The 144,179-nt window shown below is 36.3% G+C and overlaps 5 protein-coding genes and 1 long non-coding RNA gene across 11 annotated transcripts; 2 read left to right on the top strand and 4 right to left on the bottom strand.

Moving 5' to 3' along the window:
* Positions 1-43,465: 43,465 nt before the first annotated feature.
* On the bottom strand, positions 43,466-45,242 carry LOC126968609 (uncharacterized). The gene is made up of 3 exons (XM_050813637.1): positions 44,996-45,242; positions 44,832-44,901; positions 43,466-43,812 (listed from the first exon to the last, which is right to left on the bottom strand). The coding sequence occupies exons 1-3, from the start codon at positions 45,239-45,241 to the stop codon at positions 43,505-43,507; spliced, it is 624 nt and encodes a 207-aa protein (XP_050669594.1). The 5' UTR covers position 45,242; the 3' UTR covers positions 43,466-43,504.
* A 3,301-nt stretch (positions 45,243-48,543) lies between these two features.
* LOC126968608 (uncharacterized) lies at positions 48,544-51,787 on the bottom strand. Its single transcript, XM_050813636.1, has 3 exons — positions 51,512-51,787; positions 49,942-50,011; positions 48,544-48,910 (listed from the first exon to the last, which is right to left on the bottom strand). The coding sequence occupies exons 1-3, from the start codon at positions 51,758-51,760 to the stop codon at positions 48,603-48,605; spliced, it is 627 nt and encodes a 208-aa protein (XP_050669593.1). The 5' UTR covers positions 51,761-51,787; the 3' UTR covers positions 48,544-48,602.
* Positions 51,788-67,358: 15,571 nt separating this feature from the next.
* Positions 67,359-69,818, bottom strand: LOC126968610 (uncharacterized). Its single transcript, XR_007730257.1, has 3 exons — positions 69,469-69,818; positions 68,481-68,605; positions 67,359-67,457 (listed from the first exon to the last, which is right to left on the bottom strand). It is a non-coding gene; the product is annotated as an uncharacterized LOC126968610 (long non-coding RNA).
* Positions 69,819-78,061: 8,243 nt separating this feature from the next.
* LOC126968602 (cilia- and flagella-associated protein 36) lies at positions 78,062-87,054 on the top strand. Its single transcript, XM_050813629.1, has 7 exons — positions 78,062-78,251; positions 78,800-78,876; positions 78,951-79,154; positions 79,570-79,706; positions 80,518-80,707; positions 83,267-83,393; positions 86,732-87,054. The coding sequence occupies exons 1-7, from the start codon at positions 78,143-78,145 to the stop codon at positions 86,887-86,889; spliced, it is 1,002 nt and encodes a 333-aa protein (XP_050669586.1). The 5' UTR covers positions 78,062-78,142; the 3' UTR covers positions 86,890-87,054.
* Positions 87,055-90,028: 2,974 nt separating this feature from the next.
* Positions 90,029-110,794, bottom strand: LOC126968592 (serine/threonine-protein phosphatase 4 regulatory subunit 3). 5 transcript variants are annotated; one of them, XM_050813605.1, is made up of 10 exons: positions 110,669-110,794; positions 109,844-110,254; positions 108,274-109,209; positions 106,825-107,017; positions 106,511-106,653; positions 105,534-105,709; positions 105,044-105,234; positions 103,696-103,881; positions 100,057-100,190; positions 90,029-97,329 (listed from the first exon to the last, which is right to left on the bottom strand). In XM_050813605.1, exons 2-10 carry the CDS (start codon positions 110,138-110,140, stop codon positions 97,201-97,203), a joined length of 2,385 nt encoding a protein of 794 aa, XP_050669562.1. In that variant the 5' UTR covers positions 110,141-110,254; positions 110,669-110,794; the 3' UTR covers positions 90,029-97,200. The 5 variants fall into 5 exon arrangements, with proteins under 5 accessions (XP_050669562.1, XP_050669563.1, XP_050669558.1 ...); XM_050813606.1 differs by having other exon boundaries at positions 100,084-100,190; XM_050813601.1 differs by having other exon boundaries at positions 90,029-97,307; positions 100,084-100,190.
* Positions 110,795-113,410: 2,616 nt separating this feature from the next.
* Positions 113,411-138,950, top strand: LOC126968593 (uncharacterized). Of its 2 annotated transcripts, XM_050813608.1 has the most exons (12): positions 113,411-113,541; positions 113,874-113,979; positions 114,058-114,809; positions 116,558-116,767; positions 118,271-118,437; positions 120,269-120,381; positions 122,047-122,293; positions 122,997-123,162; positions 123,973-124,080; positions 125,534-125,623; positions 127,101-127,237; positions 128,112-138,950. In XM_050813608.1, exons 2-12 carry the CDS (start codon positions 113,948-113,950, stop codon positions 128,160-128,162), a joined length of 2,073 nt encoding a protein of 690 aa, XP_050669565.1. In that variant the 5' UTR covers positions 113,411-113,541; positions 113,874-113,947; the 3' UTR covers positions 128,163-138,950. The 2 variants fall into 2 exon arrangements, with proteins under 2 accessions (XP_050669565.1, XP_050669564.1); XM_050813607.1 differs by lacking the exon at positions 113,411-113,541 and having other exon boundaries at positions 113,772-113,979.
* The last annotated feature ends 5,229 nt before the right edge of the window (positions 138,951-144,179 follow it).

The following is a 144,179-nucleotide window of genomic DNA, read 5'->3' as shown; positions in this document are numbered from 1 at the left end:
ATCTTCCTATAACCTTCATAGCTCCGATTTTTGCGTTGAAGTCACCTGACACTATCAGTAATTCCCTATTAGAAGTCTCATTGATCGCGATTTCTAAGGTGCGGTAGAAATTTTCGACCTCGTCATCCTCTGCCGCACAAGTAGGTGCATATACTTGTATGATGTTTAGATTCACCGGATTAGATCTTATTTTAATCGATATGATTCTGTCGCTATAGGACTTATATCCCATTACGCAGTTGTTGATGTTTTTCGGTAGTACAATTGCTACTCCATTTATACTTTTTGTGTCATGACCAGAATAGTATACGATGTTATGTGTAGTTTCAAAATGCCCATTTCCCTTCAGATGTGTTTCACTTAGGCCACAGATATCGATGCTATACCGTGTGAGTTCCTGTTCTGCAATGTCCAGCTTACCCGGTTGAAGTATCCCACGTACATTCCAGTTCCCGATCTTAATGCCTCTTCTCATTTTAATGGCTGGTTTTCCAGTAGCATTCTTTCCATGTGATGCCTGGTCGCCTACAAACACATGGCCGGTAGCACATTTCACACTGTCTGCCCCGGACGCAGTGCAGCGCCGGGTGCTATTCGGGTCGCATGGCTTCCTGATTCGTCTCTTTGGTTGTCTATTCATATTCATACGTGACTATCATGGGAAAAATAGTGCAGTGGATTCCCCTTGCCTTCTGCACCAGTCATTTCAGAAGTTATTTAGTCTTCAAGGCCGCTGTAGCCTCTTCCAACCGGTTTCCCAGTCAGGTGTATGGTATGTTTTATCTTAGAATTGGCAATTTAGTTACAGTCAGTTGTCTTATGGGCTGTTTTACAATGTACAAGTAGGTAGCAAATTAACATAGGCTAGATAAATTAATAGCTACGTTTGAAGAAAGTTTAAATACACAGATTGCGTTTCAAAATCACTTCACCGCTATGTTTACCTAGTCATTGCCATAAATACTGAAACAAAGAAAAAAAAATTTCTATTGCAAATAACATTTATTACTTTTACAGTATCTTAGTTTAATACATAAATATAAAACAAATAAAAATATAAAAAGATTATTCGAAGTGTTCTCCATTGGCTGCAATACAGTCCTTTAGTCGTTGAGGCCGGTTATCAATAGAAGAACGCACTCTTTCTATGGGAAAATTCTTCACTGCTAATCGTACCGATCGTTTTAAGAGCAAGCTGTACTCTCTAAAACTTACCATAAATCATAAACCAGCGCATTAAGATCGGGAAGAACTATTAAAAATGCACCGAATAAAATAAAGATGACTTGGAATGTTATTAACTGGGAATCTGGAAGAGTGAAAGACCGCAACATTGAATGCAATCTATCAATAAACAATACTCTAATTCAATCCCAGCAGGAAGTTGCTTCTGCTTTTGAGAAAAAATTTTCTGACATTCCAGTTTCTATCACAAGCACTCTTGTCTCCTCCACCGGTGTTGCTGAGTCACTTCTTCTGGAAAATAATAAGGAATGCCAAAAAACTTTCAATTTTAGTTTTGGTAGCCCTGGAGAAATAATTAAAACTTTTAAGTCTCTCGACATGAAAAAACTGCTGATATATGGGGCATTTCTGTTAAAATAATAAGTTCAATGATTGATGTCATAGCACCATATCTTGCAATAGTCTTTAATAATTGTATTAATCGTGGCGTGTTTCCTGACCTTCTGAAACATAGTAAAATAACACCAATAACGTTCAACAACGGATGCAGGTGTTGAGCTAATCAAGAATATTTTTGATGCCTGGGAGGAATCGCAGAATGCACTTGGCATCTTCTGTGATTTATCTTAGGCTTTTGATTGTGTTCAACATTCAACGCTGGTCAGGAAGCTATACCACTATGGCATATAAGGAACTGCGCTCAATCTTCTGACTTCATATCTAAACACTAGAATTCAGAGGGTCGACGTTAATGGCAGGATATCTCCTGGGACTCCTCTCAGTATGGGGGTACCACAAGCGTCTATTCTTGGACCGTTCCTCTTCCTTATCTATATAAATGATCTTCCTAATCTTATAGAGAAAAACATAAAATAGTATTGTTTGCGGACGACACCTCACTGATTTTCAAAGTGAAAAGAAACCAAGCTATGTATGACGAAGTGAACGATATTCTATCTGACATCGTGTATTGGTTTAGCGCCAATAACAAGAAAACTAAATACATTAAATTTACCTTACCATATGTCAAAAATGTAAATGTAAATGTTTTGTTAAACGGAGAGGTGATAGAACCGGTGGAATCTAACTCTAGAGTTATGCCAAGAAATAAAGCAGTTTCCGAATCTAGATTCCAAATTAGAATGGGGCCCCCATATTGAAGGATTGGCGAACAGACTTAGTTCTGCAGCATACGCGGTTAAAAATATTAGACAATTAACTGACATAGATACGGCGCGCCTAGTATACTTTAGTTATTTCCATAGTATTATGTCCTATGGTATATTGCTATGGGTCAACGCTGCCGATATTAATACAATATTTGTGCTGCAGAAGAGGACTATTCGCGCTATTTATAAACTAGGTCCTAAAGAATCATTGAGAGCAAAATTCAAAGAAATTAACATCTCGACTGTTGCTTCTCAATATATTTTTGATAATGTAATGTATGTTCATAGGTGCATAAGTGAATTTGCCGGAAACTGTCATAACCATAATGTTAACACCAGGAGCAGACATAAACTTATGATGCCTACTACTCGGCTAAGTCGAGTTAGCAAGTCTTTTGTGGGGCGATGTATATGCTTTTACAACAAGATCCCAGAAAATGTTCAAAACAAAAGTATTCAGTTACTTAAAAGAATTGTTTAAAAACGTTTGTGTGGTAAAGGTTACTATAACAAAAATGAATCGAAGGAATGGAGTGACCGCCCTCAGGCTATTAAATAATAAGTTTAATTGTATAATATTACTTTGTAAGCACATTTATTAGATGAAAAAAGAGCCCGCTGAGTTTGTTGCGCCCATTCTTCTCAGGTCTGAGGCAATCATTTTGGAATGGGTGGTAGTTTTTGACTTTCAATAAGTGATGTCTATTTTGAATAAAAATATTTGAATTTGAATAGACGACGGCCAGTCTTCAGCGCTGATAAAGTCCGAAACGTTCGTTTCCAAGCAAGACTGTGTAGACCGAGCGTTATGACCCGGCGTCGAGTCTTGCTGGAAGGACCATTCTTGGTTATTGAATATGGTGTTGTTAATATGGGGGTGCTTAGCAGAAACCTCCACGTGTGGGCGGTGGTGTCGGTCCACGATGAAACCTCTCTTAGGCGTTCTGAATAGAGTGACACCTACCTCTCCGGTGCACCCTGGAAACATTGCGCCTGTGACTGATTTGTTATTGCTGTCGGTTTTCACTAATCGCTGCGTAATGGCAGTCCTTTGCTGGCCAGTGGCTAATATCTGCTCCACTCTTCCGGCGGTTAGTGGGTGCCAACCGGAAGATTTTACAGCATCCACCTGCGTCTTTGGCCTGCGCAGTTGATCGCCGTACGCGGGGATGACGGAGTCCTGGGAGGTTGAGCGGGACAGGGGTCGGGGATTAGTTACCCCTGTAACGTAATACGCTTCCTTCGGTCCTGATTTCAAGCTAAACGGTAGCCCCGTGAGTAGCCGCCACGAGGGTAATGGTCAAGTGTCCCACCTTGGCGGGGCCACAGGCGAGTCCCCGCAAGGGGAGGTGCTCAGCCATGCTGACGGGGTAAGAATGGGTGGAGGAACTGATGGATAGGATCGAATCCATCAGCCGCTCATCTCGAGCTTCCGATGTCGCACAAGAGGCCAACCAGCTGGACCTATATTCCCCTTGCAGCCCTGATGGTTAAGTTAACCATCCCCAGTTGCGGGCTCGGTGGAGGGTGGGGAGCAAGGGGAACGACCCGGTAATATATGGACAACCCAAGATCCAAAAAAACCTCAAAACGAACTAATTCCCCGGCGGAGAAATCCACCGGGACCACACAGACCTCTGGAGCGTGTTCAGCACCTGCTGGCACCCAGAAATTACAGACCAAGGAGCCTAATAGGGAACCGTCTATGGGCACAGACGCCGCATCAGCAGTGTCTGCCCAATCAGTCAGCAGACTGGAGGCAGGTTGGACCCTCGTATCTTACAAGGGCCGAAACCAAAACAAACCCCGAATAGGGGAGAGTCACTCGGCACATGACAACACAGATCGCCATCGACCCAACAGGAGGCAAAGGCGCATAGCAGCTCGCCTTCGCAAGGCCAACGCTCAGAAAGCTAGCGCCTCAATGCCCTCCTCTGAACCCGAACCGCATCCCAGCACCTCACGCGGTTCGGATATGCCGGTCAGGCAAGCCCGGTATGATCCTAGGAAGGCCCCAGACAACCGAGGGCCTCCTTCCAACAAAGCAGGCAGAGTAGCCCAACCCTCGACATCCACCAAATGCACTCGCTTGGATGACACCAACTCTCCGAGGGGTGACCACAAGAGGGCCAAATTGCTAAATCGGCCCAAACCGACATCATACGCCAACGCTGCGAAAACCGACCCTGTTGTGGCCATAACATCTACCACTACAGGGCATATTGACGTGAATATGGCACAGCTTATACAAAGCAAGCTTGAAGATAAGCTCATGACAGCCATGATGGCCGCTATGAGTGAAGACAGAGAAGGACCTGCGTTTCTGGGCAAACCCGTCTATGATGGGGGCATCCTAAAACTGTGGTGCTCTAATCTTAAAACATTGGAGTGGCTGAAAACAGCTGTCCCGGAAATCCAACTCCTTAACGGTGACACCCTGGCAGTAAAAAACATCTGGGAAATTCCCAACCGCGTCAGGTGTGGCATTCTACTACCAGGTGAATGGAAGGACACCAAAGCAATCGGCAGGATGCTACGGTTCCAAAACTCTTGGGCCAAAGTAGACAGCTGGTTGTTACACGCCCTTTATCACCACAACGACCACAGCTTCATCGTGGTAAGCATCCCGGAGGACCAAATCCCCAAAATCTTGGAGCATGAGCGCCGGCTTTCATTCATGCTGGGCTCAGTATATCTGAAGTTCCAGGGGCCAGGAGGTAAATACACCGAGACCCCCCCCCCCCTCTAAGGATACAAACGGTGAGGCATTGACAACAACAGGGAATAATATAGACGACAGTGATGCACTGCCAGAACCCATGGACGCTCAAACAATTGACCCAGCAGACGGCAACTGCGCCACTAGCTCTCCCTTGGAGGAAGTGCTCAACAGCCTAAAGGAGCTCGAAGAGCTTCTGGCGGCGGGCACCAAAGGCGATGCCGACTGCACCAAGGGCATTGAAGAGCTCTGCATCGGGGATGGCGAGGAGGGTGTGCTATCCAAAGATGGCATCCCCTTCTAAGTGCAGCACCATCCAAATAAACCTTCACCATAGCGAAACCGCAACGGCCCAACTTCGGAAATGGTTGGAGGTTAACCCTACAGCTCTCGCCCTAATCCAGAAGCCGTGGGTTAGGCGGGGCTGGATATGCCATCTCTCCAATATCGGAGGTAAGCTTATACATTAATCAGGACCAGAACACCCTAGAGCCTGTATCTACATTTCTAATAATCTACATGTGCAACCCCTAACAGATTTTTTTTACAGAGACTTATGCGCAATAAAAATACTGGACAGACACATCCTTCCAACTCACCAGAGAGCGATAGTGGTCGTCTCCGTCTATATGCCTGACGGGGAAGACCCACCGCCGGAAGAACTTGTCAAACTGGTGAACTACTGCGAGACAACCAAGAGCGAGCTTATTGTGGCTGCAGACTGCAATGCACATCACCCGCTCTGGGGCATGCAAACAACCAACAAAAGGGGTAAGCAACTCACTGAATACCTTTTTTCTACTAACCTTAATATTTTGAATGTAGGTTCAGAACCCACCTTTGTAAATAGGAGGAGCAAAACAATTATAGACATCACCTTAGCAACAGAGGGAATGTCTGATTATATATCCAATTGGCATGTGTCGAAAGAAGCATCCTGCTCAGACCACAGATGGATACTTTTTAACCTGGAGGTAAACATCACTACACCGCCTCCCAAGAGGAAACCCCGCAGAACGAATCTTACTCAGTACAAGTTGCTGATGGAATCGCGTCTAAAGGACGAAACACTCCCAGCCAGGATAATCGGAGTAGATAACATCGAAAACCAAATAGCACAAATATACGAATTCATGACTGCCAGTTATCATGCTACATGTCCCCTCACCAGCCCTCAATCAGACAGACCAAGACCCCAGACCTGGTGGGGACCCGAATAAGAAAGGCTCAGGAAAAAAGTGAGGAGACATCTGAACCGCACAATGAACACAGGCGATCAATACGACTGGGACGTCTACAAAGAGTGTTAGTCTGAATACAAGAAACGCATCAGATACAGAAGATCAGAAGGCTGGCGTAAATTTTGCAGCAGCATCCAATGCCATAACCAGGCCAACAGGGCAAGGAAATTAATCTCTAACCAACCCAGGCAAATCCTCGGATCCCTGCTGAAACCTGACGGTACATTTACCAACTCACCAGAGGAAACAGAGCGAGTCCTGACGGAAACTCACTTTCCAGGATGCAAAATAATGCAGCATATCGAGTGGGTAAATGAAAACATAACCGCTGAGGAAGCTGACTGGCAACAAGCACACAAGTTGGTGAGAACCGATAAAATAAAGTGGGCTATAAATTCCTTTCACCCCTTTAAGTCAGCAGGACCTGATGGGATCTTTCCCGCCTTGTTGCAATGGGGAGGAGAAGGTCTCCACAACCCGCTGATCAACATTTTCAGGGCGTGTCTAGCGCATAGATACATCCCTAGGATATGGAGGGAAGTTAAAGTGATCTTCATACCTAAACCAGTTAAAAGTGACTATTCTAACGCTAAAAATGGGTCTGTACCATAAGTCTTACCTCTTTACTCTGAAGACCCTAGAAAGGCTGTGTGAAAGAGAACTGAGGGAGAATTACCTTATTCACCCCAACCAACACGCATACAGTCAGGGTAAAAGCACCGAATCTGCACTTCACGCTGTTGTGAACGTTATAGAGGGCGCACTTTCGGAAAAAACCTTTTGTCTAGGAACCTTCGTGGACATTGAAGGAGCCTTCGATAAGACAAAATTTACAAAAATAAAAGAAGCATTACACCGCCATGGAGTATGTACAACTCTGTCATCATGGATTGAAAACATGCTCAAACACAGAGTGATATTACTAAATGAAAGTGAGACACAGAAAGCATTTGTAGCTAAAGGCTGCCCCCAAGGAGGAGTTATCTCACCTCTTTTATGGAACTTGGTAGTAAATGATCTAATTACCACTCTAAACGAAAATCACTACTTTACGGTAGGCTACGCAGACGACCTAACTATATTAATAAGCGGAAAGTTTGCCAGTACTATATGTGAAGTAACAAATGCAGCATTGAAAATCGTGGAAAGATGGTGCATAGATAACCTATCAGTCAACCCACATAAAACGAAATTGGTAATGTTCACAAACAAAAGAGTTCTGGGTAACTATAAACTGCCAAAACTGTTTAAGACTGAACTCCAACTAAACAGCGAAGTGAAATACTTAGGAGTTATACTTGACAGCAAGTTAAACTGGGCGGCCCACTTGGAATCAAAAATAAATACAGCTACCGTAACCTTCTGGCAATGCCGTAGAATGTTAGGAAAGACATGGGGACTTGCCCCGAACATCGTACTATGGCTCTACACAGCTGTGATACGACCTATGATATGTTACGGCGCAGTTGTATGGTGGCCACGCACCAAGCTGAACACTACTTGTAATAAACTTTAACGATTCCAAAGACTAGCGTGTATGGCTATCACAGGATATATGCGAACCACACCTACCGCGGCTGTAGAAGCTATGCTGACACTTCCGGCTCTACACCTCTATATAAAACAAGAGGCGGCCTGCGCCGCAGTAAGGTTGAAGACATTAAATCTTTGGAAAACCACTCAATCCCCACACCCAGAGGTTCTAAATGAGGTGATTGAAAAGGAGCCTCTGCTGTTGGCAGTAAGTGATAGATCTCCAAAGGAATACATATTCGATAAGAGATACAAAATACAGCTGTATGAAGAACTGAAAGAGGACCTCAGTACAAAAGACCTCAGGATTTTCACAGATGGCTCAAAGACAAGGTCGGGCACGGGATACGGAGTGTTCTCGGATGACCTAAATATAAGAATAGCTGCATCACTAGGAGCTCATAACACTGTCATCCAAGCAGAATGTATGGGTATCATAGAAGCAGTCACTGCTACTTTGACTCGAAAGGTAAAAGACTACTCCATCCGCATCCTTTCAGATAGCAAATCAGTACTACAAGCCCTACAAAGCCACACTATCACCTCTAAGCTAATATACAACTGTCACCAATTTCTGAGGGAGTTATGCGAAAATAACAACCAAGTAACTCTTCAATGGATAAAGGGTCACAGTAACTCACGAGGGAATGATGCCGCTGATGAATTGGCCAGGAGAGGCTCAGCGATGACAGCAAAAGGACCAGAACCAACTATCCCTCTCCCGCCTAGCTGGCCTACGAAGGTATTACGCCAACACACCAAGGAATTACATAATAAGTACTGGATGGAAGTAAGTGGGTGTAGACAAGCAAAAGAAGCTCTACCTCAAATAGACCCCAAGCTCTCTCGCAAGCTAGTAAAACTTCCACGACCTAGGTTACGGAAAATAACTCATGTACTAACGGGTCACGGCCCTTTTAACAAGCATCTGTTCAATATAGGTGTCACCGACAGCCCACTGTGCAGAGCCTGCACGGAGGCGGACGAAACGGCCGCACACGTCATTTTGGAGTGTAGGAGTGTGGTCTCATACCGGGCCAAACACCTGGGGTCACCGAGGACTCTCCCCGAGGTCATGGGTGACATCAGAGGTTTGATACATTACCTTGAGGAACTGGGGTGGCAGGATTAGCCGCCCTCCTCACCACGCAAAATAGGCGCGCTGTAGTCGTCGAGTTGCGGATAATAGCCCGTGATAACCTATAACCTATGGTGTTGTTAAGGGGCTTCACTAACTTCTCAAGAATGGTATCTTGATGCACTTGTGCCTATGTTTTGCTTTAGCTAATACCCCACCTAACCATCACTGAAATCGGATAGTGCCCACGTTGCACTCTGTTGACTAATTGGGCAGCTTCCTTAGAGCTTTGAGCATAAATACGGTCATTTTTTTTATTAAAATGTTGTTCAATTGTAAAATAAATTCTCATCCGTGAACAAAATTTGTATGATATTTGTATGATGTGACATTGTAATGATATGGGTATACTACCCATGGCATTACAATGCCACTAAAACCAGGCCGTTAAATTGTAAGAAATGATGACAATATATCTGCGACATATATATGAAATTATTTAAGGGAAGTAAAGGGCACCAGTCACCAGCTATATTCATATATTATGAAGATATATTTAAAAGTAGTCACAAGTAATATAAACTCATAAATGTAGTTGCAATTAGAACAGTGTTTTGTATTTATATGTGTTTCTGACGCTGTTAATCCATTTCGATTAACCTTCTGACATTTAGTGTGGGTATGACCTAATGAATTATGCAAGCCATAAACATCGTTGTATACCAAACAATGTCTAAACTTGATAAATCACGATAAGGCTTCAAGCAAACATGAAGCACATTTAGAGCTATGATAAATAAATATTATATTTTACATGCCATGACGAAACATCAAATATTTGAAATTCTTGTATTTGAATTAGAACCCTTATTCTAGAGATTATTTTTTTAAATTTTCGGTAGTCTAATGACTATATAGTACCTGACTAACGGCCGTCCCCAATGTACTATCTACAGATAGAGATAAATTACTACCCTCTACTGTCAGTAATTAGCTGACAATATTCTGAAGCTGTCCCAATATACCTGATAAGTGATTCTTATCGCCTTGTATTGGGACGCGTGAATTGCAATTTCCATACAAATTCTTTCGCTGGTAAGCTATATGTCCTCCCATTGACAGACAACGTGTTAGTTGAGTTACCGTCGAATAGCTTGTTGGGACAGAAAAGTCAGCAATAGTTACCATTTTTATCTCAAGTAGGCCACAACTGGAGATAGACTGAATATTGGGAACAGCCGTTAAGATGTTCTTGACATATGACAAAATAAAATAGTTCCACTCTTAATACTGTCCGTACTATTGACCCCACAAGCTATCGCCCACTGTACTACCATAATATTATATGTCGAATAAAATGTTTGAAAAAATTAAAATCAACTGCACCATCTCTCCATCACTTGTACTACATACACATAGTACTGCATACGAAAAACTTTTGTTTAAAACACACTGTATGTTTATATTCATAAGTATAGAGATGGTTTGAGTCTTCTTTAGTGTTAATTCAGTCTCGTGCCAGATTTTGGCGAGACAACACGTCCTGAGGATGCCTCGTGTAGAGGCGAAACACTTGTCGAATTGTTTGAAGACAAACATTGGCGGAATTAACACTAAAGAAGACTCAAATGATTTATATAATGATGGATTTCCGCAAAGTAACGCCTACTTCAACAAATTTTCTATATTCATAAGCGTGATATTATTATCTGCAAGAATAAATGAGTTATAAATATAATATAACTTGAACTTTTAACATAGTGGATATGTATGTTATTTTATATTAATAAGTAATTCCCAAAATATCTAATCGCTAACTGCAACTACTTCCCACCTTTATTTGAAACAAAATCGCGAAGGGAACATAAGTGCTTCTAGAAGTAAAATATTGAAGTATGTAGGAATATGTTAGTACAGTTAAGGTCTGTAAGTAAATAGAGCCGAGCAATTAATCACGCTAACAGTTTTCCGATAAGAAGTGGCTCTCGGCCTCTCCGATATAGTTCGGAGTTCTGTTTTATTGTTACTTTCTATACACAGTAAACGTAGCTCGGGTGGAAACTAAGATAAAGCCGCGACCTCTCTGTAATATACTGCGGTACAAAGCGGTATTTGGGTATAGAAGACGAGATTGCTTGAAAGAATTACGATTGTCATTGTTTTATGAACAACGGTTTAATATTGAGTAATTTATAATAATGGTTGGTGAAGCTAATGGGACACGTCTCTATATAAATAAGTTATGGTAGAGTTAGGTTTAAATAACTTTATTCTCATTAAGACCTATTGTCACTTACATGAGAAATTAACATTTTAACAATTAAAGTAGGTACTTTAAAACAATGATTTTGGTAGGTACAGAATGCAATACAATGTTAGGCAAATAGATAAGACATTCAACAACCCACTTATTATATTGAAACGTTTCATAATTATTGAGTAAGTGCCTCCAAAGGCAATAATTAACAGGAGTTAGATAACCAACATTTTAATTGCATACAGGTTTTTTACAGATTGAGTTGAACAGGTTACAGCTGTTCTAAGGCTGTTCGTTCCTTATCAGAATGTTTATTTGACACTTTATAAGGTTGCCGACGCTCTTGTGATTCCTCTGGTGTTACAAGGGAGTATGGGCTGCGGTGATCACTTAACATCTGGTGACCTGTTTGCTCATTTGTCCTACTCTTCCTTAAAAAAATAGTTGAGATCATTATTCACACTTGACATTTAAGATTATTATCTTTTAATATTATAAATGTGAATGTAAGTTTGTTTGTAACGCTTTCACGCCTAAACCACTGAACTGATGATGTTTATTACAGAGATAGACAAGAGTTTAGAAAAGGACATAGGCTACTTTTTATTGCGATAAAAAAGCTTAGCAAGTTTGAAATAGCGGGTATGAAAGTTTGCCATTACCGATTGTAATTCTGCATTGTAATGAGCAAGGCGTATCAATTACCATGAGCTGAACGACCTGCTCGTCTCTTCCCTTATTTTCATAAAAAAAAAGAAGATAGCACCATGAAAATTTGTATTTTGGAACTTGATAAGAAATAAATAAATATTTGTTCTAGCGTTTTTAAAGTTAAGACTTATGTGGGGATGAAAAGGGGGATAAAAGTGTTATAGTTGGTAGCTTATAGAAATGTATAAACAACAGCAGTTTGTTGTGTATCATTTGTAAAGTGAGTATATTAAAAAATAAAAAATGCTGCCCAAAGCAACTATGTCGCACGCGCACGAAGTTGCGGGTAACAGCTAGTATTATGTATAAACATGGAATAAGATTATAATTTTGAGAATAAAAAAATAAAACTATAAAATAAATATACAATTATAAAGAATAAATATTATTATGGCGGCTCGTGTTCGGGTTGGATGCCCATTATGCTGGCAATGTTGCAACCATATCTGGCAAAACAAATCCTCTGAATACGTAACAAACGTGTTTAAACCTTGGACCAACTGTCTTTGTGGCCATGTAAGGTTTCCTTGCACAGCATAACCTCTACGTATAGCCAAACCTATCCTCTGATGGAGGTACTTGCCAGACCGTGGCATGAGTTTTTATGCTGACGAACCCCAATTACCAATCATCTCCACGCCAAAAAATAAATAATAATTTAAAATATTAGGAGTGCAAATATGCTGTCTGCTTTAAAACCTCGTATGTAGTACCTACTTATTTCCTGAGTTTTTAGATTTTTGATTAATATTTACAATGGTAATGTTAAAAATATATTAAAGGAACATATTAAGCTTAAAAATGTACTCCATTGATGCCTCCAACTGGACACCCACTGAAAGTCTGTAGACAACAAGAGAGCGTTCCAAATTCGGGTACTTCGCAACGTTTTAGAATTATTGTCTTCCCAATACCATTGCCTACTTTCATGTCCAGAAACATCATATCATATTACTATTTTCATCATCAACATAATTTCAGCTGGAAGACGTCCACTGCTGGAAAAAAGCCTCCCCCAAAGATTGCCATGACGATCGGTCCTGCGCTGCCTTCATCCAACGTGTTCCGGCGATCTTGACCAGTTCGTCGGTCCATCTTGTGGGGGACCAACACTACGTCTTCCGGTACGTCGCCATTCGAGGACTTTTCTACCCCATCGGCCATCTGTCCTATGAGCTATCCATCGTGCTATGTACTCTGCCCACTGTCTCTTCAGTCTTGCAACCATTATTCTTTTATTGTTGAAATATGTAAATATTTGTATCTTTAAGGAGCTAATGCTAAACGCATTAGCTGGTCGCGTTATGCTAATAGGTACTTTAGGTTTGTTATGTTTATGTAGTCTAATAATCATAATATAATAATGAAAGCAAATTATATTGTTACAAATCCCCAATGACTAAATCAACTTTTATAAATATATTAAAAGCGTTATTCATAATTATATTTGTTAAATTAGCAAGCTGTTGCGGAAATACACTGCACGCTAAAAGTAGGCAACTAATTGTAATGTATGATTTAAATCATTAAATTAACACTTGACGAAAACTTAATAAAGTAGATTCAATAGATTACTGAGCGGCAATATTTCTAGAATAAAATTTATAATTTTAAATGATATTTGTAAAAAGCCAATCCCATCCCAATCCCAGAACTGCTGCTGAGATTCAAAAGAAGTTATTTCAATAACATACCTGATGTGGTAATATATAAGATTGTCCCGTACTCTTGCAAGTTTGAAATTAGGATTTTTTACCAAAAAAGGAACGCCTTTCTCATCTCATCACATTTCTGTCAAATAATTACTAAAACAACTCGTAAGCTTTTATACTCACATATGTTAATATCTATACTAAGATACGCCTAGATAGATTATAGAAAAAATAGCGGTCTACTGTTAGCCTCTATTTTGATTAGATTTGCCTAAATTTTTATTAAAACAAAGTGGCTGACGTATCGCGAGTGTAAGACGTTTAGAAGTTCTCACAGCTCAAATTGTATAATTTAAGGCAGTGTAGAAAAACTGGAAAATTCAAAATTTAAACAGCGCCGGGTTTATGTCACTACATGTCGAACAAAATGGTACTGTAATTAAATATAAATGCATTTCCGCCGGAAGACGTCCACTGCTGTACAAAGGCCTACCCCAAGAATCGCCATGACTATTGCTCTTCCGCTGCCCTCATCCAACCTACTCCAGCGATCTTGGCCAGATCGTCGGTCCATCTTGTGGGGGGCCTACCAACACTGCGTCTTCCGGTACGTGGTCGCCATTCGAGGACTTTACTGCCCCAACGGCCATCTGCTCGTTTCCTGCCCACTACCACTATTTCGAAATATAATTAAACTTTGAAAAAAAAAAGTGTATTGAGTGTTCATATAAAATGCGAACTAATATTTTCCTAACCTTTTATCTACTCGTATTTACAACTCGAGGATGATTATATAGCTGTTAATTTTATTGAAGTAGGCGTTACTTTCGGAAATCCATAATTATACAAATGATTTGAGTTTTCTTTAGTGTTAATTCCGCCAATATTTGTCTTTAAACAATTTGACACGTTTTTCGCCTCTACACGAGGCATCCTCAGGGCGTGTTGTCTCGCCAAAATCTGGCACGAGACTAAGTAATAATATTATAATTTAAATAATATTGAGAAAACTCAAATCATTTGTATATATAGCTGTTATTGGCTCGTATTATAAAATTCAATCGTATTTAGATCATACAGCAATCAGTTTCTTGCCACTTCTCATTAAAGCTCACACTTTTACGAAATGATGAAAAAGAAGAAGAAGATAAAGAAAAGCAAACTTTTGACAATAATAAGTGTCATTTCATTGACCTACATGAATAAAGTGATTTTGATTTGATATGGTGTAATGCATAAGAACTGTGCCTCGATGTAGATCTAACTGCCAAGAAGGTTGTACTTTATTTTACGGCAATTTATTTGAAGACGTATTTCGTCTTCCCAATTCAGTAAAACACGACATTTGCCTAACAAGGACTATTTTGGTAATGGATTTGGAAGTCTGGCTTCATTTGTGATTGTTTTGATTTTTGCTCTATTTGTTTTAGTTGGTAGTTTTGTGCATTTAATTTACATTACACACATTGACACACACACACACTTTATTGTTAGTTAATAATTTGACAGTTCTGCTGTGAAACAATTTCATTATAAAAACAGGGAGCATGTTTTGAGATAATTTTGGCAAATTCCTATAAACAGTATTTTTTTTTATTCAAATTCAAAAACACTTTAGTCATGTAGGTCACGGGTATGACACCTATGAATGTCAAAAAATATCAACAGCTCCGTCAGCAATACTCGTAGCTCAGCGGAAGTGTTTACTTTAGACACTGTAGACCCGGGTTCGATACACCTACCAGTGTATGGAATTTTTTGGGTTTTGTTAAGTTAGTGGAAATTTCTAGTAAGTTCACGATCAAATCGAACAGAAAAAAAAGGATGGAAAATGTGTAAGCAGGATAGAAATAGTTAAAAGAATTTTCTAGTACAATTAAAATTTAAAGATGGAATGGGAGAATCATTTTAAAAATAGAACAGATCCGGGGGTATATAACCCGTACTAAGCGTGGCCTACGGCAGTTCTAGTTCCGACTCGAAAGTGTAAAGAAGAAGAAGAAGAAAAGAAGAAGTAGTGATAAGTGGAAGTGTTCCAAGAAGAAGAAGATAGAAGAGACTTAGTGTTCGGTGCGGTGCGACGCGTTGATGGTACTGCCGCCCACAAGAGGAACAGCGGCAGACCGGCGAAGTGAAAGTTCAGAAAAAGTGAACGCAAATAAGACTCGTTCCTATAAGCGGAGTAGTATTTCCAATCCCTGACCCACTCCCGTGTCAATACTTATAAACACAAGAGTTATTAAGTATAGTAGATGCATCAATCCACACATACCGTAAATAAATAGAGGCATTATGTGAGCATATATAATAACTTTAACTTTAAAGGAAATAATAATAATAAAAAACACATCAAGCAGACCTCCTGGTAACAAGATCATCCAGCAGCCACGAGTAGCACCCGTTCACGAGCATGACGAGCATATTATCTACAGAACAACGTCTGTCGGTTCAGCTAGTTATATGTATATATATGTTACCGGCAAAACCCGATTTTAGAACAAAATAGTTTTTCCTAGCCCAAATCAGTTCATCCTTAACGTACCCCTTATTTTTTTCAGTTTATCCTTAACCCCTATAACGCGGAAACACTACCGCATCGTAAGGTAGTTTACCTGCATTTATAATTTGGTAAATACTAATTTGAGGAAATAATATTACTTGAAACATTATTTCCTCTTTGTAAGTATTTTGATATAATAACTAAATAACCAGCTCATTAGTCATTAAGGAGTTGGTATACTACGTGGTTTGTTTAGGCGTGCTATTATTTAAACTATACGTGGGAAGTTGAAGATCTGTACGACCGTTAACACTACATTAACATTAAGAGAGTGCGACAGTTTCTCGTTGTAAAGTTATTTTAACAAGCCCTTGTTTGTTGTTCGAGTGAGCGAAGTTTATTGCATATGTTGTTGAGCCTGTATTGAAAATTCTATTATGCTTGTTGCATTCGAGACATTTTTATGAAAAAAATTTGTACAGACTCCGTATATTGCGATGGTTGGATAGAAGTCGGATTGAAGAAAGATTGAAGAAGAAGAAGAAGCGATTGATTCGAAGGTATATATAATAATACGTTTAAGTCCCAATTACAATAAAAAAAAATCAAATCTTATTTTAAACAAATCTAGAATCCTGATGTTTGTTCCCAGTGAACTCCTAAACTAATGAACGGATTTTAATTGGGATAATTTCATGGAGTGCAGTTTAGTATAAATATTTTTATTTCCATTTCTTTTTGTGTGGTCATCATTTTGTATGAGAGATTTTTTTTATATTAAAGGGCTCCGTCGACTGAATGTCGACGATTCGGCCAACGCCAAGGTGGAGAAATTTTTTTATTTTAATTTAGCTGATTGAAGTATATAAAGAGACGATTAAAAGGAAATTATCGGTTGATATAGCTGTGTTTTTTTTTTTGTGAACAGAAGAAAAGGCAACACCCATAATATTAACTACCTTGTTAGTATCTAATCTAAATTTAAAGGAGAAATGTGTGAATGTAAGTGGGAATATGTGCCTAATAGAAGCGTAGAAAATATGGAGGATTGAAATTACAATTTCATATTATTGCGGGAAATAAATTTGTAAAGAATCTTTATGAAAGGGGAATGTCATAAAGTAAGAAGAAAAAGGATGTTGACGGGGTGAGGGATATCCTTCGGTAGATCATATAAAGGAATAGACAATTTAGGGCAATAGAAAAAAATATGTTCAAGAGAACCTTACTCAAGGCCACATTCACATATAGAATGGCCCCTTACCCGTATTTTGGCTAAAAATACTGGGGAACAGACAAATCCCAAGCGAAGTCGTATGATGACAGAAGTGAAAAGTTTATTTTGTTTTTTTTGAGGAACCAGGGCTTAGAGGGGATAAAGAGCTGGATAGAACCATAGAATTTACCTTTAGTTTGCTTTGTGGTTTGCCATACAGCATTCCATGAATCAATCACAATGGGTTTAGACGCGCGCGTAGATCTCGAGGAAAACAGTAATTAAATTTTAATGTTCCAGACTGAATTGCGTCTTTAGCGCACGAGTCTGCAATTTCAATGCCAGTTATCCCTAGATGGCTAGGTATCCAAGCTAATGCAACTTCTATTCCCATTATGTGACATCGGTACAGGGATGCCTTTGTTCTTAAATTAATTGTGAAGTTGTTTGAACATTTGAAAGGATTTATAAGTCCCAATTACAATTTAAAAAAATCAAAACTTATTTTAAACAAATCCAGAATCCTGATTTTTGATTCTAGTGAACTCCTAAACTAATGAACGGATTTTAATGGGGATAACTTCATGGATTGCAGTTTAGTATAAATATTTTTATTTCCAATATTTGTTTTGTGTGGTCATCATTTTCTATGAGAGAATTTAATTGATTGACACGGTTTGACAGTGCTGCTATGAAACAAATTTCATTATAACAACAGGGGCATATTTTACGAAATAATTCTTGATGTTATGAAATATTGTTGAAAAATTCATAAAACACAGTATTTTATTTATTATGTATAGAACAACGTCCGTCGGGTCGGTTAGTTATATATAAAAATACACAAAGTATGATATAATTCAATTATATTAAGTTTAATTTCAGTATATCATTAAAAATGTTATAGGCCACAAATGTCATATTTACAACTGTCATACACAGTATTAATTCATAAATAATTTATTATTAAAAGTATAGGTACAGGAAAAGTTCTCTGCAATCCTGATTGTTAATACGCGACATAAACATTACGATAATGTCTCACTGTAACGATCTCTTAACAAGCCCTTGTTTATATTTGTCGAAGAAGCGAACAGAGTTAATTGCAGATGTTGTATTACTTCTTGAATGGTTTTTGATTTCAGTCTTCGACGAATGAGTGTGGAACCGAAACGTGCAATCCGTAGTACTTCAATATTCATCTATGAAAGCGTATCAAATCTACTCATATATAGATTCACATCATCAATGGAGCATGCCTGTAACAACATCAGAAAATCCAAGGTCTAAATAATAATGATAATAAAAGAGCGAGAGAACGCTCACCCACACGATGGACGGAACTTATCAAAACAGTGACCCAGACACCTATTGTGGAGTGCTCCCGTAATGCTGCAAACCGTCAAAAGTGGAGGAGCATCGCGAGAGAGGCAGTGCGACCCATAGCTGTGGAGACCAACGGCGACTAATGTTGCGTCATCTTTGCAACCACGACCACTCTGACAAGAGTGAACGATTGAGAAGGAGGAAAAAAATCATGTATTTTGACAGAGTTAATAAGTTAACAATTTAAAAAAGAAAAAAATCTGTTAGTCATAGCCACATCAGTTTTTTAATAAATATCTGTTGAAATGTTATAAAAATATTTTTTATAGAAATTAATTTATATCAATGTATTAGTATTGTAATTTCACATGAAAACGAGTTATTAATGAGTATTATTATTACCAGCATTATCTCTAATACAAAATAATTTTATAAGAAAAACAATAAAATGGAGTTGCAATTTTACATAATTCATAATTTTTCAATCATAATATCAATAATTCTCTCTTACTTACTCAATGTTACATGTGCCTTCCGCGTTGACATTACAATTTAATTAAGAAGACAATCTGTATCATCCATCTATGAGTGTGTCAAAGATCATTGAGACCTCTACTATATACCACTGGACTGGCGGCTGTCAAAGTGCTTTTGTGCCTTTATTTAGTATGTTATTTTGCAGCGTTTAAAATATCCGGCGGTGTGCTGTCAAAACTTGAATCGCTCATTTTCTCAAGACAAATGGCGGGGTTTCGAATAACCTATTTTTTTTTAACGGCGCGCCATGTTCTGGTAGTGTGGAACGCGCGTAAACGAAAATGTTCTTTTTTTGAAATTCATACAGATACCACGCATCGAGCAATAAGAATGTAGCTGTTTGTTGAAACTCTTTGTGCATGAAGGGATCGAAAAAAAAACAAAGGAGTGTTGTTATGAAATTCAGTACAACATTACAACACTCGTTTGCATGATGTAATGGTTATAAGAACATTGGGTGTTTTAATGTTGGCAATAAGCTGTTTCGGAATCTTTATCTACACCCATGCTTTAAATCCTCTATTAAAGGATATTTTAAACGCTGCAAAATAACATAATAATCAAGTGAATTTTAATAATTGCACTATACAAAATGTAAATTACTACTAAAATGAATAATCAGTAATGAATGATATTAGGTTACTACTAGGGCTGGCTGTTTTAATGTTAGCAGTAAGCTAACTGTTTCAGAATCTTTTAAAGGATAAGGTATTAAATTAATTATAATAATTAACCCCATATTATTGTGTAATATAGTTCGTTGCATAAATAACTATTAATAGAGGATTTAAAGCATGGGTGTAGATAAAGAATTAATACAAATTGAAAGTGGTCCAAGTTAATAACCCACAGACACATATGTCTATATATTAACATAATTATTTTTTACGCATGTTTTATTTACTACAATCACATTATAAAAACTTTGACAGTTAGTAAAACTATAACAATGGGAGGCTTCTTTGCACAGGATGCCTACTACTTTATGGGTACCACAACGGCGCCTTTTTCTGCCGTGAAACAGTTATGTGTAAACATTACCATGTTACGGTTTGAAGGGCGCCGTAGCTAGTGAAATTACTGGGCAAATAAGACTTAACATCTTATGTCTCAAGGTGACCAACGCAATTGTAGTGCCGCTCTGAATTTTCGGGTTTTACAAGAATCCTGAGCGGCACTGCATTGTAATGGGCAGTGCGTCCCTTCCCCCTTTCATCCCTTATTTTCACAAAAAAGTCAATTCAAAGTTACACCAAAATTCCACCAAACCGATACATTTTTTAATATATAAAAATTAATTTGCCAATACATATTGTACATCGTATGCTCAAAAGTAATAAAGTAATACTAGTTCATTTCACTGCCCTTCAGCCAAATGCGCTCATGGAGACGCTCTCTCACCAACGACCTACACAATACCCGATGGGTGAATGTCTCAAGCTGTAGACAGTCGAAGGAGGCGATACCTGCACTATCGCCCAAACTGACATGTAGACTTATCAGCCTCAACACACATGACATCCGTATAATGGTGGGCACCCTAACGGGTCACACATCACTAAACAAACACCTCTTCACAATCGGCGTAACGGACAGTCCTAAGTGCAGAGGGTGTCTGGCCGAAGACGAAACGGTCGCTCACGTAATCCTAGAATGTGCGGGGGTGGCCAACCAACGGGCAAAAACCTTAACCAATTCGAGGTCGCTCCAGGAAGTCTGCGAACACCCCAGGGATGTTCTGAAGTTCTGGAAGGAGCTGGGCTGGTTGTAATAACTGGCCATTACTCAAACATCATTGGTACGCAAAATGGCCCCGTGCTAGTAGTCTAATTGCGGAAACAGGAACCCCTATACCATACCAATACTAGTTCATATAATACCGCCATCTAGGTGCACGAAACGTTATTCAAAACATGAATTAATATTTATAGAGAGATGGGAATTATTCAATTAAATTGTATTTAAGCTTCACTAAGCATTCGAGTGAGCTTAGCGGTTCGCCAATAGCCAACCACAAACCACAACCTATTTGTAGATAGCTCCCTCGTGCGTCTGTTACATTAAATGATTACTAACGCGTAGGTAACACTTTATTATGATTGTTAAACTATCCCTTGAGTGTTATAGTCATTGCTATATTTACAAAACATATTTAGAAGCATTTTTAGGTTTCTGTAGCCTAATGGCAAAAAACGGAACCCTTATAGATTCGTCATGTCTGTCTGTCCGTCTGTAAGAGCAGAGAAACTATAAGAACTATACTACTGAAACATGGTAAATAGATATATTCTGTGAACTTAATTAAGATTTTGACATTTTGGGGCTCCCCATACTTAGAACGGAAAACTCAATTTTTTTTTTCATCAAATCCATACGTGTGGTTTATCTATGGAAAGATCTTTAAAAATGATACTGAGGTTTCTAAAATCCTTTTTTTCTAAACTAAATAGTTTGCGCGAGACACTTTCAAATTACTAAAAGGTGCCCCCCCCCCCTGTCACTTCTAAAAAAAGAGATTGATAAAACTAAATTAAAATATAATAACTTTAAAACTGACAACGTTCTTCGAGACGAATCGAAATTGCTGTACTGGCCAAATAAATACATGCGAGCAGCGGCCGGCAAAGGTATGAATATCCATACCTTTACCAGTGGGAGGCTCTTGTGCATAGGATGTCGGCTAGATTAAGGGTACCTACCACAACGGCGAATATTTCTACCGTGAGGCAGCTATGTCGACAAATATGAGTGTACTACGTTATTTATTAAGTCGCTAAATTACGACACGTTTTTTTATGAAAATAAGGGACGAGACGAGCAGGACGTTCAGCTGATAGTGTACGCCCTGCCCATTACAATGTAATAAAAACGACTTAGTACAGGTAATGCCTAGTTTGGGGCAAGATAATTTGCGTAGAAGTGTGGCAACATTATTATATATAGCTAAGGTAAGGGAGTTTGAATAAACAATGAATATACATACATATGTTACAATGGTTAAATAAATAACGTTCTGTGAATGTTTATTACCCACCCTAAAACACGTAAGTTTCGAGTGCCGGAAACAGCAGGCAAAACTAAATAAAACGCGGACATGCTGGCGGGATATTTCGCACTGTAATGAAATATTTTATTGCACGGAGTAACAAAAGCTACGAGGGAATTTCAAGCAAGACCTGTACACAACAATGTACTCAGATTTTTACTAATCCACAAATACAGCATTTGTTTTATGCTCGGTGCAAACGTGACGCGGTAAAATTTACTCTCAACTTTTGAGTTTGATTTAAATTATGTGCAATAAAATTTCAAAATAGTTTTTATAAAAGGAGATGTTCTAGACTTTTTAAGGGTTGGTCTCCGCTGCACTCAAACTAAATACCGCACTACTTAAGAACAATAGGTTTTTTATTACAGCAAGTATTAGATACTTGTGTGCGTGGCGTCTTGACACTCAATGTCATCTTTCAAAAATTTATGCGCTTCGTGTTATTTTAAATTGAAATTGAAATTTTGATAGAATATGTGGCACGTCAACGTCACGCATTGTTCGTAATCGTCTGGCTCGAGTACGCCCATTTGGGCATAGTATTACTTGCCGCACTTTGCGACTACACTTGCGGTATCTAGTTGGAGCGCAGTTTAGACCAATGCATAATGTATGGTTCTAGATATTTCGTAAGAGCCTCTAAGTTTTTTTTTTTTTTTATGGAATAGGAGGACAAACGAGCGTACGGGTCACCTGGTGTTAAGTGATCACCGCCGCCCACACTCTCCTGCAACACCAGAGGAATCACAAGAGCGTTGCCGGCCTTTAAGGAAGGTGTACGCGCTTTTCTTGAAGGTACCCATGTCGTATCGTCCCGGAAACACCGCACAAGGAAGCTCATTTCACAGCTTCGTGGTACGAGGAAGAAAGCTCCTTGAAAACCGCACTGTGGTGGACCGCCACACATCCAGATGGTGGGGATGATATCGTAACTTGTGGCGGGTCGTGCGAAGGTGAAATTCGGCGGCAGGAATCAGGTTGAACAGCTCTTCGGAACACCCCCTGTGATAAATGCGGTAGAAGACACACAATGAAGCGACGTCTCTACGCAACGCCAAGTGATCCAGCCGTTCACAGAGTACTGGGTCCCCGACAATTCGAGCTGCTCTGCGTTGCACGCGGTCAAATGGATCGAGCTGATACTGGGGTGCGCCAGACCAGAGATGACAGCAATACTCCATGTGAGGCCGGACCTGCGCTTTGTAGAGCGCTAGAATGTGGGCCGGCTTGAAGTATTGCCGTGCTCTATTTATGACGCCCAGTTTCTTTGAAGCCAGTTTGGCTTTGCCCTCCAGATGGCCACGGAATTGGCAATTGCTCGAGATTTCGAGACCCAGTATTCCGATACTAGGCGAGGCTTTAAGGGAAGTGTTCTCGAAGAGCGGTGATACGGCAAATGGGGTTTTTTTAGTGGTAAACGCGCAAACTTGAGTCTTCTGGGTGTTAAATTGGACAAGGTTCAACTTACCCCATTCCGCGACCTTCTCGAGAGAGGACTCGATGGAAGACACAAGTTTCACCCGGCACTGGTCGACGTTTTCCCGAGAGAGACCTGCATGGCCCGTGTATACGGCATCACCAGTGCTGTCGTCTGCATAACAATGCATGTTGGCGGTGTCCAACATATCATTGATATGCAGAAGAAACAGCGTGGGAGATAGCACACAGCCTTGGGGCACTCCAGGGTTCACGGGCTTGGGATTCGAGCAATAACCGTCGATAACGACCTGTATGCTACGCCCAGTGAGGAAGCTGGAGGTCCACTTGCATAAGCTCTCGGGAAGCCCAAATGATGGAAGTTTTGCGAGGAGTGCCTTGTGCCATACACGATCAAAGGCCTTCGCTATATCCAGACCAACTGCCAGGCCTTCCCCCTTGCTTTCAATAGCCGCCGCCCATCTGTGTGTTAGGTATACCAGAAGATCGCCAGTCGACCGACCATGGCGAAAGCCGTACTGCCGGTCGTTGATCAACTGGTGACCCTCAAGGTATACCAAGAGCTGGCGGTTAATTATGCTCTCCATAATTTTGGAGAGTAGGGAGGTAATAGCAATAGGCCTGTAGTTTGCCGGATCCGAACTGTCTCCTTTTTTTGGGATCGGATGGACAAGGGCTGACTTCCATGAATCAGGGACTACGCCTTTTGAATAAGAGTGCCGGAATAAACGCGTTAGCACCGGCGTCAACTCAGGGGCACACGTTCTAAGCACGATTGGAGAAATGCCATCCGTCCGCTCGACTTCCTGACGTTCAACGAAAACAGAGCTCGCCTAACAGTTTTCTGTCGGAACTGTACTTCAGGCATGGAGCTCTGACACCGCAGGATGGTCGGCGGTGTTTTTCCGTTGTCGTCAAGAGTCGAGTTGGAGGAAAAAAGAGTGCACAGGAGATCGGCTTTCTCTTTTGCCGTATGGGCCAGGGTGTCATTCCTCATGTGCAACGGCGGCATGGACGGCTGGTTGAAGTTACCAAGAGCAGCTTTCGACAACGACCAGAACTTGCGTGTTCCGGTCGGGTAACTGGAAAGCTGCTCGCCAATTTTGACGACGTGCTTCGACTTCGCACGGGCGATTTGCCGCTTATAAAATCTGGAGGCACGGTTATATTTCCTCTTCAGAACTTTGCAGTTCGGATCCTTTGAGCCCAGCGCCGCAACCCAAGTTCGATACGCCTGTTTTTTGCAGTCAGATGCTGCTTTAACTGACGCATCGAACCAGGGCTGTGATCTGCCACCGATCGGTACTACAGAGCTTGGTATAAAAATATCCATGCCCTGCAGTATCACATCGGCTACTGCAACGGCGCAGGCACTAGGATCATCCGAAAGGAAACATACCCTGCCCCAAGGGTAGGATGCAAAAGAGGAACGCATCCTATCCCAATCTGCTGACTTGTAGTGCCAAACGCGGCGGGTTGCTGGTGGTCTGCGAAGTTGGCGTCGGATAGGCACTGCACTCCTGACCAGGCAATGGTCGGACGTTCCGAGAGGGGCGTCGACAGAGACCTGGTAACCATCGGGATGTCTAGTCAGCAGAAGATCTAATAAGGACGGCATGTGGCTATCCACATCCGGGAGCCGCGTCGGCGACTCAACCAATTGGGACAGACCATACGCCAATGCAAAATTATGCACAGATCGCCCTGCGTAGTCTGTGGTACGTGATCCAAGCCATTCGGCATTGTGCCCGTTGAAATCACCCAAGACTACGATTTCAGCGGAGGGGATCTGAGCAAGCACGTCATCAAATGCCGCTTGAACGCAGCCCATGAGTTGATCCGTTTCTGCGTTACCACTATGGGACCTGTAGACACAGGCATAGATGCGGACGCGGTCCTCTAAATCTACGCAGAGCCAGAGAGTAGACAGGCCCCTACCCTCAAAATTGCCGAGACGGCGACAGCAGATATCCTCCCTAACGTACACACATACCCCGGCATGAGGCATGAAATTATGCTCAATTTTGTACCCGGGGTACGTTAAATATGACGTATCGCTAGGTCGAGATATCTGCGTCTCCGTAAGGAAACACAAGGCCGGCTGCGCCGTCTCAAGGTGGTGGTGGACGGCGTTTAAGTTGGAGTGAATTCCCCGGATGTTACAAAAGTCCACATTTAGCGTGGAGCGGGGTGCCGTGGTGTTGCTGCCCTGTTTGTCCTGTGACATACGCGGTACTGTGCCCTCCCCAGAATACGAGGGGCAGCCCGAGCGTGAATGCTCGGGGAGGGATTCTCCGGCTCTATAAGAGCCGGTACCCTCCTGGGGTAATTTATTTTTTAGGACCGCTCTCATATTTTGTTGGGGGGGGGGGAAAGGACGGGGGGGAATGGCCTCCGGTCCTCGACTATACCTATGCGAAACATAGCGGCACTAGGCCGCTACTTCACGCCGGTATTCTGTGCGAGTGTGGTAAGTAACCTGGACGAGTCTGGCCCGATTGTGCTGACGTCATAAGACAGCAGCGTGACTCTCACACTAGTTGGATAAATCCTGCATTTAGATAGAGTTTTACTTGGTTTATCCACATACAAACTTTTAGAAATTTAAAAACCTTCGTTTCATCTTAAAATTTGTAGCTTAGATGGATTTGTATGGATTTATTAAATATCATATCATTGCCGCGAGAGGCAACAGTCACCGAGGCAAGTCTTTCACATATTATCTTATCCATCGAGCCCGCTGATTGGTCAGGTTATAATCTGAGTGTTTGCTTGCCGATTAACGAAGGTACATTGACTTTTTTATGCTTTTCATGCCGGCTAGATTATGGGTACCACAACGTTATTTCTGCCATGAAGCAGTAATGTGTAAACTTTACTGTGTTTCGGTCTATAGCTAATGAAATTACTGGGCAAATGAGGCTTGACATCTTATGTCTCAAGGTGACGAGCGTATTTGTAGTGTGTGGTTAAGAAGTTTTCCGTTTCTCAAGAATCTTTATTATTTTCATAAAAAAAAAATTTATGATTTTAGTGAACATCTAGTAAAAGTATGGATATTATAAGTAAATGTTATTTGCGAAAATAACTCTTGTTTCTTATCGCTGCAGTAGCAGTCTTGTCAACTTCAACACTTTACACCTAGTAACTCAAATCTTGAAGGATTGACCTTTGGATATTGTGATAAAATTTTACTATCAAGATATAAAATGATTTGATACTTTACATGCCGCTTTGGGTTCCATGTCTTTAATGCTTCGGCCGCATCTGCGCCAATAGTCCCGAAGTAATGCGTTTTGACACTAAAAAGTCATCGCTATGAAGCCTATGGTCACATTACCGACTACTATATTTTGCATGAATTATCGTGTATTAATCCAAGAAGGCCGAAATCATTTCCAGATGTTTGACTATTACTACTTACTAATTATATATATAAATGAATGAAGGTTTTATTTGACAGTTAGATGAAAGATGAAGTATGATTGACAGAGTAGGTATATTTGAGTTATTTGAAGGGTTTATGTGTATGGCTTGGTATAATAATAAAATAAAAGTTAATACAGTCGACGATATAAAATCTGGCGTCGACACGAATGAATAAACAACATAATTCGTATCGGAAGATGGTATTTGTTGATATATTTGTATACGCAGATAATAATATCACATCGCAGATATATGCTCAGATACCTACAGATGTACCGTTTCTGTGTAGAGTGTGATTCACGTTATGGAGACATTCCTACACAATTTCATGGCTCCATTTTTACGATATAGTATACTAAACCAACCCCCCGCGCCTGAACGAATCAGGAATGACCACCGTAATGAACAAAGTTAGTCTTACCACACAGCGCGATATGTTAGCCCGCTAAAACCCTTTGATGTACCGACTCCCGCATGTCAATGCCCACGCAGCTTAAATGTTTAGTTATCATTACTCGTCATATCGGTCATCATACTTCTCGTCGTACCCACTGCTAACTATTTTGTCGGTTTTTTGAGAGCGAGTCAAAGGAACAAGTGTAAAGCATCAAAATTTATTGCGCGAGTAGAGCAGTGTGCAGGCAGAGACAGCGACATTGTGGTAGAGTGAGGATCACACAAAATGGACCGACGATCTGGTCAAGATCGCCGAAATACGTTAGATAAGGGCAGCGCTGGACCGATCGTCGTGGACATCTTTGGGGGAGGACTTTGTCCAGTGGACGTCTTCCGGCTGATGATGAGGATCATAGCAATAAACAACGTCAGGTGCGTGTGGCGGGTCCAACAGGCGCAGATGCAGTGGATGCGGCCGCATTAATGTTGTAAACATGTCCGTTAACACTACTGTTCTTAGGATGGTGTTATTGTTTTATGAACTTGAAAGCAGCATCAGAACTGCACCCATTTTAGCTGTAAAGCGGGGAAAGACGCCGGTAGGACGTGATTTACGTCGACGTTCTGGCTGCTTCTCATGTCCAAGCTACTTCAATTGGTGCGTAGGCTGCTGCTTCGATTGCCGAAGATAGTGTATGAACTTCGAGGTGTTTCCAGAACGATACGACATGGATACCTTTTAAAAAAGCGCGTACACCTTTTTAACGCTCCTATGATTCCTCTGGTGTTAACAATTGACCCGTGGAGCCCAGAGACGAGGATTGTGCTATCTAGGCATCTCAATGGGACTACTGGAAACCCAAGCGCTGGCCGCTATTTCAATTAGCGGTTCAGTCCAGCTATCTAAGTGTAACTAGTCGTCATGCTCGACTATGTAACGTTCTTTCGGGTATTGTATCGACTCACCCAAGTCCAATCAAAACAAATTTTACCAGATTATTTTAAAGTTTCATAACTTTATAAATATAGATTAAAAAGTTGCCATACCTATATAGACAAAAACAGTTTAACAGATGTTAACATTATGAGTCATAATCATAATTTCTATCTCGTAACAGCCACTTTGTCAAATCAAATCTCAAAAGATATCGTGTTTTGTCTGATAAAATTCCAATACAGTGTGTAAATAAAAGGAATTGTATTGTATAGTTTTGATTTTTGAAGAATTAAATGCGTTACAAAATTATTTCAGCTGTGCTGCCAGGTTGGTTATTAACTTAAAATTTTAATGAATGTTCCATTGGTCATTTATAAATACTTCCTTTTTTTAATGAAAATAAGGGACGAGTCGAGCAGAACGTTCAGCTGATGGTAATTGATACGCCCTACCCATTACAATGCAGTGCCGCTCAGGATTCTTGAAAAACCCAAAAATTTTGAGTGGCACTACAATTCCGCTCGTCACCTTGAGACATAAGATGTAAAGTCTCATTCGCCCAATAATTTCACTAGCTACTGCGCCCTTCAGACCGAAACACAGTAATGCTTATACATTACTGCTTCACGGCAGTAATAGGCACCGTTGTGGTACCCTTAATCTAGCCGGCTTCCTGTGCAAAGGACCCTCCCACTGGCCCTATCGAGTAATCGAGTTAATAGTTGACTACAAAATAGCAATTTCATGTAGTTTTTCGAATGAATAGGCTAATATTAAGTACGAACTGTAGCGAAATTATGGTACGGTGTAAATGTGAGAAAATTAAATATGTTCTAATAAGAACGGTTGAAAATTCATTACATACACAGTTTTGTGAAACTTCGAGAACATGTCACCAATAATAATTTTGTACATATTGTAATATTAGTATTTATCACATCTTAATAGCAAATAAGCAAGGTATGAATATCCATACCTTTACCAGTGGGAGGCTCCTGTGCATAGGATGTCGGCTAGATTAAGGGTACCTACCACAACGGCGAATATTTCTACCGTGAGGCAGCTATGTCGACAAATATGAGTGTACTACGTTATTTATTAAGTCGCTAAATTACGACACGTTTTTTTATGAAAATAAGGGACGAGACGAGCAGGACGTTCAGCTGATAGTGTACGCCCTGCCCATTACAATGTAATGCCGCTCAGGATTTATGAAAAACCCCAATTCTGAGCGGCACTACAATTGCGCTCGTCTCCTTGAGACATAAGATGTTAAGTCTCATTTGTGCAGTAATTTCACTAGCTACGGTGGCCTTCAGTCCGCAACACAATAATGTTTACACATTACTACTTCACGGCAGAAATAGGCGTCGTTGCTGTACCCATAATCTAGCCGGCATCCTGTGCAAAGGAGCCTCCCACTGTTACGTACTCCCATACGTAAGTCTTTTGCTGGCCACTGCGGTAATGTACTATTAATAACTACCACACACGACCGCAACCATGATTATGTCACTTGGAACAGCGTTTTTAACATCCGTTAAAGTAACCGCAGTATTGGATTAATAAATTAAGTTGATGAACTGTCCGTCTAATTTGCTATTAAGATGTGATAAATACTAATATTACAATATGTACAAAATTATTATTGGTGACATGTTCTCGAAGTTTCACAAAACTGTGTATGTAATGAATTTTCAACCGTTCTTATAAGAAAATATTTAATTTTCTCACATTTACACCGTACCATAATTTCGCTACAGTTCGTACTTAATATTAGCCTATTCATTCGAAAAACTACATGAAATTGCTATTTTGTAGTCAACTATTAACTCGATTACTCGATAGGGCCAGTGGGAGGGTCCTTTGCACAGGAAGCCGGCTAGATTAAGGGTACCACAACGGTGCCTATTACTGCCGTGAAGCAGTAATGTATAAGCATTACTGTGTTTCGGTCTGAAGGGCGCAGTAGCTAGTGAAATTATTGGGCGAATGAGACTTTACATCTTATGTCTGAAGGTGACGAGCGGAATTGTAGTGCCACTCAAAATTTTTGGGTTTTTCAAGAATCCTGAGCGGCACTGCATTGTAATGGGTAGGGCGTATCAATTACCATCAGCTGAACGTCCTGCTCGTCTCGTCCCTTATTTTCATTAAAAAAAAGGAAGTATTTATAAATGACCAATGGAACATTCATTAAAATTTTGAAATGAAATGAAATGAAATGAAATGAAATGAAATGAAATGAAATGAAATGAAATGAAATGAAATGAAATGAAATGAAATGAAATGAAATGAAATGAAATGAAATGAAATGAAATGAAATGAAATGAAATGAAATGAAATGAAATGAAATGAAATGAAATGAAATGAAATGAAATGAAATGAAATGAAATGAAATGAAATGAAATGAAATGAAATGAAATGAAATGAAATGAAATGAAATGAAATGAAATGAAATGAAATGAAATGAAATGAAATGAAATGAAATGAAATGAAATGAAATGAAATGAAATGAAATGAAATGAAATGAAATGAAATGAAATGAAATGAAATGAAATGAAATGAAATGAAATGAAATGAAATGAAATGAAATGAAATGAAATGAAATGAAATGAAATGAAATGAAATGAAATGAAATGAAATGAAATGAAATGAAATGAAATGAAATGAAATGAAATGAAATGAAATGAAATGAAATGAAATGAAATGAAATGAAATGAAATGAAATGAAATGAAATGAAATGAAATGAAATGAAATGAAATGAAATGAAATGAAATGAAATGAAATGAAATGAAATGAAATGAAATGAAATGAAATGAAATGAAATGAAATGAAATGAAATGAAATGAAATGAAATGAAATGAAATGAAATGAAATGAAATGAAATGAAATGAAATGAAATGAAATGAAATGAAATGAAATGAAATGAAATGAAATGAAATGAAATGAAATGAAATGAAATGAAATGAAATGAAATGAAATGAAATGAAATGAAATGAAATGAAATGAAATGAAATGAAATGAAATGAAATGAAATGAAATGAAATGAAATGAAATGAAATGAAATGAAATGAAATGAAATGAAATGAAATGAAATGAAATGAAATGAAATGAAATGAAATGAAATGAAATGAAATGAAATGAAATGAAATGAAATGAAATGAAATGAAATGAAATGAAATGAAATGAAATGAAATGAAATGAAATGAAATGAAATGAAATGAAATGAAATGAAATGAAATGAAATGAAATGAAATGAAATGAAATGAAATGAAATGAAATGAAATGAAATGAAATGAAATGAAATGAAATGAAATGAAATGAAATGAAATGAAATGAAATGAAATGAAATGAAATGAAATGAAATGAAATGAAATGAAATGAAATGAAATGAAATGAAATGAAATGAAATGAAATGAAATGAAATGAAATGAAATGAAATGAAATGAAATGAAATGAAATGAAATGAAATGAAATGAAATGAAATGAAATGAAATGAAATGAAATGAAATGAAATGAAATGAAATGAAATGAAATGAAATGAAATGAAATTTTATTTGCAGGAAACATTGTACTTAAGGTGTTAACAATATAATGGATAATCCAATATGTTTCGTCAATTGACATGCAAAATATGTTACAAAATTGTCTAAACACTAAAGTTAATAACCAACCTGGCAGCACAGCGGAAATAATTTTGTAACGCATTTAATTCTTCAAAAATCAAAACTATACAATACAATCCTTTTATTTACACACTGTATTGGAATTTTATCAGACAAAACACGATATCTTTTGAGATTTGATTTAACAAAGTGGCTCATAATGTTAACATTAATATATAAGTTAACATAATGTTAAACTGTTTTTGTCTATATAGGTATGGCAACTTTTTAATCTATATTTATAAAGTTATGAAACTTTAAAATTATCTGGTAAAATTTGTTTTGATTGGACTTGGGTGAGTCGAGTCGACAATACCCGAAAGAACGTTACATAGTCGAGCATGACGACTAGTTACACTTAGATAGCTGGACTGAACCGCTAATTGAAATAGCGGCCAGCGCTTGGGTTTCCAGCAGCCCCATTGAGATGCGTAGATAGCACAATCCTCGTCTCTGGGCTCCACGGGTCAATTGTTAACACCAGAGGAATCATAGGAGCGTTAAAAAGGTGTACGCGCTTTTTTAAAAGGTATCCATGTCGTATCGTCCTGGAAATACCTCGAAGTTCATACACTATCTTCGGCAATCGAAGCAGCAGCCTACGCACCAATTGAAGAAGCTTGGACATGAGAAGCAGCCAGAACGTCGACGTAAATCGCGTCCTACCGGCGTCTTTCCCCGCGCCCAAACCACCAGGGTCATTCCAACAGGACAGTTACAATCGCGTCGGGTAAAAACGTTTGGCTCTCAATCATTATTTAATGGATAACTTTATCTTCGATTGGAAGCTTATTACAGCTAAAATGGGTGCAGTTCTGATGCTGCTTTCAAGTTGATAAAACAATAACACCATCCTAAGAACAGAAGTGTTAACGGACATGTTTACGTCATTAATGCGGCCGCATCCACTGCATCTGCGCCTGTTGGACCCGCCACACGCACCTGACGTTGTTCATTGCTATGATCCTCATCATCAGCCGGAAGACGTCCACTGGACAAAGTCCTCCCCCAAAGATGTCCACGACGATCGGTCCAGCGCTGCCCTTATCTAACGTATTCCGGCGATCTTGACCAGATCGTCGGTCCATTTTGTGTGATCCTCACTCTACCACAATGTCGCTGTCTCTGCCTGCACACTGCTCTACTCGCGCAATAAATTGCGATGCTTTACACTTGTTCCTTTGACTCGCTCTCAAAAAACCGACAAAATAGTTAGCGGTGGGTACGACGAGGAGTATGATGACCGATATGACGAGTAATGATAACTAAACATTTAAGCTGCGTGGGCATTGACATGCGGGAGTCGGTACATCAAAGGGTTTTAGAGGGCTAACATATCGCGCTGTGTGGTAAGGCTAACTTTATTCATTACGGTGGTCATTCTTGATTCGTTCAGGCGCGGGGGGTTGGTTTAGTATACTATATCGTAAAAATGGAGCCATGAAATTGTGTAGGAATGTCTCCATAAAGTGAATCACACTCTACACAGAAACGGTACATCTGTATCTGAGCATATATCTGCGATGTGATATTATTATCTGCGTATACAAATATATCAACAAATACCATCTTCCGATACGAACTATGTTATTTATTCATTCGTGTCGACGCCAGATTTTATATCGTCGACTGTATTAACTTTTATTTTATTATTATACCAAGCCATATACATAAACCCTTCAAATAACTCAAATATATCTACTCTGTCAATCATACTTCATCTTTCATCTAACTGTCAAATAAAACCTTCATTCATTTATATATATAATTAGTAAGTAGTAATAGTCAAACATCTGGAAATGATTTCGGCCTTCTTGGATTAATACACGATAATTCATGCAAAATATAGTAGTCGGTAATGTGACCATAGGCTTCATAGCGATGACTTTTTAGTGTCAAAACGCATTACTTCGGGACTATTGGCGCAGATGCGGCCGAAGCATTAAAGACATGGAACCCAAAGCGGCTTGTAAAGTATCAAATCATCTTATATCTTGATAGTAAAATTTTATCACAATATCCAAAGGTCAATCCTTCAAGATTTGAGTTACTAGGTGTAAAGTGTTGAAGTTGACAAGACTGCTACTGCAGCGATAAGAAACAAGAGTTATTTTCTCACGTGCAAATAACATTTACTGATAATATCCATACTTTTACTCGATGGTCACTAAAATCATAATTTTTTTTTTAATGAAAATAATAAAGATTCTTGAGAAACGGAAAACTTCTTAACCACACACTACAAATACGCTCGTCACCTTGAGACATAAGATGTCAAGCCTCATTTGCCCAGTAATTTCACTAGGTATAGACCGAAACACAGTGAAGTTTACACATTACTGCTTCATGGCAGAAATAAGCGCCGTTGTGGTACCCATAATCTAGCCGGCATGAAAAGCATAAAAAAGTCCAATGTACCTTCGTTAATCGGCAGGCAAATACTCAGATTATCAACCTGACCAATCAGCGGGCTCGATGGATAAGATAATATGTGAAAGACTTGCCTCGGTGACTGTTGCCTCTCGCGGCAATGATATGATATTTAATAAATCCATACAAATCCATCTAAGCTACAAATTTTAAGATGAAACGAAGGTTTTTAAATTTCTAAAAGTTTGTATGTGGATAAACCAAGTAAAACTCTATCTAAATGCAGGATTTATCCAACTTAGAGGCTCTTACGAAATATATCTAGAACCATACATTATGCATTGGTCTAAACTGCGCTCCAACTAGATACCGCAAGCGTAGTCGCAAAGTGCGGCAAGTAATACTATGCCCAAATGGGCGTACTCGAGCCAGACGATTACGAACAATGCGTGACGTTGACGAGCCACATATTCTATCAAAATTTCAATTTCAATTTAAAATAACACGAAGCGCATAAATTTTTGAAAGATGACATTGAGTGTCAAGACGCCACGCACACAAGTATCTAATACTTGCTGTAATAAAAAACCTATTGTTCTTAAGTAGTGCGGTATTTAGTTTGAGTGCAGAGGAGACCAACCCTTAAAAAGTCTAGAACATCTCCTTTTATAAAAACTATTTTGAAATTTTATTGCACATAATTTAAATCAAACTCAAAAGTTGAGAGTAAATTTTACCGCGTCACGTTTGCACCGAGCATAAAACAAATGCTGTATTTGTGGATTAGTAAAAATCTGAGTACATTGTTGTGTACAGGTCTTGCTTGAAATTCCCTCGTAGCTTTTGTTACTCCGTGCAATAAAATATTTCATTACAGTGCGAAATATCCCGCCAGCATGTCCGCGTTTTATTTAGTTTTGCCTGCTGTTTCCGGCACTCGAAACTTACGTGTTTTAGGGTGGGTAATAAACATTCACAGAACGTTATTTATTTAACCATTGTAACATATGTATGTATATTCATTGTTTATTCAAACTCCCTAACCTTAGCTATATATAATAATGTTGCCACACTTCTACGCAAATTATCTTGCCCCAAACTAGGCATTACCTGTACTAAGTCGTTTTTAGCTTCCGAAAAAGTACAACTCGTCACCCATCCTGCACCCAAACCCCTATTCCCCAAAATCAAAGATTTCAAGAGAGGTTTCACTTTTACCAATTCCGAAGAGGCAGTGATAGCGTTCAATCACCACGAGAAAACATGCCTTCAGATCTGTGCTCCTCCTGTTTTAAAAAATGGTTCGATCGCATGAATATTTAAATGTAAAGGAGAGTATTTTGAAAAACAATAAACATTATATTTTGGTTATAGCATATTTTTTTTTTCGAGTTACGTAAAACTTTTAGTGTGACGACAGAAACAAACATCCATATTCATCATATTATAAATGTTTGCATCTACCGGGACCTCTATCTTAGTATGTAGGGTCGTTAACCACTCGGCTATATAGCTATAACATATATACTATTGATAATGAAGGTAAAGAATGGTAGAGAAAAGTAGTGATCAAATACCATCAACTATAGATATAAGGTTTAATACAGATTGCGAATAGATGCGAAGAAACTTTTTTTACCAACCTTATATTAATACCGACATTACATTGCTACAAGTGCAATCAGCGCTCCGGGTATTGAGATTTGAGGGAATTGTACAGGAATGGTGTGCAGATTACGGCAGCACAAATAAATTAAGATAATTTGATAATTTGAAATTTAATTTAAAAAAAAGCTGTTTATTAAAAGGAAAACTCTCCAGGATAATTATAAAGTTATAAAATTTGCTTAAACGCGCGAATCTTTGTAGATACATAGATTCTGATAGATATCAGTCGGATTTGAATAATTATTCTTGCGTATGAGCCAGATGTATGAAGAATAACATAAGAATAGCGGGACACGGTTACACGGGAAATTTGTAAGGGAGTTTACGGTAGTAAAATACAGATTTTTGTGATGTAAGTCGAAAGAAGATACGCTCCGGAACTGTTTCGTCCCGGTGGGCTGGCGATTAGTGATACGTAAATCCATTGTTCTACAAAAACTAGGCATAGGTTATTTAATGATAAAACTTATTACACCCTAGTATTTTATACCGATGCCTTCCTTAAACTATAAGAGACCCCGCAAACTGCAGACTTTTGATCGGCCGATAGTTTGGTTGGTTTCTTAATCAGTATAAAGATGTATGAGAGTGCGCACATTATAACGATTCAGTATTGGCCGACAAAAACTTTGATGACCTACACGATTGCCTTCAAACTGAACCGTCAGCAAACTATCGGCCGACTGTTAAATCAGTACAGCGCTCTTCTAGGCGCGCACACCACCGATTGCTTAGTCGGCCAGACTCATCAATAGCCGATTTAAAACTAATAGCGAATCGTCCCTAAGACTGTCGGCCGATAGTTGTCTAGTGTGCGCACTCATCACAGACTCATCTGCTTAGTCGGGGCAGTGTGCGCACTTAACAGCCGAACTCAACCAAACTATCGGCCGATCGAAAGTCTGCAGTTTGCGGGGTCTCTAATAGTGTAAGTGCGATAAAATTATCAGAATTTGTACTAAATTGATAATGACAAATAATAAGGTGTTCACTGCTTAAGAGGGGTTAATCCCTTTGTTCCACGTGTAAGTGGGCTTTGAATAGGGTCTGACAGTCCCTAAAAGGCATATCAATATCAGGAATGTGAACATAATATTCCCATAACATGATATGGAATAGAAAAAATATTTTACCACAATGCGAATACATACCGATACTTAAATGTAAAATAGAACGTCTGTTAAAAAAAATAACACGGTACTAAATTTAATTTGATAAGTAACAATTAACCTAATTTTAATAACACAATATAGAGGTTCTCTAATACAAGAAGGTCATCTGTTTAATATGTCATGCTCGTACAAGTCTAAATAATCGTCCTTTCAACCGAGCCTTTATAATTTATGAATTTCTATATTAATAATTGTGTATGCTATAATTATAACATACTAGCTGACCCAGCAAACGTTGTATTGCCGATATTAAAATCGCGATACAAAAGTAACTGTTGATCGTAGATGGGTGAAAAGTATGTATTTTTTAATGCTGACTCATAATCAAACAAATTTAAAAAAAATGTCAAAAATAAAAAATTTGGCTTGGACCACCTTAACATTTAGGGGGATGTTGATGTTGTCCGATTCTCAGACCTACTCAATATGCACTCAAAATTTCATGAGAATTTAACTACAAACACCGCGACATGAGAATTTTATATATTAGATTATAATTATAAGGGATTCTCAGAAGAGTTGGCATTTAATAAAAAAGATCTTATATCCAGGAAATCTATTGAGGCCGCTATCCCAAGATATCGCTAAAATAGCGCAAAATTCAAAACATTTCTTTATATATATATAAATTTTTTTTGTACAAAAAATAATTATAGATCTTCAGAATATCAGAAGAAAATTAAAATTTTCTTTATATTTCGATCTTTAATAGACATTGTAAAAAATCACTAAAGTACCCCTAACTTTTACAGTTGAAGCCATGTTAATCATTCAACGTAGATAAAAACTGTGTGAAGAATTATTTACTGTTTACCAATACTATTTAACATGACATAGTTATTTTTTTTAGTTTAGTAAGGAAAATTGTATTCTGTTTGTAATAAATTTAAAACGCTTCTAATTCTGTTTTAAGACTGTGGCGATCTTGTACGGAAGAGGTTACATAATGCCGTTAATGCCTTAAGGCCGTTGGCTCGGTCCCCAGCCTAAAGTAACCTAACTTATCTAACACGTAACGTCAAATGGTTATTTTAGAATATTGTCTTACTTATTAATGTTCGATAACAGATACAGAGATCTACTTTTAAAGTAACTTCAAATTATGTCTTGAAAAATTCCAAGAAATTTATATATTTTACCGACTTCAAAAAAAAGGAGGAGGTTTTCAATTCGTCGGTGTGTTTTTTTTATGTTTACCTCAAAACTTTGGACTGGGTGAACCGATTTTGATAATTATTGTATGTAGACAAACCTACGTTGGCTGACACCGACTCCAAAAGTAACAATAATCGTTACTTAAAAATACGCAATTATTTTCATACTTTTTAGTGCATATTATATCTATTGTTTTGGAATAGTGTTGTTGAAGTCGGTTGTTTTTTGTTGAAATTTTATTTTATTCAACAGCAGCTGAGATACTCAATTCTTAATCGTTTTGTTTACTCAAGTAGAAATACGAAAATCGGTAACGTCACTAATTTTGTCAAAATATAAATGAGCCTGCGCGAAACTCAAGGGGATAGTCACAACCCTCATAAAATAAATAAATAGCCAAGATGATCCGCATCTACATAATTAAACAGGATTTCACGCGGAACTCCGTGAAGTTCCGAACAAAACTCGAACACGAATGAAATATGCACATCTCGAGATTTTGAGCGACGCTTTCCGATGCCGGAACGAGTTGAAACTTCTGAACCTGTTGAAGAATTGAAAACTACTCCGAATTTCAAACTCAAATTGCGAAATAGCTCGTTACGTTTGCGAATCGTAAATCAATAAAATTGTAATTAAATTTTCATCGATTCACATTTCAGTGATTTTTTTATTAACTGTGTCTTATTAAAATTTGGTTTAAAACTTTTCAGATGTCTGAGTTGAATAGAATATTATTACAAACGATGAATCTTGAAAAGATAAAATTTAATATATTATTTAAATTAATTTTTATGAGGTTAGATATTAAATATATCATATTATAAATATCGGCTATAGAGACGACTGTATAGCCGAGTGGGTAGCGATCCTACCTACTAAGCTAGAGGTCCCGGGTTCGAATCCCGGTAAGCGCAAGTATTTATATGATGAATATGGATGTTTGTTTCCGAGTCATGGATGTTTATATGTATTTGTCTATGTTTAAGTAAGTATATTGTATTAAATATATCGTTGTCTTGCAAGTCATAACACAGGCTATATATGCCTAATTTGGGGCAAGATAATGTGTGTAAAAAGTGTGTCAATATTATATTATATATAGTACATGATATATACTATTTAACTATAGAATAATCATTCAAAATACTAAAGAACATCCTGTTGTATGAAATTGTTTAGTACTTAATTGTTTTTTGAAAGTTTTGACACAGTTACAAATCCTTTTAATTATTATCTACGTTGTAACATAATAAATTTTAACTCTTAATTGTTTTATCCGTAAAACTATATCATCATAGCTGAAACATTATATTAATAAACTAAAACTTTTTTTATGAAAATAAGAAACGAGACGAGCAGAATGTTCAGCTGAAGGTAATTGATACGCCCTGCCAATTACAATGCAGTGCCGCTCAGGATTATTGAAAATCCCCAAAAATTTTGAGCGGCTGGCACTACAGCTGCGCTCGTCACCTTGAGACATAAGATGTTAAGTCTCATTTGCCCAGTAATTTCACTAGCTACAGCGCCCTTCATACCAAAACAATGTAATAGACATTGCTGCTTCACTGTAGAAATAGGCGCTGTTGTGGTACCCATAATGTAGTAGGCACCCTGTGCAAAGGAGCAAGAACTGTAGTATGATAAAAAAAGATAAAACTGTTATATTACACGAAAGTAAAGAAAGTTCTTGCGAGATATATTTTTATAAAACATCTTATCGAAACAAATATTTTCGAACAATATATTCTTACCAAAGTCATCTCGTTCAGCAAATATGTATACGTAACAAAGAAAAATAGCTGCTAGATAAAATTAAATATATGAATGCACGTCAAGCTTTATATTTCATCCAAACACTGCTTAAATATTATATTATGTAGATAAAAGTGTACGTTGAAGACCAACGTCCGAATAGTAAACATTTGCAATTCATTGACTTCACGAAGCTGTTGAATGGTTCAAAGTAAAATTGTCGCTTCTGGTCATTCTATTTCTTTGAAGATTCTATTGGCTATCTGGACATCTGTCGGCATTCTTTAGTGTTTACTTTTCATTTCTTTGAGCAACAAATGTTACTGGCCGAGAATGCGCGCGCAGCGATTTCAATCGCGATAGCTTTGTCAGCTCACTATCGCCATCATCGTGAACACTTTGCTTTGAAAAAGATTGCACCCGGTGCGTAGGAAAATGTAAGTGTGCCATTGCTTTGAATAAATTTCTTGCAATGAAAACGAATACAGGTTTTTTTAATGCTTATTTTATGCTTCCATTACCCATATGATACACGTAAAAGAATATGAGATAATAAAGCCCCAATGGCAAAAAACTAAAGAAAAAACTTTCGCATTCCATGGTTTCACAATGCGAGCAGTGTCGAAGACTTGTGACTCGGGTGCACTTATTTTTTATGGAATAGGAGGACATACGAGCGTACGGGTCACCTGGTGTTAAGTGATCACCGCCGCCGACATTCTCTTGCAACACCAGAGGAATCACAAGAGCGTTGCCGGCCTTTAAGGAAGATATACGCGCTTTTTTTGAAGGTACCCATGTCGTATCGTCCCGGAAACACCGCACAAGGAAGCTCATTCCACAGCTTAGTAGTACGAGGAAGAAAGCTCCTTGAAAACTAAGTAAACTTCTTTAAAATAAAAATAGTCAATCATATCATTATTTGGTTTATTGACTAACAAAATTTTACAAATCAAGCTATTACTATTATATCTACATTAATTATTAATTATGTATAGATTTAACAAAAGCACCTATGATCAAAAGGATTTTATTAAAACATAAATTTATTTCTAAACAACCAACTACAATATTATTTCCTTGGACGAAAACACATACAGACATGTTCTTTTTCAATAAGCCGTTTTAAATTACTTCTATCGAATTTATTAGCACAATCTTTACACTCCTTATTTGAGTACAAATTATTCTGATATTTTTTTGTAGATTTCTCAAAGGATTCGTTTTTGTTACGATTTTTGACATAATGTTCCAGCAAGCCTTCTAGTTTACTTTTACTTTTCTTAGACTGTGTATTACTTAAAACTTGGCCATTTGTGCCCAAACCATACGAATTTCGATTGATTTCTTTCACTCCAGCTAGCAATGGTCTTAGTAACGGAAGTTTCATTAGTTCAACGAAATCCATATTTTCATCATATTTCGATAATTCTTTGTTATTTTTGTTATTATTAGCTAATTCGTTGTATTTACCAATTTCCTTATAATTGTCAAGAGCATTCAACATAAACCCTGATGAAAATTTTTTTATAATGCCATCAAGAATGTCGTCTGCACTAAAAAAATTATTGGAATCTGGCAGGCCCCTTCCATAGCTTTCTTGTAAATTTGTATACAATTGTTTTCTTCCTGGTTTAACTCTTTTCATGATTATATATGCTCGTTCATTAATTTCACTCTCTTTTGGTGATACATCTTTAAACAACTCTTCTAAAATCTTCAGATCAAACATCTTAAGAACTGAATTTGTAAGATTAACCTTTTCTAAATCGGTTTGTGATTCATTCCGTTGATGTGTACTAGAAATATCATTTAGAATCACAAGCTCTTTTTCCGAGGCATTCTGGAACATTATAAAAACGAATAAGCATTTTTTTCTTATTAGAAACGGATATTTAGCAAAAGTTACGGTATAGTAGATGCCAAAGTTATTAATATTGATAGTTGTTGAACTAAATGTATTGCCTCAAAATATTTTTTAATGTGTTCCAGATTGATGTAGTGACTAAGTTCCGGTATTATTGAAAGTACCTTAGATATTAGGTAGGTAGAAACCTTTACAGGCTTTTTCCGCGGTCGTCTTCGAATGTATTTCATTTCAACACAGTTATAACTGTTATAAGTAGACAACGCCGATGACTGTTTAAGGAGAGGCTTTAAATATTTCTTTCGGAACTCGTCAAAATTTTTGCAGCGTTTTCCCTTCAAAAAGACGCATGGGTAGCGGTGGTAACTAACATTAACATAAGATGCCCAGCGAGATCATTCATTCTCAAATTCCATAAAAAATTAAGATATAAGAATGTTCTGGAATTCTGGAAAGACCCCAAAGCAGATAATTCCAATGTAGTTAATGCACCCCATAGTGCACTACTACCGGATTCTTAAAAGTGTTTTCATCGATAACTGTTATATCTAGAATGTGAGACTGTCATTTCAACTTGGAGTATATTATCACAACATTATTGTTATGTATTTTATGCCACGAGAGAGCCTATGCGGCGAATATGTACAGTATTATCTACCAATCCTAAGGCCAGTTTATCCGGTCATTCCGGAAATAATAGTTGATAGTTTCATGTAAACGATTCCAGTAAACTATCTAGATATAAACTAGAACCACAAATATCCGACACAACGATACAATATATTTGAATACAATTTATCAGATCTGAATACACAACACAATTTTCCTAGCACTCACCTCGGTATCTCCGTCGGGTGCAATAAATTCGTAACTGACTCCAATACACCAAGGAATTAAAACAGCAAGCGAATATCTCATATTCTATTGTTAAATGAACAAAACTATAATATAAACTGTTACTTCATGGATTCTTGGTTTACCCCTTGCTTCAGAAGATTAACAAAATAATAGTAACAATAGTAGCTGTTCAATGCAGCAATGTTGCAGACTATTAAATTTTATACCATATGCTTGTGATATTTTTATAATCAGTAGAGTAGTGTTATTATTTTTTGTTTGTTTACATGATCAAGTATAATTTATAAACAAACACCTTTGTTGGGTGTGTCAGTTCAATACATATTACATGTTTCCAATATTTATTGTTATTGATCAAAAATCTATTGTTCGCTTCATGTGTTTAATTAGTTAAGGATGCCTACTTCACCTCGAAACTCTTTTAAATTATATCTTCTACATTTAAAAAATACAGTTAAAATTTAACAAATCTTTATCAAGTCCCTATACTTTAGACATATATAAAATACAACCCTTATGGGGGAATGCGCGCATGTGTAGCTGCTTTAAATAATAGAGGTATTAATAAAACAACCATTGATTGTTTTTGCTTTTTTATTTTATAAATAAATCAGTTTAATTCTGTCCAAATATAGCGAGTACTTCTTCCACGAGTAGTTCAAGTTCAATACCATTTTCTGCTAGAACGTCCGCTTCTGCCTTGAATGTCTCATTCTCCCAAAGAGCATTCCAAAGTTCTTGGAATTCGTCGCTTCTTAAACTCTCCATTGCAATTTTAAAGTCCTCATCCTCATTGATCTTTTGTTCATATAAGGCTGCTAATTTTTCTTTTGGAAATAGAGCTATGGAATCTTTTATAAATGAGCTCATATCTTTACCACTGGTCTCTTGAAGAAGAAGAAGTCTACTAGGAATTAGTGATTCTAGAATGTAAATTGATGTGAAATTAACTGACACTTTCTAAGTTAATAATTTAACAACTAAAACTGAAGAAACATAACTATCCCTATTTTAAGAAGTTACATACAAAAAAAAACAAAATATTAAAAGCATCTAGCCTCTCTATCTGCCATCAATGGCCCTACCCACTGCCTGTGCTCTTGTTCTTTCAGTTTCCCTGCGAGAACGATGAATAGCTATGGGTTTCGTGTCTTTTTAATTATAAAACTTAACTTTTCCGAAATGATAAAATCTTATGCTTTTATAGCAGTGAAATTTTGACCTAACTGAAAAAGTTATATTAGTGTTTGACTTTGATATTATTGGTCCCGTGACATCTAACAAATATATCGATTTAAACATAACTGCATCAATACTGAATCTATGTATAACTACAATTTTACACTATTCTAATAACGTACTCTAACCTGACTCGACTTTCGATGAATAAAGATTTCATTTAAACATATTGACGTACAATAAACAACTTGACTCACTATCACGCTTAAAAATTGACTGAAGCAAAACTCTGCCCACGCGTCTATTAGGCAGAGTTTTCGTTCAGTTGTGTTTCGACCGCGTTTCGAATACAACGCCACGTAATGACTAAATGTTCAGTGAGTAATTACTGTCCAAATTACAGCATCCAAACGTACAAAGGCTCCATCCTTTGTAAGTTTGGATGCTGTTTTTGTCGTATTTCAGGTAAGTGTCACTTTAAATCAAAATTGACGCTTTTCATCATTTTGCTAAATATTTACATTCTAATTTCAAAAACAAAATAGGCTTGCCTCTTTTTTGCGTCCTAGCTCCTAATGAGCGTATACAATACATTAGACTTTGAACAATACTTCCACGAAATAAGGTGTCTTCTAATTAACTTATACGTAAATGCAACACCACTCGGACATTTTTTGACGACCTTTTAATAGGCGACTGGGAGTCTAGTTGCTTATTGTGCGTCAATGTTTACACATTGTAGTTTATTTCAATGCATACATACCAATCATATTATTGAGTAGGTTGATAAAGTACAGAATATCTATATTATGACCTTCCAAAAATTCAACGACCTGAAATCAAAATTATGGACAGTTTAATTACTGATTACAAAGCCATGTGAAAAAATATAAAATATCGTAATAATAAAAATCCATCTGAACCTACCGCCTTAAATTCTGGTAAATCTTCCATTTCGTAAACAATTCCCTTAAAATCTGTTGTCCCTAAATAATCAAGACTCGCTATAAATTCTTCAAAACTCATATAATTGTTTAATTGCGCCATCTCCGGAAGAGCTTCTACAATTATCAGATCCATGAAATCGTCAACATTCTCAAGAAATGTCTTCCTTGGCTGGGGCATGGCAAGCCCCAACACGAGAAGGGATAAAAATATGACTGATGACTTCATTTTTGACTTTCCGAAAATCATTAGGTTGTAAATGGCAGATTTAAACAATTTATATGTTTCGAACGTTGCTATCGCAGATACATAGTAGGAAGACTTGATTTGATAACGTCACTCAATCTTAGATTTGAAGGATGATTCATCGCGGTATCGAGTATTAATTTACACTAAAAATTTTCAACAAGATCAATAACCAGCACTCATAATTTGTAATGGAATAGGACAAACTGGAGCTGCGACGTGTATCAAATTATTTGTGGAATGATTGTAATTTCCAAAACATAAAGTCCTGACTCCTAACAATATAATACTAAAACGCCCTGCGTCGATCTTAAATTTTTTGATGAACTAGCGAACAGAAGGTACTGTACTGTATCTTAATAGCAAGGGATAACCGCCACCCAAACTCAATCAAACACCGGAGGAATTTTACGAACGTTGCCATTGGTTTAGGTGAGATTACGCGTTTTCATATCGTATTGTTCTGGAAATATCACGCGTAGAAACCAAAGTTTGGTTTCACCAACGCCACACATCCAAATAGTGAGAATGATATTTTAATTTGTGGCGTACGTTGTGATGTTGAAATATTGTAATAGATGAAATAGTCTTATTTGAAGTGGCGCCAAAATATGCAGATCCATCTCTGGTCCAATTAACATATAAAGCAAACCAAACCAATAAATAATAATCTTTGATAGGAATAGGATAGAGGGGCGCTTAGCAAAAACCTCCAAATGTGGGCCGAAGTAGCGTTACCTACGATCTGAATGGAGCGACACCCACCTCCCGGTGCGTCCTGGTAAAATTGACTGACAGTTATGTGCTCGGTTTTCCAACAACTGAAGAGCAGTGGCTGTTTCTTACTAGTTAATTGCTAATATCGTTTGACTCTTCCGCGGTGGTAAGTGCATGCACGCGGGTAAGACGGAGTCCAGAGAAGCTGCATGGCATAGGGGTGGGGATTTGTTACTCCTGTAACACTACTCCCATTGGTCCCAATTTAGCACTAAACGGTAGTTCCGTGAGTAGCCGCCACGCAGGTAATGAATACTCAGCAGGGCTACTGGTGAGGTTTGGTTGGTCTTCGCGCGGAGGCGGTCTCTGAAAGCGTTGAGTATATATCTAATATAATAATTATATCTGATGTATAAAATTCTCGTGTCACGGTATTTGTTGTTACCAAACTCCTCCGCAACGGCTGCACCGATTTGTAGAAAATTTTATGTGCGTATCGTATAGGTCTGAGAATCGGCTAACATCAAATTCAAATTGAATTATTTTTATTCAAAATAGGATGTGACATCCCTTATTGAAAGTAAAAAACTACTACCCATTCCAAAAAGAATGAGAAGACCTGAGAAGAATGGGCGCAACAAACTCAGCGGGCTTTTTTTCCATCAAAAAATATGTTTCCAAAATAATATTGTACAATTAAACATTTAATAGCCTGAGGGTGGTCGCTCCATTCCCAATCTGTGGAATCATTAAGAAAGTCATCTATGTTATATTAACCTTTACCACACAAACGTTTCTTATCATTTCTTTTGAATATCGTAATACTTTTGTTTTGAACATTTTCTGGTATCTTTTTGTATAAGCATATACACAGCATACACAAAAGACCTACTAAATCGACTTAGCCTAGTAGTAGGCATAACAAGTTCCTTCAATATGGTCGTTCCATTGCAATTTGCAATCAAGAGCAATGCCAAGAAATATAGCAGATTCCACTGGTTTTACACCGTCTCCGTTTAATAGAATATTCGCATCTACATTTTTGACATTTGGTAATGGTAAGACATTTTTGCGGTAAATTTAATATATTTAGTTTTATGACAATTTAGCAATAAGTTATTGGCGCTAAACTCGACACGATGTCAAATAGAGCATTGTTTACTTCGTCATATAAAACTTGGCTTCTTTTTACTTTGAATATGAGCGAAGTGTCATCCGCAAACAATACTACCTTGTGTTTTTTTCTGCAAGGTTAGGTAGATAATTTATATAAATTAGGAAGAGGAAGGATCCAAGATAGACCCTTGTGGTACCCCCATACCAACAGGAGTCCCAGGAGATCTCCTTCCATTCACATCGGATCTCTGAATCCTATTATTTAAATATGATATCAGAAGATCGAGCGCAGATCCTCTTATACCATAGTGACATAGCTTCCTGACCAGCGTTGAATGTTCAACACAATCAAAAGCCTTAGATAAATCACAGAAGACACCAAGTACATTCTGTGAGTCTTCCCAGGCCTCAAAATTATTCCTGATCAGTTCAAAACCTGCATCCGTAGTCGAGCGTCCCAGGGGACGGATTTCTTTCCTAGGAAAGCCAAATTGTTTTATATGAAGTAACTTTTAAGTGTAAGTGAGCATTTGGCTTAATAAATTTATTCGTCGGCAGCACCGAAACAGGGCGATAGTTATTCGGGTCATTAGTGAGTCCCGATTTAAATATTGGTATAATTTTACTATATTTCAGAAGGTCAGGAAACACGCCATGTTCAATACAGCTAATAAAAACTAGTGCTAGATATAGTGTTATGACGTCAATTACTGAACTTACAATTTTTTTTCATATCCATCTATTTTCCATACCCCTTAATGATAAGGGCCCTAATTTTTTTTTATTGTTTTGATATTTTTTTATTTTTATTTTATTATGAGTCAGCATTGAAAAATACACACAACTTCAAATTTTCACTCTTCTACGATTAACCCCTGTTTTTTAATCAATATTTTTATATTATTCTGATCCATCCACAGATCCGCAATAGGGTTGGAAGATGGCAATCGAATACAATAATTGAAGTACGATAAATTTTATGTACGATATATTTGATAGGCCTGACAATTGTTCGTCTTGGAACTTTCATGGACATGGAAGCAGCCTTCGAAAAGACAAAATTCAATAAATTATAAGATGCCCCACGACGCCAATAGACAATACAGCTGTGAAAATACGGATTGATAGCATGCCCAAAAGTAAAGTTATCTAATGAAGGTGAGTCACATAAAACAGTTGTTACTGCTCTCAAGAAGGTGTAATCGCATCTTTTCTGTGGAGCATGATAGTAAACGATCTGATTGCCTCTGTCAAGCAGATCTGAAGGTTACGCAGATGATGTAACTCTTTTAATATACGAAAAGTTTGCTCACACAGTATGGGAAGTTACAAATGTACCATTGAGAGTCTTGGAAAAATGGTGTAGACACAACGACTGAACTGAAAATGTCACCGTAGCTCCAAAGGTGTTATTTAACATAAAAAGTAAAGACAGAAATAAAATGAAAATGTGAAAACACAGATTATATTTTGGTATTTTATTTCAGATTCAAAATATCAGATAGCCAACTTAATTTTGTCCGAAAACTGCGATCAGTTCGAGAAGAAGGAGATCAACTTCAATCCCGTTATCCTTAAGGATCTGTACTTCCTGTAAGAAGGTGTCGTTTTCCCACAGAGCGTTGTAAATAGTATTCCATTCTTCGCTTTGTAGGTTCTCCATTGCCGATTTGAAGTCTTCATCTTCAGCTATTTTTTCATCGTATAGAGCAGCTAACTTAGCCTTAGGGAATTCTGCAATACAGTCTTTGATGAATGCAGTCATGTCTGTACCGCTTACCGTATGTCTGGTAGACTTTCTGTCTAGGGCGACTTGATCTGAAACAGAAAATAAATTTCAAAGGTAGAACCACTATCCTTATAAATAAATCGATATGTATATTTTCCCTATGAACTTCAAAATGATTTTAAAGAATTTGATGAAATTTTCAAAATCTTATGGAGTTTGGTAGCAATCGGATGAGTAGATTTTTATAGATCAGTCAAGGGTGTAATGTTAATTTATAATGTTGTACAGTGGTGAGTTGTATTCGTTTCTGTGTATGGGTTGCGGGTTCGATACCCACGGGGAATCGTGCGGTATTATCATAAATTTCAGAATTCATAAACAGAAACACAATAATGCTTACACATTACTACTTCACGGCAGAAATAGGCACAAAAATTTGGTACCCCTAATCTTGCTGGCATCCTGTGTAAAGGAGCCTTGCAGTGCTGAAATCTCCTCCTCTCCTTATGTTTCGGCGTAATTGAAATGCCACTAAGGATTTTTTTTTATGGAATAGGAAGACAAACTAGCGTACGGGTCACCTTTTGTTAAGTGATCACCACCGCCCACAATCTCATGCAACACCAGAGAAATAATAGGAGCGTTGTCGACCTTTAAGGAAGGAGTACGCGCTTTTTTCGATAGTACCCATGTCGTATTGTCCCGGAAACACCGCACAAGGAAGCTCATTCCACAGCTTTTAAGTACGTGGAAGGAAGCTCCTTGAAAACCGCACTGTGGAGGACCACACATCCAGATGGTGGGGATGATATCCTAGCATGTGGCGTGTCGTGCGAAGGTGGAATTCGGCGGCAGGAATCAGGTTAAACAGCTCTTCGGAACACTCCCGTAATAAATGCGGTAGAAGACAACAATGAAGCGACATCTCTACGCAACGCCAAGTGATCCAGCCATTCACAGAGCACTGCGTCCCCGACAATTCGAGCTGATCTACGTTGCACGAGGTCAAATGGGTCAAGCTGATACACTGCATTGTATAGAGGAGGGCATATAGTGTTACAGTGGTGGTAGTGATTGCTAAGTCAAATTTCTCATTAAAAAAAATAACACGTCAACATACCAAGCATTTCGTCTAATAAAGTGATGAAGTATGACACGTCGACTTTGTTTGCCTCTAAGTAATCAATCACCTGAAAGGAAATTGTATATAAAATATAATTATATACAAGAAAAGAAAGTCAGAAATACCTGTAAGGGTTGAGTTAGTTCAATGCCCCCTCAAAAAACCCATATCACTCCACTCAATAGTAATTTCTATAGTATAATAACACTAAGAGTTACTAAATCTAGATAATATATACAATTCGAAACTGAAGTGGCAGTGGGCAGGGCACATAGTTCGACAGACAGATGGCCGGTGGGGCAGTAAAGTCTTCGAATAGCGACAACGTACCGGAAGACGCAGTGTTGGTAGGTACAACATCGACCGACGATCTGGTCAAGATCACCGGAATACGTTGGATGAGGGCAAGGCAGGACCGATCGTCGTGGAGATCTTTGGGGGAGCCTTTGTCCAGCAGTGGACGTCTTCCGGCTGATGATGATACAATTCCAAACAATAGTTACACTTTTTCAAATTCAAATATTTTTATTCAAAATAGGATGTGACATCACTTATTGGAAGTTTAAAACTACCTCCCATTCCAAAAATAATGCCTCAGACCTGAGAAGAACGGGCGCAACAAACTCAGCAAACTGCCCTCTTAAAATTACTAATAAAATTTTACGATTGAATCGTTTATCCTCATATGACACGTCTCATTGAATTTATTTTATTCAGTAGTTTATGAAAAAAAAATATAAACGTATATAATAAGAAATTCCGAACTTTTTCGTGTCTTAGAAGTGGTGTTCTATAATTTAAAACGCTTTCAACTTTAAACACTATTGATATTTTGGATGCAGCACCTTACAAACTAATTTGTTAAGTATGTTACAGCCATTGTAAAATACTTTATCGATTGAAAAGAGTGGCCGTTGAGTTTCTTGTACGTTCTTTTCACAAAACTTACTTTTTGCGAACATACATTACATTATTGTGACGATTCAAAATTCAAATTTAAAAGAAATATTTATAGTTTAAGCTAGGAATCATTTTCCCCGTTGATTTTAAATGCGGTTATTGTTTAAAATTTTAAAATAGCTAATATTAGCATCTATTACTCGTACTTATACATAAAACTGGATCTGAAACGGTAGGACTATTTCTTCACGGGACATAGAGTACGGGATAGCTCATGTAATAAGAAGTAACTAAGACATTTTTACAAAAAAATTATTAGTTTTTTGCAAAAAAATCTCTAATAACTTTTCCCTAACGCGCCAAAGTAGTAATAAATTCATTAAAATACATAACAATTGACCACTTAAGAAACTTAACCGAAAGTTAAGTTATGCAACGCATGGCCGACGAACACGCGGACGCATTACATAAATTTGATGATCGCGGGACGGGGAAGTAGGAAGCGGAAAGAGAACACGCGGAACTTGTGCGGAACTACTGCGCTTAGCTAACGAAATAGTTACACAGAAGCAATACATAGCGTTACTCTTAATTACATATAAATAATAATATGTAAAGTCATTCTTGTTACGTTCATAATTCACATTAGAATATATTTTCCACTTACTGCTTTAAATTCAGGCAAATCCTCCATTTCGTGTACAAGATTATTGAAGTCCTTAGTTCTCATGTAGTCCAAGGTCTTGGTGAATTCTTCGAACTCCAGGTAATGCTCCATCAAGTGATCAAGATCGTGACCAGCTTCAGCGCGAATAAGATCCATGAAGTCCTCATAATTTTCATGGAATAACTTTCTCGGTCTTGGGCTTGCGAAGCTCAGTGCTAGGATAGCCAGAAATACTAGTGAGGACTTCATGTTGGCAATTTTGTAAATTGTGATGTAATTCTTTCAGGCATCAGGTTATATAGTGCCCCGAATTTGCAGATCTTAGATATATCAAAGATTATTGATACCTTATATCACCTAAAAGATATGGAGTATCTTAAAATGTCAATCATTGAATCACTCAAAATGTGCGTGCGGATCGGCACTCTTTTTGTTATAGTTAAACACTTGACAATAAAGCAAAAAAATACAAGCTAAGTGACCTTAGTGTAGCTTAGTTTGTGATTGCAAAAATACTCAAATTCACTTATGTATATCGATAAGATATATTATGTCAGAAGAACTGGCGTGAGAAACTTAGCGTCACATTTTTGAATTGTAAACTTCAGGTATGCAAATGTTTATGAGTTGTCTAGAGGATTCATTCCGCCAAGGTTTCTCTTTAACGAATTCGACAAGTGCTTCGCGTCTTCTCGAAGCATCCTCAGGAGATGAAGACTCGCTGAACTTTGAAATGAGAACGAAAACACTCAGAAGCAGTTGTTATTCATTTTATTAACCTAGCTTTGTTGAAGCTTTCACTTCTTTCGTGTGCTTTAAGAAATTGCATTATAATTATATTTTACATTACATATTGGTTTACCATCGGTAATAACCATAACTACATCAAGAAGCTACATCAGTTTCTTAAGAGTCTTTGCTCAGAGTCAGCTACCAGCCCATCTTTTGTGACTTAATGGATATAGCCACTTATGCTATTCCATCATTTCGATGTTTTTAACAATTCTTTTATCCTTAACCTTATCCGTTAACCGAATCTTAAACTAGATAAATCTTCTATATCTGATAGGGAATTGGATCTCACTGTCTCTAAGAATTTACTTGATAATATCAGAAACTGGCAACACTCAAAAACCGCAGATATTAGTGAAAATGTTCTTATGAGACTTTCAGACAACAGCTGTTATTTGCGGTAGGTATTCGAACTATACTGAACAAATTGCGTAATTTGATGGTACTCGTAAAACATACTGGGATGTTGCACAATGTAAAACCGGAGATACCACATCTAGTTTTGCCGTCAAGCAATAGTGTACAAGTGTATAACGGTTTGAAGGGTACCGTGGCTGGTGAAATTACTAGGCTTATAGACTCAAACATAGCCATTGCGATGCTGCTCGTATATTTTGGTACAATCAAAAAGAAGAACACATGTTCAGATTTGCTACGGTCGAACCATCGAACACGGTCGGGTACCGGACCGTATTTAATAATATGTCGCTTTATCCATCGCACAAAATTATTATTAGTTTTTTCCGGACCGTATCGAGTGCTTCGCCGGAACAACCGACAGTACAGCCGTACCAAATCCGACCATGTGTCTAGGCTATATTACAATATTAATAAAAAAGGGTGGTACCGTCTAATGCTCTGTATAAAATTAATACAAATTTAAGAAGAATTGTCGCTTCTTTCGAATTTCTGATGATGATGAAATGAAAAATTCTGAAATGATGTTTATGTTTATTTTTTATTAGTTAATTCGTACTTACACACTAATTCTATTCTGTTGGGTACCCACTTACTTCCAACGTTTTAATAAAAAGAAAATAGGATTATATAACTTGAATAAGTATAATATAAAATTATATGTACAATGAGAATAAAATATGCGAAAGGACAAAACGTAAAATTTAAGAATTCATTAGAAGTTCATAGTCAATCAAATTTTTTATTAATACATATGGTTTGGTCTTTTTCTATAAACTCTTAAAATATTAATGTCAATATTTATAGCAATATTCGCCTAAGATAAAATATTATATTCAAATGATTTACGGCCGATCTCTATACTCAATCGAAATTCTAAAATGGCGATCGAAATTTTTATTTTAAACGATTTCCTGCGTTTGGCATTTCAATAACCGACCTATGGATATCTTTTTTCAATTTTATCTCTGTGCTTATATACTGTATGGATTTAGAAGTTGAGATTATTTTATTGAAATGAAGTCAGAATCAAGTGACAGATGATATTATGATTCAAAATCGACCTTATGCCGACATTTTTTATTTCACTTATTTTCTTGTCGAACTGTTAAAAATTGTTTTCACATAATAATATTGACACACTTTTACACAAATTATCTCGCCCCAAACTAAGCATAGCCTGTACTATGGATACAAGACAATATATTTAATTCAATATACTTACAAACTTTTAAACATACATAAATACATATAAACATCCACGACTCGGAAATAAACATCCATATTCATCATATAAATGATTGCACCGGGATTCGATCTCGGGACCTCTAGCTTAGTAGTCAGGGTCACTAACCATTCGGCTATATGAGTCGTCAATCGTCGTATGTACTGAAGTAACTGTAAAAAACAATGTCTCTGGAAGTAACAAGTATTAAAATACAAGCCCGGCCTAGTTTAATGCTAGTGCCAATTAAAATAATATAAATTATTGTAATAAGTAAGCACTACTTGTATGTAAAACTATAATTACTTTCGTTTTACTCTTATTTCTTGCGTTACGCATTCATATATTATCTTGACAGCTGTATGTTTTCTTTTTATTTTTGAATTTTTCAGGTTTTTGAATTAAAGGAGAATGGGACTTTTGGGCCTGGTGGTTACAAAGTTGAAATATACGTTAAGAAATGGTATATTTTTTTGATGTAAAATACAAAAAACTAGTTGATTTTGCAATATACAAACCGAAAAAACATTAAAATAAAGAAAATCGATTAAATTGTAATCGAATGAATATTTAATCGATTAAAATAACATTAAGATCCAGTTGTTTTAATTAAATAATATTAGTTAGGTGCATAGTATATGTTCGAATGACCATATTATTATGAATAAAATATATTATTTATTCAGGAAAAAACAGAACTCAGCAATTATTTTATTATCAATAAATCGATTTACATAAAAAATCGATACTAGTGAAATTCTTGTTACAAAACGCTAACTTCACTTTGATAATGACAGTCTGACAGATCATTTCGTTTCTTCGTCATTGTCACTTCGTTTCTTGTTGTAATCGTTGAGTTACCGACTTGTTAACTACCTACCCAATTGAATTCCAAGGAAAGTTGTCTCTAACAGTCTGTTTTACAGTTCATGTATGAACTAATGAGTATATATTATTCTTATCTCAGCAAATAAAACTGTCTTTTAATTTAGGTATACTATATTATATCTAATTAGCAATTGTCTTACATTATAATGCAAAAAATGTCGTTACAGTAGTAGATAGGTATACGTAGATAGGTAGGTATTTTTTATCTAAAAAGAAAACAAGGTTGGTACCCAGCTAATATAAGTATATGATAATCCTTAGCAGCTAGGCATTTAATAAACCTACTTTAAATCAGATGTTAACATATAATTTAAGACATAACCTCATTTTTATACCTTACTTTATTGATTACTCAGCTCCTGATTGAAGATTGACAAATCTTGGTAAATTTTCAATTATGGATTATTTAAATGTTAGCTTTTAAATGGTGCTACTTTCATCTTGTTATCACCTGGGCCCAGGAATGTATGGAAGCGTTTCAATCTCCTTTGCAAATTTTTATTGTTAAAGTTTAGAACAATATCAATTAATGATTAGTATACGATTAATAGTGTTTCTAATTTTAATTCAATAAGTAATGAAATAGAAAAATAAAAGATACAGCTACTACCACAACAACGTTGCCATGTCATAAAATACCAATATGTACCTTTAATATTAATATGTTGAGGGTATTTTGAAAATATTCAAACAATACGTTAAGTACTCAGTTCTAGTGTAATAATTTGTGAGTTGCAAATATAAAATGGATTCCTCTTACGCAAAAACGTTAAATGATTCAGTAGTGTCAAGTTCTGAAGATAATATTGGATTTATCGACGACTATTCACATCTCCGACTCTCGTATTATCAGAATCGGGAAGACCCATTCGACTTATCAGTAAATTCTTCGTTCAAGTCGTGTATTAGTCATGATAGTGTTGATACTGTTGGGAATGATACGAACAAGGATCGTACAGAAAGAAAGAAGCTCCTTGATTACTACGTGTCTCAAATGCCGGATTTCCCTCATCCATCAGCCACAGTTGCGTCAATTATTGCAACATCTTCGAACAAAATGAACGATGGGATGCGGTTTAAATACGACGAAAGAGTCCAAACATCTATGTGTAAGAACCATGAAGACACTTTACCTTTCTCCCCTAACCGCAGATCCACTCTTATTCCGAAAAAGAAGTAATACTGTTTGTCGAAAATGTTTGTGAAATTTTCTATTTTAGTTTGTTTTTATCTCAATCACGCGCTCTGAATCGAATCGTCATCAATATCTTCGTATCTTGAGATAATCTTTAATAATTTTATTAAGTAATAGGATTTATTTTCTACATTTCTAACTGTTTAAGTTTACTGCCAAATATTTCAACTTTATTTTAATTTTAACTGTATCATCACGTATGTCGCTTATATTTTAATATTTAATCGGATTAAATTTTGTTGTGTGATATGTATGATTAAAAGTTTTGCCGTATTTGATTTGTTTCATTGATGCAGTAAAATTTTAATTTATGATTATATTGTTTGAATTAAATATAAATTCGCCGCATCGCAACATTTTAGAGCCGCTTACGGCAAAACATTTGGACTAAAACACAATACCCTGCGAACACCTACTTTCAGATAATAAAGAGATCTTTAGTTTAGATTATCTGTGTAGAAGTAACTTAACAGAATCATCATAACTACTCCCTTAAAAAATTATGGTAATACATAAAATTATAACTATATATATTTGCCTTTAAAAATGTTTGCTAGCAAATCCTCAATGTGATTTAAAAGCAAATTGTATTGTGCAACAGTCAGCTTCAGAAGTACTGCGATGGAGACAAAACACATAATTACTGAAGCCTAGTGATTTCCCCGAGGTCTCCCACACTGCAGTAACTCTCATTTCACTTATTTTAAAAATATGAAATACAAAATTAAGGCCAAGTTACTGAATTTTTAATATATTAACCGTGGTTTATGCTGTATATGCCCTAAGAGCACGAATTTAGTTCCTCTAATTTATATTTAAGTTTTTCTTTTTCTTTATTTTTCGGGTGAATTAAAATTAAAGCAACCCATGGCTTAACGTTCTCCGAAGTAGTAGTAATTGGTAAAATCTATACATAACTTCTAACATTCATAAGTGAAATTTCTTTAACTTAAATGAATGTCCAAATGATTTGAGTTTTCTTTAGTGTTTATTCCGCCAATATTTAGTAGAGTTTTTTTAATAGACTAGTCTTAACTTGAGTCTCGTGCCAGATTTTGGCGACTCAACATGTCCTGAGGTTGCTTCATGTAGAGGCGAAACACGTGTCGAACTGTTTAAAGACAAATATTGGCGGAATTAACACTAAAGAAAACTCAAATAATTTGGATAATAATGGATTTCCGCAAAGTAACACCTACTTCAATAAATTTTCTGATTTAATATGATTTAAATAATATCACTCTGCATCAAATCCGAATCGTGTAATTTCACTTTCTACAGTACTATGTTCCAAGTTATTTGAACGCGGCTTTTAGTCATAATTTAAAGCTAAAATAGTGATTTATATTTTTATTTATATTTTTATGTGGATTCTATCTTTAAACATTTTTAGACGACAACGAAACAATTCAATTAACTAAAGGATTAATTTTTAGGAATAACACATATGTTACAAGTAAATAATATATCTACAATACTGTAATTTGACGGCAATATGATTTAATTATGTCTGTCATCTATATCTATATATATAAAAATGAATTGCTGTTCGTTAGTCTCGCTAAAACTCGAGAACGGCTGGACCGATTTGGCTAATTTTGGTATTGAATTATTTGTGGAAGTCCAGAGAAGGTTTAAAAGGTGAATACATATGAAAATGCTTGGAATTGAATAAAAACAATAAATTTGTTTTTCCTTTGATCTGTCCCCCGTCGTTCAGAAATCAAATTAAAAAAATAGTTTTAAACAAAAAACTAATAAGAATCTTTAACGAATAACTAAGAATATCTTACTAACTTTCTCTGAAGGTAAAAAACAAACTTAATTTTTACTACCTATAGTTGGTAGATTTTATGTACGATTTAATATTTGGTAGGTCTGCGACTCGGTTGTCATCTATTTTTTATACCCCAAATTTTTTTTTCTTATTACTTTATATGGCAATACAACGTTTGCTGGGTCAGCTAGTATATTATAAAAATGAATTGCTGTTCGTTAGTCTCGCTAAAACTCGAGAACGGCTGGACCGATTTGGCTAATTTTGGTATTGAATTATTTGTGGAACTCCAGAGAAGGTTTAAAAGGTTAATAAATATGAAAATTTTCGGAATTAAATAAAAACAACAACTTTGTCTTTCCTTTGATGTATTTCCTTTCCCCGTCGCGTCGATCAGAAATCAAATTGAAAGAATAGTTTAAAATGAATAACTTAGGTATATAGCCTTTAATAGAAAGAGAGTGATCAATTTCACAGCCGTTATACGTTTGCCCATAAAGATTTGTTTTTAAAACCGTGCTTCAAAGATTTGGACGTTGAGACAAACATGAAATCCGCATTCAAAGGGAAAACATTCAAGTTACAACGACCTAACTCAAATCGATAGGTTAAGAAAAAACTCGTTCAAAGTCCAATTAAAAAAAAATTGTGCATCTCTACTAGGTATATGTTTTATTTGACATGAAAAACAAATCTCAGCCTCAAAAATTATCTAAGTATGTGTAATAATAAAACCTATAAATATAACAACTATTCGTACACATTTCGCGATTCCATAAGGACCTTTTACTGTCGTGAAATAGCAGGTAACACCAGAATTCTCTCCACAGGGCACACTATTTATAAGGTCTTAACTTTAAGCAAACTGTCAAAGAAATAGCCCCGGGGAACGAAGTTGGAAACGGTGGTAACTTTCGTAATGCGCCTTTATTTCCGATAGTAACGAGACTGTGCTTGGTTAATGATTTTTATGTAGCTAAGGTACAGATATAATATACTTTATGAAACTTTCCTTATCGATATATTTTGCGTGCGCCTCTTAGTAACATAACTTTACTTTACACTTAGTAGTTAGTCGATTTCCTCTATATTATGATCCGAATTAGTTTTCCTTCAAACTGGATATTTGTGATATTTAGACATTGAATTAGGTGCATGTATCAGCATGATATCTTTATTCATTGTAGTGCCGTTGTGTCAAATAATTAAAGGTATGAATAGAAGCGGGGATAAACATGATTTCTATAAAACTGATTGCTTTTATTGACACGCTGGTCAGTGACTGTCACACAGACTTCGAGACAAAATGGGTACATGAGAGGAAGATTCAAAATTGCCCCAATAGCCGACAAGGTCAAAGAGAAGCACTAATAGCCTTAACACATGGCCGGATTTGGTACGGCCGCACCATTGGACAGTAATAACAACGCGACATACCACGAATATGGTCTTAGCGGATGGTTCACCGCGTCAGATGGTTCGGCCGTTCCAAATCCGATCATGTGCTTAGGCTATTAAGGAGGTTCAGTCCCATTCAAAGGCGCACGTACAATCATATGGTGAAGCTTGCCCAAGACACCCACCACCTGGTTGACGATGGTTCAAAAAGACTTAGAAGAAGCCCATTTAACAGCTAACATAGTCCAAAACCGTGCCGAATGGAAAAAAAGGACGAGGAAAGCCGACCCCAAGTAAACGGGGAAAGTTCTAGGAGGAAGCAGTAGACCGGTTGATTTTATTGACCGTTAATAAAGCAAAATTTGAATTAAATGTATACATAGTTCGCTGAACACTCGGTAGGTCAATCTGAACTCGTCAGAATGGAATAATTTAATTCATAGTTACGACTTTCTTCAAATGCTCGAATTTGAAATATTTTTGTTAGAAAATGGAACGCCAACTTATAAATTTATCATTCTACACCTCATTAATCTAAATTACTCCCAGAGTATTGCTCCTCTGACTTAAGATATCTTTACGTTACCTGGCGGGTATATCCAAGACACGGTGTGTCCCAAGTTGACCTAGATTTACATAATAAGGATAAGATCCGAAAAATTCGGGCTACAAAATTAGCATATAGATTGTGTGCTCCAAGAAAACGCAATCAATCAGCCGTTTACAGGTTACTCATTTTGCGATGCAAACGGCGTATATCATTTACTATAGCCCTTAGTTCCTCTATATTAAATATCTGTCAGACGAAGAACAAAGCTGTATAAACTATTATTTTAAGATTGCTTGTAACATAACACAACGTTATACTTTCATCTCATACTATGAAGTTTTGTTTTGTTTTTATCTGACATAAAGGGTTTGATTGAAGAGCCGTCTATTCACCTACCAGTGGGTGCCTCCTTTGCATAGGATGCCGGCTAGATTATGGCGTTACCACAACGACACCTTTTTCTGCCGTGAAACAGTAATGTGTAAAGATTATTGTATAATATAATGTTATTGTATAATAATTATATAAAGATTATTGTATAATATAATGTTTACACATTACTGTTCGGTCTGAGGGGCGCTGAAGTTCCTGGGCAAATGAGACTCAACATCTTATCTCTCAAGGAGACGAGCGTGTTGTAGTGCCGCTCAGAATTTTTTGGGGTTTTCAGGAATCCTTAGCGGCACTGCATTGTAATGGTCAGGGCGTATCAATTACCATCAGCTGAACGTCCTGTTCGTCTCGTCCCTTAGTCGTAAAAAAAATCAATTCTTGTATCCTTCCAGTGATGACTTATGTGTTAGGGCTACCACCAATCTGGATTAATCCGGACACGTTCGGACTTTAAGACTCTAGTCCGGATTTTGTCTGGCTGTCACACATGACCGAGGACAATCAAGCGGGTCACCTGATGTTAACTTGAAAAGAGTTATGGATCGCACTTGAATAGCAGATTTAGGGTATAACATTAAAAAAACTAAATGGAAATTGGTTACCGATCCTACAAATACGTAGCCGCAGGAGCACCGTGGCACAGAGCAAAATACAATCGGGAAGAGACGAAAAGTTTGGGGCGTTTAACACATAAGCCTAAATACATAATATTATTGGGTTGGCGCTTGGGTTTCCAGTAGCCCTACTTAGGCGCGTAGATCGAAAGTACTTTGTACATTCACTCTGGGCCGAACAGCCCAAGTATCTTGACACCAAACGGCACAAAGTTGACCGTCTTCGGCAGTCGTAGAAGCCCCAGTACCAACTGAACACGATAGAAGACTAACTTGGACATGAGAAGGAGCCACGAGTGTCGAGACAAAGCGCGTCCCACACCAGGGCCTTTTCACGTTTGGGCACGTGGCAACCTATTATTATTATTGTTAAATAGTCTACCAAAATTCAATTTCAAGGATCGTTAAAAATGTAGCAGAAATGAGTATCTATTTGGAAATGAACGTCATTATTTTACCAGGAATAGGCTGCGAACATCTAAGCATCATTAACGGGCGGCTGATGTTAATTTCCGTATCGAAATTCGTATAATTGCGGAGTGCTCTAGTTGCCTACCGGTTAATTTGCAGTGGAACAATGCTGTACTATCGCTCCGTATGTGCAATGGAGCGTATAACGGAGCTTCAGTTTGGCAATATTCAGCTGAGAAGCAAGCTTCGATAAATTTATATAACTGCTACAATCTACATACCTACTACATAATATCGGTAGGTATATATACAATATTCTAGGAAATATGACCAAAAGGGATTTTTATAACAAATTTTAATACCACATAAAATTCACAAACAAAAAATGAAATAGAAAAATTTTACTAAACTTATAAACGTTTAGGCAGTACGTATGCAATACAATAGCGATAGGTTGCCTATAAAATTTAGCCGCAAGTACCTATAATTTATTTTAGTTTAATAAATTTTGCTGATGTAAATTGCACCTATTTGTTTTTTTAATCAATTGTACGTCATTTTAAAGGAAATTATGTCAAGAACTCAGCAAGAGTTGAAAAAATATGGTTGCCAGCTCTCAGTCAGCCGCTACATAAAGGTTGCTAGGTGTAAACAGGTACATTAACGTTCATATTATATTCTAGTTTTTGTTATTTTAATAAAAATCGAAGTTTTATATATACTATTTACGATAAACCATGATTGCCAGTTAAAAAATGGCCGCAAGCAGAAGTTGCCCTGATTTCAATAAACGATTCTCATTCCAGTCAAGTGCAAGCGCAAAAGAAGGTCCATTTATAACGAGATTTTGCATAAAATTAAAAAAAAACAGATGACTATAAATAATTAACAATTTTGATCACCTAGAAGTTGCCTCTTTGCCTCTCGTTGCCTTTCTATCGCGTGACTCTCACCTCTTCTGATGACATTAAGGTTGACATCTTTTCTAAAACTGCACCTACCTAGTATAAAAAATTATAAGGTCACCTTATATTTTTTTTATGAAAACAAGGGACGAGACGAGCAGGTTCAGCTCAGATGGTAATTGATATGCCCTACCCATTACAATGCAGTGCCGCTCAGGACTCTTGAAAAAACCCAAAAATTCTGAGCGGCGCCACAATTGCGCTCGTCACCTTGTGACATAAGATGTTAAGTCTCATTTGCCCAGTAATTTCACTAGTTACGGCGCCATTCAGACCGTAACACGGTAATGTTGTAAACATACTGCTTCACGGCAGAAATAGGCGCCGTTGTGGTACCTATAATCTAGCCGGTTCCTGTGCAAAAGAGCCCCTCACTCGTATAATATAAATAGGTATGTAATCGTAATTTTAGATCTATGTTCTTTCGTTGTCAAACTACATTAGTTGCAGATAATATTATGATGATATAGACATCTATATGCTGTGGAAGAGAGAGAAATTTAAATTTTAATCGCAATAACCTTTCAAATTGGAAAATCCATAAGTGCACGCCTTGAACGCTCACGCTACATTTTTTTTAAAGTTAAATTTCGATTAATATACAATCACCTGCGTTTTTAAAAAAAAACGAGATGGCCACAGTAGTGATTTTCGATAGGAACCTTCTCTGTTTAATTCTGAAAATAGTGAAAAAAAAATTAGGTCGTTTCGTCAAGTCGTTCTCGACTCTCTCTTTTTGTTCTCTTAGCTTCATATTGATGTGCTTATTATGTGTAAGAGTAATAGAAAAAAAAATATGCAGTTTAAAGAGTGGAAATCGAATAAAATATTTTTATTCAAAATAGGATGTGAAATCACTAATTGAAGTCAAAAAACTACCACCCATTCCAAAATGAATGCCTCAGGCCTGAGAAGAATGGGCGCAACAAACTCAGCGGGCTTTTTTTTTCATCAAAAATATGTTTTACAATTCAAGTAACATTAACAAAGTAACATTGTACAATTAAACTTATTATTTAATAGCCTGAGGGCGGTCGTTCCATTCCCAATCTGTGGTATCATTAAGAAAGTCATTTATGTTATAGTAACCTTTACCACACAAACTTTTTTTAACAATTCTTTTGAATAACGTAATACTTTTGAACATTTTCAGGGATCTTGTTGTAAAAGCATATACATCGCCCCACAATAGACTTACTAACTCGACTTAGCCGAGTAGTATGCATCATCAGTTTATGTCTGTTCCTGGTGTTAACATTATGGTTATGACAGTTTCTGGCAAATTCACTTATGTGCCTATGAACATACATTACATTATCAAGAATGTATTGAGAAGCAACAGTCAAGATGTTAATTTCTTTGAATTTTGCTCTCAATGATTCTCTAGGACCTAGGTTATAAATGGCTCGAATAGCCCTCTTCTGCAGCACAAATATTGTATTAATATCGGCAGCGTTGCCCCATAGCAATATACCACCTTACCGCTTCGCGTTCGAGGCGTGCAACATGCGTTACTTTGTTTCTCCATTTTTAAATGATCGGTCGGATCTGTGAAGTAGGTGACAACTAAGCTCGCACGTGCGTCCCTACTGGTTGGCCTACTCTGTAGAGGCCGCCGCACGCACTTACGATTTCGATACCTACACGGGGATTGTGGTCTGCCGATACACAACGAATATTAAAATAAATACTGCAGGCGGTATAAGTATAAAAGCGTTTCTGGTGCTGTTGCTTGGATCAGAAGACAACTCTTCAATTAAAACAAATAAAATTTAGTCTCAATGCACTTTATTTTCTTATTATTACAAGAGATCTCATCTTAAATCATAATATAGTATATATCTTAAATCTAATATTAGCTAATAGTATCTTTTAGACGTTGTTTCCAAGAACTACACTAAATTATTATTATTAGCATTAGCACGAATAAAATTACAATATTAAGTTATACTAAGACCGTAGATCATTTATACGTCTAGATATACTGTGACAGCTGTGAAAGCCTCGAAATAGCTTGAGTTTGACAGTTAACCTCTATTTTGAGCGATGCACGCACATTAACACAAAGTGACATACAAATCGCGACTGTAAGACGTAGCTTGTCACGCACACTAAACAAATAAACCCGCCCTGTTTTCACCGGATGTCTAGCAGCAGAGTTTCTTGCGCCGCTTGTTCTCACTCGGAGCGCCATTTGTTTCCAAAGTGGTAGTAGAGTCTAGTATATTAGAAATGACATCAAAAAAAATCTAAAGGAATCAATTTTGAGAAAATAAATGCCTTTTATGCCATAAAGCTTTTTCTAGACGTATAAATTATTAAAGACTAAATCAACAGACATAAAATTTGAAACAGTAAAGAAAGATAACAATATAAGATTCTACTAATTCCGCTCAAGTAGCCGAAATAATGGTTAATTTAATTATATTATATGATATATATTAATTATATGATTTTTTTATGGAAAAGGAGGTCAAACGAGCGTACTGGTCACCTGGTGTTAAGTGATCACCGCCGCCCATATTCTCTTGGAACACCAGAGGAATCACAGGAGCTTTAAGTAAGGTGTACGCGTACGCGTACTTTTTTTGAAGGTACCCATGTCGTATCATATAAGTTCATTCCACAGCTTTGTAGTACGTGGAAGAAAGCTCCTTGAAAACCGCACTGTGGAGGACCGCCACACATCCAGATGGTGGGGATGATATCCTAACTTGTGACGTGTCATGCGAAGGTGGAATTCGGCGGCAGGAATTAGGTGAAATGAAAATCTATATTATATACCTTTGTAAATAATGTTAAAGTAACTATAAGATATTTAAATGCATAGTTAATAATTAAATTACTTATATCCATACAATGGTACATTACAGTGATTATACGGAAATTTTAAAATGTCGAACAACAGCTGTTGTGAGTAGTAATGAGTGAGTAAGTAGTCGAAGTATTTACAAAATCGTTATAATGGCGGACATAAGTGCGCGCTAAGCTTAAGCTCATATTAAAATTCTCGTATCCCGGTGTTTGATACCAAACTCTTCCGAAACGGCTAAACCAATTTGTTTTAAAATGTCTGTGTATATCGGGTAGGTATGAGAATCGACCAACATCTATTTTTTCATACCCCTATCATATCACCCCGGGTTATCCACCCCTTAATATTTTTTTTGACAATTTTTATTTTATTTTATTATGATTCGACATTAAACAATACATACAACTTCAATTTTTCTCCCGTCTGCGATCAACACTCTTTTTTTTTTATCGCGATTTTTATATTATTCTATTCCATTCACAGACACGCAATAGCGTTGCAAAATCGAATATAATGATTATTGTAGTAGGGTAGGGCGGGGCTAGTTGAGCATAGGGGCAAGTTGGGCAATCGAAATATCTCGGCAACTATACACCGCACGAAAGCGTCGACAGAGAAGAACTTATCGCACGACCGCAAGTGGCGACACGTCGATCGAGTAAAGTACATGACCGCATTATTTATTTTGACAACAAAGAGTAAAATATTTGTAAACAGTAATATTTCGTCTGTAATAGTCAAATTTCATTCGTTTTCAATCGGGTAAGTGGTTAAACTATGACAAATTTATTCTACTTTGGATACATATAAAGGTTCTGCGTATAATTCTAACAGTTTATTCATAATCTCACCTTTGACTTAAAATTTCGGGGTGGGTCTAGTTGAGCTGTTGCTGAACAAACATGGATTGGAATATGGATGACACAGGAGTATCCACTGTGCTGAAGCCAAATAAGATTGTACTACGATAAATTTTATATACGATATATTTGGTATTTTTTATACCCCAAAAATTTTTATTATTAATTTTTTTTTATTAGTTTATATGGCAATACGTTTGCTGGGTCAGCTAGTAGTAAGATATATCTTATCCGCAATATGAAATATTTATTGTCGCTGTGACAACAATTATTTTTTTACAGAAGTGTGTTGTTGATGCGCGGGTCAGAAAGTTGAACTTCATTGGTATTTTTAAGTCTTAAAACAGTAGAACATTCGTATTGATCGTTTCTAATCTATCTTTTTGTCTCCTGAACCACTTTGCAGCATTCCCTGTACTGCGTCCATCAATCGTAGTTGAAGTTGAGTATAAACAGCTTGTAACATCTTCAGCCTCGGCTTTGTATACTAAAAAAAAAATATTATGTTACTTTTATTGTTTGTGATCAACAAACAAGCCATGTGGATACTTTATTATCTCACTTTACTAGTGGGAGGCTCCTTTGCACAGAATGCCGGCTAGGGGTTGACGGGTGCCGTAGCTAGTGAAATTACTGGGCAAATGAGACTTAACATCTTATGTCTCAAGGTGACAAGCGCAATTGTGGTGCCGCTCAGAATTATTCGATTTATCAAGAATGCGGCATTTGATTGTAGGCAGGGCGTATCAATTACCATCATATAAAGGTCCTGCTCGTCTACTCAATTATTTTCATAAAAAACATCTATTGGAAGTTTATTTGTGAAAGGCTTCTTTGCATTTGTTTCTGTTCAAAGGACATCGTAGCTAGTGAAATTAGTGACCTAATAAGACTTAGCATTTTGTGTCTCAAAGTGACGAGTGTTATTTCGATGCCGATCAGAATTACGGATTTCACAATAACAACTTTAGGGAATGTAAGAAGACTAAGGCATTTTGTATAACTTCTTTAGAAGATATTGTTACATCCAGGTTCTCAGAGTGGTAGAACTCAAAACAAAACCATGAATGACCTTTATCTTAAGATGGCATAGGTACATATATTTAATGAACTTGATTATATATATCTATATATATATATATATATATATATATATATATATATATATATATATATATATATATATATAGATATATATATATATAGATATATAATGCTCAACGGACAGATGATGGTAGTAATATCCTCGAATGGTGAACACGTACTGAAAGACGTAGCGGTGTTAGGTATTCAAGATCGACCGAATAGGTTGGATGAGAGCAGGGTAAGACCAATCGTTTGGATGTTTGGGGGAGGACTTTGTCCAGCAGTGAACTGTCTGTGTGTCTTCCGGCTGAGATGATGATGATGATATATATATATATATATATATCAGGTATCAAGGTAAAATATACTATTTTACCTTACGAAAAACATTCAGTACAAAACGGCCATTTAATATTTGAACCTCCTAATACTAATTCTAGGATAGATAATTAAATACTTGCCTTAAATAGCGTTATAAGTTTGACATCATGTTTTTCTTTACTACCAGTATTATCACTAACAGTTTTCACTAGAATTGTTAAATGATACAGCACTCTGTTCTGGAATGAATACAAAAAGAAACATTAAAAAAGAAAATTACATCAATGAGACATTTATAATATTCGGGAAATTCAAAAATCCTATTAAACAGGTTATAAAATTTCCTACAGAATATGTAAGCTTGATAGGTTATCCATTATGACACATTTTAAATCTTCTAGTTGCCAACTAACATGGATGCTACTCACTATCTGACCATTGTGACCAGTACTCTCTTTATTTTTTCTTATTAGGAAATATTGCATATTTTTCATATTTAGTGACGAATAAGTGATACACACTGCCCATTTTAATTTTAATAGACATGATTCTTGACCAACACGAAATTCTAAGTGGCACCTTCAGACATAAGATTTTAATATTTATTCGATTTTTATTACAAGTAGATGATATAGGATCATTTAAATTTAGACAGTTTATACTTCAGTGCTTTATATGAAATAACATCTGATATTTACTTTGAACAATTTATTGGATACAGCAACATACAATGTCGTATATTATTATGTATACTATTACAGCCATTGTATAGTAATCTATTTGATTGAGTTGAATTGATCGAAGAGTGGCCAGTTTCTTGTATGTTCTTACGAGCTCTACTTTTTCCGAACATATTGTAGATTCAGTATTACAAATAACTGAATTTTTTAAAATACCAATTCAAGAAATTCAAAACAATTGTTTAAAAAACATTTGTGTGGTAAAGGTTACTATAACATAAATGATGTCTCAGGTTTGAGCAGGTAGTAGGAAGGCATACCTTTTTAGAATGGGTGGTAGTATTTGACTTCCAATAAGCGATTTTATATCCTATTTTGATTAAAATATTTGAATTTGAAAAGCGTTGAGTTTAGGCTTACTTTTAGTAGACTTTAGTTATGTTGATCTTCAAACCGAACCATAATTCGATCTTGCACCCTGCTTGGCAGTTGAAAAAGGTATTGGCATGGTAAACATTTAGTTTACATTTTGCTACGAAGGTAATTAATACTCTAGCACTAAAATAAAAGAAACAAACTTACAAATTCAATAACTTCATTGATAATAATATCATCAATACTGGACCATGGTATAAAGTTGTCAACTCTTCCTACTACGTATTTGACTGAACTCTGAATACCTACAGTTGGTATGACTAATAAGCTTTCTGGAAAAAAGTATACAGTTAACATAATGTGAGTGTAAGAGAAATAAAATGATTCAATGGCTTTAAATTTTTTTTAAATGGACAAGTTGCAAGATATTAAGTCTAATTTTACTAGTTATACTAGGGGGAGGCTCCTTTGCACAGGATGCCGGCTAGATTATGGATACCACAAGGGAACCACTATTTATGCCGTGAAGCAGTAATGTGAAAACATTACTGTGTTTCGGTCTGAAGGGTGCTGTAGCTAAGTGAAATTACTGGACAAATGAGACTTAACATCTTATGTCTCAAGGTGATGAGCACAATGTAGTGCCACTCAGAATTTTTGGGTTTTTCAAGAATCCTGAGTGGCACTGCATTGTTAGGACAGGGCATGTCAATTACCATCAGCTGAACATCCTGCTCATCTCATCCCTTATTTTCATAAAAAAAAACTATTCTAACCACACACACACTAAATCTAGTCAGTATCCTGCAACTAGATTTAGTGTGAACATACTATTTATTCATAATATGACATTTAATTTATGTTTATATTCTATAATTATATAACCATATTTTATGGAAAAAAAACACACTGAGTTTCTTGACTTCATACTTTTTGGAATGGTTGGTAGTTTTTGACTGTCAATAAGTGAAATCATCCTACATTATATTATTATCTACTAAAATTATATTTAAAAAAATATATATACTTGTCACTATTCTGCTTTGTAAATAATAAAAGAGAATTAAAAATGTGAGTGATAATGTTGTACTTTGTAACCAATATATTAAAGCACAGTATATTGTGGTCACTTAAATATTGCCAGTACCATAGAGATTACAGCTAAACCTTCTTCAAAATATTCTATTAAACTTACCATATTGAACACTGTGTGTGAACCAAGAGAAGACCAGAGTCAGCACTACAACAATTAGAACCCCAACCCCAATTAGGGTTATATTCAAATAAATTGCAGCCACAAGATTAAAAAGTATTGCTAGCAATAAGGATGCAATGCCCCAGGAGCTACTAATTTTCTCATTTTTATATGATATAGTATATCTCTGTGAATTAGGAGAACTATGATTCTCTTCTATCTTCAAAGTCAAGTAATAGCCATTCACATTTTTGTAGTTCATTATTGTTTCTTCACTATACATAATCGTTAAACCAAAGTTTTGCTTCTAATTTATTTGAAATACCTGAAAAAAAATCACCATACCAATACTCAAATATCAAAACAAACAAAGCATTAAATGAAACTGTCAATAATAACCAAAGAGAATTTAAACACTACATCAGCGTTAGCAACTTGAAGTGGACTGACTATCGTACCAGGGGAGTAAAAATTATCGTACATGGATCGAAATTATCGTATTTTTTAGGATAATGTCTATTATAGATAAATAAATCATATAAATTGTAATATTGATATGCATGCAAGTACTTCTTTCTTCACTTAATTTGAATAATTCCGTTTGTCAGAGCGAATACAGACATATAATCATAATAATATAACGAAATAACTGCCAACTTTTCTACACGAAAATATACGATACATATGAAGTGTGAACATAATCAAAATATCAAACTTATATTCTCTTGTTCGCATTGGTAGATCCTATACTAACCAATAAGAAAGCGTGTACAGCAGGCGCTGGATAAAGTTACAGTATCGGCAGTGGTGAAACTTAGTAGAGCGGATCGTAAGGACCTATAGGAATAGAGAACTTGCATTTCCCGGTATTTTCCCAAGATTTTATTGGACAAAATAAAATCATGCTACTGCGATTTAGACTATCAACGCATGAGTGAAATAATATGAATTCTCAAATTTTGCATCATGATAGAAATTATCGTACAATCTGCGTACGATAATAATATGCTATCGTACATCGTACGTAGGCACGAAATTATCGTATGTGTACGATAATTATCGTACGGTTCCGAACGCTGCACTACATTACTAAATCTTGATACCAACATAATCAACTAATGAGGTAATATCAGAGCTGCCAATATAATAAATATATAGCGCTGGAATCAATACATAATTTTTATCGATAATTAACTATTTAATATGTATATATATAAATGTATATAAATAATTTCTAATTTTAAGGTTATCTTTTGTTAATATTATATAAGATAAAGAATGAAATAGAACTAAAAAGTACAGAAGAAATACTGAAACAAAGAATAAAAGCACTGGCAGGCAAAATAAAGCGTTATGAAGAAATAAAAAGCAGAAAACGACAAAATAAAATGTTTACAGAAGACGAACATAGGTTATATAGAAGTTTAGACAGTAATAACGAAAATATAGATGTTATGATACCGAGTAAACACATCACCGAGGAGTTTTGGACAAACATTTTATCACAACCGGTTGAGTACAATCATCAAGCAAAATGGATTTTAGACATGGAACAATCTAATAACAATATTATCACGAGCTCAGCTGATGTAATAACTTCTGAACAGATAAAACACTCTTTAAGTAAAATGTTAAATTGGAAGGCACCAGGGCAGGATAAAGTTCCGAACTACTACCTTAAATATTTTACCAAGACGCACGACCACCTCGCCATGCTATATACGACAGTTCTGAAAGGGGAGGAATTATTAGAAGATTGGCTAACAACAGGCAAAGTAATTTTAATACCGAAGAATAAGGATACCGAAAATCCAAAGAACTGGTGCCCAATCGCATGTTTACCGAGCATGTACAAACTCCTAACTTCGCTTTTATCCGACCAATTGTATACTCACTGCCTAACAAACAATATCATGGCCCCAGAGCAAAGAGGATGTCGGCGCGGGGCTCGGGGATGCAAAGATCATTTGATGCTAAACAAGGCAATATTGGAGGATGCACATGAGGCTCAAAAGAACTTAAGCATGGGATGGATAGACTATTAGAAGGCGTTTGATAGTGTATCGCATGAGTGGTTGCTCCGCGTCTTGGACATTTATAGATGCCCGCCGGTAATTAAAAGTTTCCTTGAAAGGGCAATGCCCAAATGGAAGGTTATAATGACGGCAAAGGGCTCTACAGACTCTTACACTACTGAGCCGATTTATGTTAGGCGGGGTATCTTTCAGGGAGATTCGTTATCTCCATTGTTATTCTGCTTAGCAATTAATCCGATTTTTACTATTCTAGAGAAATATCAAAACAAAGGATATCATCTTATCATCTCATCAAAGGACAGCGTATGGATTAATCACTTAATATATATCGACGACCTTAAAGTTTATGCAAACAATAAAACTAACCTAAAAATTTTACTAGATAGTGTCGAAATTTTCACTACAGATATTGGCATGTCGTTCGGCCTGGATAAATGTAATATACTTCATATAACCACTGGCTATAGAAACCATACTGATGGCAATGAACATATACTACTGAACGGAAATACCTTTAAGCAATTAAAATTAGACCAAACATACAAATATTTAGGAATTAACGAATCTGGGAAAATAAATCATAGCGACATAAGGGACCAACTAACGAAAGAATATTTTAGGAGAGTTAAAAAGATTACAAATTCTCATTTAAATGCGCGAAATCTAATAAAAGCGATTAATACATACGCTGTACCTGTTCTGATGTACTCATTTGGAGTCATAAATTATAAAAATAGCGACTTAAAACGGATCGATATGAAGACGCGTAAGTTGTTAGCGATCAAGAAGGCTCACCAGCAAAAGGCAGATGTGGATAGAATTTATTTACCCATAGCAATGGGTGGCAGAGGATTGAATCATTTAGAAAACTTATACAAAGCTCATATTTTGAAATATAAACAATATTTAGAACAGAAAAATGATAAACTCATAGAAGAATAACACAACACGATAAGAACAGAGAAACACATTCAATTTATAAAGATTCGTATGAAATAGAAAAAGAACTGAAGCTAACAACGGGCAAAGATCACACCAAAATTGAAATTAAAAATAGCATAATAAAGAAACAGAATGAAGCCTGGAGAAACAAGAGCCTGCATGGGCAATTCCCTAAAAAGGTCCTCGACCTTGCCAATGTGGACAAAGAGCTTACCTTTAAATGGCTGAAGAAACAACCTATTTCGCCAACATTGGAGTCGTCCCTATTTGCTATACAAGATCAGGCAGTGCTAACGCGACAGCACGAACGCGATATATTGAAAAGAAATACAGATGGCAAATGCCGCTTGTGTGCAAATAAAGACGAAACCGTACAACATCTTTTAGCAGGATGCGAAAAACTCGCTGGAACATATTTTGTAAAAAGACACAATAATTTAGTTCAATATGTATTTTGGTGCTTGGCTAAGAAGAACGAAATCGATGTAAACAAGTTATGGTGGCAGGAAGAACTGAAGCAACCGATGTTAAAAGAAAATAGTATAGCCAAGCTAATGTGGGAAATCCCTGTCCAAACTGACATTACAATTACTCACAATAGACCAGATCTTATTCACATAGATAAACAAAACAACCATACTTACCTTATAGATATCTCGGTACCATCGGACTATAACATTGGAGCTAAGGAAATAGAAAAAATTAGCAAATATCACCCGCTAAAAGTGGAACTCTCCAGGTTATGGAACACCACCGTCTCAATTATTCCGATTGTAGTAGAACAATATTATCACGAGCTCAGCTGATGTAATAACTTCTGAACAGATAAAACACTCTTTAAGTAAAATGTTAAATTGGAAGGCACCAGGGCAGGATAAAGTTCCGAACTACTACCTTAAATATTTTACCAAGACGCACGACCACCTCGCCATGCTATATACGACAGTTCTGAAAGGGGAAGAATTATTAGAAGATTGGCTAACAACAGGCAAAGTAATTTTAATACCGAAGAATAAGGATACCGAAAATCCAAAGAACTGGCGCCCAATCGCATGTTTACCGAGCATGTACAAACTCCTAACTTCACTATTGTATACTCACTGCCTAATTAACAATATCATGGCCCCAGAGAGGATGTCGGCGCGGGGCTTGGGGAAGCAAAGATCATTTGATGCTAAAAAAGGCAATATTGGAGGATGCACATGAGGCTCAAAAGAACTTAAGAATGGGATGGATAGACTATCAGAAGGCGTTTGATAATGTATCGCATTAGTGGTTGCTCCGCGTCTTGGACATTTATAGATGCCCGCCGGTAATTAAAAGTTTCCTTGAAAGGGCAATGCCCAAATGGAAGGTTATAATGACGGCAAAGGGCTCTACAGACTCTTACACTACTGAGTCAATTTATGTTAGGCGGGGTATCTTTCAGGGAGATTCGTTATCTCCACTGTTATTCTGCTTAGCAATTAATCCGATTTCTACTATTCTAGAGAAATATCAAAACAAAGGATATCATCTTATCATCTCATCAAAGGACAGCGTATGGATTAATCACTTAATATATATGGACGACCTTAAAGTTTATGCAAACAATAAAACTAGCCATAAAAATTTTACTAGATAGTGTCGAAATATTCACTACAGATATAGGCATGTCGTTCGGCCTGGATAAATGTAATATACTTCATATAACCGCTGGCTATACACACCATACTGATGGCAATGAGCATATACTACTGAATGGAAACACATTTAAGCAATTAAAATAAGACATACAAATATATAGGAATTAACGAATCTTGTAAAATAAAACATATCGACATAAGGGACCAACTAACGAAAGAATATTTTAGGAGAGTTAAAAAGATTACAAATTCTTATTTAAATGCGCGAAATCTAATAAAAAGGATCAATACATACGCTGTACCTGTTTTGATGTACTCATTTGGAGTCATAAATTATAAAAATAGCGATTTAAAACGGATCGATATGAAGACGCGTAAGTTGTTAGCGATCAAGAAGGCTCACCAGCAAAAGGCAGATGTGGATAGAATTTCTTTACCCATAGCAATGGGTGGCAGAGGATTGAATCATTTAGAAAACTTATACAAAGCTCATATTCTGAAATATAAACAATACTTAGAACAGAAAAATGATAAACTCATAGCAGCAATAACACAACACGATAAGAATAGAGAATCACATTCAATTTACAAAGATTCGCATGACATAGAAAAAGAACTGAAGCTAACGACGGGCAAAGATCACACCAAAATTGAAATTAAAAATAGCATAATACAGAAACAGAACGAAGCCTGGAGAAACAAGAGCCTGCATGGGCAATTCCCTAAAAAGGTCCTCGACCTTGCCAATGTGGACAAAGAGCTTACATTTAAATGGCTGAAGAAACAACCTATTTCGCCAACATTGGAGTCGTCTCTATTTGCTATACAAGACAGGCAGTGCTAACGCGACAGCACGAACGCGATATATTGAAAAGAAATACAGATGGCAAATGCCGCTTGTGTGCAAATAAAGACGAAACCATACAACATCTTTTAGCAGGATATAAATTATAAAGACCCGTTTTTAGAGGAACATTTAAAAATACATGCGCACCCTGGCCGTGGAAATACCTCGTAATTATCTAAAACAATATATAATTATATTATTAATTCAAAATAAAATATTGCAACAAATTTATTTTGGTGTCATAGAATTTTTACCAAATACCATTAGGCGATATTGATGATTCTTTATTCAAATCTCTTGAAAGCAATGGTTTGGCCATAATGAACTATCATGGTCAATCTTATGATAACATGAGTGCATTCAAAAATCAAAACGATTAATCCACTAGCATAATATGTTCCTTGTTCTGTCCATTCGTTAAATTTAGTAGGAACTTGTGCAGCTGAGTCTGTAACCGAAGCGGTTGACTTTTTTTCTACTTTACAAGAACTTTGTAATTTTTTCACTATATTAACACATCGTTGGGAAATCTTAGTACAGCATACAAGCTTAAGAATTAAGAGTCTTTCTCAAACTCATTGCTTCTGCTCGTCATTATGCATGTTATGCGTTACAAAAAGAGTGACACGGAATAATGAATCCACTGAACTTTATATATAACTTTATATTATGAGGATTTCCAATTTTTCTGAATGTTCTCTAAATGGCAACCCTCAAAGGGTTTTACCAATCGCAATAACTCGATAAAAGATTTTTTTCCGGTACAAAATTTCTTCATCGAGCTGTTTAATTAGACGTTTATCAACACGCCCTTGAACCGCTATCTGGAAACCTGTTGACCCTGCAGGTCATCCCTACAACTTCCCACTATTTTCCATATCAACGGACAGGCAGGTCTCTCTCGGGAAATCGTCGACCAGTGCCGGGAGAAACTTGTCTTCTATCGAGTCCTTGAGAAGGTCGCGGAATAGGGAAAATTGAACCTTGTCCAATTTAACCCCCAGAAGACTCAAGTTTGCGCGTTTACCACTAAAAACCCCATTTGTCGTATCACCGCTCTTCGACAACACTTCCCTCAAAGCCTCGCCTAGTATCGGAATACTGGGTCTCGAAATCTCGAGCGATTGCCAATTTCGTGGTCATCTGGAAGGCAAAGCCAAATTGGCTTCAAAGAAACTGGGCGTCATTAATAGAACACGGCAATACTTCAAGGCGGCCCACATACTAGCGCTCTACAAAGCGCAGGTCCGGCCACACATGGAGTATTGCTGTCATCTCCGGTCTGGCGCACCCCAGTATCAGCTCGATCCATTAGACCGCGTGCAACGCAGAGCAGCTCGAATTGTCGGGGACACAGTGCTCTGTGAACGGCTGGATCACTTGGCGTTGCGTAGAGACGTGTCTTCTACCGCATTTATCACGGGGAGTGTTCCGAAGAGCTGTTTAACCTGATTCCTGCCGCCGAATTCCACCTTCGCACGACACGCCACAAGTTAGGATATCATCCTCACCATCTGGATGTGTGGCGGTCCTCCACAGTGCGGTTTTCAAGGAGCTTTCTTCCACGTACTACAAAGCTGTGGAATGAGCTTCCTTGTGCTGTGTTTCAGGGACGATACGACATGGGTACCTTCAAAAAAAGCGCGTACACTTTCCTTAAAGGCCGGCAACGCTCCTGTGATTCCTCTGGTGTTGCAAGAGATTGTGGGCGGCGGTGATCACTTAACAACAGGTGACCCGTACGCTCGCTTGTCCTCCTTTCTATTCTATAAAAAAAATAAAAAAAAAAATTCTAGCTCTCATTCGAGTAACTCAATATTATTGGGCTCTTCGAGCTCAAAATATTTATTTTCCGAACTCTTTGAGCTCGGAATATAATTGTGTAAGTATTTTGAACTCTTCAAGAGCAAAAACTTGAGACTAATTCGAAGAAAACGTTACTTTATTAAAAAAATATTTGCGATATTTTATCAATGCGTCGTTCAATTTTGATCGGCTTAGCGGCATTCAGTGCAATTTTTTATGCACAAAAACATATGCAAAGTTTGAAATCAATTGGTTGCGAAATTTCAAAGTTATTTCAAGAAAACGGAATAAAAAATTTTTTCAATTTTTATTTTTTGAATAAGTATATTTCAAACCGTTCTATCGATTGACTCAACAAGAACTAATCAGATCTAAGTCTTGGTTAACCCTTTTGAACGTCCTGTTGCGGGTCTCGATCGGTTGATTCGTTCTTGAGACATCGTGCGACAAAAATTTTGTTTACACACACACGGAGGGAAGTCATGCTGAAACTACTCAGAATAGCTTCCTAGGACCTCAAAACATGATGATCCGATGAGAACAAGTTTTTTGACAACTGAGGTGAAAACTATAATTTTCCTATTTTTGTTTTGAAATTCTTCGATTTTCAAAGAAAATGCGGGAAAGTTAATTATTTAAGTAATTTCAAATTCTTTATATATATGTAACAGTAATCTCATCAAAGATACAAAAGTGAAAAGTTATTTAGTAATTCGAAAAGATGCTTATCAATTTGATTGTTTCTTCTTAATAACCTGATTCAATAATTAGACTATAATTGATTCCATCAAAATAATGCACCCTTAAATTGAAAAGTCAATAAAATATTAGTTAATTATATTATAGTCCATAGAAAATTATTAATAAACTCAACACGAGCCAATTTAAAATAAATTTTTGGTATATTTCTTCGGCTCTTAAAATTTAACGTTCTGAAAATTTTGCCGCCCCCCCAAATCGTGCCGCCCTAGACCCGGGCCTCACGGGCCTATGCGTGAATCCATCACTGAGAAGAATATTGTATTTTGTGCACAGAAAGTCATTGCCAATGAATATGAACGGCTTACAAGAACGTGAACAATTACAAACTAGTGTTAGTTACACGGCATCACAAACGTATCGTTACCGTAGACATATGTCTACTGTGCTAACGCTTTCAAAAATTCCTTTGTTTTATGTACGTGTATACTTGTCACAATAACCTCGCAATTTATAATACCTACCTCACTAACTGCAAGGAGGTGACAATCAAAGTCGCAATATAAAAAGTAGACCGTATTAACTGTTGCTGTAGGCAACCGAAACACAAACAATACATTTGAGTCAAGGTACTGCATTAGTGCTGAATACCGACTACAAGACATTATAATTCCAGAAAAAAAATACATTTTCCTTTTATCTTCTAACGCTGATAATTCATGGACAACTTGGATAATAATGCCTGGGTATTTGATTCCCTCATTGGTTTTTTGCATGGGCCGATTTGGAACGTACCATTGCAAACATTTATTGAAGAGAAATCTCTGCGTAAGTTCTATATATATATATAAGTATATCGTCCTTATAATAGATTGTGTGTACCTACCTACTCCGCTCTGCTTGGCGAGCCCAAAGTAAGCTAACTCTCCGACTCGAGTAGGTAGCAGTGTCGGTTAGTACGTACTATACACTTAGCCCTTCCTAACAAGCAACAACTACGTTTCATCTTCATAATCATTGATGAAAATATCACCTCAGTTCTGTCTTACAGCTATTGCACGATTTGCTTTTTTTACTTCTTATTCAATGGGTATGTTCTTTAATGTCTTTATTAGTAACTCCATTTTTGCATTTGTCGATATATAGCTTATATTTAAGTAAACATATCGTTTTTATTTAGGTTTTTCAAAGAGCCCATCTCGTTTGCTTGGTTCAGTTTATTTTTTAGTCCTTTGGTGGGTTTAGTACTATAGGACCCACCATAGCTCATAGTTTCTCATCTAATCATTCTAATACATTCGCATATTATTTTAATTATATTTTGTAAGACAAAACTTTTTATGGTTAGGTTTATTAACCTATGCCTTTTGTTTAAGCGTTTGAACCAACTGAAGATGGCGAAGTCTTCGACAGAGAAGAATATAAGAAAATTCACGACGATTACAAGAACTTGGTAACTAGTTAAAGCATGCTAAATCAATCTGAGAATTGAGACCATACAAAACTATTAAGAACTTGGATTTTCAGGTAGATGTTATGCTTGGATCTTTTATGGACGATATCGGTATTAGTGCTGATCAATTCGAAGCAGCGTGTAAGCTGTCAGCTCACGACTTAGCTGGTCTTCCATCGTATTTCCATAAGCGACTATTTGAACAAATTTGGGCCGCCAACGATTACGAAATGTTTGTTAAAATGATGACCCATAAGAACGTTGAGTTACAACTGCAGGTATCGGCTTTTTATCTACTTATTTCAGTTTAAAAAAATATAGGGATCTTAATCCATAGAACCGGAATAGGTTTAGGCTCACGCTCTGCCGAGCACTAAAAGTTTTCAAGATAAAAAAGGAAAATATACTATAATTCTCTGAAATGAGTTAATTATTTCATAAATATTTCCGTCGTAGTTAATGCAGTTTTTCATAAGAATAAACCAATCTTAATAACATTTATCCTCCGTTATGACCTCGGAAACAAATTCCTCCCTTAAACTATTCTTAAATATCGTTAACCGCGAAACTGGTTCACAATATTTGGGAACAAAATAAGTTACAAACTGCCATGCCATGCCATGGCCAGTTCCTCTTACACAGGCTTAGCTAGGTTAAAGAGAATATTATCATTAATTAAAGTAAAAATTTTAGGCACTAGAACTAATTGAAAAGAGGTTTGGCACTTTACCCAGTTTATTTTCGTCGGGCACAGACGACCTGGATTCATCTCGTAGCGACGAAAGTGCAGATTGGCCAGATAATGATGATGTTATGATGGAAATAAAAAAGTGAGTGCTTTAAACATGTGCGAAAGGCAAACAGGTTGGTCGGTCACATGAAATAGTTATTTATGAATACCTATTTAAAAATGCGTCGGTGACGCAATAAGTAAATCATGACATGATGGGAGAGGATCGAACCATCCTCTCCCGTCACGTACAAATCTTTCTCCATTTTTCTAATTGATGTGTAGGTTTATTCGGCGCTTCAAAAAGTCTAGAACGCTCTTGTAAAACCCATGGTATTACAAGCCGCGTGGTGATTACATACTATCAGATATATACCAGTGGAAGGCTCCTTTGCACCGGATGCCGGCTAGATTATGGGCACCACAACGGCGCCTATTTCTACCGTGAAGCAGTAATGTATAAACATTACTGTGTTGCGTTATGAAGGGCGCCGTAGCTAGTGATATTACTGAGCAAATGAGACTTGATAACATGTCTCAAGGTGACGAACGCAGTTGTAGTGCCGCTCAGAATTTTTGAGTTTTTCAATAATCCTGAGCGGCACTGCATTGTAATCGGCAGGGTGTATCAATTACGTTCAGCTGAACGTCTCGTCCCTTATTATCATTAAAAAAAAGATGACCAGTATACCCGTTTGTTCTCCTCTTCCATTAAAAATGTACATGATTTTCATTGCAAGCACTTTTCTTCTTCTTCAAGTTCTTATGCACTTGGAAACCCGTAGAAGGAATCTTGTATCAAAATCCCTCTATGCATAATGGAAAGTTGCTTAAGAGTAGCGCTGGGCAGTAGCAACAGGGTGGTGAGACAGATTTATTTACATACAAATCATAATTAAAATTAATATTAGATTACAGCTTAACGACGTCGAGAACCACGAGGAAATCTTGGTTCCACCCGAAGAAGTTATGATAGAAAAACAAAATCTTCTTACCAAATTACATAGCTTTGATACTAATGAAGACAATAAAAAAGAAGAACTGCCAATTGAAATACCAGTAAAGGCTGAAATACCGAAACCAGCTCCGAAGAAACAGCAGGTGAGTGTGGTATCAAAGCACAACATTCATCCAGGGCAGATGAACGATGCGAAAAATTCAAACGATCAACGCATCCATATTCTGGGCAACACGTAGCATAATAATTGATCGTTATTAAGAAAGTAAGTGCCTGCGCCGTTGCAGTAGCCGATGTGATACTGCAGGGCATGGATATTTTTATACCAAGCTCTGTAGTACCGATCGGTGGCAGATCACAGCCCTGGTTCGATGCGTCAGTTAAAGCAGCATCTGATTGCAAAAAAACAGGCATATCGAACTTGGGTTGCGGCGCTGGGCTCAAAGGATCCGAACTGCAAAGTTCTGAAGAGGAAATATAACCGTGCCTCCAGATTTTTTAAGCGGCAAATCGCCCGTGCGAAATCGAAGCACGTCGTCAAAATTGGCGAGCAGCTTTCCAGCTACCCGACCGGAACACGCAAGTTCTGGTTGTTGTCGAAAGCTGCTCTGGGTAACTTCAACCAGCCGTCCATGCCGCCGTTGCACATGAAGAATACACCCTGGCCCATACGGCAAAAGAGAAAGCCGATCTCCTGTGCACTCTTTTTGCCTCCAACTCGACTCTTGACGACAACGGAAAAACACCGCCGACCATCCCGCGGTGTCAGAGCTCCATGCCTGAAGTACAGTTCCGACAGAAGTCTGTTAGGCGAGCTCTGTTTTCGTTGGACGTCAGGAAGTCGAGCGGGCAGGATGGCATTTCTCCAATCGTGCTTAGGACGTGTGCCCCTGAGTTGACGCCGGTGCTAACGCGTTTATTCCGGCACTCTTATTCAAAAGGCGTAGTCCCCGATTCATGGAAGTCAGCCCTTGTCCATCCGATCCCAAAAAAAGGAGACAGTTCGGATCCGGCAAACTACAGGCCTATTGTTATTACCTCCCTACTCTCCAAAATCATGGAGAGCATAATTAACCGCCAGCTCTTGGTATACCTTGAGGGTCACCAGTTGATCAACGACCGGCAGTACGGCTTTCGCCATGGTCGGTCGACCATGGCGAACATGGTCGATCTTCTGGTATACCTAACACATAGATGGGCGGCGGCTATTGAAAGCAAGGGGGAAGGCCTGGCAGTTAGCCTGGATATAGCGTGTATGGCACAAGGCGCTCCTCGCAAAACTTCCATCATTTGGGCTTCCCGAGAGCTTATGCAAGTGGACCTCCAGCTTCCTCACTGGGCGCAGCATACAGGTCGTTGTCGACGGTTATTGCTCGAATCCCAAGCCCGTGAACGCTGGAGTACCCCAAGGCTGTGTGCTATCTCCCACGCTGTTTCTTCTGCATATCAATGATATGTTGGATACCGCCAACATGCATTGCTATGCAAACGACAGCACTGGTGATGCCGTATACACGGGCCATGCAGGTCTCTCTCGGGAAATCGTCGACCAGTGCCGGGAGAAACTTGTGTCTTCTATCGAGTCCTCTCTCGAGAAGGTCGCGGAATGGGGTAAGTTGAACCTTGTCCAATTTAACCCCCAGAAGACTCAAGTTTGCGCGTTTACCACTAAAAAAACCCCATTTGCCGTATCACCGCTCTTCGAGAACACTTCCCTTAAAGCCTCGCCTAGTATCGGAATACTGGGTCTCGAAATCTCGAGCGATTGCCAATTCCGTGGCCATCTGGAGGGCAAAGCCAAATTGGCTTCGAAGAAGCTGGGCGTCATCAATAGAGCACGGCAATACTTCAAGCCGGCCCACATACTAGCGCTCTACAAAGCGCAGGTACGGCCTCACATGGAGTATTGCTGTCATCTCTGGTCTGGCGCACCCCAGTATCAGCTCGATCCATTTGACCGCGTGCAACGCAGAGCAGCTCGAATTGTCGGGGGCCTAGCGCTCTGTGAGCGGCTGGATCACTTGGCGTTGCGTAGAGACGTCGCTTCATTGTGTGTCTTCTACCGCATTTATCACGGGGAGTGTTCTGAAGAGCCTTTCAACCTGATTCCTGCCGCCGAATTTCACCTTCGCACGACACGCCACAAGTTACGATATCATCCCCACCATCTGGAAGTGTGGCGGTCCTCCACAGTGCGGTTTTCAAGGAGCTTTCTTCCTCGCACTACGAAGCTGTGGAATGAGCTTCCTTGTGCGGTGTTTCCGGGACGATACGACATGGGTACCTTCAAGAAAAGCGCGTACACCTTCCTTAAAGGCCGGTAACGCTCCTGTGATTCCTCTGGTGTTGCAAGAGAGTGTGGGCGGCGGTGATCACTTAACACCAGGTGACCCGTACGCTCGTTTTTCCTCCTATTCCATACAAAAAAAAATAAGGGAGACCAAAGGGGAGTTGAAACAATTTTCACATTTTGCTTTATATACTATAGACAGAAATCGTATGATATTAGTACAAATCGACAGGTCATTCTTTGCACTTGCGAAAGACTAACATAAAGAATTTGTAAGCGTTTCAATATTGTAAACAACTTAACCGTAACAGATTAACTTGTTTCAACTCTCCTCGTACCGAGGTAAGATGAAACAGTTTTCATGTACGAAACACACTTTGTTCGGTGTATCTAAAATAATTTTCATTTTTAGGTATCTGAAGAGGAGATATGCGCACGACAAGAATATCTTAAACAGCAAAGAGACAAACTTCTGGCGCTGAAGAAACAAGTGCGACAAAAACAGCTCGGTGACGTAGAAACAGATGTCTTAAGCGGCGGTAAACTTAATTGATGATGAAGTACAATGAACAACTAGACTCCCAATCGCCTATTTTAAAAGGTCGTCATAAAATGTCCGAGTGGTGTTATATGCATGTACCTTTACAGATAACATTAATATATCATTGAAATTAACACCCTTATTTCGTGGCAGTAATGTTCAAAGTCTATTTATTGTATGCACTCAATACGGACGCAAACACGAGGCAAGAACATTTTGTTTTGGCAATTGAAATTTAATTATTTAGCAAAATGATTAAAATGTCTAGTTACACAATTTTCTTAATTAAGGGGGATCTTACTTGAAATACGACACTCCATCCTTTTTAAGTTCGAATTTGCTGTTATTTGAACAATTTTTCAGTGAACACTGTCTTTGCGTGGCCTTGTACTCAAAGCGCGGTCAAAACACACCTGAATGAAAACTCTGCCTAATAGACGCGTAGGCAGTTTCGTTTTAGACAAATTTTGAGCGTGATTGTGAGTCTAAGTATTTATTGTACTTCAATGGTTCACTACCAAGGTATCAGAAAATAATATACCTAAGTGTTCCTCTATTTATATATTTTTTAATTTGAAGGGCTAGTGAAATTACTAGTGTAATGAGAAATAACATCTTGTCTCAATACAAATGATTTAAGTTTTCTTTAGTGTTAATTCCGCCAATATTTGTTTTCAAAACAATTCGGCACGAGACTCGTGCCAGATTTTGGCGAGACAACACGTCCTGAAGTTTTTTTTTTATGGAAATGGAGGACAAACGAGCGTACGGGTCACCTGTTGTTAAGTGATCACCGCCGCCCACAATCTCTTGCAACACCAGAGGAATCACAGGAGCGTTGCCGGCCTTTAAGGAAGGTGTACGCGCTTTTTTTGAAGGTACCCATGTCGTATCGTCCCTGAAACACCGCACAAGGAAGCTCATTCCACAGCTTTGTAGTACGTGGAAGAAAGCTCCTTGAAAACCGCACTGTGGAGGACCGCCACACATCCAGATGGTGAGGATGATATCCTAACTTGTGGCGTGTCGTGCGAAGGTGGAATTCGGCGGCAGGAATCAGGTTAAACAGCTCTTCGGAACACTCCCCGTGATAAATGCGGTAGAAGACACACAATGAAGCGACGTCTCTACGCAACGCCAAGTGATCCAGCCGTTCACATAGCACTGTGTCCCCGACAATTCGAGCTGCTCTGCGTTGCACGCGGTCAAATGGATCGAGCTGATACTGGGGTGCGCCAGACCAGAGATGACAGCAATACTCCATGTGTGGCCGAACCCGCGCTTTGTAGAGCGCTAGTATGTGGGCCGGCTTGAAGTATTGCCGTGCTCTATTAATGACGCCCAGTTTCTTTGAAGCCAATTTAGCTTTGCCTTCCAGATGAACACGAAATTTGGAATCGCTCGAGATATCGAGACCCAGTATTCCGATACTAGGCGAGGCTTTGAGGGAAGTGTTGTCGAAGAGCGGTGATACGACAAATGGGGTTTTTTAGTGGTAAACGCGCAAACTTGAGTCTTCTGGGGGTTAAATTGGACAAGGTTCAATTTTCCCCATTCCGCGACCTTCTCAAGAGAGGACTCGATAGAAGACACAAGTTTCTCCCGGCACTGGTCGACGATTTCCCGAGAGAGACCTGCATGGCCCGTGTATATGGCATCACCAGTGCTGTCGTCTGCATAGCAATGAATGTTGGAGGTGTCCAACATATCATTGATTTGCAGAAGAAACAGCGTGGGAGACAGCACACAGCCTTGGGGCACTCCAGCATTCACGGGCTTCGGGTTCGAGCAATATCCGTCGACAACGACCTGTAAGCTACGCCCAGTGAGGAAGCTGGAGGTCCACTTGCACAAGCTCTTGGGAAGCCCAAATGATGGAAGTTTGGAGAGGAGCACCGTGTGCCATACACGATCAAAGGCCTTCGCTATATCCAGGCTAACTGGCAGGCCTTCCCCCTTGCTTTCAATAGCCGCAGCCCATCTATGTGTCAGGTATACCAGAAGATCACCTGCCGACCGACCATGGCGAAACCTGTATTGTCGGTCGTTGATCAACTGGTGACCCTCTAGGTATACCAAGAAATGACGGCTAATTATGCTCTCCATGATTTGGAGAGCAGGGAGGTAATGAGATTTTGACGACGTGTTTTGACTTTGCACGATCGATTTGCCTCTTAAAATATCTGGAGGCACGGTTGTATTTCCTCTTAAGAACTGTGCAGTTCGGATCCTTTGTGCCCAGCGCCGCAACCCAAGTTCGATACGCCTGTTTTTTGCAGTCAGATGCTGCTTTAACTGACGCATCGAACCAGGGCTGTGATCTGCCACCGATGGGTACTACACAGTTTGGTATAAAAATATCCATACCCTGTAGTATCACATCGGCTACTGCAACGGCGCAGGCACTAGGATCCTCCGAAGGGAAACAAACCCTGCCCCAAGGGTAGAATGCAAAAAAGGAACGCATCCTATCCCAATCTGCTGACTTGTAGTGCCAAACGCGGCGGGTCGCTGGTGGTCTGCGACGTTGGCGTCGGATAGGCACTACACTCCTGACCAGGCAATGGTCGGACGTTCCGAGAGGGGCGTCGACAAAGACCTGGAATGGCCACCGGTTCTCGACACTAACCTATGCGAAACATAGCGGCACTAGGCCGCTACTTCACGCCGGTATTCTGTGCGAGTGTGGTAATTAACCCGGACGAGTCTGGCCCGATTGTGCTGACGTCAAAAGACGGCAGCGTGACTCTCCCACTTCTAAAAAGCCCTTAGTCGCCTCTTACGACACCCATGGGCCTGGGACTCCCCTATTCTTTTTACGCCCCGGGAAAAGTACAGGGCATGATGCCTCGTGTAGAGGCGAAACACGTGTCGAATTGTTTTGAAAACAAATATTGGCGGAATTAACACTAAAGAAAACTTAAATCAGTTGTATAATTATGGATTTCCGCAAAGTAACGCCTAATTCAATAAATTATCTTGTCTCAAAGTGACGAGCGCAATTGTCATGTCACTCAGATTTTGGGTTTTACGAATCCTGGGCGACACTGCATTGTAATGGACAGTGCGTATAACTTACACGTTACCATTAGGAAAGGTTAATGTTCTTCTCATCACTTTTCTCATAAAAAAGACTATTTTACTAATATATTATTAATCATTTTATAATAATTCATGAAACGTGAGTAACTAGTAGAGGGAGAAGAAAAAATTACCCAATCACCAAGAAGACCTACGAAATGACTGACGCTTCAAACAAATCTTTTTAACGTGGTGGATACAGCTGTACTATAGAATATTTGTCTGCAGTATACAGTACTATTTGTCTGTTTTAAGGTGGTGAAGGACCCCACAGCGTCTCGCGACCTAAGTCTGCGCGAATCGCTAAAGCAGCTCTCTCCGGTTCTACCCCACTTCCGGCTGTCGATGCTATGCAGCTAAGACGAGCTCTTGCGACCAAACTGAAGACTGAAGTGGTCGACGGTAGCCATTAAGCAGAGACCAATACTTGATTCTCTATTATACCGACGAGTGTAATGCGAGATAACTCTGCGCACGACTAGTGGCGTAGGTTTTGTTGCTTGTTGAAGGTTATAAGTTTTACCTTTCACCACAATAGTGGCTTGACATTCAAATATTAAAGAACAGTATGTTAATTATATTGCAGTTTATTGATGTGTGTTAAATGAATGGGGGCATTATTATACAATACTAGCTGACCCGACAGACGTTGTTCTGTATATAATTAATAAAATAATGTTTTTATATGAATTTGTCAACAATATATCATAACATCAAAAATTACTTCGTAAAATATGCACCCTGCTGTCGTAATGAAATTGTTCACAGCAGAACTGTCAAACCGTGCGTCAATAAATTCTCTCAGAAATTATGTATGGACACATCAAAGGAAAAACAAATTTGTTGTTTTTATTTAATTTAGCAGCATTTTCCTATTTATTCACCTTTTAAACCTTCTCTGGACTTCCACAAATAATTCAAGACCTAAATTTACCAAATCGGTCCAGCCGTTCTCGAGTTTTAGCGAGACTAACGAACAGCAATTCATTTTTATTATTATACAATATTTTATTTCGTGCTTTGTGCTTTTTGTTTACTACAATACAATTGTTTGGTAGATTTCAGATAATATTTTCTTGATCACTTGATCACAAACTTGTTTTACTTGCACCTCCAGCATGGGTATAAAATCCATCTTGCGCCAAGACTATCAGAACTCAGAAGCAAGAAGGCAAGATGCCCTCCAAACAGTTATATCACTGGGTTGTATTAATACTTTTAGTGTCTTAAAAATTGTGCCATATTTGTAATCAATATCACCTATCATTTCCAAACTAAGTTAATGTATGATATGTATCTCCTTCTTTACCATGTAAAACGGTTGAATTGTGTGCCCAGAATCTGTTGTAGCCCACTTATCAAAATAATCAATTTTTTTCTTCCGGCTTCTTTTTTTCCCGGGATGACAAATCGACACATTGACAGTGAACATGAATCTGCATCCCACTTCGAGTTATTTGGGTGATACGTTGGCAAACGCCTAAATAAAAACAATGCTTAATACAGTTACTGTTAAAGGTAAAAAAATGTTAGCAAATCAAGAAAATGAATGAGTTTTTTCATGAATTGACAACTAATAAAAACTCAACACTTGACGTAAACAACATGGTGGCATACGAATACAAGGAATTCATTTCGATTTTCGCGCAGAATTATCTTGCTCGCACTGAAATTTTGTAGTTGTTGATAAATTATTTACAATCATTTTTGTTATATTTATTGTAATGAGATTAATAAATTTAAATTATGTTCATAGTAGCTGACCCGGCAAATGTTGTTTTGCCATATAAATTGTATTGATCTTTTGCTTGCTAGTTGATAAGAGATGGCGCTAGTTGTATTCATTGGTAACAATCACACTTCTTTTATATTTTGTATAATTCACACGATAGTTTTATAAATTATAGCCTATTTGTTATTCTGGTGTGTAAGCTATTTTATTGTAAAGTTTCATCAAAATCTATTCAGTAGATTTTGCGTTAAAGAAGTTCAAACATACATCCAGACATACAAACTTTCACATTTATTATATTAGTAGGATAATTATTATTTAAATACACGAAAACTTATCGTAATAATCGAATTTTGTAAATCAATACAAGCTTTTTCTTAGCACGAATTGCCTTTTTTTTATAGTTTGCAGTAGCACATAAATTGCAGTAAACACTAGTATCCGGGGGTCCATTGCTGCAGAATATCAGTGCATCTACAGTACTATATAAATCTGTAGTCTCTAATTACATTTGTTTAAATTTTATGATTCAAATAAATAGAGTTTTGAATTTTATTCAGCCTGAATGTCAAGTCAAATAAACTTTATTCAAATAGGCATAACTAAACGCTTTTGAATCGTCGCTATAAATGTCTTAAATTTAACTTACAGAATCTACAATAGGTATTTTTTATTAAATTAGGCGTTATATTACGGAAATCCATAATCATCCAAATGTTGCGAGCCGTCTTGAGTACTAATTTCGCTATGATTCGTCTTCAATCAATTCGACGCGTGTTTCGCCTTTAGACGAGGCATCTTCAGGAGATGTTGACTCGAGAAGAAGACTTTAAAGAAGGTTCACAACATTTAGATACCATAGTTATGTTTAGGAAAAGTAGAGCTCATAAGATAAATACAAGAAACTCAACGGCCACTTTTGCAATGAATGAGTATTTTACACATCAAATCCTTGTCTTTTTATAACTCAAGACCAGCTTGCACGATCTTGATGAAAATTGACGCGCAGTTAAATCATGTAATTGGATAGGTCCAAGAATTATCTGAAATAAAAATAAATAAATATTATTGCTGGAGAACGGGAGATGGATAAAGTCTCCTCCTAACCCCAGGGTAATATCTCCCACCCCACGTCAGGCTGTCTATTAATACATTTTTATTAAAATCTATGACATTTAAGTAAAAGTTGTGTGCTAAAGATACTTACCGGGCACGAAAGTGTTGTCACTTTTCACTCCTACTTCAACCTGCCGATCCCAAATCCGTTGCGTTAGCGAGGTGGGAGGCGCCTATGGAGTCTAAAAAGTGTGATAATGTCAGATAATGTAGACTATTAGCAGTCGCTATTGTCTCCCACCTTCTACTCTCCCGGTCCCCTCCAGTCAGACGTAGACTAACGGCCGTTCCCAATATTGAGTCTATCTCCGGTTGTGGCCTAATTGAGATAAAAAATCGTAACTATCGTTGAATTTTCTGTCCCAATAAACTTATCGACGGTAACTCATCCGTACACGTTGTCTGTACGTATAGCTTACCAGGAATAGAAGATTGTATGGAAATTGAAACAATGATCTGGCGATAAGAATGACTTATCGGGTATATTGGGACCGCTTCATATTATTGACAGCTAATTACTGACAGTAGAAAGTAGTAATTTATCTGTGGATAGTATATTTGAAACGGCCGTAAATGATCTTAGTATATAAGTATGCAAATATTTTTGCACATATTAACAGCCCGAGGCGCTGAAAAATTACTTCTTTTGATAGTGGTACAGAATGTTCATGATTGAATGGTATTATAAAATAATGAAAATCAACTTGTTTCGTATTTCCTTATATTTATATTGCTTACGTAACTAGTGACATCATAATAGCATTATTGTAAGCTTATCTATTTTACACAACTCGCCAATAGGTAAATCTATTATAAATTTTATTCTGTGTATAAATTAGTTTATGAATGTTTAAAAATACCTATGTCTACATTCGTCTAGTACTTTGTATGGTATTTATCCAACGGTAGATCATTTCAAGGAATATATTATTATTAAAATATAAATCTAATTGACAGCTAGATGCTATTAGACACGTGGATGTCGACAGAATGATAAAAGTTACATAAAACGTTATATACAATTTCTCTGACATCACAATACCACGCGTGTAATAATCTTCGTCTCGCTGTCACTGTGCATTCAGCATAACCTTTAAACCAATATTATTTTAATACAGTACAGTCCCGTCAAAGTGATATAAAAATAAAACTATGTGTATCAAAATACCGATGACATTAAGTTGTCATTATTAAATAGCTGTCACTGTCACGTAAGCGAGACAATGATGTGTCCAGTTTCCAAATGTTCACTTTTTAATATTGCGAAGTCAAACAGGTTGTACTGTATTAGAGACCGAATAACAGAAACTTAATGTTACGGAAGATGTACCTACTCAAAATTAATATTTAGACCAACACTACAATAATTAAACTTTGTAGTTGTAATATAAGACAATATGGAGATCAACATATTTTGATAGATAGAGCAAAATATAAATTGATATGTATTATATAAAACAGAATAAATGAAATTAATCAACTGTTAATTTTACATCACATGCACATAATTGTAACACTCTAATATTAATGAATTAAATCACCCTTAATAAATTATTACAATCATAATATACTACACGTTTTCATTTCGATTCACTTTCCACCTCGGTATTTTAACGGCCTTACAAATAAATAGACTATAGCAACACAAATATCTATATTATTTAAAAATTTGTGAAAAATGCGCACACACACATCTTGCACACGGAAAGGCTCTTAATGTAAGGCTTTATGTGTAATTCTTAATTCCTTGGTGTTGAAAATTGTTTGGTTATAAATATATTCTAAAATGTGTAACCGAAGAGGACTCAAACTCTAAAGTGCTATGCGTGCCCAGTGTGATTCTCCTAGATATCGAAAATGATGTAAATTGGTGGGGCAGAGTCTGGCATGGTCCTTGATAACGTAAATCTTAATATATATAAATTACGTGTCACGTTGTTTGTCCGCGATAGACTCCTAAACTAGTGAACGGACTTTAATGGGGATTATTACATGGAGTCCAGTTTGGTCCAACTTGAGAGATAGGATAGTTTTTATTTCGATTTGGGAACCATAATTATTTTTATTTTCAATATTTGTTTTGTATGGACATATTTTCTATGAGAGAATTTAGTGACGCACGGTTTGACAGTTGCACTGTGAAACAATTTCATTATAACAACAGAGAGCATTTTTTACGAAATAATTATTGATGTTTTGAAATATTTTTGGCAAATTCCTAATAAACAGTTTTTTTTTTATTATTTACAGAACAACGTCTGTCGGGTCAGCTAGTAATATGTAAGATGCGACTATTCGCAATCCTAAATTGACGATAACATTTTGATATTTTGATGTATTTCCTGCTTTTGGCATTTTGATAACCAATCGCTGGACAAGGAATTTGTCATATCATTAAAATACGTTTTTATGGATACACATTGTTTATAAATTTTCCGTAAAAGGTTAAAATCTTGTTGGTTAAATAGGCACTCAAAGAATAAAGCCGCTAAAGTTTTAGAGATATTTTTTTGCTTTGCCACAGCAGTGTAACTTCTAAAAAACAAAACAAGAAATGATTAAGTGTGCCCGGCGTGGTTGTTTGTGACTTTTTATAGCTAGTCTGCAAACAAAACTAACCAAAAATATACCTATTAATCTTTCTTTCATGTGACAAATTTTACAAAATACAAATATACTTAACTACATGCTAAACTTGAAAAAAAAACAGACTCCCAGATGAGTTTCTGAATCAGAAATAATATATATATAAATATTTATATATTTTATTCATTGCGTTCAATAAACAACAAAGCTCATAAATCACGCCCAAAAATTGTGTAAAGCAAAACTCTGCCTACGCGTCTATTAGGCAGAATTAGTTATGTTTTGACCGCGCTTTGAATTCAACGCCACGCAATGACAGTGTTCAGTGAATAACTGTCCAAACAGCATATTTTGATAAATGCTGTTTATGTAAGTTTGGACTTAAAAAGGATGGAGTATTTTAGCTATGAGCCCCTTTGAATTAACAAAGTTGTGTAACTAACTAGACGTTTTTAATCATTTTGCTAAATAATTATACTTCAATTTCTTAAACAAAATGTTCTTGCCTCGTGTTCGCGTCCGTCTCGTGCGTGACGTAGTATTACTACTTCTAATGAGCATATACAATAGACTTTGAAAATTACTGCAACCAATTAAGGTGTTAATTAGTGTGAGCTTAGTCGATAATGATCACAAATCGAGCGGTACAGGGCCGTTTGTTACCATAGGACTGTGATATAGGTCAAGAATAGACCTGATGGGATAGCCTCTAAATTAGTCACGCCCACGTTTAAAAATAGTGAAGAAGGCGGTATTACAGAAAACGGCCAATATATAATTCATGATCAATTTTATTGTTGTCTCTGTTATGTACAGTATTAGAGAGAAAGACGTAACGAGTGCTTCAGTAAAGGTCGTTTGAGCACGATATCGACGAAAATTAGACTACTGTTGACTTTTCATGCAAACAAGAATTTAAATTATGGATGAATATATTATAAAAAGCTTCTGGAAGATTCTAGGCTCATGGAAGTTGTGTCAAAATATGTTCGTCTCATTTTATTATTAACACACTAACACATACTCAATTACACTCTGGCTCACACATATATCAATTCAGATATTTAACACAAAAATTGATTATTTTTTTTTGGATATATTATTGAACATTGAATGGGCTCATAATAAATCATGAAATTTATTTTATTCTAAACTTATTGACATGCAATATAGTGCAAAAATATTTTGTGTAGAGTCTAAACCTTGAGTTCTTAATTCTGTTTTGATTTTCTATTTCGATAGTTTTCTTCGTTTCGGCATACTTTTCCGAATGCTAAATTTGTTATCAGGTACATAGCTATAAGATTTCGCAAAAAAAAAATCAATTTGTTTAGAAAATTAATAAGCTCAACCTCAAAAAATGTTAATTTAAAAATGCAAGTTGAAAAACAACACACATTCAATGAACATTTAATAACTTAAAATATTATGTTATTCTATCGAAGTCACAAGACTTTAGATAGTGCCAATAAATATTGTAACAGAATAAATATCCATAACAAACTGTTTTGTCATTTTTCTCATAATAATAATTTATTGAGAAAATAAGAGAAAGAGTTTTCACTTAATGCCGATAGGAGTCGTTTGTTGATACTTCAAAGCGATCTCTGTAAATATTACGTCACTTCACTCTCTCTCAAGTAATACTTGTTCTAAGAAGAAACTTGACGTTCCAGGAAATCTTTGTATAAAATAATATTTGAGGCGCATTCATATTTAATGATAATTATTATCACATTCAATTGAACAAAATTATATACATGAATAAAGACGTATTCATTGCCACTAACTAAATACAGGAATCACTAGAGCTCTGAAAGACTTTGTGTATACAGAGTTCGTGTTACAATAATTCTTTACATTATAAATAATATTGAGAACGTTGCATTTAATATGCCTTTTTAATATATACATGCGTAAGAAAATAATGTTGTAAACAAAAGAAAGTTGCAATAATATCTCGCATAAACAAAATGGCACCTGCTACAAATGCCCCGCCCCCTTCAACCACCAGCCATTGTAGCCCACGGCTCGTCATTGCGATGTAACCTCAGTGTGCGTCCTGCGCACAAAACAAATTCCTTTGCTGATGTAGTAAAATGTAGGGAAATATTATGGTATAATATACTCCGTCTGGTATTCTATTCCCGTGACAACCGGGTCACGTGATTGGCCTAAGAATACGTCATCAGTTGCGATGCAGTTCTCAAACTATTTTGGAGCGAAAACACGATATAAATGTGAGCGACACGACAAAAGCGATGAAATGTCGAGCTGCCATTTTGACACTTGTCAATACGATGTCTCGCCACTAAAAGGAGAATAAATGGTGTCATTTATCGTGATGTAGTCTTGGGAAATCGTGGAAAGGGATTACCAGTTGGAGTATATTATTATACGATTTCTGCGACCATGTACGCTTGCACTCCGGTAATGTCAGTAATTTGTTTCGTGCGCGGCGATATGACATATGCGATGCACGACGCACACTGAAGGTGCTATTTTGTTTTATGGAATAGGAGGACAAACGAGCGTACGGGTCACTTAGTGTTAAGTGATCACCGCCGCCCACATATTAGACCAGTCCAAATTTTCCAGTAGGCCATTCTTTACTAAAGGATGCATGAGGGTACCGAAGCAGCGGCTTCCTCTGCCGCGAAACGGTATTTAGTGTGCAAGCACTATTTGTGCTTGAAGGGCGGCGAAAAGCTAGCGAAACTAGTGTTTTGTAGTTACACTTGACGTCTTATGCCTGCTCTTCACAATCGGCGATTATAGATTACACTCGAGCATGATCATGTGAAGACGATTATCGCTTGTAGTCGCCGAGCAATAATCGTTGTAGTGATATTAGAGATCAGTAACTTGCCGGTTTTCAGGCACTCTTGTATATTTACTATGTTCTATTACAATGAAGGCCTAAACATCAGCATCTTCTCTTCTTCTAATTGTTTACACATATCTTCATTCAATTATCATGAAGATTTTCCGCTCTATAAAAGATTACGGACAAGTTATATATTAACAAATATTGTGGATGCTTGTACGTTCATCGTAACGATGATATACCTATGATCAATGAGCAATAATCATCGCCATTCGTGAAAAGGAGGTATTATGCCTCAAGGTGAGGTCATCTTAGAGTAGCGGTCAGAGTATATCACTTTTTTTATGAAAATAAGGAACGAGACGAGCAGGACGTTCAGCTGATGATAATTGATACGCCCTGTCCATTACAATGCAGTGCCGCTCAAGATTATTGAATAACTCAAAAATTCTGAGCGGTACTACAACTACGCTCGTCACCTTGAGACATAAGACGTTAAGTCTCGTTTGCCCAGTAATTTCACTAGCTACGGCGCCCTTTAGACCGAAACACACTAATGCTTACACATTACTGCTTCACGACAAAAATAGGCACCGTTGTGGTACCCATAATCTAGCCGGCATCCGGTGCAAAGGAGCCTCCCACTTATCACAAGTCTTCCTTGTCTTATCATTTTCTTTAAAAAAAAAAGTGCTAGAACGCAGAACGCGAACCGACTGATATCACAGAGCAAGGTGCCAATTTAGCTTCTGCGAGTTGTACCCAGTCAATACATTAAAGACATAAATATTTGGATCATGTGGTGTGGTGATTTGAAAATATGTACAATTTGATGGGTAATAGCGATTTAAATAATTCGCTGATCCAAATAAGAATGCTACTTTTGTACAACACATAGATTCGTAAAGACAAAAATATTGGCATGAGCTCCGAAACATTTCACAATCTTAACATTTCGATTTATAGGTAGTGTCTAATGATTCAATCCATGTAAAAATATATATAAAATGTATTCAATCTTTTTGTTATTATATAATAATGATATAATATATATCTCGGAGATTATTTGGATTTAAAATCGGGCGTCACGGTGTTGGTATCCACCATGTTGTTTCAAGTCGATCAGTGCGCACATCCGGCGCGGGCGCTATCTTGAAGACGACTGCGACTTCTCAATGAGCGCTCTACTGATGGACAATAATAACTAACTTCAATCACGTCACCGACAGTGACTTACACAGTGACAATTTCAAACACACTTTGAAAGATGACGTTCGCCATCAGTTCAGCCAATACACAGAGTAGAATATAATCATACTGGCCATATTACTTTTATATTCTAATTCTCCGACATATTTAGTGTGATTTTTGATTGGATAAAATAATTCTCGACACTTGTATTAATATTTTATCATTTAGTCTTTATCTCATTTAGTGAAATATCTCGTAAACTCTATGAGAGGTATAAAACTATACCAATGTATAATTTCGTCTTTACAAACTCCAACTGCTAGTAAAATATAATACATACATAAATATATACATATTAAAATAATCACAATGTATCTCACATAAATTTTCTCAGTAACTAACTCGCAAATTACATTACACATTTTACTAATCTGCTTGGACCATACAAAAGAGATTATGAGTCAATTTCACATCTCAGCATTTGTAGCTCAGACCGCAAAGTTTTTGAGTATTATTTGAGATCCAATTCTGTGAACTCTCATATTATCTGGGTTGTCGACACTATTAATAAAACATTAAAAGAACACACTGCATAATTTAATCACTTTTGTAAAGTTTAAATATATAATTGCCGATTTGTATCTTATTATAAAATACTTTACTAGTCATGTTGAAAAACGAAACAGTCAGATCTACTAATGAATCCAATGAAATTTGCTCAAAATAACCATCTTACATTGCCTTAAGATTGATTACTATAACGAAACTACTGAGAAGAAACAATTCCATATAAATCAGGTTGGTCACTCTCCGATGCGTTTTAACAAAATACATCTACACTACGTCCAACTCCTCTAATAGTAATTTTATTTTAAATCCCACTCATTTTTCTTTGTACTATACGATCCGGAAAAGTAACCTAACCGATAAAATATGTCACATCAATTCATAACTGTTTTGTTCCATTATCAATAATCTAAATCATATGAAATCTTTCATACTATACTAATAATAACCTCGAAGTTGAGACACTTGTGTTTTATTTACATAAGAAGCATTGCTTAAATCAACTTCAATTCTTAATGCTCCATATACATACATCTAATCATACTAAACACTCTCTGATGATTGTTGGACTATCAATCTGTACGTCCAAAATAATTGTATAACAAATAATGGAACTCTTACACGTAGCTTTGCACAGGTCAGCGAGACAGGGCATAGTGGACTTTATATTCCTTGAAATATGGTCTTGTCACAATGACACAGGCACTATGCCAATCTTGGCCTTTTTGCGTCGCGCTCCTCGTTAGTACCACTTCCACCACTACTGCTACTGCTGGTGCTTCCACCGCTGCTCTCCTCCTCTTCATCAGAATCTGCATCATAGTCAACTAAACCCTAAACAATACATTATTTGTTAGAAGAAACACTACTTTTAGTATTATAATTTGTACAATAGGATGTTATCACATATTCTTATATTATAACAAGAATCAATGACTGTACAATTGTATAGCAAAGTGAAGTAGTGTGTAAAAAGTGCAGTTTTTCAAGAATAATTACATAGTATTCTGAATCGAATGATTCCTGGTTCATATTATTATTAAAATATTTTGAAAGCACTGCACAAGCTGTCGACTTATGTGTCAATTTGGCAAAACAAAACAATCCAAGCAAAATCTGGAATTCATCAGCAACACAACAGGGGGCGGGACAAGAGATGCACAGGAACTCTCCAATATTAAATCTATTACTATTTAAATACATTGTTTTTTGGTTTCTTTTGTACTTTTATCTTTTTATATTAAGTGTATCCTGTGAGTGTTTTGTGAAATAAATGTTTTTCTTTCTTTCTTTCAAAGATGTGTAAGGTTCCTAAGTTGTGGCAAGTTAAAGTAATTGATTCCACAAAATGGCTATGCGAGGCAGACGTTCCTCGCCCAACACGCGGTTAAACACCAAACGCAAACATGCATGGTTTAAATATCGCATTTGACGATGAATTTCTTGCCGTATATAATGTGAGGCGACGCAAATTTGCTTTTTCCAAGTGACCACAGAACTGAACATCACTCGCTCGATACTATCGACGTCGATTATGCCGATACAAGTCATGGCAGTTAGAGTTTCTATTTTTGAAGTGAAAACTTTAGCCGCGTTGGGCACTTTTTGAGGGTAAAATCATATGGGTTCACATCACCGACATGCTCACCTGTCGTGAGCATGTCGGTGATGTGAACCCATATGATTTTACGCACGGGATTTATAAATAATAAAAAAAATTAAAAGATATAGGTCTCTACAACTGCCATTTTTTTTTTCACCAATATCACGTTATTGTCCAGTACTTTCTAATATTTTTTCATTCACTTTGGTGTAAAAATTGCATTTAAACAATACTCTGTACCGTGAGTACCGACAATTTCGTAAAATATGAAGAATCCAGAAAAGTATTTTTGAATAAATACTTCTATTTATCCTCACAAGGATCCCTATCTATTGCTGGTATCATTCAAAATAGGTAACAATAAAAGTTGATAATTTTTATAGATACATTAAAATCTATTTTAGAAGCAATTAAATGGGAAGTGAGCCGAAGAAGCAAGGGAATTAAATACAGCAAAAGTGTTGGGCAAATGGAGATAATCTTTTCCATTCCTTCTGGGAGACAGGCATACTTAGTGCACGATGGTGATTATTATCTGGTTCCCATCCGGAAACTTTTCAATTAATTTGTTCCCAACATATATGCATACAAGCATTTTTAAAAACAATAATTAAAAATCACAGCCAGTCAGTATCATTCACACACACAAATAACAGATATATTAAGTATACCCTGCGACGTCGTTCGCATACGTATTTTTTACATTATTGGACTTTTAGTAGGGATCCCTATTTTTTTGAAAATGAAATATACCCTAGAACACCCGGGGATAATGTGGCTTCCCAACAGTGAAAGAATTATTCAAATCGGTTCAGTAGTTGCGGAGCCTATTCAATGCAAACAAACAATCAAATATTTCCTCTTTATAATATTAGTATAGATAAAAAAACAGCAAAACCAGGTGGATAATTACACGAACTTTTATCATGCTTGCCTCTCCAAGCCCTACCTCAACACTTTCGCATATATTTTTTAACTGTTTCTCACTAACTAAAAACACACATGCAACAATCTCTAATTTATATCAATACTATCACACCCACATTCCCAACGAACCGCCATAAAATCAACGAAAGTTATGTTTATTTATTATGAATGATGAAACTAACACTATTTTCTTTTATATAATACTAGCCGTTCCCGGCCGCTTCTCTGGGCTAATTTTAACTGGAAGGAACATAAATATAAATATCGCATCAAATGGTGGTAGTTTCATATCGAAACGGTCAGTGGTTTAGACTTGAAAGAACCTCAAACAAAGACCATTTTCATTACATATATTGAGATAAAGAGGTCTTATTTATAATTATATCTATTTATTCTTCTTCTGCAACACATGGTGTTGACTATAGAAAGGGCCCTATTGATGAAAAGACATATGGCAAGTCTGTTAACTTAATTCTTTCTTATTTTCACAAGCAATCATATTCTTTGTAACCATGCAATACTCAGGCAATAAATAATACACCACTAGTTTTAATTTACCAAAATTTGGAGCGAATAGAATAGTAAAACATTCGTAAGTATACCACATTTTTTTTAAAATTATAGTTACATTTTGATCTTTCCACAAGTCCTGCCCACAATTATTATGGACTTATACCAACTAACAGGACAAAATTACTACGTATCGGTTATCAATAACAGTGTAGACGGGAGCTGGATCAGTAATAGGGGCTTGATATGTGGAGTCATGTTTGCGGAGCGATTTATAAAAAACTGTGCATTTTGAATACTTCATTCTTTTGTGTATATTATATCCATTAACACATAGTCATTGAATGATTTGCTATTTTATTGGGATAATTTTTAACATTGCCTTTTCATTAAAAAAAAAACTGAAAAAACAGTTTTTTTGGTAATTTAAAAATAATGGTGTACTAAATATGATGAAAAATCTTACATATATCCCCAAAGCGCAGCGTAGAGGGTAGGGAAGCTAGTGGGAACTAAATTACCTTATTGAGTAAGATGGGCGTGGATACCTGAACGTCGGCGAGCGCTGGTTTAGGAGACGAGCTGAGCAGCACCCGACTGCTTGGCCCGTTCGCACTCTCATTGCTTGTACACACTTTCTTTTCTACAATCTTGCCTGAAATATTCAAATTCAAAAATTACTTCGCAAAATTCTTTAAATTATATATCAAATGTGAGCCGTCACGGGACGCCTGGCAGATGTGAAACATCGACATTATTTTGTAAAGAGAAAAAGAACATAATATTGTGATAGGAACTAAATATGTCATAATGATAAAATAAAATATTACGATTTTTTTCCAGATAACGATGACTATTTATTGAATAAACATTTAATTTCATTAAATAAAAAAATTTACAAATTTATTTCAAATCGTGACTACTTAATTCGTTTAATCAGTGACTTCGGTAAGTTATATTCGATGTTGCCTCTGAGGACGGTATTACTGTGACAAGGCGACGCGTCGCCACGGCAAGCGTCGCCACGCCAGAAATCGGTTTTACGTGCGGCTATAAATGTTTCACATCAATAATTTATTTATTTATGGTTCTAAGACATTTTCGAGAACCATACCTAGTATATAATAAAAGGAAAAGGTTTTTATTTAGTTTTTTCCGTAACCCAAGTCTACTGTGAATCTATTTTGCGTCTCTCAGGGCTCAAACCTAGGTCATTTGTTGATAAATTTATTTATTAATGATATTCCTAATTCTATCCAGAACTGCATCATGTTTCTATTTGCCGATGACTTAAAACTATGGCGAATTACAGTAGATGAAAATGATTGTTATTTACCACAAGATTCATGTTTCTTAATACTGAGAAATGCTATCAATTACATTTTCAAGAAGGAAATATCAACGGGCTTTCCAGTAAACGATTGAGAATAATACGTTAACAAATACTGATGAAATGAGATTTAGATATTACAATTGACAAAGAGTTTCGGTTTGTCAGTCACATATATAAAATAGCCAATTCTGCACTCAATACACTAGGGTTTGTGATGCGACAAGGAAAGCAATTCAATAAGCCAGCTACTCTTATCACATTATTTAATAGTCTTGTACGAAGCAAGCTCGAGTATTGTTGTCAAGTCTGGTCCCCGTGCTATAATATCCACATCAAAAGAATAGAATAGAATATCACTTAGAATTTTCATACACGAGAAAGAGAAGATTCCAGAATACTGGACAGCTACTGTAGCCGGCTAGAGTTTGGAAGAGAGGCGCAAATTTTTATACTTAGAGTTCTTACAAAAACTGCTTGACAATTTAATTGATAGCCCAGATTTGCTGGCGATACTATATACTAATGTAAGCTCGAAGTGCCCCTCGACGCCAACGTCAATTTTTTGCACTAACGAAAGTTAATACAAACCTCGGTAAAAATTCTCAAATCGAGTGAATGTCCAAAGAATATAATGATTTCCTTAATATAATACCAGACTTGAACATTGGTGCAGATGGGCTTAATAAAATTTATAGATAAACTAGCTGACCCAGCAAACGTTGTATTGCCAATATTAAAATCTCGATACAAAAGTAACTGTTGATCGTAGATGGGTGAAAATTTGAAGTTGTATGTATTTTTTAATGCTGACTCAAATTTAAAAAAAATGTCAAAAAAATTAAAAAAATTGGCGTGGACCACCCTTAACATTTAGGGGGATGAAAAAGATTTTTAGATGTTGTCCGATTCTCAGACCTACCCAATATGCACTCAAAACTTCATGAGAATCGGTGCAGCCGTTTCGAAGGAGTTTAACTACAATCACCGCGACATGCGAATCTTATATATTAGATGTACTAAAATTCATTAAAAGTAAATACTGTTGTTTTGTATTGGACTAAATTTTAAATATAACATATTTTATACACTGTAATTTAACAAACATTAAAAACTACTATAGTCAAAATTGTATATTATGGTAAGGAAGGTAACAGCTAATGAATGATGTGTAACCCTATAAATTATCTGTACGCTTAGATATAATATTTTAATTTTTCAAATGTAGTTCATGTATGAGTGTGCGATTGTTGGGTTTCCGAATAAACAATTAAATAAACTTTAAATTCTTCCATAGATGTGTTGCGTAGGTTCCCACGATGCGTTCCTTCACCGTCAGAGCGTCGAAAAAGAAATACATATAAATTCGTATAATCGAAATCATATTTTTACGTGGGGGCTATCAAAACGGCGCCACTTGGATGAGAGTAAAGGCCGTTACCATTTTGCTCCATCAAATATAACTTCATCACTTTTAGAACAATGGAGGATTCTAATGTATGGGAATTCGTAATGGAACACTAATTAATAATAATAAAATAATAACATGAACAAACTGATGGCAGATCTGATGTCTGTTGATGGGGTTTCTATTCTTTGGGAATAAGAAATGGAAAAAACTGATAGCAGATTATATGTAATATGGATTCCCATATGATCTAAGTACTATAGCACCACAAAGAGACGCAATACATACGGTGAAATGACTTTAGACATATATATGTGACCATTACAGCTAGTGTTGTGATATTAGGAATTATTCAATAGGAAATATAATATAATATGTTTCTAAGAACATATGCAAATGCAAGGTTTAGAAATGTGTTGAATAGAATCAACATTTTTTAACATAAAAAATAACACCTAACAAAATAACCCGATTTAGAGGCAGTAATGTGAAGTGTCTAAGAATGTTATAGTAGTAGTAGTGAGTAGTTCAGTAGTATCATTTTATAATTCATTTCAAAGTTGTCACTTTTATATTTACTCAACCAAACGGCCATGAAATTGTCCTACATCATGACATAATTGTCATTAATTAAACTTTGTAATATATTCAGTCAGTTGAACAACTTTATTTATTTCTTCATCAGATAAGCCTGTTTTTTAAATAATGTTTTGTTTCATTAGTTGTGCTGTGTAAAAAATAATGTGAAGTAATAAAGTAAACAGCTTCTTGCCTCCTTCTTATCTTGCCGTATGGGAGACCCCATGATGTACTCATATTTTCAGGTGTTTTTATTCGATGCTCGACGATAACGAGGTAAAGGTGCTTGCACAAATGTTGTGTGTGAGATTAGCCAAAGTGCTACATGCTCAAAAGATTTTCAAACCAGGGCCGTTTTACGGCAAATAGGCGCACAGAGACATCACGCTACGAAATAACCCTATGAATACCTATACCAATCAACAATAAATTAATGAATGATGAAAAATGAATTAATAACTAAATTGATGGTTTAAGTACTTTGAATTTCGATAATTAACCTTTCTCTATCGAAATTATGCTTTGTATGCAATTAACAAACGCAATTAAAAAACAAAACACAACAGTGAACACGTGTTGCATGCAATGAGATGGGAGCGTCACTGGCGGCCGAGTGATTGAGACTCCATATAGCTCTAATAGTAGTTATTGGTAGCGCCATGCGACCAGTAACATTATGTGAAAGCGTCCGAGCTGGTCGATCAACCGTGACCAAATTGGTTGCGCAGCCAAACGGATACCAGGTGAGCAATTAGAGCTGTATTTATTTTGTTGGAAGCGCCGCCATGGTGTCCCGGTGTAACACAGCCCTTATACTAGCATGACAATTGAAAGTGGCGTTACCAATGACGTCGAGGGCGTGTGCATGCGCATGCGTCTGCGCTGCGTCGAGCGGCGCCTCATCTTCTAGCTCGTCCTCATCGTTGAACCACATCTCCTCCTCATCATCAGGCTGCCGCGCCTCGCGCCGGTACCGCGTGCGTAACAGTGACGGCACCACAGCTTCCGCTACTGTCACACTGCCGCTCACTGGAAATATGGACACTCATCATAAATTTCACGTTTTAAAAGCATATTCACATTCTCATTGGAAATTCCTCAATGTTATTTAGACCTGGAGGGCGGTTTTTCAGGCTCGAGTTCAAAGAACATTACTATTATTTTCGCATGAACCCAACACTACTGAGATGACTCAAAAGAACTAGACCTATTGAGTTTCAGTGTAGTGAAAAGCATGTACTAAGTGTAAAGAACACAAGAACATAGTATAATAATAACATTGACACATTTTACACAAATTATCTTGCCCCAAATTAGGCATAATATATGGCCTGTGTTATGGGTTGCAAGACAAAAGAATAGACGACCTGTATAGCCGAGTGGTTAGGGATCCTACCTACTAAGCTAGAGGTCCCGGGTTTGAATCCCGGTAGGTGCAAGCATTTATATGATGAACATGGATGTTTATATGTATGTTAAAGTAAGTATATTGTATTAAATATATAATTGTGTTGCAACCTATACCACAGTCTTTATGTCTAATTTGGGGCAAGATAATTTGTGTAAAAAGTGTGTCAATATTATTATAGTGTCTTCTCCTTAATAGAGACAATAACAATAGTGGTAATGAACACTTTCTTAGTTTTAGTTTAATAAATAAAGTTGCTTATTAGCATAAGGTCAGATTGTATGATAAAACTTAGGTTTTTATCATGTCAGCTTGATGTGTTAAGAAGCACTAAACACCAACATCATGAACTGTTATAAAATATCCCAATTAATAATTACATTCATTTAACTACTGTTCATATTTAAATACTATTTAATATAATTATGACTATAATTAGAAATAACTATAATTGCAAATAATATTTAGATCTTTAGTTAACTTGATTCATGTAAGTGAGTTGGCACTACAGCAGTGCCAACTAACAGTTGATAGCATCATCATGGTAGATGGTAGTGTCCTATTTAAGCCAGATATAATATTACTATTAGTGGAATCTGTAAAATACAGATACTTTAAGTGTGTTTAAATTAGCAACCCCTTCTATAATCATAAAAGGAAAAAAAATAACCGAACAATACATATTTATTATTAAGGTTTGTGACTATTGCTATCAAATTATATAGTAAAATAGTTTTATTGCTTGCCTTACTAAATTCAAATATTAAATTTTTATTACATTACCTCTATCCCTTTCCTTGAGTTTGTCCTGATGTTGATCGTAACGCGTTTTTAACGCCTTAAATGTTTGAACATACTCAACATCTTCTAATATTTTACCATAATTTTCTACAACATGCGAACATAATGACTTGATGTCTTCCAATTTGATAAATTCAAACAATTCCAATATAGCCGAGTCCAACAAGTTATATCTGGAATATTCGAAAGTAATCATAATTAATTATAACTTAAAATCTAGATTATATGTGAAAATATCACATTATATATCAGGATTATTGCAAAACCCAAAATTGAGAATTGGATCTCAGTTGCACTCATTGCCTTAAGACCCATGTTAAGCCTCCTTAGCCATGGAATTTTACTAGCTATGGCGCCCTCAACATACACAAAAAACCAAACCATAGCTTGGCGGTAGAAAATGGCAGCAGTACCTGTGCTAAGAAGTGGAGAAATACACAGAGAAACATAAAATTATAATAAATCCACACACCTCCCATTATTTCTTAGAAATGCATCTATAACAGGTGCGAATAGATTTCCTTTAATTATATAACGGTTATAGTATTCATCTTTAAGTGCTATGATTTTCCTCATGAATCTTAAAGCCCCAAGAACCAGGAACGTGTGAGTTGACCGCATCAACACCAGGATACGCCTGAGTAGATCCTGTAACAAAATATCAAGGCTTAAATTTCATCAAAATGTCAACAATTAGTTTAGATTGTGTCTTTTTTTTATTATTATTATTCAGTGTAGTAGGATCACAATGGATTAGAAATAAAATGATAACTTGAATATTAAATTATTGTTATTCTAACAGAAGTTTGTAATTATGGAATTGCAAATATTTATGTGAGTCATAGCCTTAATAAGTTAATGTATTTTTCATTTCTCATACTCGGAAAGTATTTTTGTTTTGATCTGATTATTGGCTAGAAAATGCTGCTTCCCTCCACAGAGAGGAAATAACTCATACAAATTACTTCCCACCTAGGGGGCGGAATGAACTTTACAAACAGAACTGCTATCAGCTGTGAAGAGTTATATGTAAAAGAAAAACTAAGAAAAAAAATGCTGCAGCCATGTGACTTTCTAAACAGCCAGTGTGAACTTAGCGAAATAAACCGCAACAATTACATGGTGAGTTCCATATTTAAAATTCAAAATGTCGATATAAATTGTCCTAATTTGACAATTAAATATAGATAGGTACTACTAATATTATAACATTTTATCTATGAATAGTTTAGATAAACAAATAGTTTTATTTTCCTCATATTCGAAATGAAAAGTAGAGTGTTTAACACGGGTAAAAGAATCAATTCCTACTTGGACTATAAATACCTCGGAAATTGATTCTTTCAACCCTCGGTTAACAATCTACTATTCCCCCTCTCAGAAAGAAAAGGTGATACATTAAAAAAATAATTGTACTTAAATGTGAACAAAAGAACAATGAAAAGTTACCTTATTCAATATACAAGTTTTGATGTGGTAGGTGTGGTGTTCAACACAGAAGGAAAGTAATTCTAGAACTAATCCTAATAACTGCACTGTGTGGTAGTCTTCCTTGAGTGGTTTTTCACCTGTTGTGTTTTCTAGTAATGGAGCTGTGAATATAACATGATTTATTAACTCAACAACTTGTTAAAAATGTAGTGATAATGTTAAAGTGAAAATAAAACACCAAGCAATAACCAATATAATATTGAAAAGTAGTATTTTATATATATTAAAAACATAGTTATTGGAAGTAGTCAAACCATTGAATTAATGCTTACCTATTAACGTTTGTATGCTGTGCTTGTAGAAAAAATTTAGAAAGTCGGCTTTTTCACTCTTATTGACAGATGCCAACATACTCTCAGGGTCAAGTAAAATACGCAGGACACCCATTAGTTGCACTGCACCACCCAATTCTGGATCCTGATCTCTCAACATCTGCTCTATCACAATATTCAAGAGCATCTGTTCCTAAAAGTGAATAAGATAAGAATAAGATTTTATTTATTTATAACTGTGACTACCTACTCTATGAACACAAACTCAAAAAAAACTGAGCTATTTTTATAAGATGACCTTAAACAAGGTAGGTCCAGTTTTAGGTAAAGAAGTCAACCCATTACAGGTTGACTTCTTTACATTGACTTTCTTTGTAAGGAAAACTAGCTTGTTGACTTTCTTTGTAAAGTAAGGTAATGTAGTCTTTGATTACTTGCTGAACAATTTTAAACAGTGTCTTTACTTTTATGCATGCCTATTAAAATATGAATACCACCTTACTGTTCTTTTTAAAACTGGAATTTGAGCTTTTGTTTCTCATCATATCATTTCTTAAAATGAATATATACTTTTAATTCTAAAACCTGTATATTATTGTCATTATCAAATTGAATATAAAAATGCCAAGTAATCAAATAAACAATAAAATATTGGAGTTTCATCATATATTAACATGTCGATATAGATTTCAGTTGACACAGAAAAAGTAGCTCCAAAGTGGAATCTGGTAGGAAGCTCTGTGATTATTACAAGATTTTTGTCTTAAGTGTCCTCCCCAACTTTGTAGTAGTTTCTGTTTTGAATTTGTCAATAATATTTAATAAAATCAAGAATTATTTCGTAAAATATGCTCCCTGTTGTTATAATGAAATTGTTTCACAGCAGAAATGTCAAACCATGTGTCAATATATTCTCTAATAAAAACCCATTAAAATCTCCTCATTAGACTAAGGAGTTTGCTGGAAACAAACATAGCTAATTTTTCTCCAGTTTACTGGTTTGATAATTGGATGTAATTCCAGATAAACATTCCAACTTCTTCAAATTCACAACTCAATTTCGACATGATTGCATGTCAAAATTGAGTTAAGATCACAAAACTGATCACATGATTCATATTGATGGACTGACAAAAAATGACAGCCCTACTGTCTCTCTTTAAATGACATCATGACTAAGTAGCCCAGCCCACATGTATGGAATACACTAATTTTTATGAGACTTCAAATATGAATTCCTAAAAATGTGATGCTTGTGGCTTGGAACTTTTTTCAGAAACTACATCCAATTGAACTTTTATCTTGTTTTGACAATAATAATTTTTAATATAAATGGATGGTATAAAGAATTGTTAATGGCAAACACCCTAAACTAGTCACTAGTCTTTCTATGACTTATGCTAACATAATAAAGACAATTTTACAAGTTTTGAAATAAACCATACATACCTCTTCAGTATTTGTAGGTTGTTGCAATGTATAATCCCTCACAACTGATGGAGAAAACTCAACAATGTAAGTTAATATATCTATAGAAGCAGTCTTAGTCTTCTGGTCATCTATACTTAATGTAATTTCTAAAGCTGGCAGGATCCCCAATGTAACTAAGGTTTTATAAAATGTATCCTTATCTTGTGGCTGCAGATTTTGTGAAAAATTACAAAACTCTTTTAGAAATAGAACTAAGTCCCTTCTTTTGGGGTCTGGCGTCTTATCATCCATTAGTAACTTAAATAAATCTGTAAGAAACCTCTCATCCTCCTCTATTAACTTCACTATTTCTACTTTATTAAAAAATATAAAACTGGACATTGTGCTTAAAAGATTTTCTTCAAAAACTGTTGGTGTCGGTAATACAATATCCTGTATATATTGTACTCTATATGTCTGATGTATCTTTGCAAGCAAATCCTTATTTTTAATAGGAATGGCTTCTCTGAATTTAGCTAACTCTCTCAAATATTCTCTATGCTTCTTGGGCTGGGGTGAACTGGGATCATATTCTAAGCAGCCAACAACATCAAATAATGTATCATCAGCAAACATTGTGTCAAAAAGTGTATTCTTGTTGAGAAGAAAAATACTTTTGAATATTTCATACAAATGATGTAATCCTTCAATGTTCTCAATATCTTCACACATATGGAATAAATTAAGAAGTTTTTTAATATAATGCTGACTTTCCAGTGCTGCTGCTAGTTTGTCTTTCCTAGCTGGTGAGACCAAACAACTGTTTACCAACTCGCTAATGTCTTCTAATCTCCCCATTTCACAAGCCGGCAATTCAACTGGTTGCACACTATCTGACATCTCATCAAACCGTTCATCTTCAGATTCCTCAACAATATCTTGAGTGATTTCCACTGATGGATCTTTACCTTGTACCTAAAAATTTAATATTTTTGTAGACTATTTACTATGTTGTTAAGGATGCCAGCCTTAAGGTAATGAGTTATTAGTGTTACTGTTGTGTTTAAAAGTTATTATTTATATACTTTAACAAGAAATGTGCATATCCTAGACCAAATATTGCAAAACAAAAAAGTTTAGTAAAACTAATCAACAGTTTAGCAATATTGTAAATGTAACATCAAACATCTATATCATAACTTTCTGGAGATTGTAGTTAAGCTATTTAACACCAGTAGCATGTCACAGACTATCAGTGTTATACATCCAAGACATCTTAACTTTTAAACACATATGTTAAAAGTTTGAACACCGACAAGTTCAATCCTAGACTAGCACTTAAATAAATAATACACTGAAGTAACTGTTAGAACTAGAACAATTCGGCTATTCTATATTCCATTTTGATAGCAAATTCTGGTAAAATAATACTATGCATAACATAATTTTAATAGAGTATAAAATTAAGGATTGAATTTTGATTTGTATTTATGACTATATACTTTGTATAATTTAGTATTTGTAAAATTATGTCTACCTACTTATTATTAGTAACACAAATAACTAGTTAATCAGTTAATAATTTGTAATTAAATCCAAATTTTGTTACCTGACAAATTTTTTCCCAAATTTCATCACATCCAGCTTTTTCTTGAAAACTTAATGCTAAATCAAAATTGTCTCCTTCTGACCACACTATCAAAGTATCTTGCTGTTTCTGGTATGCTGTATCAGGTTGTATTTTACTTTCTAACAGCAAAGTACCATCTGATTCAGCTCTTACCAATAATGATGTACCCTTCAGTCTTTCAACATAACATGAGGATACATGGCCAGTACCTCTATCATCCCACTGCCGGTCAGCATTTAGAGCATACAGCTTCACTCTTCGTCTCGTGTCTGTCATTATAGACAACGTAACTATTATTATGTCTTCACTATGAATCACGTATTCTGGCGCAAATCGTATGCACCGGTTCGTTTATTTATTTAACTCCCATTGATAATATGACATAAACTTCTGCAACAAAAAATAAGTTTGTTCGTAAAACCAATCAATTGTATACTTTGTATAAAACCTAATTGCTATAATTACTTTCAATTCCTTGATATTCGACAAAATCACAACACAGACACTTAGCACAGTTCTGTACATTAGCACTACGAAATACGCAAAAAATAAACTGACTACCTTATATTATATATATATTTCTTACATTAATTGTTGGGTACTGAATTTACAACATTACAACAATGGCTCGCTATTTTATCGGATATTACAAACAAAACAATACAATCAGAACTTTAGGCACTAAACTCCATTAAAGCATATATAATTATTCAGAAACATATTAGTCTCTTTAACATAATAACTTCGCCAAAAAATTGGGATATTTACCGGAATACACATTATAGAATCGTCAAAATGACGTACCTCAAAATAGTAAAACATCAGATATCGCCATATTGGATTCACAACAACGCTTCGAAAATCGGGGTTCTCAAATTAAATTTAATAAGCGCGGGGAATTTAAATGTAGATATAAATTTCTTATACAATTATTAGCTTTTATAAATATTATATTATTATAATAAGGAATTTTTAGTGTGTTATGAATATAAGAGATTATTGTTGGTGATGGGGATATTCAAACAAATAAAATGATGTATCATGTTAAAATAGCATTTACGCTACTAAGTTTTAGTAATTATAAACATTATTCATTATTTATACTGGCAATCTATTTGATTGATGATTCGACCGTCAAAACCTAAAGCCGCTCCGCATTTTTTTATATTCCGTGAGTGTGCTAAGTTTTTGTTTGTTTTTCGATTTATTTAACAAAACTGTTCAGCCAGGCCCCTAATCATTTAATAATACAATTTTTTGTGTTAACAACATGGCTTTATAAATTGCACTTTTATTTTATTTTATTTGAAGTGTTACCATGGATCCTACGACATATAATGTTGTTTAACGTTTGTCAGGGCCAAACTGGTGTGATGACATGACTGAACGCTAACGATGATCTGCTGGATCTTTTACTCTTTACACATTTTAAATATTGTTTAATTAACAACTTAAATTTATTCATCATATTTCTTGAGGCTGTTATTTAGTGATTCTATTTCATTTTCTTAGCTTGATATTAGTGATGAACTAGATTAGTGTGTAGTTCAATGACGCTATCATTACTCTGTTTCTAGTCCTGTTATTTCATCGATCCGTTGGATTGGATAGAGCAAGGGGGCTTTGCTTAGGTTTCAAGGTAGTGCACAAGTCATGAGAGAATATGCTAGGAAACCTGTATGCAGCTGACCTGCTCTAAATGTTTATTTGGCTATTTGACGTATTATTTGACTTTTCAATAAGGCACCGTGTCAGTCTAATGTCCGCATATTGCTGGCGCCAGAAAACTACAGCAAAAACAAAGTATTAAAGACAGTATGTCAAGAAACACAAAAAACAAATCATAAAAGATCTGTGTATAGGTTTGTATTAATTAAGGCTTTGTATTCCCAGTCTAATTTTCCTAGTTATTTCATTGATTTGATCAAAACGTTATTTACTAATATTTTTCAATCGATGAGACAGAAATGAAAGGACACCATTGGCTGAATAATCACTAAGCTGAATATTTTTCACAAAAAAACTAAAATATTGCATTAAAAGACACCAGTTCAGTGCAGAACTGTCACAGATGGTGGCCACAAGGTTGTCACCCGACGGGTAAGCATATTCATTAGGGAGACTAGAGCGAGGAGTACTAAATATGCTTTAATGAAATTGTCTTTCATAACCTGAGGAAGAAGGTGGAACTGGACAAATTCTCTGAGTATAATATGTACTACGATATGATACTGAATTGGCTGGGGATTGTGGAAGGGTAGGAGAATGAATATAGATTTGGGAGGTTTGACTAACGGGAGCCAGAGAAGGATAAGAGCGAGAAATAACTACAAATGATTTCCTCACTTGAGGAAATCTGACTGATACTTAAAACTTGGAAATATTCTCTTGTGCGATCACTAGTTTGATGGTTTTCTGTCTCAAATGTTCAGGGGTTATTTTGAATCCGTGGCTTACGAGTATGGCTACCAGGGCACAAAAGATAAGTAGGGGTCAGAGATGCATTTGAACAATAAATACCAGCGTGAGGTTGTGCGCAGATGTAACATCACTCTATTGACCAGCATTGTAAAGTAACATGCCCAAATCTGCAGCATTCTACCCTTTACCCTGAATGGTTGGCAGAATATATGTCTGCCCTGAAAGGGATATGAAAAAACAAAAAACCCTATCTGGTTGCTTTGGCCAATGAACGTTAGTACCATGGTTGGGGTAAGAGATCAAATAGCTGTATTATTATTTGTTGACTTTTTAATTAGCCAGCGGGCCCTAATAAGTAATAACACGTACAAATACCTCAGGAAGCTCAATGGAAGAGACTAGTTCCTCTAACGTCGACTCCACTGGGACGTCTGTCACTATACCCATGCGGGTTACATTATAAGATGGAATATTGGCGTCAGTTTTAGCTGCAACAAGAGTAGTTTGTTCCAAAAATATATTCGCTACATGCACAGTTTTTAATAAGACTGAAACTCGGTTTCGGCCGATGCGTTTAATACCGTCCTTGGTTAAGTATAGTACTGGATGAGGGCCACAATCTTTGCTCACGTGTAAAAAAGGAGCAACGTCTTGATCGGAATACCGTTTTCTTGCACTCTCATACTCTGGCAAAGTATAAACCGACTGAAATGATGCAATTTTTCATACTACTGTATTTTTCTTTGGTAATTGTGAAGATTTGATGAGAAGTTTTGTCTCTTCCTAGGGGTCAAATCCATATCTATAGGAGATGGGATACTGTGGAAATTTTGATGAGAAATATAATCTCCCCCAGGATCTGGGGGACAACAGACATAAATAAACACAAAATTTGCTGATTAGATAATCAACAGGAAAAAAAATGCAGCAAACACGCTTGAAAAGTGAGTTAATAATAAGAAGCTTGTTTCAAGCACTCACCCCATAAGCATAGTCCCAAATCCCAATGTTTATATTATCTTCAATTCAATTTCTGGCTGTCAATAGTCTATATATACTATCTATACTCTACTATATAGTCTGTACTCTGTAGTACTGTCAAACTGCTTTTATTTGTAGGTAGTATGTATATTCTGTAATCACTAATCATTTCGATGTTTATTAAAAATTTGTAGGAATTTCTTTAGTGAAGCGCATTACGAAATTTTATTTAATAAAATACCATATTTCTCAATATCGATTTAAATTCTTTCTAGGTGAATGTGTTAGTTCATTATTGTTTTAATTTGTGCGTTTGAAAGTTCATACCTACCTGTTTAACAACACAGGTTTTATTATTATTTGATATGTAAAAAAAAACAACAATGTTATGTTGACAATTTTACGTTTAATTTGATATTTATTTGTTGAATACAGTGTTTTAATTACGATTTTCTTTTGATTATTTAATTATTTCATTGTAAAAGTGACAGGTGTCAACCTTATTGTCAGTGAACAGATTTTTAATAACTTTTACAAAATAAGACATAATTCTCTATAAACAAAAACAATATTTAATTTAATTTAGTGTCTCTATATTTTTGAGCAGCACAGTTGAGGGACCAAAAAGCACAAGAATTTATTGCTTCTATTCACTAATGGATCTTGTAAAATGAACTTAGTATGTCTTTCTTGAGTACAACAGAGAATGTGGGGTATGTTTAAGCAATAATAATTTAATTAATGATAAAATTAAAGTATAATTTGTACTAATTGTGTACTCTTTTATGTAGTTTCAGTGGTATTCCCCAAAAAATATCAGATGCCAGCTGTGCGAGCCAGTATAAGATGGCAGTTGAAAGTGTTCCAGGAACCTGTAACAGTGAAGTAAATATGTTCATTCATGATGCCACTAGTGATGATCAAAATTATATTCCACATCTGAATGATAACTTCTTTCACACAAGATTTAAAATAGATCCTAATGACTTATATACTTTCCATGATTCGGATGTGATTGCTGGCGAAATAACTGTCTCCCACACTGAAGATAATTTTACGTTTTCTGATAATACATTTAAAACAAAATTACCAGATAATCCAATTAAGGATTTAGATATTCTAGATGTGGTTAATAATGGTCACATTAAAGAAGTGAATGGAGAGTTTGTGGTCAACGGTCATTTTGCTGCAAATAAATTGTCAAATAATGTTGGCAAAAGCAAAGAGATTAAGTCTGGTTCCACCAAAGTTCAGAGAGTAAGAATGCAAAATTTGCCAAATAATAATCAAACAAAGTTAAGTATAGATGTTCACATAAAAGATGGACCCGTGTTAACTGCTGAGAGTGAGATTTCATCTCAAAGCAGTAAGGATAATAGCAGCATTGTGAAGAATGAGGAAACTGCAGTATCAAAAGCACAACAGGAGACATTCTTAGATGTTTTTAAGAGAGAACAAGGATTAAATGAGTCCCAAAAACCATTTGTAAAATCTCAATCAATGGTGGCACCTCAACCGGCCACACCTGTTCCTAAAAAGCCAGGTAAACCATTATTTGTTCTATATAGGAAAATTCTATTCTATTATTCTATTAAGCCCTTTTTATTCAGAGTTAGAGTATGTCTCTTAAGTCAGTGTGCCGCTTGGAAAAGGCCCCTCTAGCTCTTTCTAGTCTGTCATGGGTCACTCTTCTCCAGTTCGGGCCCGCTGTGAGTTGAGTTTGAGTTCATCCTCCCATCTTGTTCGAGGTCTCCTCTGGCTCTGTGTGCAACCTCTTGGATACCAATCTGTGACAATTCTGCTCCATTTCTCCTGGTCATCCCTCAACGCGAGTCCATCTCCACTTCTGCTGATCTATTTTATTAAGTATGTCGGTAACTTTAGTTTTTGTCTCAGGTCTTCATCTCTAATTTTGTCTACTCTATGTGTTCCCGTCATACTTCGTTCCATAGATCTTTGGCAGTACTTAAGCCTGTCTTAGTGCTCATTGTTGAGTGCCTATGTCTCACATCCATATGTAATGCAGGGTAGGATACATCTGTTAAATACCTTTCCTTACTAATTAAAAAGGAAAAAACTAAACTAAGGAAAATTACTAAAATAAAATGTAGATATGAACAAAGTCTGTGACTTAAATTTTGGCATTGCACAGCCACTTTGTGGAATCATCTACCTACCGGCTGCTGTGTTCCTAAGCCAATGTGACTTAGGAGCCTTCCAGCCTAGAGCAGACATATACATCCCTTGCCCTCTGTTATAGCAGATGCCAATGAGTAGCTGCTATTTCTACTTTTTTTTGATCATCTCAAGTAAAAACATTTGATTGGTTAATAATACTACACAATATTTTAAAGAGTTTAAATAGTCTACAATCACTAAAACTCAGCTGATTTTTATAGTTATTTGCAGTCCTTAATTGGTAATTAGAGATCATTATGTTAATACATTACAATTTTTGGCATTTCAATAACTGATCAAGTGGAGATTTTATTGATCACTTTGATCAATCCATTTATGTCTTGACTTTCTTGATTCAGGATAATGTTAAATCATAAAATTAGTAACATGAAACCTGTAAATAATCTTATTATTCTTATCATAATCATAACATTAGTAACATGACATCTGTAAACAATCTTACATTAATAATAATAACATTGATGCAGATTGTTTTTCCCCTATCTAGTCTGTACTTTGCAAGACGATGGTTTTATTTAACACACAAACACACATCTATATCATATAGATGTTTATATCTACCAGGATTTAAACTCAAGAGCTCTAGCAGGGCATGATCTCTTAACCACTGGGCTATGTGGGTTGCCAATTAAAGTGAGTTAGACTTGAACACACAGCATACTGGCCACTTTCGGTTAAAAGAAAACTGCTGTGGTGTGAGATTTCAGAGTGAAGTTTATTCTTGGATGACAGCTCAAATTATCTAGATTTAACAAATTTAAAAATGTTATGTAAAAACTTTGATTAAATAAATATATTTTACTGTAGAAAAAATTTTTTTGCATGTTTTCAGTAAAGTTCATACTTAACCTTAAAAAAGCTATCATTATCCAGTAAAATTTTAATTACAATAAAAATATGATAGTAAAATGTCCGAGTGACGTTTGGTTCGTAAATTTTGTTCAGTCTTGTTCATCTCTCAGGTTGTAGCTCCATCTACAGGAACAGTTCATAGTTCATAAATTTTGGTTACAAATTTAATTTAATTAATCCCAGAAGCTAGGGTTATCACTTTAAAAATAAAAAAATTGATTGCATTACTTATGTTTACAGCTAAGTCTAAGCCCAAAAAAGGCAGAGGTCCAATACTGCATGAGGCACTTCAGCGGATACCAAGCCATTGCCGGGTGATAGCGGTTCCAAATAAAACCTGGCATGCCCCGGGAGAGGAGTTGTTCCAATGTGGCCCACTTGACATGTTGCAGCCTAATAGATACAGACAAGTTGAAAGCAGCAGTGATGATGATAACATGCCTGATTATGGTAACTATAAAATATATAAATACATCTATAGATATTTATGTATAGTTTTGGCAAATAATATGATGTAAGTATCCAAATACTTGCAAAACAATGATAGTCTAAAGCCATTGGAAATATGCTATAAAAGTTAATGAATTAAAAATGAAACAAAATTTATTTCTGAATGATTTTATAATATGTAGTAATAAAATGATAAGGATTAATATCGTATTTGTGTAAACAGCTCCTTCACTACTGCCTCAAAACGGTTAATTTTTTAAAGTATTAAAATGGATACAATATGCTCTCCTGGACTTTTCTGTAGACCTATATAAGTTACACAATTCCACCATACATTATTTTGTTAATATGTCGTTCTCGTTGAAAGCTCCCAGAGGGCTTATTTTATTCCGTCATTTCCAACAAATATTGTTAATGTATATTAAAGAAATGTATACAAAAACTTAACAATTTATACACTAAAACCTTTCTCGGGAACCACACTATCCATTGGTGAAAACAGCAGGAAAAAGTTGCAATAGGTGCAATAGTTTTTTACTTTATCGCGAACAGAGAGACATACAGTTAGACTGAGCAAATTTTTTTCAATGTATGGAAGCTTTTAATTTGGCATTTAGAATTATGTTTGCTGATTTGTACATACATAGAAGTGGCACTGGATATATACCAATAGTGGGGCGAGAAGGGCTGTGCGTCAATTGCACTATGTTGTTCATATTCTTTCTAAATACAGACTCATAAGCTTATATAGCTCTATAAAGTTTGGAAAGGACCCAGTGCTCTGTGAACAGCTGGATCACTTGGCGTAGTGTAGAGACGTCGCTTCATTGCGTGTCATCTACCGCATTTATCACGAGGAGTGTTCGGAAGAGCTGTTTAACCTGATTCCTGCCGCCCAATTACACCTTCGCACGACACGCCACAAGTCAGGATATCATCCCCACCATCTGGATGTGTGGCGGTCCTCCACAGTGCGGTTTAGTTAGGAGCTTTCTTCCACGTATTACATAGCTGTGGAATGAGATTCCTTGTGCTTCCGGTGTGGTGTTTCCGGGACGATACGACATGGGTACCTTGAAAAAAAGCGCGTACACCTTTCTTAAAGGCCGGCAACGCTCCAGTGATTCCTCTGGTGTTGCAAGAAAATTTGGGCGGCGGTGATCACTTAACACCAGGTGACGCTCGATTGTCCTCCTATTCCATTAAAAAAAATATAAATTAATAAGCTGATTTTTTTTTATCTGGACATATGAATACTGTTATTTGGACAGTTTTTCACTGAACACTGTCATTGCGTGGCGTTGTATTCAAAGCGCGGTCTAAACACAACTGAATGAAAACTCTGACTCATAGACGCGTTGGCAGAGTTCTGCTTCAGGCAATTTTTGAGCACACTTGTGTATTGTATGTCAATGGAATTACCACTAACACATTTAGTATTTCCAGAATCATGTTAATTTAAAATATTAATTATTTTGACATATACGTATACCTGTTTCACAGAATCTGCCTCTGGATCTGTGTGTGTAGAAGAGACATCAGCGGAGTCTCGAAGTGCAAGATTGGAGTTGCGGAGGGCAGCGATGCGGCGACATGTCATGAGAACAGCCTGCGCCATGCGGTTAGCTCGTGACCATGAAAAAGATAAAGTCTTAGCAACACTTGTAAAGGTATATAATATATATTTTTGTGTGATATTAAGGGACGTGACGAGCAGGTCGTTTAGCTGATGGTAATTGATTCGCCATGCCCATCACAATGCAGTGCCGCTCAGAATTCTTGAAAAGCAATAGCGCTCGTCACCTTGAGACATGATATGTTAAGTCTCATTTGCCCAGTAATTTCACTAGCTACGGCGCCCTTCAGACCAAAACAGTAAATGCTTACACATAACTGCTTCACGGCAGAGAAAAGGCGCCGTGGTGGTACCCATAATCTAGCCAGCATCCTGTGTAACGGTGCCTCCCACTGGTCTTATTTTAACGATAATTTCTACAATTATTCTTCTAAGGACCAATACAGTACTCCCAGATACTCTGCACATTTTCACATAATTGCACTATAAATGAATCTTTATTATTCGTTTGATGTACATTATATGTAAATTGAAACTCGTAAGAAGAACTTGTGGTTTTTTCACGGTAGTTTTTTTTATGATACATAGTGAAATTTTGAGGCGGGCGAGGATGGCCCGATTTTGATAAAAACTTTAAGTGCATAATTGGGTTTTCATATAAATATTTCTAGCCAAGAACTGAATTGCAAGAAAAACACTGTATGATTACACATACCCATATACCCATAGACTAACATCTCTAGCACAGCAAGACAGAAAAAGAAAGTGAATCTAGTGTTACTGAAACCCATTTTGTATGACAAGTCGTAAAAAGACTCGCACGCATGGAATTATCGCCTTAGCATTTTCAATATTAAAGAAGCAAACTCAGACATTGGCAAATTAAAATTGGTAACGAATTATCGGGCCGTCAGGTTGTCTATACGCTAGATTCTAAGTCTGAAATTATACCATGTGATCGTGCAGCGAATAATGCAAAAAATCTGGGAAGTTATGAAATATTGCCATATTATGTTATTACGGAAAGAGTTTTAATTTTATGTTAAACACAAAACTTATTGAATTGAAATCTTCTTTAGCATATTGTTATTATTATGACGGGTACTTACGATATATATTTAATTAATTTGATGCCGATATTTTAGCTTAACTTTAGCATAGTTGTGATTTGAAAGTCGATGAAACGAAAAAGCGAGACAGTAAAAAGAGACGAGTGGCAGAAAATTATCCCTATCTCATTTATTTCCTAAAGCATTAAACAGTGTTTTGGTACCAGGTGGTTGAAGAAGAGATTGTCTTATGTAAGACGCGAGTATACCTTAAAATAGTCTGACGTCATGCGCACGACGGCTACATAGACACCAGGAGAACATAAATTCGTTTCTCGCACCCCTATCGCCAGTTGAAAGCATGGTATAAAAGGAGTAATTTCACGCCTAATGTTAATTTGTTAATCACTGCTAAATTGATTTACCAAATGGGCTCTAATTGAATTAATCCTGGAGCTAAAAAGATCGATTTCATCCGTGTCACAAAAATGATTGTATGACTGATATGACAACACTGTCAATACAATGATAATTCTGAAGTTTTTCGAATGTCAAGCAGCTTTGAAAATAAACGCGGGAAGCGTGATGCGTCCGAATAAATCAAGCGTAAACATTTTGCATATTCTATTCTCTTTTTTTTATTAATAAACGCTACACACTAGTATGAATAAATCAGTGAATAATGCGCGAAACTCTATAATAACAACGATAAAGATCATTATAGAATAATGTCAAACAGTTTAATAAGAACAAGAAAAACATGTTTTTGTAAACAACTCTGTTCACATGTTTGTCAAGAAAACGAGTTTTTTACGCCGATATCTATCGAATTCTCGTGAACATAAATTAATATGACTAATCGTTGTGCCATTACAGAAACAGTTGAGTGGTAAGAGCACCTGCCGTCTTCCACCACAAACTGTGAATCATCTGCTGGCAATGCGAGGGATGTCGTCGATCCTATCCTTACAAGAACGCAGGAAGCTCAGGTAAAATTGAATCTTTGGTTAGCAGATGCAAGGAAGCAGTTTATTGCAGATGTTCTTTTTTGGTGGGGGTTTTTTCCATAGGATGCCAGTTAGGTGGGTATCATAACGGCGCCTTTTTCTGTCGTTAGGCAGTGATGTGCAAGCAATATTGTTTTTCTATTTGGAAGGCCATAGCTAATGAAATTAATGTGCTAATTAGACTTCAAAGGTACTGTATTGTAATGGGTAGGACCCGTTACTGACTATCAGATGAATGATTTACTCGTCCCGTCACTTTTTCACATAAATAATATTATATGAGTGATATTAACACCACACACAAGGCAGAGGACCTAACTACTTAAACCCCATTAGCTATGTTCATACTGTGCCTTTTTGTTTATCAAGGTCATAGCGCATTCAGCAGTGCACGTGAGGCATGCCAGAAACGCATGCGCGATGTAGGTTGAAAGCGAAGTAGACGCTTTTATACCTGTTTTCCCGCGTTGGGTGGATCTGTGCCACAAAGCGTTCAACAACAGCGATGGAACTAAATGATCATATTGTCGTTCGGTGACGCATTCAATTATTGAAAGCGCCAAACGAAACAGCATTAACGGCCGTTTTAGTTCTTACAACCGCCCCGATTTTTTATAGTCTTCGACGAAAGATTTCGTGGTATTTCTATCGCTAGTACGATATATGAACATACGACAGCTCCATACCTACCTTGTGCAAGCCAAGCATTAGCAATTCTGTTTCCTTTAACCCCCATCCTATTATTACGGTGTAATATTAACCTCTAAAAAAATGTGTAAATGGAGGTTAACGATTGAAGTTTCTGACATAATAGACGCGTTCCAAATTTGAATTCAGAAAAATAATAGTCTTAAGTTGTAACAATATTTATGGCCAGAATAGTTATATGAGACATACCATCTTAACTCTCAGTATGATAGCTGCTGCCCAATATGACCCGCTTACGTTTATGGCCCGATTTCACCATTCAACTAGAACGCGATTAGAACACTTTGAACTAAGAATACGCCTGAAAAAGAGTGTACAGATTGAATTCTGATTTCACCAACACAAACTAAATGCCGACCGCCGAATTTTGGACGTTAAACATATTTTAATTGCGTTCAAGACCTGTCACTTTCGTTCTATTCTATTCTTGGCTTCTGTGGAAGTTATACCACAAGTGTGCCAATGTCACGTTAAGGTAGACCACCAAGCTTAGAGTATTTGTTTACAAATTTTAATGGTAGTGATCAGTGCTAAAGATTGAAACAAGTCTTATTTTCTTATACCTGAAACAAATATACATGCTGTTAGACTATAAAGGACATACACAATGGTTATCGTAATAGAAACATTGATATTTAACAATTTTGATTTTGTTCAAACTTATCGATGACCGCTTTGACAGATATTTGATATATTCTATTGTTTATGACATGTAAAGTAGGTTTACGTCAACACGCTCAAATGGAATTAGTGAAATCGCATTGTTTTTAATCAAGACTGGCATTTGAACTCGTTTATGTAAAACTGATTTTTATTGAACTCAGTTTGAAGTGTCTTTGGTGAAATCGGTCCTATATTCCCTATGTTGAATCAGTTGATGTTGTCTCTATCTATTCCAATAAAAAAATAGATATTATTATTTCTGAGGTGAATTTATAGGCAAAGTGGTTGGTCCGGTGGAGAGGGCGGCCGATCTGAGGCCACTACGAGTCAGTGTTTCGAAGAGAGTTGTCAGAACGAGCCATTACCGTGCGCGAGATACTGTCTGTCTCACGTGACGTTAGCTGCGGATCAGCGATTGTACGCGTCGTGTGCGGCCGTGTTTGCCGGCGGAGAGAGGTGCAAGCAACCATTGCTACCGCTACAGGAGCAGTTACCGCTTTGCGCTGAACATGCGTGGAAACGGGTATGTAAAAAGCCTCGTCTACGTCTTTTTAATGTTATACTTGTTATCTGGGATCATGTTGTCTATTCGTTAAGAAATTCTAACGACCCGGTAAAAATCTCATTAAAAATTCCTTCATTTTATATTTTTAATCCAATGAATTCTTAGTCAAGCATGGCACTAGCATCTTCACGAAAGCTTAGTCACAGTTTTCACTATCATTCTGATTGATGTCGTAATATACTTATTTTTGGGCGATTATATTCTTACAAGCATTGGTAAAAAACATACATCAAAATTATGTACTACAGAATCGTATTTCTTAAAAAGACCTACAGAAAGTGGTAGTCTAGTTTACCTCTTAGGGATAACCCATTGAAAAACTAATCGAAGCGAGGGCTGGCTAAAGTATTTTATAAATTAATTGACGACTGACCGAGTGGTTAGCGATCCTACCTACTAAGCTAGAGGTCCCGGGTTCGAATCCCGGTAGGTGCAAGCATTTATATGATGAATAAGGATGTTTGTTTCCGAGTCATGGATGTTTAAATGTATTTATGTATGTTTATATGAATTTATGTATGTTTAAGTAAGTATATTGTATTAAATATATCATTATCTTGTAACCCATAACACAGGCTATATATGCTTAACTTGGGGCAAGATAATTTGTGTAAAAAGTGTGTCAATATTATTATTATTATAAAAAAAAAATTGCAATCAGGATAATTACGAGATGTTGTGTCGCGAGAGCAAACCACAGAAGATTCGTAAGCGTGCGTGGGGGCCGAGTGGGCGGGCCCCGCGACCGCCCCGCCCCCCGCGGAAACCGAAGCGTCGCCGCCGACTGGTGCTCAAGCGACCGCCCGTGCACACACAGTCCTTGTCAGGTATACATGCCCTCGAAACATATACTCAGCTCCATAAGGCGCTAGGGAATACTTATCAGAGAGAATATTTACTGACACCCAAATTGGACACCCTGTAGTTAGTTTGGTCAACTAGACCTGATATTTGTATCATACTTACCTCAGACTAAATTATGCGATATAACATTATTTTCATTGGTCGTATTTAATACCTTCTATATTACAATATTGTTCTTTCTGCAAACGTAAAATAGCACGAGGAATAATATTTTTAAGGACTTTATTAGCTCAAGCTCCACATGAAATGTTTACTGGTGCACAATCTTCTTTGTGAGTCAAACGGCCTTATGCTATGGTGTCCAGATTGCGGAGTCAAAGGCAATGAGGCAATTGAATAGGTAGCAGCTAGGAAAGGTGCAGAAAGATAAACAATTTGTTATGTTTTTAAAGTGATAACCCTCACTTCTAGGATTAATACACAAACAAGGCCGGAGGTCGTGGGTTCGAATCCCGCATCGTTCATAAAATTTTGTTTTTCAAATTTTATTTGTGTGCAGAAAGATGTCGCATAGGAACTGGAGTCGTTTTGTGGGTTGCTGAGCTGTACCAGAAAAAAATGACTGTATAACTGGGCCAGACACCAGGGCAAACAGCACTGGGTTATAATGGCCGATTGCGATACCTGGTCAATCCTGTCATTACTCAAAGGGTTTTTTAAAAGGAGATAGCTATTGTGTACTACACGTGTGCTAAGGCATAGATACATATGGATAAGCTGTGGACGAAAGTTCATTGCGTGTAATATAGATCTACCCTCACTTATTTTTACAGAAATAAATGCATGCTCGAACTCATCAGCATATGACAGTTCGGAAGATGCAATTGTGGGGGATCTTACTGAGAGTGAATACATAACAGGGAATAATTCTAATGAACTTGGTAAGTCTAGCTTTTGATCTCTATCTTACGTTACTACTTACATAAAAAAGACATACTAGTTGTTGAAAAGTAGGTACTTTAAGTTGGTAAGTAGCGGAAAATGTGGACTGTATTTAGATGTTTATTGACAGCACAAAGTAAGTTTGTCGTATGCGAAAAATTTTACAAAGGGGCAGCTGCGCGAGCGCGGGTGATATTTAAGGCGCAACTGGGCGAAGCGGTGCTTAAGAGACGATCGTTAAACTTACCCCCGCCCTTTCCTCGGCTCCTACAGTTAGTAAAAGCTAAGGACTGTTAAAAATTTTCTCCACACAACCTGTAGACACAGCCTAAAGAGAACCTCGTGACAAATTTTCTACCCTCGACAGTGGTCTCTCGGTCACCGATTTATATCTCCCAACACCTATCTCCTCTATATAAGAACCTACACGCCGTGGCTCACCTTAAGATGAAACAGTTATAATAGAGGTTTATTTGGGTTCGCAACTTACGCCACCTAACGGTAAAGACGCAAACTGCAATGGCTGTCGATTTTTCATGCATTTACGATGTTGGATAAATTAAATATCGATTTTATTTCTTAAAGTATTTTTTGTCCTTTGGTGGGAGGAATGACCAAAGTTATTTAGAAGTCAATCATGATCAATAGTAATAATATGTGTTATTGCATTGTGTACTTTCTTAAGTCTCCACTAGATGTCACTCATACAGCAGCATCTTTTATTTCATTGTACAAACGTCAAAACACGGAGTAAATAAAGTAAAAACAAAATGGCCCTACACTATGCAGCAGAGATAAACAGGCATAATATTATATTGCACATTGGAACGAGTGAAACGGATATGGGATTGTCGGTTTCCCTCGTGAGTTGCGATAAAATTCACAAAGATTTAGGCGATGGGTCAATCATAGGCCAGTAGGCATATTAGCTCACGCTGTTAAATTGCGAAGACTTTTTGGAACATTTAATACGTAAACAGCGCACCTTCTATATGATATAACTTTGACGAATACTTTTTCTAAATAAATTGCATAAAACGCAGACCGGTGCTAAAATGCAGTCTGTCGACTGCTTACCAAAGGCTTAGCGTAGTATAGTAAAACTTACTGGATGGGTGTTTCATGGAAGTATGGTTAAAGAAGACCGGAACCAAATTTAACTATATGAACTTTAAATCTAGTGCTATATAATATCAATTTAGGTTTCATAGACGTAGGCATTGCGTTATTGCCTATATATAATGCACGCCCCTGCTTGTTACAGTATTAATTTTATGTCTCAGTCACTTGTCAAAAATATGTGGCAAATAACCCGTTATGGCTGGCAAGGCCCAACTAAAAAAGAAAATAAATAACTTTAAATATTTTTTTTGTTTATGTTATTTTAAATAATATCCTCTATTTTACGTAAATGTACGGCCGTCTCATTTACATATTTTAAATCTTTTACAGAAGTTGGTCAGGTGCCCCCCGATGACATCCTCGATCCATCTGTCTTGAGTCAAATACCAGATGAAGCTTTTACGGAGTTTTTTAATCAAGGTAAATGAAAGCGTTTGGTAGTGTTTAGTAAAACATATCTCTTAGGGGCTGTTTCACAATGTCCATTTAAAGTAGCATATTGTCATAGGCTCTTCATCTTCGCGTGCTTCTCCAACTACCGAAGGTTGGCGGCCAGCTTTATAGGTTCAATTTTTTGTCCTTCACGAGGCGAAATAGTTCTGCCGCACTCGCGATGCCAGTCCACTCTCGGATGTTGCGCAGCCAAGACTTTTTTTCTGCGACCTGCGCCTTTTTTTCCGGCAACTTTTCCAATCATGATGAGTTGTAGGAGTTCGTACCTCTCGTGCCTAAACACGTGCCCCAAATATGCGATCTGTCATCTTGATGGTTTGCATGAGTTCGCGTTTTTGATTGACGCGGCGCAGAACTTCCACATTTGTGACCTTGTGGGTCCAACTGTCACCTGTCATAGGCTAGATAAATTAATAGCTACACAAAATTTCCAGATATAACAGATTGCGTTTCGCAATCTCTGTATTTAATTTCTAGGTGACATATCCGGCAGATCGGTCTGTCAACCTCGCACTCAATAGTTCCGTTTGACGAAATGAAAATTAAAAAAAAAACTGATTCTTATACGAAATAACGTAACACAATCTTAATGGCTTTTAATGAAAATTTTATTTCTTGTTTTATAGTTTTCTATTTGTATATTATTTCTAAATGGCACTTCTACTACTATTTTCACACTAAAATGAATAGTCACATAATCATATTCCGCTTCCGTGTAACGAAATTTGAGAATGTCACCTAATCAAAAATTGTGAGACAGCCCCTTAGTAGGCTAATAAACAACTGTTGGTCGTGGAGAAATAACAAGTTTAGAATTTATGATTATGATGTGCAATATAGATCAAGTTAAAATCTGAGCTAAAACTCAGAAATTCTGAGCAGCACTACAATTGCGCTCGTCACCTTGAGACATAAGATGTTAAGTCTCATTTGCCCAGTAATTTCACTAGCTACGGCGCCCTTCAGACCGAAACAGAGTAATGTTCACACATAACTGCTTCACGGCAAAAATAGGCGCCGTTGTGGTACCCATAACTTACGCGATTAACTGCTTATTGCAGACTATTAAGGTTGTAATTTAAATTAGAGAAGGTACGTAAGAAACCCAAGCCATAATTTAATTTAACAATTATTATCCTATGTTATTAACAACAAAGCAGGTTTTGAATTTTTTTTGCATTTCTACCATTGGTAAATATCTCGCAAGACACAGTTACTTTTTAATGTGGTTATTATTTTAATTCGTCTTTGGGCAAAGTCGACATGGCGCGCTTCCTGAATAGACGCCAGCAAACAAAGTTGTATTCATTTCATTGCTGATGAGTCATTAATTTGTAAATCCTTTATTTGAAAAATAGGTTTAGGTAAAAATCAAATGCCCGTGAAATAGCCAAAGGCTCCGCGTGGTGACTTTTATTGTGTGATTGATGTGATTGTATTTTAGCGGAGGGAAGCAGTGCGTTTGCGGAGAGTTCGGAATTGGCGGCCGCCCTAGAAGCGGTGCTCGATGAGAGAGTTCTTGACGAGAGGGCTCTTGAGATACCCGACTGTGTGTTCTCAGAATCCCCCGTCAAAACTAAGGTAAAATATTTTTCTTCAATATATATTTATTTTTATTTATAAGCTAACATGCTGATGGCTAAACTCCATTCACCGAGAGTTTTTCAAAATAAAATAAACATAATGGTTTCTTAATTTCTTCTTATACAGGTAGACTGCAGTATTTCCACCTTAACTCACTTAAGTCCCGTAGAACATTGCTCGATAGTATGTTCCTCTGTAAATTACTATATAATATTATTGATTCTCCTCATCTCATATCGAAACTAAACCTCGCTGTTTCAAAAACTCAACCGAGAGCGTGTAAGAAATATAATCAATTTTTCTGTAACTATGCAGGATCTAATTTAGGCTATTTCTCTCCCTTGAATAGAATTACCAGAGAATATAACAATCATCACGATGAAGTCGACATATTTGATCACAATTTACACAAATTTAAAAAATATATAAACGGTTCTTTCAAGTGAGGGATGACCTCAATCTATTTTTGTGTTAATTTATATTAAGATTATATTCGTAGATATATAATAAATTATAGTTCTTATTTTAATTTGTGGCTTGATTTAATTGAATAGCATGTAATTTTCGCCTATAATTGAGGCATCACTTACCATATGAATGTTATTGTTTATTGCATACCTTGTTGGCGGAATTTCATAAATAAATTATAAAATGCCCGTTAATAATTTCCGATAGATGCGCTTGACAGCACCTGCGTGCCTCGTACCACAAGCGCGGGCAGATTACGATAGCTAAGCGACGGTCGCTGTTTCGTAATATTTATCATTTCTTTGCGAACAAACTGTAATATATCTCAACTCGTTGCAAGACTGAAGCCCATAATACCTTCTATGCTACAATTTTACTACTGAATTATTATTAATATTTTCAGACTCAAGTGGCTCCAGTCAGTGTGGAACAATCGTCGAGCACGCCGTCATAACACATAGATATAACGTCGGAACGCTCTATAATAGACTCTATTGTTATAATGTTTAGGAACAAATTCGTTTACGTGATGTGGAGTTGGAATTGATGCTTTAATTTGATGTGTTAGTGAAATTTAAAGTGTTGTAGCGCAATGTACGGTGAGTTATAGTTGGATTAAGTGTAGGTGTAGGTTTGCAGGAGACCGTTACATGTATTCTAATTTGATCTCTAGTGTACTCTCTCTATGCGTGTTGTACGAAATTTTTATATAATATATCATTGAACAAACTTTAAGTTTAAACTGGCGTGAATATGTTCTATTAAGTGGGCCCAGTTGATACTTTGTTAGTATCCTAGTACAGCAGGGTGCATATTTTACGAAGTAATTTTTGATGTTATAATATATTATTGACATATTCATATAAAAACATTATTTTATTTATTATATACAGAACAACGTCTGTCGGGTCAGCTAGTGAGGAATAAATATGAAATTTGTCCATAATATCAAAAGCTTTATTTAAATCAAAACCAGCTGAAAATTGCAATTGCCATTTTGAATCTGTCTGAAATATTGTAATTTTACCTAATTATTATGACAGGTACTCACGATATATAAATTTTATCAATTTGATGCCGATATTTCGATCCAATTGCATGAATACTGGTCGCGGCGGAACTGCGGAGGCGGCTAGAAACTTTTGACACATTGACACTTGACACTAATAGTACATCAATCTGTCCACGTGGCGCCTAATTCGTTTTGATCTTTGATTCCCCAATTCACGACACACTACTGACGACGTCCATGCTTTCGGGTCTGTCTGTCTTAAATAGGCATCGTGGAGCCTTCTTAAGTTCATCATTGTTATGTTTGAAACTGATTATGATTCAATAACCGACCTATTTTATCTTAAAAATGTAAATTCTCGTAACAAGCAAATAAGAATATTGTTTGATTTGTCTACATGCCATTAGTTCGTTATTTATAAGGTTTACAGTCATTTTCGGAAGTTCTTCCTAGTTATCCCATTTTATGTACAGTCTTATCGAAATTAGCTCTAAAAAATTAAAAAAGCTTGGAAACAAAATAGAACTAACCAGTGTATGTCTATTTTGAGATCTTTTCATTCGATATTTTTCTACCTTTAACCGAAGTTTAAGGGTTTTTGGTTATTTAAGTTGATTTAAATTGAAATATTTTTAATGAAATGAGTATTTAAAATCACTTATTGAACGTCAAAAACTACCACCTATTCGAAATTGTATGCCTAAGATCTGAGAATAACGGGCGCAAAAAATTTGGCTCAAATAAGGCAAAAATAAAGGCTCTGTTGAATAAACCGGTTAACAGAGTACCGTTTAAATTCCGTTTAATGATATTAGAATTGATACATCCTGCCCATTACAATGCAGTGCCACTCAGGATTCTTGAAAAACCCAAAAATTCTGAGCACTGTCTGCACTACAACTGCGCTCGTCACCTTGAGACAAGATGTTATGTCTCATTTGCCCAGTAATTTCACTAGCTACAGAGCCCATCAGAGCGTAACAGTAATGGTTATACATTACTGCTTCACGGCAGAAATAGGCGCCGTTGTGGTACCCATAATCTAGCCGGCATCCTGTGCAAAGCTGCCTCCCACTGGTATTTTACTTATATTTACTATTTGTTTTACAACACCACACGAAACGAGCATACGTCTACATTTTGGTGGGTACTTACATCTCTTTTTGATTCTTGCAGATTTACGGCCGTTTTCAATAACGTATCTCTAGTTACGGATACATTGCTATCACCGTTTAATGACTCTATCTTTTCTATCTATAGTTATAGACCAATGCTATCGGTCGATGGGTTATTGAAATGTAAGTAAGCGTTATAGGATAGATTTGTCTACCTCTAGTAAGTTAAACTAAGGCTAGATAGGTTATTGAAAACGGCCGTCAGCCGGCTGGTAATGGTTATAAATAAAACGGCCCATAACGTTTATACTGAAAAACGGTTCCAAGTCTCGTTTAAGTGCGAGATAATAAAATGATGCAGTACTTTTGCTTTTTCATGTACTGCAGCACATAAAACTAAAATAATATACTTTTTCTGCTGACTGTTCGTAATTAGACAAAATATTCAAATGATTACATACTTTTATGTTGACTGTACATCTTATATTTTTAATTTTATTGTATCAAACCCATATGTAGAGTGCACTAGAAATTGTTCGCAAGTTATCTCCTTATTTGTAAATATTCATTTGTTATTAAGCGTCACAATAATTTGTCTTTCTAAATTATTTTATTTTGAGGGTAGTTTCACATTAACGCGGCATCGTCCCATCTAGTTTAATCAAAAAATATCTAAACAGAATGAAATTCAATACCAAAATAATTAAAACTTAGAAGTAAAAATTTTTTTTTATTGAAACAGGGAAACGCTATTATAATAAATACATGAATACATTTTTTTTTTAAATGATGACTCTCACTTCTGGGATTAATTACACAAATTAAATTTGAAAACCAAATTTATGATCGATGCGGGACTGAAAGAGCGACATCTTAAGTCAATTTCCTAATATGCAAATATTGGGGTTCAGCAGGCATCAACTGTAAAGTAGATCCTGTAGATAAGGCCACAACCTGTGAGTTGAACGAGACATAAAAGATTTATCAACGATTCGACACACGAACGATTGGCTCAGTGGTAAGAGCGGTCGCACGGGACGCGAGAAGTTGCGGGTTCGAGTCTGGCATCATTCATAAAGTTTGCTTTCAAATTTAATTTGTGTATAGACTGTCATTTTATATTAAGTGATGGTTTATGTTCAACAACAATATAATAAATGAAAATAAAGTAATGTCTTGTTCATAGGAGCGCGCATCGCATGTCTCGAACCATATTTGTCACAATTTTTATTACTATTTGATAATAAATTAAGATTAAAATAATAATGTTTACTGAAAATACAATTAAAAACAAAAATATTATACAAAATGAATTGTATTTAAACTTTTGTTCCTATCTCGCAAAAAGAAATTGCATTACTATGGCAAAACTATATGTGACGTCATATTTTATTATAGCTATCTCGGTCTCATCATCAATTTTTTTCATCAATTTCAATTTATTGCAATTCCATAAATATAGACCTTAAATATAACATTTGGAGTTAATACTATGATTATAATACAAGGCAGTTTATTATGGATTATGTGTTATTTGAAATATGAAAATACTTTAAATTTTTGTTTATTTATTCGATTGAATTACTTTTAAATAATTTTAGTTGTTTTTAAATCTAGTTTCATTAGCGAATTGAAAAGAGTATCCAATTATTGTTGACACACACACACCGCAAGTCGATTTGTAGGGTATTATATCACTGACCTCTACTATAATATACCACTGGACTAGCAGCTGTCAAAGTGCTTTTGTGCCTGTTTGATATACGCCATTTTGGAGCTGTTGACCATGTAGCGAGAGTTTGGTGGGAAACTATTTACAAAAGAATTCTGTACTACATTACGTTGATTCTTGAAGTATAAATAACTTGGAAAACGAACGAAATTAATTCAAAATGCAAAAATACATAGTCATTTGTATTATACGTCAAAATTAGTTCTCTGGATGCTCGCGAGTGGCGCTTTAAAGAGGCGCAAAAATTTTGCTGTCAAACAGCTGGAACAGCCTGTTCAGTGGTATTTATACAGGTCAGTGGGTATTATGCATTAGATATAATATTAAACAATCCAAATTATGGTTGGTGGACGCTAATGCCGCGCTTGTGAAACTAAACTCAAACTGATCGCAGTATTATACAAAGTTTGTATAATTATTTTACAGTTGGATGGACTCTCTCATCGATCAAAATATATTAGAATGTACATTATAAGAGGGGAATATTATTAAGTAAATGTCAAACAATCATTTAAATTATTGCTAAGTTGTAGAGCGTAGGCTCTATTTTTCGATACGTATAAAAAAAAGTATCAATCAGGCGAAAACGCTGTGGCTCTCGGATAAAGATGTGTTCCTAATTGAAACTAATGTGATTTTAAATTCACCGAAACTAGAATTTAAATTTTTTATGAAATTGGTGTTGTTTGAATATTAATAAAATACATTTTGAAATGTCAAAGCACCTTGTTTGTGGTGCGGTTGACTTGGAAGAATTGCGGTCAATGCCCTGTTACTGTAACTGTCCCTCTCGCTCGCTTATCTCTCCGTTTCACTCGCACATTTAGAACCCACCTTTATAAGGGGTCATTGTCCGATATTCTTTGTTTCGCTATCACACATTGTAAAGTACTAGACGTACTTTTTCTATGGCAATATTTTTTGAGATATATAAAATATTTCCACGTAGGTGCAGTTAATACCGAAATAACACATTCGAATAGAATTTTAAACACATTTATTCTGAACAATCCTACAAATACAACCATCAAATATATCTTATGATAGTATGTTTTATATCAATATATTTATTTTTAAATATAATATGTTTGCGCTTAGATAATAAAGGCTCTTTCATAATGAAATGGTGCGGGTGAAAAAGAAAGCTAATGAACGAAATAGAAAGTGTGTTCATGGTTCACTGAACGCGACTGAAAGAGATAGAAGGCCTGCGGTCGCGTTCAGCTACAAACCATTCATATGCAGTCTACACCGAATGCTTTTAATAATCTTTTTTCATTGATAAACCGTCATATAGCCATGGAAGAGGGTTTCGTCAATACGCTCTTCTGCTAGCACGTACACACCAATCACGCTTCCAATTTTTGTTCATTGTAGGAAAAAACTGGCGAATCTCCTGTGTCTCTTTCGCGTTGTTTAGGTAGGTTTCTTTAGACGTCGTTCGTAATCACCACGGCAACTAACGAACACGAAACTCGACTCCGAAATAGACATAGGCAACACTGTTTTTCAATTTCGGTTTAATATGGATTAGTTTCAAATTCAATTCTATATATTGGTATTAAAAACCGCACTCGTTAAGAATCAATTATGAAATAGCTTTTAATAGCATAATATATAAGGCATGACTTATAATACAATAAATATCTTGTTAAGCCTTCCGCCTCAATATTTATCTAGGATATATGTAGAAGTGTACTAGTAAAATTATCTAGACGGGGTATCATATGGATCGCTTAACTTTACTTAGCGTGCGCAATAACTTGAAATATCGTGACGTTATTTGGTGGCATGCTATTTTTGGCTTATCTCAAGTGATTTGCTCACGTGTAAGACAGTTCTCACAGTTTGCAGGCATACATATTGTTGTGTAGCGCCGAAGATAAAGTTCGATGAATATGACATATGTTTGGCCAGATTAATGAAGATTCAATTAGAAACTTTATCACATCTAAATAAAATTGTGAGGGTGTATATCCATTGAGAAAATATTTGATGGATGTCGACTAGATGAAACCACTGCTGCGTTTTTTCTACCGCCTATCGGACGAAATGAGCGTATCAGTATATGTCAACTAAATTAGTTTTATCTGCTCCAAATGGGCGGCTTTTTTCCTATCCTAAATCCTGATACTGTCCAAATTCAAATAAACTTTATGTATAGTAAGGCCAACGAGACGAGATATAGAATGTAAACAAAGCTTCAGTACTGAAAATATTTTTATCGATATCTTTGAATATTTAAAAAAAAATGCTATCTTTCAAAGGTCTAGAGCTGCCAGACTGTGTTTCTATATATATAAATCAACAACTACTCACAATAGCAGCAAAAATCAACAGTAACGGAATTATAATAACAAATACTAAGTAAATAATGAAATGAAAATCGTCTCACTTCTAACGCAATCCAAACAGGAATGAAGTTGTTCACAAAATGGCGCACCAAATGTTGACAACTGCGGTACCTACTGCGTTCCTTTACCACAAAAAACGCAACGACAGCTGTCGTCGGCCAAGTGACGCCATCACTGCATACGAGTGATAGGGACAGAGATAATAATCGCTCGCTATCGCAATGTTACTCAGTAGCCGTCCGTTTCTTTTTTATTTTACTTTATTTGACAAACCAACAATATTCATGAACAAATGTGAAAAAAGGAGACTTAAAACTAAAAGACACATAGCAAAAATATCAATAACTGGCATGTACAAAAGATTTAGAGGAATACACATTATTTAAAGTAGTGTAACAAAAATAATAAGAATTTCTACAAATTAGCTTCCTTACGCAGTCAATGACATGACACAAGCGGGTTAAAGTGGAATTAAATAAATTGTGTTGCTGATTATTTTGAGACAGTGTATTAAATTGGCGACCAACACGATTGATGCAGGAGTGATATGTTAGGTTAGTACGGCTACGATTATGTGTAAATATGTTGTTGGTACAAACTGGACGTTGGTAGCCGTCCGTTTATTTATATTCTTTTTCTCTTCTCCTTGGCCTTAGTATAAGTCTATCAAACTAAGCACGTTCGAATCAAATTTACAATTTTTTATTTACCGTACCTTCGAAAAGGTAGTGCCCGTGAGAGAAAAAAACAAACTCACTATCGACTTTTTCAATCCTCAAGTATTTGCACAATATTAGTATATCTGAGAACTGTGAAAAATTGTCGCTATAATTTTTATCAATCGTGTGTTGTTGTATAAGCCCGCGCGTTAGAACAGTGACGGTAACTGGACATATTAACGTCTGAGTGCCGTCAGTATGCATTTTGATTGGTGGTATGTATGTGACGTCACTAAGATGGCGTCCATATATCAACGCGCGGGTATTATATTTTGTAGTAGTAGTTTTAAATTGACTGGCTCTTGTAGAGATTAATGTAAGCTTTCGATATAAGTTAATGTTGCAGTGAATTGGTAAATTCTTTTTTCAAATTGTGGTCAGTATTTATTGCCATGTAACAAATTATTTTAAGCCGCAAAAACTGATTTGATTTTTATACGTTATGTCTATTATTATTTTTTTATGCTAGAGGGGACAAACGGTCAGGTGGCTCATCTGATTAAAAACTCCTACCATGGTCATTATAGTATGATAAATTTTAAGAGAAGAGTTGCCGGCCTTTGAGGTGAGAATATGGTCTTGAAGGTCCCTAAGTCGTATCGGTTCAGGAACGCAGCGATAATTCCAGAGGCTGTGCGATGGAAAAGGTACTGTCGAATCGTGCGGATATTTTATATCTTAAATCTTATTTATATCTTAAATAATATTGTTTATCTCAAATTAACGCAAGATAATATAAAATAATAGTTTTATTTTTTTCTATTGTTATTTAATTTAATCAAAGAACATTGATATAGTGTTATTTATGTAATAACGCACTGGACAAATGGCCTACCTTGCTAGAACATACGCACTCTTGTCGACCTTTATTTATTTAAATCAGCTTTAGTCACGGTTTATCGGTGTAGGTACCGACTTGTTTGTTAACCTTTCTGCAGATTGTGGCTGAATTTGGTTGTTGATTGAAGTCAAATCCCATAAGAAGAATTCTAATGGCATTAAATCACACGATCTAGGCGACAAATTCTAATGTTATTCAATCACACAATCTAGGCGCCTAATTCTAAAGGTATTATCTAAACTGCACAATCTAGGCGCCCAATTCTATTGGTATTAAATCACGGTCTAGGCGCATAATTCTATTAGTATTAAATCACACGATCTAGGCGACAAATTCCAATAGTATTCAATCACACAATCTAGGCGCCTAATTCTAATGATATTAAATCACACGATCTATGGGCCCAATTCCAATGATATTAAATCACACGATCTAGGCGCCCAATTGTAAATCAGGAAATATCTTATGCAGTAATTTCGACAAAAACAACTGTGTTATCATGTCGCGATATCGACCAACAGTAACAGTTACTTCTGGACCAAATTAATTTTCAAAAAAAGTATGCCTATATACATATGTCAAGATACATCTAGCCTAAAATCACGCAAGCACAAACTTTTAAATTAATCTTTTCATGATGGCCAGGTTTAAACTTGACCATATTTTGTTTAAAAACATCGATCTGCGGCCACTAAACTTTAAATGTGAAACATTGTTTAATAATCAAAAAATGTTTTTGATCATGTAGTGCTCCATTCTTACTTACCCTAAGTGAAATTGGTCTTTGTTCAGGGCTGCCAACAAATTCTACAAAAATGGCGCCAAATTCAAATCTTGCGTTAATTATGGTACACTTACAATAATTAGGAATGTTTGCGAGTTCGAGATACAATGATAGCTTGCATGAGCATAGCTTTCTTTTAAAGAATGCGAGTTTATACGATCTTGTTAGGCTGGCACCTGATGCCGTCAGCTAACGCAAGATGAATCGCATGAGTTTTACTTACGTCAAACTTAGCTGAGTGTGATAACGTGGTTATGTACCTTAGCGAGATGGGAGGTGTTAATTAATACCAATCGTTTGTCACCTCTAGTAAATTAACAGATTTAAAATAAATTATAAAATAGGATGTCGTTAAAATAAATGATATTGTTGTGTTTACAGTGCGTTGGAAGTAACTTTTAAGGTATTGTGGGAAAGGGAATGATTGTTCTACATTTTAATGCAATCTTCTCGGACTGACGGCACAGAGGGGCATTTATGTGGCAAAACTGTGCAAATTGATACATATTTCGACACACAATTTGAAACATTTAAAAGGCGTGTTATTCTAAGTGCATTAGAAATTATGACTATTAAAATATATTAAATTCCTGTGCAGATAATGTCGATAATCACTGGTGAACCCGACACTCATGTTTTAAATCTCTATCATTTTCTATGGTCGACTTACGCTATTATGACGTCATTTCGACAAGATGGCGGTCATCCTTGCCAGCATCCATCGCCAATCCCTCTATAATTCTCCAAGTATTGTAAACTAGATTGGCAATGTTCTGATATTGTAAAATTAATAATGGGATATCTAAAAGCGGTTTAGTCATTTGGCCAGTTGGCTTCTTATACTCAGAGTCCACGTAGCGCAATTATAAAGTATCGAATCTAAAATAGAATCGTTAAAAAATATTTTCAATAATTGTTAGATATACTAGTTATAATGTCGAAACAAAATAACTGAACCAGGTTATAATTATTTTGATAACACCTCGGAGTTCTGATGCTGGAGAATTCCCAAGAAAATATATTTTCCACCATGTATGAAATCTGATCCTGCAAGTAGAAGTTCCACTCGAAGTTTTTCTTCTAAATTATTAGTATCATTTGTTATTTCTCGAGTGAAAGTCCGCTACAGTTCTTGCATTAGCTAAACCATAGTTATTGTAATTAATTAATGTTATAATTTAATTGAAGTGGTCGATTACTATTATCAAGTAGATACGATATGAATACACAACTACCTCTCAAAATGCCTGAATTTGGTCATACATTGTATGTATATTTGTTATCACTTAAATAACTGTTGATATTATGATGTAACAATAAATGTGATATCAATGAGATTTCGCCCGGAGGTGTTTTTGATTTTTCCAACTTTTTTTTAAACCCAAGAGCCTACGTCACCAGTGCTGTCTACGCTTTTGATTCCGTGTCTGTGGTTTTAGTTCTGTGAAAAAGTGTGTAGCGCCCTCTATTGCAGAATTGCTAACTAAATATTTTTTCTAGAACAAATTAGGTGAAATGCAAATTTTTCCCTGATATTTTAGTGTGTATGTTTAAAGTCCCAATTCCTATGCCCTGTTAGTTATGGGTTCGAATTTATAGAATTTTTACTTGTTACTTGTTCTAGATCATTTTGTAACCGACAATTAATAAGCCAGTTCATTGTGTTGTAGGAATTGGAATCAATTGGCAAATATTAAACTGTTGCACGGTCGTCGGTTAATTACTTCGCTTCTATTATCGTGTCTAATTGATAATTACCGTTAAAACATTGACTTGGCAAGAAAGATATTGGTATTGAGATATTCCTTTAGATAAATTTTGAAATTTCACCCAAGCCCCTTCTCTTTCTTACTCTTTTAGGTACTAATTAACTTTAATATGGGTTAAATAAAACACGTTTAAGAACAATTTTAATCAATGAAATATCTACTATTCGCAAATATGTCTTGATAGACTTTTACTCTTTAATCCATAGACTAGTAGATAGACTAACTTATAAATAAGATTTTTTATGTAAGTAATTTATTTATTTAAAGAAAAAAACCACATTGCTCGTAATTGTACAATAATTTCACCAAATTTATACTCAGACCTCGGCTTTGTTCAAATGTTACAAATTTGATTCAGTACATATTATAATATTTCTGTTTCTACCAACAAATTAACTGTTTCTGTATTATAAAACAAATGCAATGTTAAGTTACTCCAAGTTTAAAATAAGTACTCCCTGTCATGTAATTCTGTAGTGACAAAGGTAAAAGACAAATGTTTTAAATTTAGAATAACTTTATTTCGCGTTTATTAATAGCACAGCAATATTTTAACAATACTAGCAACACTTGAAATTTGAATAACGTTTCTAAATTGTATGATGCCATTACTATAAGCTACCGTTTACATTATGTTACATAACAGAGGCGTGGGTAGTTAGCAGTTACTCTAGGAGCATGTACACCTATTTTTATATACTTTTTTATCATAGTTGAACCCAATATAACCGAATATTTAATTTGTGTATGTAAGTGTTTGGTCTCCATAGTCTAAGTTAGAAACTTATATTTTTGTAATAATAATTAAAAGCATTTTTAGTTCGTAGACGTTGTACAGATGTCACTTTTAACTAATGTTACATCATTTTACCTGTAATTTATGTGTAGTAAAAAATAATAAACATTTTATTGTATATTTTTGTTTTTTATTTATATCAAAGCTTTAATATCGATATAATGATATCCCACACTACATATAAAATAATAAATACTTATTACTAAACGTTGGTTCTACTTTACAATAAAGTATCTGAGCAAATACATATATATGCCAAGTCTCCAAAAAGGAGTGAAATTAAAAAAAAAACATATATTTTGTTCTTAGTAAAATTACAAGGGAATAGAAGACGCAGAAGTAATTGAGTGAAAAAGTACTCTCAACTTTTGTAAAATTTGTATTGCATTGATGTATTAATAATACAAACGGTACTTTACGCACTAGATGATGGAAAGTTAACATTATAATAATGTATGTATAAGACATTGTTTTCAGCCCATTACATAAATCTTATTCTATTAAAATTGAAATTAATTCCAAAATTAAATCGAAATGAGCTGTTACATATAGCTTTTTTAGTTGCCATTGACCAAGGGTTAATTTTCTTTATACTGTTTTTGTGCATATGCGAACCTGATTGCAATATGCTGGCGAGATGCATGAGTTTATTTTAACTGTCTGAAAACGACGATATCATCTAAGACTGCTTATCATAACCACTTTCGATCCCAAGCCCAAATGTAGAAGAAATTTTCTCAACGGCCTTGGAGACCTAAATTCACCCAAGGAAATATGAACCCATGGATTTTTTTTTTGTGAAAATAAAGTACGAGACGAGCAAGACTTTAAGCTGATGGTAATTGATACGCCCTGCCCATTACATACATTGATTGTTAAAAAACAAGAATTCTGAGCGGCACTACGACTGCTCTCGTCACCTTGAGACACAAGATGTTAAGTCTCATTTGCACAGTAATTCTTACACATTACTGCTTCACGGCAGAAATAGGCACCGTTATGGTACTCATAATCTAGTCGGCATCCTGTGCAAAGGAGCCTCCCAATGGTAAACAGGTTGTGGGAAATTAGCTTAACGGCTTTGGAGACCTAAATTCTATGGAATTGTAACTCTCCCAAGAAAATTTAACCAAGGTTATTTTGGTAGTGACAACAATAATAATAAATTCTGTATTAAAATGTCAATGAGTTTGTGCCACGGGTTGGCACGAGTCTTCTGCACCTGAGTATATTATCGTTTATTTTAATGCATGCCGAAATGCAGTGACGCTTTCAAATATATGTGACGACATATTTCACGTGTCAATTCTATTTACATTCGCTGACACCTGACTGGTGTTGTATCCACGAATACTACGTATAGTCGTGCGATCTGGGACGAAACAATGTATATACTTATCTATATTTAAGAAGTGATTAAGAGCAATGTTCACACGAAGAGTGTTATTTATATTTATTTTACAAATAAAAGTAAATGAAGTATATATTATGTAGATGGGTACAAAAAAAAAACTTTTAATTTCTGTTACAAGCAAAATATATTGTAATAGACTTTCTTTATTCACAATATTATGTAAACCATTATTAATAAATTGATTTGTATACCTAATACTCATATGCATTAAGAGTAATATGTCCTTTATTGATAGCAAAGCCATAATATAAGAAAAGGTGCATCGATTATTAGCTGTTATCATAATCTTCGTAATTTAAGGTTCAGAAAAAGGTGCCGAAATAGTAGATTTATTTAAAAAAAATCTTTCCGATTCCCAGCACAATAATTCTGTGCAGACATCTATATCGAAGTGAAATATACCTATTCAGTTTTTATTTTAAATGTTATCAAAATTAATGAAATATTCACGTAATATTCAAGGCACAACAATTATATATAGCCTTACAAATTACTCAATGAATTATCAAGAATATGATAAACTGTTAGCAGGTCTCTCAGTGCGCGGGTTGTTTGTAACTCGCGACAATAGTACTACGCCGAAATCGGCGTTGTCTCGATATATCGAGTTAGTCTCAACTTTAGCCACATTATCTGAAGTAAAATGCCAGTTTGCGTAATGAAACTTTGTAGAAAAAATAATGAGAAATAAAAAAGGCAGGCAAATAAGATTTCATTACAACATTAAGTAAGATGATTAATTATTATAAAGGTACACAATATTATAAGTTTTTGTCTTAAATATAGAAACAGAAAAATCCTAACCACGTTTACACTCTATTCTTTCAAATACATAATAGTAACTCGAGGAGTTAGCCATATTATAATCTTTTAATAACTACCTACTACACGGCCATATTATCCTGGACCTCGCTGGAACGTGAAGTCCCTTCCGGTTCCCCTTTCAACCCTCGCTCTCGTCCTGTTGGGCCAGTACAGTTTCAGTACCTAACAGTAATGAAACCCCGCTGGGTTCCTAGCGCCGTGAGATCCGGGGAGGCGAGGTGGCTCGCTGCGCTGTGGTTGTATTTGGTTGTACATTGTGATGGACATAATTAAATTATAACTTTTAGATTTGTGAATATATATTGTAACAAGCGTAATTATTTTCAAATAATATGTATTGGATGTTATTGTCGCAATTTATTTTAGTAATTGTAGCAGTTATACATTGTCTTAACGAGATTTATGTTATTATGTTTGTAAAAACTTTAATAGGCGTTCCTTGTTTTTCCTAGCCTCAAAGTTGTTTAGCCATTCTCATGTTTAATGTTCAAACGTAAATCGCTGTACATTTCTGTTGTAATATCATTTATTAATAAAGAATTTTGAAATGAAATGAGTAATGAAACTGCAAACCGCTGCTTTGTTTTGCGGTTTTCATTATTACGTTTTGACTTTTGTTGGCAATAGTTCTGTAGTTTCTGTTGTCCTCTGTCGCTTTAATAGTACTTCAATATAATAAACTTTTTTTACTTAAACCAGATTCTTTTCATGATTTTTTATCATTATAATAATAATAATCACAATATAACACCTTTACACACATTCACATTCTTCACATTCTATAATACTGAAAAAATAAATCGTTATTTATTTATTAATAATATCCTAGTGATGTTTGCTTTGCACACCGTAACAATGCGACGATGTGACGTCACCGACATCAGGTCCACAGATAATATAACCGGGTAGTAATTTCTTCTCATTTAATAGTGTGTTACTTATAAAAATGGTACTTACGTTTTTTATTATTAAAATAATAATTATGTGTAATATATCCAGATTTATATAAAAGAAGTCCTGGAGCACTTAGAGGCAAATTAAATGAACTCAGAAGAAATCTAGTTAAGCCTCTCATTTCCTCACATCACTGACCTGTATAAGTACCACTGGACAGGCTGTTCCATATGTTTGACAGCAATTTTTTTGTGCCAATTTGAAGCGCCACTCGCGATCGTCCAGAGAACTAATTATGACGTATAATACAAATGGCTGCAAAGGAACGTACAATACTCTGAAGTATTTTTGCATTTTGAATATATTTCTTTCGTTTTCAATCAACTATAACAGTAAAGTACACAATTTAATTTTTGTAAATAGTTTCCCACCGTCTACCGATGTTTGCTGAGGTTGTCATCACTAGTTTTAATACCGCAGACTCTCGCTACATGGCCACCAGCGTCAAAATAGCGAATATCAAACAGGCACAAAGGCACTTTGACAGCCGCCTGTCCAGTGGTAAATACACACATCAAAAAAGTCTAAGCAACATGCATGATATTACAAATTTACCATTTATATATTTATTAATAACTAAGTCTTTAGTCACTCAAAGTGCATAGGTATGTAAACTTTTTTGTTATTGATGACATACTGGCTGGTTGTAAAAAAAAATTCGATTATGTTTTTTTTTTCATAAAATTAAATGAAAAGGAATTTGTTTGAAATTAAGTGCGTTTTTATTGCTACGTTTAGTCTTATTTTATAATTATACCAATCATTTAGATAAAGTTAGCTACAAAATTGAATTGTTAGATATTCTTTACGCCATGGAGCGACGTCATTTGACGGCAAATGAAATGCAAAGAGCTGTAGGGATGTTGCAAGCGGGACGTAATCAATCACAGGTATCTCGGCATTTTGGAATTCATAGAAGTGTTATTTGTCGTCTTTGGCAGCGCTATAATAATAAAGGGAACCCGCTAAACAGCATTCAGGCCGTAAAAGGAGTAAAACCACTCGGCAAGACCGGTACATACAACTAACTGCAAGACGCCAGCCGATGTTAACCGCTCGAGAGATGAGTTTGAGGCTACAAAATTCAAGTGGTGTTGATGTAAGTCCCCAAACTGTGCGATATCGACTACATGAGTACGGCCTACGAGCTCGACGCCCAATTAGGTGCCCACCGATACGTCACGGGCATCGCGCTCGTCGAAATGAATGGTGTAGAGAACGCAGAACATGGACAGAACCAGGAACAATGGGCTAAAATTATTTTTTCCGATGAGCCGCGATTCGGGTTTAGGTCTGATACAAGAAAGGTGCGAGTGTACCGTCGGCCCGGAAATAATGAAAGGCTCAGATGCATTCAGGAAGTTCATCCATACAGCGGCTCAACAGTTATGGTATGGGCGGGTATTATGAAGAACAGGCGAACTGAGCTCGTTTTTGTCAATGGAAACATGAAGGCTGAAAATTACGTTGAGGATATTCTCAGACCTTATGTCCATCCATTTGCACAAACTTTTGGCTCCGATTTTACGTTAATGCATGACAATGCGTTCACATACAGCTCGGCGAACCAGTCAATACTTGGCAACTGAGAACGTCCGGGTAATGCCCTGGCCTGCACAATCGCCAGATCTCAACCTCATCGAGCACGCATGCTCCAGAGACGTGTTTTGAAGGACTTGGACGGAGTGACAACAACCCAACAGCTGAAGAATTTGCTACAATTCCATTGGGAGCTAATACCGCAAAATGACATAAACAGTCTCATTAATTCAAAAAAATAATCGTTGTCTCATTAATTCAAAAAAATAATCGTTGCCGACAAGTTCTGAATAGCAGGGGAGGCCATACTTTGTATTAAAGTATCCTATTCTTTCACAATAAATTCATTTTCTTTAGAAATTTAATTTTGTTAAAAAAATGTTTAGTTGCTTATGTACCTTAGTTTCTGCAGTATATTCTAATATTGTTAATTTCTGTTATTAAAAGAACTTATAAAGACAACAGCTGTTATTTTTACATCATAGAACCCTAAAAATATTATTTTAAAAATAAAATATAACGTTATAATGTGAAAAACCGTATTAATATTTAAATTAGCACATGTTGCTTAGACTTTTTTGATGTATGTTGTAGAAGTCAGATATACCTCGAAATAT

The sequence above is a fragment of the Leptidea sinapis genome, chromosome 16 (assembly GCF_905404315.1).
Source record: "Leptidea sinapis chromosome 16, ilLepSina1.1, whole genome shotgun sequence".
Classification (NCBI taxonomy): Eukaryota; Metazoa; Arthropoda; class Insecta; order Lepidoptera; family Pieridae; genus Leptidea; species Leptidea sinapis.
Note: the sequence above shows the minus strand (reverse complement) of the source record. Positions and strands in the feature narration are given on the sequence as shown.

Coding starts and splice junctions, on each gene's coding strand:
- LOC126968609 (XM_050813637.1), bottom strand. CDS start 45,241: ATGAAGTCATCAGTCATATTTTTATCCCTTCTCGTGTTGGGGCTTGCC. Junction 44,902..44,995: donor ATTTACCAGAATTTAAGGCG/GTAGGTTCAGAT, acceptor TTTTGATTTCAG/GTCGTTGAATTTTTGGAAGG. Junction 43,813..44,831: donor CCTACTCAATAATATGATTG/GTATGTATGCAT, acceptor TTTACATTCTAG/AATCACTAATTCCTAGTAGA.
- LOC126968608 (XM_050813636.1), bottom strand. CDS start 51,760: ATGAAGTCCTCACTAGTATTTCTGGCTATCCTAGCACTGAGCTTCGCA. Junction 50,012..51,511: donor ATTTGCCTGAATTTAAAGCA/GTAAGTGGAAAA, acceptor ATTTCCTTTCAG/GTGATTGATTACTTAGAGGC. Junction 48,911..49,941: donor TTTATTAGACGAAATGCTTG/GTATGTTGACGT, acceptor TTTCTGTTTCAG/ATCAAGTCGCCCTAGACAGA.
- LOC126968602 (XM_050813629.1), top strand. CDS start 78,143: ATGGACAACTTGGATAATAATGCCTGGGTATTTGATTCCCTCATTGGT. Junction 79,707..80,517: donor GTTATGATGGAAATAAAAAA/GTGAGTGCTTTA, acceptor AATTAATATTAG/ATTACAGCTTAACGACGTCG. Junction 80,708..83,266: donor CAGCTCCGAAGAAACAGCAG/GTGAGTGTGGTA, acceptor TTTCATTTTTAG/GTATCTGAAGAGGAGATATG.
- LOC126968592 (XM_050813601.1), bottom strand. CDS start 110,140: ATGACAGACACGAGACGAAGAGTGAAGCTGTATGCTCTAAATGCTGAC. Junction 106,654..106,824: donor CAGCATACAAACGTTAATAG/GTAAGCATTAAT, acceptor TTATATTCACAG/CTCCATTACTAGAAAACACA. Junction 103,882..105,043: donor ACTCAAGGAAAGGGATAGAG/GTAATGTAATAA, acceptor CCATATTTCCAG/TGAGCGGCAGTGTGACAGTA.
- LOC126968593 (XM_050813608.1), top strand. CDS start 113,948: ATGTCTTTCTTGAGTACAACAGAGAATGTGGG. Junction 116,768..118,270: donor TGATAACATGCCTGATTATG/GTAACTATAAAA, acceptor CCTGTTTCACAG/AATCTGCCTCTGGATCTGTG. Junction 124,081..125,533: donor GAATAATTCTAATGAACTTG/GTAAGTCTAGCT, acceptor AATCTTTTACAG/AAGTTGGTCAGGTGCCCCCC.